The following is a 128379-nucleotide window of genomic DNA, read 5'->3' as shown; positions in this document are numbered from 1 at the left end:
GGAAACCATCCTGTGTATCGTGGAATTTCAGGAGCCATCCGGCCACACCCAGCCTCAGGCCCCCAAACAAAATCTTTTGGCCTTTTCCCTGGCAAACAAAACTCACCTTCCCTGGTTCTGGATGGCAGATTGCAGGAACCACTTGGCATTGTCTAATTTGTCTGAGATGGCACTGGTGCCAGCTTGGGTCTGGGAACCACCCTGCGTATCGTGGAATTTCAGGAGCCAGCCAGACACTCCGAGCCCCAGGCCCCCAAACAAAAACATTGGCCCTTTTCACTCTCAAACAAAATTCACCAGCCCGACCTCTGGATGGCAGAATTCAGGAGCCACTTGGCACTGTCAAACCAGCCTGAATTTCAACTGGCGTCAGCTTGGGTCTGGGAACCGTCCTGCGTACAGTTGATTTTCAGGTGCCAGCAGCCTACTCTGGCCACAGGATCTGAAACAGAATTGGTGGCCCATTTTTCCTGGCAAACAAAACTTACCATGCCGGGTTCTTGATGGCAGATTGCAGGATCCACATGACACTGTCAAACCAACCCGTGTTGAAACTGGAGTCAGCTTGTGTCTGGGAACCTTCCTGCGTATTGCAGAATTTCAGGAGCCAGCCGGCCACTCCAGAAGGAGGCTCCCAAAAAAATGCTGGCGCATTTTCCCAGGAAAACTAAACTCACAATCCCCAGTTCTTGATGGCCAATTGCAGGAGCCATTTGGCACTGTCAAACCAGCACGACTTGTCCCTGGTGCCAGCTTAGATATGGGAACGACCCTGCACGTTGTGGAAAATTTGGAGCTAGCTGGCCACTCCGGCCACAGTCCCCCAAACTGAAATGCTGGCCCATTTTCCCTGGAAAACTAAACTCACCATCTCTGGACCTTGATGGCAGATTCCAGGAGCCACTTCGCATTTTCCAATCAGCCTGACTTGGCGCTGAGGCCAGCTTGGGTCTGGGAACCATCCTGCGCATTGTCGAATTTCAGGAGCCAGCCAGGCAGTCAAGCCATAGGCACCCCAATAAAAACCTCACTGCATTTTACTGGCAAACAAAACTCATCATCCCCGGTTCTTGATGGCCGATTGCAAGAGACACTTGGCACTGTCAAACCAACCCAACTTGGCACTGGTGCCAGCTTGTGTTTGGGAACCATCCTGCTTATTGTGGAATTTCAGGAGCCAGGTGGTCGCTCTGAGCCACAGGCCCCTGAACTCAAACCTTGGCCATTATCATTTGAAAAGAAAACTCCTCTGTCCCGGATTCCCGGACAATTGTTGGCCAATTGCAGGGGCCACTTGGCACTGTCTAACCAACCCGACTTGGCACTGGTGCCAGCTTGGGTCTGGGAACCATCCTGCGTATTGCGGAATTTCAGGAACCAGCCCCCCACTCTCAGCCCCAGGTCCCCAAATAGAAATAGGGGCCCATTTTCCCAGGCAAAAAAACTCACCAGCCCTGGTTCTTTATGGCAGATTGCAGGAGCCACTTAGCACTGTCCAACCAGCCCAAGTTGCAACTGGTGGCAGCTTGGGATTGGGAACCATCTTGCGTATTTTGAAATTTCAGGGGCCATCCGGCCACTCCCAGCCAAGTGCCCCCGAATAAATACCTTGCTCCTTTTTCCTTGCAAACTAGACTCACTTGGTCTGGTTCTTGATGGCAGATTACAGGAGTTCCGGATTGTGCCGCAGCCAGTACCATGCCCATCAACTGGCACAATGCCAAGATGCCGGTTCTTCTCCTCTGGGAGATGGAGAGACCGGCAGCTTCTGAAAGGGGAGCAACGAAGATGCACAGCACTGTGATTGTGTGCCCAGCTACCAAACTGATAGAAAACAGTACCTTTCCACTCTCCTCCAATTTACAAACACATTAAAATTTGAATGGAAGGAGTTTTGGACAACTTTTTTTCGCTTCTTGCAAAACACTCTGCAGACCTCCATGCAACCTTTAGAGCAAGATTGGAGATGTTTTCTGAACAGGCACAGTTTCTCCTTGCCAGACATAGTGGTAAAGCTTTTTACTTAGATGTAGGCGACAAGTGACCCTAAAGACGAAGATACGGCGTTCTCCAAAGCTAAGTGCCAGTCACGGGCATATTTCGGCAGAAGCCGCACTCCGGAGAGCACCTAGACTGGCACCATGCTCTTCGACCGGCACCATGCTCTTCCCGCGAAGAAGCCACTTCTTCACCTCCAGGAGATGGAGAGAGCGGCAGCTTCCGAAAGGCAAACAACGAAGCTGCACAACATTGGGATTGGGTGCACAGCTACCAAACCGATAGAAAACGGTACCTTGCCACTCTCCTGCCTTTTCCATTCACATTAACTTTCGAATGGAAGGTGTTTTGGACAACTTTCTTTTTCTTCTTGCAAAACACTCTGCAGACCTTCGTGCAACCTCTAGAACACAATCCGAGATGTTTTCTAAACAGGCAAATTTTCTCCTTGCAAGACATAGTGGAAAAGCTTTTTGCTTAAATGTAGGCTACTAGCGACGCTACAGACGAAGATACAGAGCACTCCGAAGCTATGCCCTTGTCCCGGGCGTCTTTCAGCAGAATCCGCTCTCCGGAGCGCACCATGACCAGCACCATGCTCAGCGACTGGCACAATGCTCTTCTACCAGCACAATGCTCTTCTACCAGCACAATGCTCTTTGCTTCATCACCTCCGGGAGACGGAGAGAGCGGCAGCTTCCAAAAGGCAAACAACAGAGCCACACAAGACTGGGATTGTGTGTGCAACTTGCAAACTGATAGAAAACGGTACCTTGCCACTCTCCTGCACTTTCCATTCACATTAATATTCGAATGGAAGAAGTTTTGGACAACTTTCTTTTGATTCTTGCAAAATACTCTGCAGACCTGCATGCAACCTCTAGAGCACGACCTGACATGTTTTCTGAACAGGCACAGTTTCTCCTTGTGAGACACTGTGCAAAAGCTTTTTGCTTAGATGTAGGCGACTTGAGATGCTACAGACAAAGATACAGAGCTCTCCAAAGCTATGCACTTGTCTTGCGCGTCTTTCGGCAGAAGCTGTGCTCCGGAGGGCACCTGACCGGCTCCATGCTCTGCGACCGGCACAATGCTCTTCTACCAGCACAACGCTCATCACCCAAAGAATCCATTTCTTTGCCTCCGGGAGATGGAGAGAGAGGCAGAATCCAAAAGGCAAACAACAAAGCTGCACAACACTGGGATTCTGTGCACAGGTGGTAAACTGATAGAAAAGCATACCTCCCCACTCTCCTGCCTTTTCCATTAACATTAAAATTTGAATGGGAGCAGTTTTGGACAACTTTCTTTTGCTTCTTGCAAAACAGTCTGCAGACCTGCATGCAGCCTCTAGAGCATAATCGGACGTGTTTTCTGAACTGGCACAATTTCTCCTTGCGAGACATAGTGAAAAAGCTTTTTGCTTCAATATATGCGACAGGAGACGCTAAAGAAGAAGATACAGAGCTGTCCGAAGCTAAGCGCCGGTGACGGGAGGCTTTTGGGAGAAGCCAAGCTCCGAAGTGCACCGCGAGCCGCAAAATGCTCTGCAAGTGGCACAATGTTCTTCGACCGGGACAATGCTCGTTGCATGAAAAAGCCACTAAGGTCACAGGACCCGAATTAAAACTTTGCTCCTTTGCTCCTTTTTCCTGGTGAACACAACTCACCATCCCCAGTTCTTGATGGCAGATAGCAGGAGACACTTGGCACCATCTAAACAGCCTAACTTGACACTCTTGCCAGCTTGGGCCTGGGAACCATCCTGCGTATTGCGGAATTTCAGGAGCCAGCCAGCCACTCGGGCAACAGGCCCCCGGATAAAAGCCTCACACCTTTTTCCACACAAAGAAACCTCACCATCCCTGGTTCTTGATGGCAGATAACATGAGCCACTTGGCGCTGTCAAACCAGCCTGACTTGGCACTGTGGCCTATTGGAATATGAATCCCAATATTACCAGTTAGATTGTGCCTGGGCCAGTCTGACCCTTGCTGCTGGGCCAAAGGCGGCAGCTGTGGTGTATCACCCCAGAGATACCTTTAGCTTGCTGGTGATTGCAGCTGGGCAGATGAAAAAGTCCAGGCTTGATAGGAACTCCATTTACCTCAGGAGGAAAGCTTCAGGCGAATGGTAAGGAGGAAAAGGAGATGGATTCTGCTGGAGGGTTTAATATCCAGAGCTTTATTCCATGGTCACACAGGTCTAAATCTTGGCATCAGCTCCAACAGAATACCGACTGCGTGGTCTGATTCACCTTTTAAGCTCCCGGGGCAGGGGGGAGGGGAGGGGACAAGTGAGCCACCAATCAGGTGGGAGGGGCGGGGTCTCAGGGGAGCATGACACCTAGACAGACCAATGACCTCTGGGCCTGAGGGGCATCCTTTGAAAGTGACGAACCACACGACGCCTTGCTGGAATGTTAAAACTGATTGACAGCCCAGCAGGGGGTGAGGGGGCAAGGGGAAGAGGGGTATTGGCACACCTGGGGAAGGGACCTGGAAGTTTAAAACAGGCTATTAAAGCGAACTGCAACAGTGGCCAGCTTGGGTGTAGGAACCATCCTGCGTATTGCTGAATTACAGGAGCCAGAACGCCACTTCGGCCACAGGCCCCCGAGAAAAAGTCTCACTCATAAAACATGGCAAACAAAACTCACCAGTCCCGGTTCTTGATGGCAGAGTGCAGGAGCCACTCGCAACTGTTAAACCAGCCCGACTTGGCAGTTTGCCAGCTTCGGTCTGGGAACCATCCTGTGTAATCTGGAATTTCAGGAGCCAGCTGGCCACTCCAGCTACAGGCCCCTGGATGAAACCTTGGCTCCATTTTCCCTGGAAAAGAAAACTCACCTGCCCCCGATCTTGTTTGCAGATTGCAGGAGACACTTGGCACTGTCAAACCAGCCCGACTTGACACTGGTGCCAGCTTGGGTCTGCGAACCATCCTGCATATTGCCGAATTTAAGGAGCCAGACAGCTTCTCCGGTTACAGGCCTCCTGATAGAACCCTTGCTCCTTTTTCCTGGCAAACAAAGCTCACCTGCCTTGGTTCTTCATGGCAGATTGCAGGAGACACTTGGTACTGTCAATCCAGCCCGACATGGCACTGCTGCCAGCTTGGTCTGGGAACCATCCCGCGTATGGAAGAATTTCAAGAGCCAGCCGGCCATTCCAGGCACAGGCCCCTAAATGAAAACATCGCTCCTTTATCCTGGCAAACAAAACTCACCTCCACCGGCCCTTGATGGCAGATTGCAGGCGCCACTTGGCACCATCAATTAAGCTGGACTTGTTAGCCAGCTTGGGTCTGGGAACCATCCTGCATACTGCGGAATTTCAGGTTCCAGCCGGCCACTCCGGACACAGGCCACAGAATAAGAAACTCGCTCTTGTTTCCTGGCAATCAAAACTCACCAGACTTGGTTCTTCATGGCAGATTGCAGGAGCCACTTGGCACTGTCTAACAAGACCTACTTGGTACTGGTGCCAGCTAGGTTCTGGGAACCGTTCGGTGTATTGTGGAATTTCGGCATCTAGCCAACCTCTCCAGCCACATGCCCCCAAACACAAACTTCAGCTCTTTTCCTTGGCAAACTAAACTCACCTGCCCTGGTTGTTGATGGAAAATTGCAAGAGCCACTTGGTACTATCAAACCAGCCCAACTTGGCACTGGTGCTAGCTTGGGTCTGGGCCATCCTGCGTATTGCGGAATTTCAGGAGCCAGCTGGCCACTCCCGGTCACAGGCCCCTGAACACACACCTCGGCTCTTTTCCGTGGCAAACTAAACTCACCTTTCCCGGTTCTTGATGGCAGATTGCAGGAGCCACTTGACAATGTCAAAACAGCCCAACTTAGCAATGGTGCCAGCTTGGGTCGGGGAGCCATCCTGTGTATTGCAGAATTTCACTAGCCAGCCGGGCACTCCTGGCCACAGGCCCCCAAACAGAAATGGCATCCCTTTTCCCTGGCTAACTAAACTCATCGGCCTCGGTTCTTGATGACAGATTGCAGAAGACACTTGGCACTGTCAAACCAGCCCACGTTGGCACTGGTGCCAGCTTGGGTCTGGGAACCATCCTGCATATTGCGGAATTTCAAGAGCCAGCCGACCACTCCAGCCTTAGGCCCCCGAAATAAAACCTCGGCCCTTTACCCTGGCAAACAAACCTCACCTGCTCCGGTTCTTGATGGCAGATTGCAGGAGCAACTTGGCACTGTCAAACCAGGCTGAAATCCAAGTGGTGGTGCCAGTTTGGGTTGGGGAACCATCCTGTGTAGTGCTGAATTTCAGGAGCCAACCTCAGGCCCCTGAATGCGCACACTACTAGTAATGCTTTCACAAACTTTTCTTCAGCATTAGGTATTTTGGTGAAATGAATGCTGAGGACATAAGCTAGGGGTTTTTTTCAAGATGCTCCAGAAAAAGCTGTGGTCCGTTCTCTTCTGTGCTGCCTATGTTAGCACTGAGCTGCAAAAAAAAAAAAAAAAAGATTAAAAGATTACTAGGAAAAGTGTTACTTTTAGTCTAAATTTCTAAATGATGTTTGCAATACCCTGTTAAATGACAAGATGCTCTTTTAAAATATGGCATCTTAATGGAAAAAGTCAGCTTTAAAGAGGTTTTGAGATAATTGTTTCTGGAAAAAAAATAAAAATTGGAGCCATCTAAGGTCTTTAGCCATACCATTTTGAAATTTGATTCAAATCATAGTTTCTTCATCTAGGAAAAACAGAGGACCATATATGCAACCCATTTGAAAATGGAGTTCTACTTGTTTCTGGTTGGGATTACCGGACATCATTTCTCGTGAAGTCAAGGGACTGCAGTTAACTCTCCAATAATTTCCTTCCCTGAAATTCATCTGCATATGCTCCTTTGTCCCAAGTCCCCATTTATTAGTGACGATATACTCCATCTATGCATTAGAATATTCAACTAGAGTGTGTGACTCACTTGCTAGGTTAAACTAGCTGGAACGGAATGTGTAGTTACAGTTGCTTGTATACAATAGTCTTATTTTGACAAGTTTTCTTTCAACAATGTTGAAGCAGCACTAGCAAATAGGAAGTACAGCTTGCAGCAGGGAAAGACACTCTTCTGTTTTCTCAAGTTTCCTGTAGTTCAATAGACACCAAAAGGCTTTTCGTAGTACTACTACTGTCTTGTAGGAATACTTGATCTAATCCTACCTTTAATAAAATTACTAACGGGTTACTTTTCTACAAGGCAGAACATTTTTCTTCTAATAATATGTTTTTTGTAAGTTGGAAACATGAACTTGTGCACCAGTCACGTGGAATGTACTACTTTTTAATAAGTTTCACAACCTTCTTTAGAAAATATTGACTCTGTGTAACTTCAAAAGAAGAATTCTGGGCATCTTTGTTCTACTGCAATTATTTTCTGTCATGCTGGCATTTTTTTCTACCATTTTTACCAATAGAAAGAATTCTCCCTCAGTTCTATGGAAAAGACCTATACTTACTCAATAGTGCAGCATCACTACATTGTTTAGAATTCTTTCAACATGGTCCCAAACACATCTGACATCTAGACAGCAGAGGTTAGCAACAGGGAATGGGAATAACTTCTGAACAGTTTCAGTAGATTTCCCAGGAAGGGCTTGCTTACTGCCACTGCAAATTTTCCCACAGATATTGTCTGGTTAAGAGTTGCATCAAAAGAGCCGGAAAGAGTGGCAGGCTCCGAAAGGTGAAGAAAGAAGCCGCGCAACACTGGGATTATGTGCGCAGCTTGCAAACTGATAGAAAACAGTACCTTACCACTCTCCTGCCTTTTCCATTCACATTAAGATTCGAATAAAAGGCGTTTTGGAAAACTTTCTTTTGCTTCTTGCTAAACACCCTTCAGACTTCCGTACAACCTCTAGAACATGATTGGAGACGTTTTCTGTACTGGCATAGTTTCTCCATGTGAGACATTGTGAAAAAGCTTTTTCCTTAGATGTAGGCGACAAGAGACACTAAAGACAAAGATACAGAGCTCTCCGAAGCTAAGCGCTGGTCCCGGGCTTTGTTATTACTAGTAGTCATTATTATATTGCTTTGTTTTATTCCCTGCATCACGAAACTCGTGAGCCTCTTGGAAGAAATACAGTGGAAAGGGTCTGGTAGGTGCAAGAAGAAGAAGAAGAAGGGAGAATTGTAGCAATATATCTGAACCACTTAGACTACAGGGTGCACCAGCCATCCAGCTTGGAACTGTTCTTATCAGAATTTTCTCAGGGCCCTCTAGAATGCATCAAGGTTACTAAGACATGAGACATGCTAAAATAAGAAAGAGAAGTTGAGAAACCAAATTCCAAGACAACAAGAACTCGATAATGGAGGGACCCAAGCACCTGGACTGTAACCATACACATCTTCTGAGAGGTGCACGCAGAATGCGTGGACAAGACAAAGGCACCAATAAGAAATGCGGGACTTGCGTGTGAAGAGAGTTAGAATGTGTAAGTGCATCATGTCAATAATCAATGGCTTCTGCTTAATCCTCTTGGTCTGTTGTCCAGGAGTCCTGAATTTCCCACAAGGGATACTTACTCAAAGTCTCCGATTTTAATGATAGAGTTACTGTCTAGACAATGCTTAATGGGAATAATTCTTTCAAGTCCTTCCCTTGCTGACATCAGTAAGTTTCATCTTTTCCTGATTGTACTGGTGGCTATATATTAGTTATGAATAGAAGGGAATGACTTTTAGGGATATGTTGCAACGAAAACAGATTGGTAGCTCTGCTTCTATTTCCATTGTCTAAGAAGAGCTACGATTAGTTTTGGACTTTTCACAGACCTCTGACTAGATTAGCATTTGTTTTTGATTGACCCTGTAAATTTTAGGCTACTAGGCTTGACTAATGAATAGAAAAGGGAAGCTTTTCACAGACCTTAGGTGGTTCTCTTGTCAACAACTTCTCAGTAGTAGGGAGATTTCTGCTCTCAAGTTTGTTACTTCAGCTAGCAGATTATGCTCACTCCAAAAGAAGGTGAGAAGTTTGCTTCCCTAAATGGCCCAATAATTCTTCCTGCTTCTTTGTGCCTCTTTTGTATGACTGGATTTTGTATGACTGGAGTTTGTTACAAAAAATAGGATTAAATTGCATGGGGCGGCTCTTGGGGGAAACAGTATTTAGCCAATAGCATCTAGGCTGTTATCAACCTGAGATTGTCTGAAGAGACCGGACACTTAAAACAAAGTAATTCCTGCTAGTTCCAATTCCATTTTCAGGCTCGACAAACCAAATCATATACCTGCACCAGAAGGGAGGGACATTGAATTGGACTTTCTACTTTTTAAGGGGAAGCTAATGAAGAAGTTTCACCAGAATCAGAGCATGCTGTAAAACAAGAAAAGCATCATGAAAAGATGCCAGTCCTATCCTCTTAGTATTGATAGTTGTGATTGCACAAGAATGAAATGTGTCAACTCCATGTTCCTGGGTATCACATCAGTAACAAGTACTTCAGCTGCTGTACTTTTCTCCTAAAACTAAGAACAGAATCCAAATAATTGTGATTCCATGGTCACAATTCACCCTGTGATGCTGACAGGTGAAAAAAGAGTGGAAGGTGAACGGATAAATTAACTTGAATGGCCTATCTAAATCAGCAGCCACTGATTTCCTGAAGGCTTCAACAGGTCAGTTGCCCATGTTTTTCTTGGAATCCTCTTTGGTCATGTTTTACTTGGGATTCTTTTACCCTTTCCCCATTAGTTCAGCCTCTGCTCTCAAGCCTTCGCTGACATTTCAAGCATCTTGATAACCTGGAAATGTGTTGTCTTTACGGATTACATAATTTTTCCCTTCAAATGGTTGTTTGCGTCAAGTCTCAGTTTTGCTAGTTTTCTGCTAGTTTATTGTCAGAGGGCAGCGGGTGTTTTGTAAGAGCAAGTACACAAACCCATAGCTTGCTTTTCTTTTGATTTGGCCTGTCTAGAAAATGGAATGACTGAACATCTCCGACAGGTTTTTCTCTCCCCATTAGGTTTCAGTGGAAGGGCAGACGCAAATCGTCTACCAAAAGTCTTGGCACAGAAGAAAGTAGTGGTTTGCTGCTGCATATAGCTAGAAGCTCACAAAAGGAAGGCCTTGGGCTGAGGCCCATTACTTTGGCTAAGTAGAAAAGGACTGTGGGAAGGTGAGGCAGATGAATTAGAGGTAGATCAACAAGTTCTAGAACCATCGTGTGTTCACAGCCTGGTGCATGGTTGTTGGCTGAATTGTGTTTGTTATGGATTAAAGCTATGGAACTGATAAAGGCCTGAGTGTTTCAAAAGCCTGGTTTTTGCAAGAAAGCAGCTCTCCTTTGCATCTGCCTGGGGACTCTGCATCACCACGGACCCCCACTCCCAGTTTGCCAAGGAGATGATCAGTAGGAATGTTGCAGAGCTGCTGTGTGCATCTGAATGGAATGGCAGAGAGTGAAGCGCTGGACATTTCTGGCTTTAGTACAATGCTGCTGCATTGGTGCCAGTTTAGTTGGTTTTCCATCAGTGGCCTTTCTGTCTAGAAGTACACTGCCCAGAGTCTTTCTACCATTTGGTGCCATTTCCTTCCTGTTGTTTTCATACCGTCCTTCAGTTGAAAGGATGATACAATCTTTACATTTTGAAGATCCCTGTTAGGAAACACCATGCCAGAGGAGTCATCGCTGCCTTTTCTGCTGCCTTCTTTGTAATTAGAGACTCATTTCAAATTTCTGACTAATGTCAAGAAGAATACTGAGACTACTTAGCAGGGTTGACGCTCTCAGCTGCTTTCCTCTTTCATACTGCTTCTTACTGGATGTGACGAATGGCCTCATTTTGTCATCTGCATTTTGCTGTGATCCAAACCTAAATATTCCAGGCCTGTGAACACAAAAAGAACTCTTAGTCTTTTACACGAACTACCCCTAGGAGGATTTGTGTTCAGTTTGATTTCTACAGTGTTTCAGAAAAAAGGAGATTGTACTCTCTTCTTGTGTACTCTCTTCTTGTGCGCTCATTTCCCTCTCTCTGCCTTGCATGCCCTAGTTAATCTACCGGCGTGACTCATTTGGCATCATCTCATGGTGCAAATTCTGCATAGTTCCATGTACTTACAAATGCCAGTTGCCAAGGAGCCTATCTAACCATTCAAGGGGCAAAGAATTGTAGGGCTGGCAAGTTCAGGTGCTGAAAGTGTAAGTCATGCCATATCAAAGTGACAGAGCAAATCAATTGATCTAGGACTTTCAGCTGGACACCTCTGAGAATAGCAGCTTGTCAGCAATGACACAGCCATCTTCCTAGCTGTATTCCAGAAAGAGAAAAGGGACACCTTCAATGGTGAATATGTTTGGCATGAGAAAACAGCAAGAAACGTATCGCAAAATACTTGAGCCAGATAAAGTGCGTTTCTCTAGTGAGAATTTTGCAGTTGTTCTTTCTTGTTTATGCCTTTACTTTTCACAGAAGACAGGGGATCTTTTCATTATAACTGTTCTTTTGTTTTCTTTTGTTGGCCTCCCTCTTTCCACCTGCAATTAACAATTTGGCCTTTCTTTACTGGCTTCTCTTTGTTTACTTATAGAAGGTTACATGAGGTCTTCCTTGTCATAAACATTCTCATACAGTGGGAAGAAGTAGAAGGTACAGCTAAATGGATAAAACAAACCCACAAAAATAGAGGTTTTTTACAGTCTTCTGTGAGAACATTAGGACACAAGATGTCTTTGAACTGAGTAATGCTGTATTGATTTAACTTTTAGTCCACTCGTTATTATTATTACATGTGTTTGGCCTTTAGTAAAGAGCCTTGGAACTAATCCAGCCCAATATATTGGCTAATTTTGTTTTATTTCTAGTGAGGACTTTGTTTCTTAAGGAATAGTCCAGAGAAAGAGCGTCCACAGTAGAGTTATGGGTCGTAAATTCTGGTACAGTTTGTGCTGCTAATACGTCTAGGAAAGAAAGGTTTTACATCTTTTTTGACTTTCAAATGGAACCATTATTTGAAATAGTCAAAAGTAAGGGGTGTCATCCCGTTCCCACCCCCTGCGCCCCGCCCCCCAACATACTTCTCTCTGGAATGTTACTCAGGGATTACACATAAAAGCCCACCCTGTAAAATACATTGCAGATACTTTGCAATAAGTGCAGCTTAGCAGCTAGAGATGATAACGTGTGTTAAATAACATTCCTTCTGCAGTGATGGAAACTCTGTCTACCAGACGTACTCAACAAAGGTTACCATGGCTTAGCTCCTGTCCTAAAGTTAACGTGCAATTTAGAACTTCCCAAGAAGGTGAATTAAACCTCCTTCATTGCTCTCTGCTGGAGTCCCAAGAGAATTTCAGTGTGCTTTTTGTCATTTACAGCTGTCACTGCTTAGCTCTTGAACATGAGACTCCCTGATGGCTGATGAAAGTTGTCTAGTTAAGAGTGGGTCAAAGACATGGTCTTGCTCTAGGAGATGAGAAGGTTTCTGCAGTCTTTGTCATCTCTACTGCTTGTGATTTCTCTACAAAACCAGTGGGAAGTTTTCTGAAGGCAGTCCAGAAGCTGGCAATATGGACAGCTTACAACCGAACACTTGCTGCAGTGCTACCATGGTGATGCCAGAAAGAACTTCAAAAATTTAAAAGGGCAAACAAAGCATTTGGAAGGAAAAGAACACGAACCATTATTCCATTCTTCTAATCTATCCTTCTTTAAATCATCATTTTCATGCAGTTTCACGGCTTGCATTGGTATCCTTCAAAAGGATTCTGAGACAGAGTAAGCTTTTTAATGGAGTAGATGTGAGAAAGGCAGGCCAAGTTGCCTTTTATGCCATCAAATACCAGTTATGCTTGAGCTGCCTTTGCTTAAGGTACTTAGCTCACACTAAGAATTTTACTCATGATGGAGCAAATTTTACTGTCATGTTTGAGTCCATTTTATTCATGATTGAGTTAATTTTACTGTCACTCAGAATTTTACTATCATGATTGGCATTGAAACTTTTCAAGGAAAGCTCTGAATAGCAATGGTTGTGTAAAAATACCATTTTATCTCCTGTCTTTGTGTGAAGCAGGTAAGCCTTTTGCTGTCAGCAGTGTTGCTTAACCTTTCATGTCATATCCCTCTTCATATCCATCTTCTTCTTACGGCTTATTAATCTACTTTAGAATTGGCACGTGGAATAAGACTACTTTTCCTTTTTGAAAGCTAATGTCATTTGACCTACTTACAGCAAATAATTCATTAATTGCAAGTCCCCAACTTGCATCTTTTAGGCATATTCTAGCATTCTTAAGAAGTGACAGAAGCACTCTCCAATACTTGACTTTCTTAAGCACACAAAATGCTTCCCTCCTTTGCAGTTGGCATCTCTAAAATGAACCACAAGTCTGCAGTATTTTAGCATGCGCCATATTTAGCCAAGTAATTCAAAACAAACAAAAAGCAGTCCCTTCAATTCAGAAATAGTTTTCAATTGTTTTTGAATATACAAAACATACCCTTACCGTAGACATTGCATGCAGATTTAATCACCGTGAAAGCAAACCCTATGTTTCTGTTGGGATAGAATGGTTTTCCACAGTTTTCCACAATTTTTCTTGGCACAGTTTTCTACTTCTGTGATGGTTACGACACTTGAAGGTACTTCTAAGGTACTGTAGTAAGCAGAAAAAGAGGAGAGTTTGTGCCTTATTTCTGGCTTCCTTTGGTTTTTTTTTTGCTTTTCTTCCTCTTGCTCTTTTGCATGTCACCTTTCTAGATATTGTGATTTAGATTTGCAGTTTACTAAGCTGTGTTTTCTGTCGGGAATTCTTGTAAATTCCAGAAGGAACCCAACCAGTAAATATGCATCTTTTTATGATTTGCTAGCTCCATAGAAAATCTTCCTGCTGCTCTAAAATGCTTTTATTTGATACGCATTTTTACCACCATTCCAATGAAAAGAGAACGGTTCCTCTAGTCACTGCTTTTGTACTGGATTCAGTTCAATGTGCTCTAACGGTGAAAAAAAGTCCTGCTGGAAGAAAGGATCTGCATAGAAATTGACCAAGACACGTGCTACATGGCTCTTGCAAAGGTCTGAAGTTTCTCTACCTTTCTGGCAGTCTGTCTTCACAGCAAGACTTGAGGAGAGCTTTTGCTAGCATTTTTTTGACAGAAAGCAAGAATAAAGCAAGCAAAATGGAGCTGTAAAAGAAGATAGCAGCAAAAGGCACATTATCCCCTCCGTTATTGATCAATGTCAAAACAAATTTTTTCTTGCCACTTTACATAAAATACCTTAGTAGTGCTAAAGACTAGAAAAATGCAACTCTGTTCTGGATTGATTAAAAGCAAAGCCATCTGTGGACAGAAGCCCCCAGTGTGATGCTAGGAACTCCTAGCTGGTTTCACTAAGCTGTCTGGAGAACTGCATTTCCGGTGGGCTTTACTTGTGCGTCTGTAAGGTGGGGAGTTTATGTGCAGCCTTGAGCCTTGAGAGTGCTGTGGGCACAGAGACCCATCGTATAGCACTCTGACCAGCCACAGCACACTGAGGCATGATGGATTACTCCCAAAGTTCACATGGTAGAAAGGTTTTCTGCCCCCGTGAAGGACAACACGTCCATTCTCTTGCATAGAGCCATTCTGTATGTTACAATGGTACCTTGAATTCATCAAGTGCTAATTGCACAATGGCCAGTGAGCTTGGATTCTTAAGCTTCTCATGTTTGATCTGTTTCCTGCTTCAGTAAATAGTAAAACTTCCAAGGATTGCAACAAAAAGATAAAGCTGCTACTGTATTTCAAATATTTGCCTAATAAAATGGTGATTCTTACACCTATTCGCAATGGTAATTTCAGGTACCGAAACACCATCTCTGCTCAGTGCAGTTCTGAAATTGACTTGAGCTGTTTTTCATGTTTCTTAACGGGTGAACCGAGACACTTCTAGCTTTCAAGGCAAGGCCTTTGACAGCAGCTTCCAAAAGGCTCAGGCTGTTGGATGAAAAGGTGAAAAAACTGAGGTGAATGGGGGGAAATTTCATTTCTGGTTTATGTCATAGATTCAGCCAGATGATCAACAATCATTAGTTTAATGAGGTACCAGCGTAGTCTTTCACTCTCACAGATCCCCAAAAGCTTAAACCATCCAGCAGCTTCTTCCTTGCAACAAGTGCCACAGCCAAAAGTCAGGCCTGGCCGTCACCTTCTCCTCGCAGACTACAAGCTCTGCCAAACGTACCAATGATTCTCACTTTCCTTCTTAGCTACACGGACAAGCACATCCTGTCCGTGTCGCCGAGTCCTTAGTAAAACCAAACAGTGGTTCACCTTCAAAGTGCTCAATGTGCCAGGACAGAAAATTTTCACTGACCTGTCCCCTTGCCTTTTCCTTGCAGCCTTTTATTTTCAGAGCACGCACCAAGGCATTGCACTTTGCTTCTCAGCTGAGTGCATTGCCATATTGCTGGAGTCCCACACGTCCATCTCCTTCTCGCACAAACTGCTTCTGTTGAAACATGCTCATGTGATGTGCTTTCCTTCTCAGCTATTCACACTGTCACATTCTATGTCCTGCTTGCAGTCTGAATCTAAACGGAGGAGTTTCTAGCTATGTCTCACACACGCAGATGTGCCAGGATGAAAAGGTTGCTTGGACCTTGCCACTTATGTTCTAAAAAATCCATTCACTCCACAATCAAGAGACAGCTTTCTTTGCTTTACATCCTGCAAACTTCACACACACACACACACACACACACACACGCACAGACGAGAGCTATACACTTTCTTCCCTTCTTTCTTAGCTGTACTCACACACCTATTTCCCACCTTGACCTCTCTACCCCTTTTCTCTTGGCCTTGCTGTGCATGGACATTTCCTGTTAAGATACCCATTGTGTTGCCTATCCCTCCCCCACATTGCCTTGCCTTTCCTACCCAATCTTGCATTTCCTTGTCATTGCTGACCATTCTTTTCTTTTCCTTTGCCTTCCTGACCCATGCATGTCCTTCCCTTGCCCTTCTTACCAACCCAGTGCCTTGCATTGACTTGCTCACCTAGCCTTCTTTTCCTTCCCAGTTGTCCAGCTCCAATCTTTCATTTCCTTCTCCTTCTAGGACTCTTCTTGCCTTGCCTCCCTCTCTTTTGTGTTGCCTGGCAAAGCCACCACTTGCCTTGCCTTGCCCTTGAACCCCTTCCTTGCCTTGCATTACCTTGCTTACCAGTCCCCCACCTGGAATTCACCACCTCTCTTTTTGTGGAATTTCTTCAACTTGCATTGCCCTGCCTGCTTCTCCTAGGATTCTCCAGGCTTCCACTTGCTTTTTTTTCTCAAGGTCCCAGCATTTCAGGAGCATGTGAGAGGAAGCCTGGAGGAGGTCATGTGCAGACACACCTATCTGTCCTGACAGCTTTCTTCTGACATCTATCCTTACATGTCTTGAATTTTGGACAAAAGATTCATCTGTCACCCTTGGGCTTCAGGAGCAGAATGACAGTTCTTTTGCATATAAAGGAAAGCAGGCAACCCAAGTGTCTTAGGTTCAGATTAGAGATGACCCATGCAAGATCAAGGCTGGACAGAGCGGTCTGTCCGGGCTGCTTTTGTGTACCAGCAATCTTTGAATGGACCTGCCACTTGCCTTGCTTTGGCAACCCAACAGTTTCCTTGCCTTGCCCTGCTGATCCTCCATTGCTTTGCATTCCCTTGCATACCCATGCCTCACATTTGACCTGCCTATAGTTTTTCTACAGAGCTTTGCCTTGCCTTGCTCTTCCTGTTACCATTACTTCCTATGCCCAGCCTTGCCTCTAACTTCTGGGACTTCTCTCGCCTACCATTCCATTGGCTTCCCCTCACAGCTTCCGTCTTGCCAGCCTGTGCCTTGACTTGCCCACAATCGCCTACACTTGCTTTGCATTGCCTTACCTGCATGGAAGGCAAGGCAAAGAGTTGTAGGCAAGACAAAGCAAAGCCAGGAAGTTATTTGTAGGGCTAGGCAAGGTAGACACAGGCAAGCAAGCAAAGATAGGCTAGGCTAGGCTAGAAAAACTAGGCATGGTACTGGAGGCAAGGCAAAGCCAAGTGACTTGGAGTGCCTTTCCTTGCTTGGGAAGTAAAAGATATGGTGGCAATGTTGCTGGGGCAGCTGATAAGGTATCATGGGGAGGTATAGTCCGGCAACACATTTCTGTCCTGGCCCCCTCTGTGTAGGAGCCATTGTTGGACAGAGTCAGTACCGCACATAGTATGCAACTTTTGCTCAGTAAGTTCCTGAAGGAGAACAGCAATGCTTTCTCATGGGAAGGAAAGAACCCCAGGGTTGGAGGTGCAGATAAGAAGCTGTGTCATGCAGCTTAAGGGCAGCAGCAACTTTCTATCCTGGCATATTTGTTTTGGAAGCACTGACTCAATTTGTACAATCATGGAGACGGTATCCGTCTTTGGAAGACAGTCTCCTTCCTGAAATAATGCATTTGGCATGTGTTTTCCACTTCCTCGAGACAGCCTTCTTGAAATTCTGCCAGCACACTTCTTTTGGACAAGGTAAAGAGTTGTACTGGGTCTTGGTGTGCAGCCTAGCTAGTGCCCCGCACAGCTAATGCCCAATAGCAGTGTTCTGACACCTTTGTATAGGATCAGGTCCTGGATGTTTTGGATTTTGGAGGAGGGGATGCCATTTCTTTTGAGCTGGGCTTCTAGTTCCTTCTCTCGTTGGCAAACTTTGGATGGGCACTTTGGGTGGTCTCAGTGAATTGAAAAGCTTTTCCCAATAGGCAGTTCTCTGGGTTAGAGTTGTTGAACTGTCAGTGGGAATGCAGAGGCCAGGCCTCTGCAGGACAGGTTTTGTCCCTTGTAACTTTAGGGACCGTGTGAGTAGTCCCTGTTGCCATCCCATTTGGATCCTGACTCTGAGAGATTGAAGGCTTACGGTGGTACCTAGAGCTGAGAAGGAAAGTGGCACTAGCAGGGTGTGTGTTTATAGTTTGATGGGTACAATTGAAATCGTAGGCAGCAAAGAGCTTCCTCCACCAGCAGTTTTGCAAGCTCTGTTGCGAGCTCAGCCAACGTTTTCAAGTTTGTTACCAGACTCTACGAGAGAGAAAAGTTTGTTAGGGCAGAAGAGCTGGTGTTGGCCTTTGAGTGTGGGGCAAAGAAGTGTATCCACTTGTAAGGGGAAAATCAGTGAAATCTTTTTGTCCTGACACAGTTGATTGGAGAGCAGGGACGTTTCTGACTTGGCTGTGTCCAGGGGGTGGTTTCAAGCAGGGCTCGGTGCGTGTCCTTGTTTTGTGAGTTGACAATTGTGGTGGTTTGACCAGGAAGAAGTGCTGTGGTGTGGTTATTTAGATGAGCACAGACAGTGCCCAGGAAAAAGTCAAGCACTTTTCTAGCCCAGCCCCGTTTGTGTGGGAGAAGCGTGGGGGCAAGAGCTCCGCAGTGGATCCTGGCTCTTGGGCACTGACAGAATGGGATCCTGCATGTAGCAGAGAAGGAAGAGGAATGATTTCATTGTTGGTTGCACAGTTTAGAAGTTTCAAAATAAAAGACAATTGCAGCACGACTTCTTCATTTTAGAACATTTTCTGGGCCATCAGCTGCTCAACATGTAACTTGCACCCAGTGAACTGCAACCAGCTCCCTGGAGATATGCATTTTCCCTCAAGATCTATGTACCATATTGCTCTCTAATGCTGGAGATCCCAAACTGCTTCAAAATGTCCAGTGGCTGCTCTCAAAGAAAAAGTTCTACAACAAAAAGGCAGTGCTGGCCATAACAGTCCCTTTTGCAGTCTGTCAAGCAAACGAAACATACTAGCAATTTGCACGTTCTTTCTCAATGATATATATACATGCATCAGCACATTCTCTCAAAGTGGCAGAGACTATCGTTACAGCCCAGCGTTTTCAGCTGCACTTCTGACTGACAGATGTGCCAGGACAGAAGGCATTTGCCAACCTACCCTCTTTCCTGTGCAAACTGACATTGGCAGTGCAAATATTTTCACATTCTTTCATTGTGGCCGTGTCAAAGCAGCTAGAGGTCACACAGGTGGAAGTGTCAAGACAGAAGACGTTCTCAAAGTACCTCCTCTTTTTTTCTAAACAGGTTTTAAACTGCGCACAATGCTCTGTATCTTCTTTCCCACATAGACCTGCCCTCACTTTTTCACTCTCACATCTTTGTTGCAAATGTCCAGCAGCTGTTTGCGTAGAAAAAGCCTCTAGAAATAAATGCCAGCCTTGGGCTGCACCTTCCACCTGCCCCACATAAGCCACATCAAATTCACCAGTGCACTCTGTCCTTCCCTTCTCCACTGCAACTACCATTGTGTTCTCTGGATCTCAGAACCTAAAGGTAATGAGTAAACTAATGGTAAGGTTTCCACAGAAGGTTTGGAAGGGGCATAGGTAGCAGCACAGGTAGCTCTTTCTGAACTTTAATCCTTACCACAGCCACCGTGAGTTTGGTTGGTAGGCCAGTAAGAGTCATGCTCCTTTGACAGCTGGTATGCTGCAGCCACCAGCCCAGTGCTGTTCAACTCTTGTAACCAGTCCTGCTTCTACTCTCCCAGAGGGGAATAGGCATCTATTTCTCACACAGATCATTGTGGCAGCAGCCAAGGGCTCCAGTGGGCTGCTTCTGCCAAAAGACGCTTGGGCCAGGCACTTACATTCTCAGCACATAGTAGCCCATGCGTATTCTGCCTCTCTTGTCGTCCAGATCATACCGCAAAGCATTTCGCAGAGAGAAAATGTGCCAGGACAACAAGCTTGGCTGGAGTGTACCCCTGAAATGGGTGGAAATTTGTATTTGCACCACATTCAAGGGGCAATCCTCTTTCCTATACAACCTGTAAACCACTGTCAGATCACAGTGCTCTCTGCCTGCTCCTTCTTACCTTGAAGTACCGATGCGCACATTACAGCCTTGCAAGGACTGAAGATCTGGAGGGCTATCACTGCGCTTTCTTGCAGCACAGACACTGAAAACTGGCAAAGCTGAATGCCTTCGCTGAGCTTTAGTTCTATGCAGATTACAGAATGAAGTAGCAGAGTACGGGGATGTTTTGTGCAGTGTACCTCATTGCAGAAGTTGAGAAAGAGCTCATTCACAGTCAGTGAGAATGCACTTGTAGCCATAGAACTTTCTAATCCAATGGACAGTCGCAGAAAATAGGTCTTGCTTTTCTAAGCTGCCACCTTTACTTCTTTCTACTGCAATGTGGATACTTTTGCCCAATAAGGCCTGATTACATGTACACATATATGTCTCTATTATAATAGCTCAACTCTCAGTGTATTCTAGTACAATCACGTGACTATAGTATAAAAGCCTTCCTTATCTTATCTAATATAGTCTCTTACTTCCTTAAGGCCTGTTCTTACTTATAACTAAAGTAATGTAAGTTGATGATTTCTCTGTTCAGCATCTGCGTACCTTGCTTTCACACCAATCTAGGCTTCTTCTAAGGCTCTAAATCAAACCCTCTTGAGTCTGTGACATTTCTATCTTTGCAATTCCCACAGCTCTTCCAATTGTCTCAGGAAATTCCAACTGGAGTGTTTTTCAGTGTCTTCATAAGTGGAATTTTTCTGGCTAGAGCATGCAAACACTGCCTGCCTAAGGAAAAATCAAATGTCCCAGCTATGGAACATGTAGACAGAGGTTTGTGTGTCATCAATGAGATGCATATGCTCACACACAAATGCAGTGTGAGGAAAGCAGTGTTATGGTGAGGGCTGTGGCTTGCAGTCAGAGATGATAGACATTCCAAAGATCCTTGTGACAAACAGCCTGTTTTATTGTTCAGAGCTTACTTTTATAGGGAGTTCAACATTCCTGGCTCTAGACAGCTCCTTTGGTCTGATCCTCACACAGCCCAACTCCTGACTAATGAGATACCTGCAGACCAGGCTTAGAAGGTGAGAGATTCCTGCATCTCCCTGGCTACAAAGACAGGAACTCCAATGGCACGCAGTGGAGTCTGGAACTCCTGATGCAGAGCAATGTAACAGCAACCCCCAACCAAAACTTAGAAGAAAAAGTATTCCTCAGTCAAATGTTTGGACAGTAAGGCAGAGACACATAAAGAAAGGAAAATCTCCTGCAGAACTGTTGTGATTATGCAAAGAGTGGCCTCTTATTAGAATAATAATCTTCATGGGGAGGATTTTTTCCCTTTTGGGCATAACTTTGCCTTTCCCACATCTTCATAGCTCCTTGGAGAGAAGAAAATGGTATTGGCAGGGCACATTTCAATAGCACAGCAATTTCTGGCTTTATGTCTTAATCTTTCCATGAAGAAAGATCCGGTGAAGAATGGTTGAAAAGGGAACCGTACTTTACATGGGTCGAGTGTTGTCTAGAAACTGATACTGGAATGGGTTTGTTACCGGCATGAGAAGCATCTGTGTCATCTGAGACCTAGTAGCAAACTAGTTGTCAATGATGGGTAACTATCAGCTGGATTAAAACCGCAGCAGTGTAGATGTCTGAGTGAGGAAAGCAACCATTATTTTTATAGCTAAGGTTCTTATAAGACAAAGGGTAAAAGTGGAAATGAAAAGTAGACATTTGCTACACTTCACGGTGTATTATCATACAAGTCAGTCCTATAGAGGAGAGAAATTCACTTCTGGGGACATTGCAGGATTTGGATGCAGAGTCACACTCATCTTTTGTTTCTTTGTTGTCTGCTTAGCATGGAACACACTGCTTTGAAGAGGGAAGTGCCTAACAGACATTCCACTTTACAAACAAATCTGTTTCTCTCTTCTTCTGAGACCTAAACACAGAGCCCTTATTGGCATGGTAGTTTCCTTCCATGAGAAGGGAAACTCATCTAGCCAGGCTTCATCACCCCCTGCATCTTTTGGGGTAGTTCTTGGAAGAAAATAGATAACAACTTTTCCACTCCCCATGATTCAAGAGGATGTTACATTCTCTTCCTAATGTACTTCAGGGAACAAGCTATCAATTCATTACTGTTTCTATGAAAAGGCATGAAGCTAATAATTAAATTCCCATCTATATCATAAGGAATCAAAGTCTTTTATGCCTGCAAGCAAGCCCTTATGGTATGAAAAGTATGGATTGTCAAGGGTGGAAGAAGATCTGTCTGAAAAGGGAGAAAACCCAGAAGCATGCAGGGGTTTTCAGGTAGGAAAGGGAAAATGACATTAAATTGTCAACGGAAAGAAATTGAAAGAGGGAGGAGGGAGGAGGGAGAAGGGAGGAGGGAGGAGGGAGAAGGGAGGAGGGAGGAGGCAAATGCTGCCTTTGAGGCAGCTGACACAAGGACTGTCGACCTCATGAGCAAACAAGAAAACCAAATGAAACTTCACAGCAATCTCATCAACAACGTAGTGGACAAATGTGCAAACCCTTTTGTTAATTTATTATGTATATAATATATATAGAGATATTCTTCATTCTGACAGAATTTTCAGGGAGCAAGCTAGTGGATGGCACCTGGAACCAATGGTGTATTGGAAATGGCCAACATGCAGAACACGCTCCATCCTGAACACTACCATAGCAGAATCACAGGATCATAGAATGGCCAGGGTTGAAAAAGACCTTAAAGGCCATCTAGTTCCAACCCTCCAACATGGGCAGGGACACCTTTTACTTGCCCAGGTTGCTCAGAGCCCCATCCAGCCTGGCCTTGAACACCAGGCTGGGGTGCCCATAACTTCTCTGGGCAAGCTGTGCCAGTGCCTCACCACCCTCACAGGGAAGAATTTCTTCCTAGTATCTAATTTCAACCTGCCCTCTTTCACTTTGAAGCAATGGCCCATTGTGCTGTCTCCATAGGTCCTAATGAAGGGTCCCTCTCCTGCTCCCCTTCAGATACCAGAAGGTGTTTTGAGGTCTCCATGCAACCTTCTCTTCACCAGGCTAAACAGCCCCAATTTTCTAAGTCTGGGGGATGTGCTCTTGTCCTGAATACTGAACTGCAGTACTGAATGATGATTTTTTGAATCCTTTGAAGGCATGTTCTTTTTCAGCCTTAAATTAGGCTAAATAGCTTTGATTTGTGGGTATTGCAAGTGAGCAACAGAAATCACTGCCCTGGCTTGACTTTTTTTACAGCTCCTTTCCGTGGGAGACTCCATGCAAACTGCAGCTGGTGAGACAGTGGGCACACAATAATTCTGAAAGAGCTTTGCACAGTAAACATAGAGGAGGATTAAATATTGAAATGCAGATGATAGAAGCTGCCCAATGGACTCTGCTGGTGGAAATCAAATACTCATTTACTATTTCGAATGCAAATAATTCTTCCCAATGAGGCCAGACAGGATTGTTTGGCTTTGAATCTGAGTACGTGGACAGTAGTGGATGGTCTACAGGTTGAAAACAGTGTAGATACTTCTCCTTTTTTCCATTAATGGCTCAGAAACTGAAAAGGCAGCTACAAAATGGGGAATACATCCCTACAGATTCAAAAATAGTTGTTCTTCATTTGCATCTCCACCATACCAACTGATTGTTAGAACTAAAATGCAGATGGGAATTTTATAGCATCTCAGAAATGAAGCAGGAATTGGCCAATGGGCCTTAGCAGTAGCTACAAGTTTTTCAGCATGAGGCATCTCAAAAGTATTTTAACCATACAGTACTTTTCTGTACTTTTGGCCTTTTATATCAAGGGTGCATAAAAAAAAAAAAAAAAAAAAAAAAAAAGAAAACAAGAAAAAGAAAAAAAACCCTACCAAATATATATATATATATATATATATATATATATATATATTACATGACTAATAATAGGCACAATCAGTAGCATATATGGAAACAGAACCCATGGTTTTTAATTTTCAACCTTGTCTTCTCAACACACTCTCAAAAATGGAATTGTTTTCCTATCTGCCTTGAAACATTTTGGAGCAAAAAACACTCTACAGTCCTGATAGGTGCTTTGGTCAAAAATCACTACTTCTGGTTTTCTGTCCATAAATGGAGTAATGGAGGGGAAAGCTGGTAGCTGGCCAAAGGAGGTAGGAAGAATAATCATCATGCACAACACTGGGCTAAAGAGATTTCCACAGAAAATTACCTGCCTTATTACTTGTTCATGTGTTGGGTTGAAAGTTCAGAATCTGTTTCCATTTTTCCCATCCATCGAATGCTATATTTCACAGAATTCGAGCCCCTCAAACATCAGTCCTGCCAGAACAGCCCACCATGTGCTGTCATAGGGGGTCTGCTGATGCCCACTGACTCTTACCAGTCTAGTGCTTGCCACTGTTGCAGATCAAGAACTTCTGGATAGATTTGATTAATGCTATTTGAGTGGTTGAAAACAACAAAAGAAAGACTAGACATTTGCATGATCAAATCCCCTGATGGAGTAAAAATAGGAGCATAATAAATGTATTCATAGTCATAAGAAGGGAGATGAAGGGTCCAAAAGATTACTTGCTGTCCTGGGGTGACGTTATGATGCTTGTATATCCCCATTCATCTGTTCTGTGCCTTTAAGACCGGCTCTGAAGAGTGGAAGTTTTGTTTGGGTTTCTCTTATCAGGGACACAGAGGAAAGCGGTACATAAGGCTGTTTTTTTCACTTCCAGCTTCAGCTTGCTGCTTTTGCTTGCTCTCTTTTTCTGCTCTTGCTTCTGCTCTGCTTTCTGCCTCTGCTTATTAGCTAGTTCTAGCTAAACAGTCCACATTGCTTCCTGGACTGTTTCTCCTCTCCTGTTCCTGTGACCATCTCGAACCTGCTCCGGACTGGGACCCGGAAACACCAAAGGTTCGGCTGCAGCGGCTGCCCCAGCGCCGGAGGGACTGAGAACAGAGCAACCACCCCCCCCAAAAGAGACTTTCTGATTTTGCCATCTTTCTCAGAGCGGTGTCATCGGGTATTGTTCATTTTGTGTGCTGGGGGGTGCGGGGCCAGTCAAATAAACAGGTTCTTTCCACCTCTCTCCGAGGAATTTTTTCCCGAACCGGTTGGGGGGAGGGGCCGTGTGGGTTTCGCTTTCTGGAGGGGCCCTCCTTTGCAGATTCTTTAACAAATTTGCCCTAAACCAGTACACTTGCATACTTACTGTTCTGAATCCCTTGTTATCTGGCAAATGGCAAAAGATGCCAGGCTTTCACCAAAATGCAAATCAGATTAAAATGTGAAGCCTTACACTTTACTGGATATAAAATTTCATCATCCATTTTTAAATCTTAGAGATTGTGATGTATTTCCTATTAATATCCCGAGGTCTAGAGCTATAATTCAGAGAGAAAAGAAAGCTATTTTGAATTCATTCTATTCAATCATCTTGTCTGCACTCTCTCCTCTCACTTTTCACCTCTGAAACTCTGTATGAAAGGCATAGAGTTCTTGATTAATTCTTTTCAACAGTGTCCTGGGGTGACGTTATGATTCTTGTATCCCCATTCACCTGTTCTGTGCCTTTAAGACCGGCTCTGAAGAGTGGAAGTTTTGTTTGGGTTTCTCTTATCAGAGACACAGAGACAAGCGGTACATAGGGCTGTTTTTCAACTTCCAGCTTCAGCTTGCTGCTTTTGCTTGCTCTCTTTTTCTGCTCTTGCTTCTGCTCTGCTTTCGCCTCTGCTTATTAGCTAAACAGTCCATATTCCTTCCTGGACTGTTTCTCCTCTCCTGTTTCTGTGACCATCTCGAACCTGCTTCGGACTGGGACCCGGGAACACCGAAGGTTCGGCTGCAGCAGCTGGCCCAGCGCCGGAGGGACTGAGAACAGAGCAACCACCCCCCCCGAAAGAGACTTTCTGATTTTGCCATCTTTCTCAAAGCGGTGTCATCGGGTATTGTTCATTTTGTGTGCTGGGGGATGCTGGGCCAGTCAAATAAACAGGTTCTTTCCACCTCTCTCCAAGGAATTTTTTCCCGAACCGGCTGGGGGGAGGGGCCATGTGGGTTTCGCTTTCAGGAGGGGCCCTCCTTTGCAGATTCTTTAACAAATTTGCCCTAAACCAGGACAAATCTTGGCGCCCAACGTGGGGCGAGAGAGAGAGTGGAAAAACCCTATTTTGACTGCATTTTGGCTGCTATTATTCTGTGTTCGTTTGAATCAGCTAATAGCCATGCTTTTTGGATTCATAATGTCTGTTGGGGTGAAGGTTTGTATGCATTTCTGGTCCGTAGGGTTTTTTGAGATTTTAGTACCTCTCTGGTCCCTAGGTTTATTTTCTTATCCAGAAATAGCTTTAGTATTGCCCCTAATACTTAGTTTTTACATGAGAGGGGCTGTGACTAGAATAGCTATCCTGCTGGGTTTGGTGGCAATAATGTGCAAGAAGTTTATAAACATGCTAGGGTCTGTTCCAGGTATGAATGGTTCATGGCTATGGTTATGCATCCAGTTTGTTGCAGGAGAAGCAGGAGGGAATGAGGTTTTTCAGCCTCTGCTTTCCTCCTTCTCCTATGAATCAGTTGCATCACTAGTGAAGGATGTTCAATTTCCCCTGAATGTTAAAGAAACCATCTTCCTGGTATTCAGTCTGGTAACCTTCCTCCATACAGCCTGCTGCTTCTCTAGAATGAAGGCTGAGATTTCTAGACGGGCTGATGAGGCCTCTGACTCAGGAATAGACCCAGGTGTGGAAAATCCTAAGTGGTGTGGGAAATGGGAGGATATGGGCCAAATCCTGAAGAAATTCTCTGATCCTATAGTTTGGGATTTTCCCCATGAACAAATTCAGAACCCAGCTGAGGTGGGGAAATATCTGAAAGAGAAGTACCAGGATGAGCCTAAGGAGAGGAAGGTCATTGCAGTGAGCTGGGCCCTGGCATATGCTTATCGCACACTGCTAGATAGTGTTGGGCAGCAGACAGAGGCAGGGGGGCAGGGAGATAAATCAGCAACTGTCCTGGTGACTCAGGCTGCAGCTAACACTCCAGGCTCGAAGCCAGCATCTAAACCCATGGCTGTTGCTACCAGCACTAGAAGTGGGAAATGCACAGACAAGACCAATCGACCAGTGGACGATGATGATGATGATGATGATGATGATGAAGGAGAAGGAACCTCAGTGCCTCCTGACGTAAAGTCAGGAGTCAAAGCAGCAGGTGCAAGATCAGATGCCAATATTGAATCCTTTTCCCTGAAGGAACTTCGTGGCCTATGGAAGGATTACACTCGAAGGTCTGATGAATCCATAATTAGTTGGCTGGTCCGTCTCTGGGATGCTGCAGGCGAGGCTACAGTTTTGGACAGCACTGAAGCAAGGTATTTGGGATCCATGTCACAGGATCCTGTCATAGACCAAGGAATGATGAGGGGGGCTAACTCTCACAGCCTCTGGGAACGGGTCCTAAGAAGTGTGGCAGAAACATACCTGTGTGCAGATGATCTCTATATGGAGCAAACTCAGTGAAAGACAATAGAGCAAGGGATCCAACGCCTGAGAGAAATGGCTGTGGCAGAGATTATCTTCTCAGATGTTGTAACAACTAGGAACCCAGACTTAGTACCATGCACGTCTGTGATGTGGCAAAAACTCATACGACTTGGGCCACATGAATATGCTTCTGCCTTAGCCATCATGAAGAGGGATGAGAGGGATGAGACTGTGCTTGACATGGCAAGGAAGCTCCGAGCATATGCAGATGCTGTACATGGCCCGACACATGCCAGAATCGCAGCGGTAGAAACACATCTGCAGAACTTAGAGGATAAGATAGAGGAGAACCATAAGGAGCTTAGAGAGGAGATTAAAGAAGACCTTCTCCAAATTTCAGCAGTACAGATCCGAGGTTCCGGTATCCAAGGCAGACGTTTCCCAGATGGTGAGAGAAGATACACCCCACGAGCTGAGCTGTGGTTTTACCTGCGTGACTGTGGGGAAAACATGAGAAGGTGGGATAGGAAACTTACCGCTGTTCTGGCACGACGGGTGCGTGAACTGAAGGAAGCCACCAGGAGGAAAGCAGCTCCAGTTGCCCGTAGCCGAACGGCCAGGTATGATGATGATGACCTGTCTGATCCCCTCGAAGGAACATCCAAAACATACACCCAGGGAAAGAAAGATAAGTGGGCTTAGAGGGGCCCTGCCTCTAGCCAGGTAGAGGCCAGGGAAAATCATGTTTTCTGGTCTGTGTGGATTCGTTGGCCTGGCACATCGGAACCACAAGAGTATAAAGCTTTGGTCGATACCGGTGCGCAGTGCACATTAATCCCATCAAGACATGTGGGGACAGAGTCTGTTTCTATTGCTGGTGTGACAGGGGGATCCCAGGATTTCACTTTGGTGGAAGCTGATGTGAGCCTAACAGGAAATGAGTGGAAGAAGCATCCTATTGTGACTGGCCCAGAGGCCCCATGTATTTTGGGCATAGACTACCTTCGAAGTGGGTATTTCAAAGACCCAAAAGGACTCAGATGGGCATTTGGAATAGCTGCTGTAGAGACAGAGGGCATCCAGAAATTGAACACCTTGCCTGGGTTGTCTGAGAATCCATCTGCAGTAGGATGCCTGACGGGAGAAGAGCAACGAGTGCCAATTGCCACTTCCATAGTGCATCGACGGCAGTATAGAACCACTCGAGATGCTGTGATCCCCATCCATAAGATGATCTGAGAGCTGGAGAGCCAAGGGGTGGTCAGCAAGACCCACTCACCCTTCAACAGCCCCATTTGGCCTGTGCGAAAATCTGAAGGAGAATGGAGATTGACTGTGGACTATCGTGCCTTGAATGAAGTGACTCCACTGCTGAGCGCTGCTGTGCCAGACATATTAGAGCTCCAGTATAAGCTTGTGTCCAAGGCAGCAAGGTGGTACGCCACTATAGACATAGCCAATGCATTTTTCTCCATTCCTCTGGCAGCAGAATGCAGGCCTCAGTTTGCCTTCACATGGAGGGGAGTGCAGCACACCTGGAACCGATTGCCCCAGGGGTGGAAGCACAGCCCCACCATCTGCCATGGACTGATCCAGACTGCACTGGAAAAGGGTGAGGCTCCAGAACATCTGCAGTATATTGATGACATCATTGTGTGGGGGAACACAGCTGCGGAAGTGTTCGAGAAAGGGAAGGAAATTATCCAGATCCTCCTGGGAGCTGGTTTCGCCATTAAAAAGAGCAAAGTAAAGGGACCAGCTCGTGAGATTCAATTCCTGGGAGTGAAGTGGCAAGATGGACGCATCAGATTCCTACAGATGTCATCAACAAGATCACAGCAATGTCTCCACCCACCAATAAGAAAGAGACACAAGCTTTCTTGGGTGCAATAGGTTTTTGGAGGATGCATATTCCTGAGTACAGTCAGATTGTGAGCCCTCTCTACCTGGTCACCCGCAAGAACAATTTCCAGTGGGGCCCTGAGCAGCAACAGGCCTTTGTCCAGATCAAGCAGGAGATTGCTCATGCAGTAGCCCTTGGCCCAGTCAGGACAGGACCAGAGGTGAAGAATGTGCTCTACTCTGCAGCCGGGAACCATGGCTTGTCCTGGAGCCTTTGGCAGAAGGGGCCTGAGGAGACTCGGGGTCGACCACTGGGATTTTGGAGTTGAAGCTACAGAGGGTCTAAGGCAACTACACTACAACAGAGAAAGAAATCCTGGCTGCCTGTGAAGGAGTCCAGGCTGCCTCAGAGGTAATAGGCACTGAAGCACAACTCCTCCTGGCACCCCGACTACCAGTGCTGGGGTGGATGTTCAAAGGCAAGGTTCCTTCCACTCACCATGCCACCAGTGCTACATGGAGCAAGTGGATTGCTCTCATCACTCAGTGCGCCCGTATAGGTAAACTGAATCGCCCTGGGATTTTGGAGGTCATTACGAATTGGCCCGAAGGTGAGAATTTTGGTGTCACAGATGACACCAAAATTCAAGAACCAGTGACACGTGCTGAAGAGGCTCCTCCCTCTAACCAACTGCCCCCAGAGGAAACACGCTACGCTCTTTTCACTGACGGTTCCTGTCGCATCGTAGGGATGAACCGGAAGTGGAAAGCAGCCGTATGGAGCCCCACACGACAGGTTGCACAAGCTACCAAAGGAGAAGGTGGATCAAGCCAATTTGCTGAACTCAAAGCTGTTCAGCTGGCCCTAGACATTGCTGAGAGAGAGGTGGCCAAAGCTCTACCTCTACACTGATTCATGGATGGTAGCCAATGCTCTGTGGGGATGGCTGGAGAGGTGGAAAAAGGCTAACTGGCAAAGTAGAGGGAAACCAATTTGGGCTGCTGGTGAGTGGAAAGACATTGCTACCAGGGTAGGGAAACTGCCTGTAAAAGTCCGCCATGTAGATGCCCATGTACCAAAGAGTAGGGCCAATGAGGAGCACCAAAACAATGAGCAGGTAGACCAAGCTGCAAAGATAGGGGTGTCCAAAATAGACCTAGATTGGGAACATAAGGGAGAGTTATTCCTAGCTCGATGGGCCCATGATGCCTCAGGCCACCAGGGCAGAGATGCCACCTATAAGTGGGCACGAGACCGAGGGGTGGATCTAACCATGGACAGTATCTCTCAGGTTATCCATGACTGTGAGACGTGTGCTGCCATCAAGCAGGCCAAGCGACTGAAGCCCCTCTGGTACGGTGGGCGGTGGTCCAAGTACAAGTATGGGGAGGCCTGGCAGATTGACTACATCACACTGCCCCAGACACGCCAGGGCAAGCGCTACGTGCTGACCATAGTGGAGGCCACCACTGGATGGTTGGAAACTTACCCTGTGTCTCATGCTACAGCCCGGAACACCATCCTGGGCCTTGAAAAGCAAGTTCTGTGGAGACATGGCACCCCTGAGAGGATTGAGTCAGACAATGGGACTCATTTCAAGAACAGCCTTATCAACACCTGGGCTAGGGAACATGGCATTGAATGGGTGTACCATATCCCCTACCATGCACCAGCTGCAGGAAAAGTGGAGAGGTACAATGGACTACTAAAAACCCAGTTGAAAGCTTTGGGTGGGGGATCTTTCAAGAATTGGGAGCAGCATCTGGCAAAAGCCACCTGGTTAGTTAACACCCGAGGTTCCACCAACCGAGCAGGTCCTGCCCAGTCTGAGTCCCTGAATGTAATAGAAGGAGACAAAGTCCCAGTGGTACATATCAGAGGTTTGTTAGGGAAGACTGTGTAGATCAATTCTGCCTCGAGTACAGACAAACCCATTCATGGGGTTGTCTTTGCTCAGGGACCAGGTTGCACGTGGTGGATAATGCAAAGAGATGGAACAACACGATGTGTACCTCAGGGAGATCTGATTGTGGGGTAAGAATGATATGGGGATAAGTGGTGGAATGTCCTGGGGTGACGTTATGATGCTTGTATATCCCCATTCATCTGTTCTGTGCCTTTAAGACCGGCTCTGAAGAGTGGAAGTTTTGTTTGGGTTTCTCTTATCAGAGACACAGAGACAAGCGGTACATAGGGCTGTTTTTCAACTTCCAGCTTCAGCTTGCTGCTTTTGCTTGCTCTCTTTTTCTGCTCTTGCTTCTGCTCTGCTTTCGCCTCTGCTTATTAGCTAAACAGTCCATATTCCTTCCTGGACTGTTTCTCCTCTCCTGTTTCTGTGACCATCTCGAACCTGCTTCGGACTGGGACCCGGGAACACCGAAGGTTCGGCTGCAGCAGCTGGCCCAGCGCCGGAGGGACTGAGAACAGAGCAACCACCCCCCCCGAAAGAGACTTTCTGATTTTGCCATCTTTCTCAAAGCGGTGTCATCGGGTATTGTTCATTTTGTGTGCTGGGGGATGCTGGGCCAGTCAAATAAACAGGTTCTTTCCACCTCTCTCCGAGGAATTTTTTCCCAAACCGGCTGGGGGGAGTGGCCATGTGGGTTTCGCTTTCAGGAGGGGCCCTCCTTTGCAGATTCTTTAACAAATTTGCCCTAAACCAGGACAAACAGTTTCCCCTGTAATTCTTCTTTTAAGGAAAACCTGTACAAATCCACATTTTCTTACTCCACCACTTCTAAAATTCTGTTGAGAAGCAAAAACAAACCCCATCAAGCAACTAAATCTCTGCTCCAATTTGTAGAAAAAAATCCATGCCATTAACTGCTTTCTTAACATATTCTTTATCTTGTATTAATATGGCAACCTTTTCTTGCTTTTATAGATTAGAATCAAATTCTTAAAGCTATAAGGAAACACAGGTTTACTGTAGCTGATTCTGAGATACACAAGTCCAGTAAGGAGTTCAGACGTCAAAAAAGAGTGTCTACATCAAGATTCAGCAAAACGTTGAGATATATTAGATGTCACCAGAACAACTTCAACATGCCATTTGCTTCATATGCAAAAAAACAGGACACTTTGCCCAGGACTGCCCCCAAAGCCAGAGGCTAAAGACATCCTTCACGCCAAAAAACCCCGATGCCAGCGCCCACTCACCCGGCGCCACGACATAAATGCAGCGGGCTTCCCTGAGGGGGAAACCTCCCTCAAAACAGAACAGGGGGAGGAAGGGAAGCAGGGTGCGGGAACACAAAATAGCCATTTACAGGATAAAATCTGGTGGTCTCACCAGCGTTTCAAGCTTGTGACCACCAAAGTGTTTGCTTTCAGGTCTACCCAGTGGACGGTCATTGGCATGGACCTGCCAGAGGACTTGCAGAACTTGACGAAAGATCACACAAGATTGGACAGTGAGTACTTTGTTATTGGGGACACTGCACATACACCCATGGAGACTGAGGTGGCTCCCATGACCATCAAAGGGTCATTCTCCTGGCGCGTTGTCCACAGCCACACTTCTATTTGGCCAAGGGGCAAATCATCGCCCAGGCCATTCCTGTTCCAGCAGAAATTTCAGTAGATGACAAGGCACCAGGTGTATACTGGGCAGAAGTGGTTGGCGAGGACAAACCCATTATGGGATGCAACCTAGTGCGTGGAACAGAACATTTCCACATGGAAGGGTTGCTTGACACAGCGGCAGATGTGACAATCATACCTGAAAAGTTGTGGCCGTCACATTGGGATTTGCAACCCGTGGCTGGTCAAATCCAAGGTGTAGGAGGATTCACATTGGCAAAGATATCAAAGAGCATTGTGCAAATTGAGGGACCAGACAAAATTGGCCAGTGTCCGTCCATTTGTTACTAATTACAGAGCTCCCTTGGGGGGTAGAGACACCGTGTCCCAGTGGGGGGTCAAATTGGTGATCCCTATAACACCCCAGGATTTTTCATAGCAGCCACTGTCGAGCACCCCGCCCACAAGTTAACATGGCTGAAAAATGACCCAGTCTGGGTAAAACAGTGGCCCCTCAGTAATGAAAAAATAGAGGCACTCAAGGAACTTGTGGCAGAACAATTGGCTAAAGGACACATTGAAGAGACATCTAGCTGCTGAAATTCCCCAGTCTTTGCAATAAAAAAGCCAGGGAAGGATAAGTGGCAGCTCCTTCATGATTTAAGAGAAACTAACAAAAGAATTGTGGATATGGTGTCTCTCCAACCAGGGATGCCCTCCCCAACAATGCTCCCCCAAAATTGGCAATTGGCTGTCCTAGACATCAAGGACTGTTTCTTCCATATATCCCTACACCCAGAGGATGCACCATGGTTTGCCTTCTCGGTTCCCACCACCAATCGAAAAGCCCCAATGAAGCGCTACCACTGGAAAGTATTGCCTCAGGGGATGAAATGCAGTCCATCCATCTGCCAGGGGTATGTGGCTTCATTGCTGTCCCCAGTGCGCACCCAGAAAAAGGAGGCAATCATCCTACGCTACATGGATGATGTGCTTGTGTGTGCCCCCAATGACATAATACTCCAAGACACACTTGACCTAGTGGTTAAAGTTTTAACCTCTGCTGGATTCCAACTGCAGGAAGACAAGGTTCAAAGAATGCCACCTTGGAATTATCTGGGCTTGCAAATCACTGCACAGACCATTGTTCCACAAAAATTGGAAATCAAGACCGATCCCAAAACCCTAGCAGATCTCCATTCCTTGTGTGGTCTTTGAACTGGGTCAGGCCTTGGCTGGGTCTCACCAACAGGGATCTTCTGAATTTACTGAAGGGAGAGAGGGACAGCTAGCCTCTCCCAGAGAGCTGACCCCAGAGGCAAAAACCGCCCTCCAAAAAGTGCAGGAGGCTTTGGCTGAGAGGCAAGCTCATCATTATAAGCCCCAGCTGTCTTTCGAATTCATTGTTTTGGGCAAGTTACCACACTTACACGGGTTGATATTCCAGTGGTTTGAAATAAAAAAAGATCCACTACTAATCATAGAGTGGGTTTTCCTCTCCCATCAGCGATCCAAAACCATCACACAGCCACAGGAGCTAATAGATCAGCTGGTCTGGAAGGCCAGGCTAAGATTGCGTGAGCTGGCCGGTTGTGATTTTAAGTATATTCACCTTCCAGTCCACCTTTCTAAGAAGGGAAAGAGCTCTCCTGAGAGGTTGACCATAAAGAGGTTCAACGACCTGCTCCAGAGCAATGCCAGTCTCCAGCTTTCCCCGGACAGCTACAGTGGACAGGTATCAGTCCAAACCCCATCACACAAGCTGTTCAAAGAGGAATTCCACCTCATTGCTCCTGAGAAAAGGAGTCGTAGGCCACTCAAGGCACTTACAGTGTACGCTGATGTGTCTGGAGCATCCCACAAGTCGGTGATGACTTGGAGAAATCCCCAAATCCAGCATTGGGAAGCTGATGTTGAGTTTGTAGAAGGGTCGCCCCAGATTGCTGAGCTAGCCGCAGTAAGAGCCTTTGAGAAGTTTTTGGAGCCAATTAATTTGGTTACCGATTCAGCCTATGTGGCGGGTGTAGTGTCCAGGGTGGAGCAGGCAGTCCTCAAAGAGATCGAGGATGGGCAGCTCCACAGGTTGCTCTCAAAATTAATTCATTTGGTTTCACAGCGGGAGCACCCTTTCTATGTGATGCACGTGAGGTCACACACTGATTTGCCAGGCGAGATCGCTGAAGGTAATCGCAAGGCAGATTCCCTTGCCCCTCCAGGAGAAATGGCACGCCTTCCAGACATCTTTCAACAGACAAAGCTAAGTCATCAACAATACGATCAAAATGTTCCAGGTCTAATCCGTCAGTTCCAGTTAACATGCAGTCAGGCTCAAACCATTGTGGCCACCTGTCCCAATTGCCAGCTTCAGGCAGTGCCATCCCTGGGTGTTGGGGTTAACCCCCGAGGCCTTGGGAGCTGTGAAGTGTGGCAGACAGACATCACACACATTCCCAGTTTCGGTCGCATGAAATATGTACACGTCAGCATAGACACACACTCAGGCACGGTTTATGCCTCTGCCCATGCAGGGGAAAGGGCTGTGCATGCCAAACAACACTTGCTGCAAGCCTTTTCAGTATTGGGGGTCCCTAGGGAAATTAAAACTGACAATGGCCCAGCATAACACCTCCAAGGAGTTCCTAGAGTTTGTCCAGCAGTGGGGAGTGGAGCATAAGACAGGCATTCCCCACTCCCCCACAGGTCAAGCTGTGATCAAGCGTGCCCACCACAAGCTTAAAGAGGTCCTGGCTATGCAGGCCAATTCAGCAGCATGGAGGACTCCACAACAAAACTCTGCAAAGCCCTATTTACCATTAATTTTCTGAATTGTTCATTTGAAAACATGAATCCTCCAGTAATATGTCATTTCAATAATAACAACCGGTTTAAGTAGTCACAGCATCCACCAGTTCTCATCAAAGACTCAGAAACTTGGAAAGCCAAGGGTCCTTATAAGCTTGTCACCTGGGGGTGTGGTTAGGCGTGTGTATCCACTCCCTCAGGCCTTCGATGGATACCCCAAAAGTGGGTAAAACCTTTCGTCCCCAAAAATCCAGCTCCAGCAGACGGGGATAAAAAGCAAGCAGCTATTGCTTCCAAGAGAAGACGCTGCCAGAAAAAGAAGGAAGAACCTTCCTAAGAGAGTTAGCTGCATTCCGGCAGACCCATGAACTTGTATGTGTTTTTTAAAAAAAAAAATTGTTTTCCTTTTTAGAACAGAAAATCTACATCCTACCTAACCTCACGATGAGCCCTGTCCGAGTTGTCATCCTGTTCACGCTGAGCAGTCTGACAGCCGCGTGGATCGTTCCTCAGCCACACCAAAACATCTGGGTGACCCTGGCACAGACGCTCCAACAGGAAAATATATGCCTGTCCACAGCAGCAGTGAAAGACCCCATGTCTACCTACATGGTAGGGATTCCATTGCAAGCTGGAGAGTTCACAGACAATGTAGATACACCTATACCTCACCCAAGTCCCAGACCAAATCACACACAACCACACAATATCCATCAAGCTGCAATGGTTAAAAACCCCATAGAGGAGTGGCTGCCAAAGCTACCCAGAGCTGCTCAGGAGCTTCAAGAGTTAGAGCTGTTGGGCTCCTCCCCGGCACCATACTGCATACCCTTCTTTATCCCACGTTCCAACACCAAACCTTTTAACAACATTAAACAGTACCGAGAGGAATTCACTGCCAAAAGGTGGTGTAAGGTTTTAAGCCATGTTGCAGCAGACAATCCAGACCATTCACATCCCAAGAGCCTCCCCAAAGGTTTGTTTTTAATTTGTGGATCTCAGGCATGGGCAGGAATCCCTTCTTGGCTTTTAGGAGAGCCATGTACTATCAGGCAGCTGTCCCTGTTGGCACCCAACCAAACCATGACTGGCAAGTGGACTCATAAGAACAATTCAGTCAGCAAGATTCATAAGAGAAGTGTAGACAATTTGGATCCAAATTGTGATGCAGAAATCTTCCATTGGGCTAAGTAAAAAAGAGTTGCTGTATCCCTGTTCCTTCCATGGGTTGCAGCAGCCAAAGCTCTAGGTGAATTGGGCCACCTAGAGTGCTGGGTAGTCAAACAGGCAAACTTGACATCCACAGCCATCAGCTCCCTCCTAGAAGATGAGGAAATTACCAGGCAGGCCACACTCCAAAATCGTGCAGCCATAGATTTCCTCCTGCTGCTGCATGGACATGAGTGCCAGGAATTTGAAGGACTGTGCTGCCTGAACCTAGCATCAAAGGCACCCAACGTCCATGCAGCTCTCAGAGAAGTGAAAAGCCTGATCAGACGAGTCAAGCAGGAATCTGAGGACTGGTTCAGTGGATTGTTCAAGGACTGGGGACTCTCGGGGTGGTGGACTTCTATAATTAGGAAAATTCTTGTTGTTTTTTGTTGTTCTTTTCCTGGTCATGTTAGCGTTCGGGATTCTACGTCATATACTTTTAAAGGCTATCAACGGTTTGGTCTCCAGTACCGCAGAAGTCAACCACTCAGAGTTTGTGAAACTAAAGCAAATTGACAGGCCCATAAACCATGAGTAGTGGACAAATTCAAAATCACCAGCAGGGATAGTCCGACACATTTCCTTTAGTTTTAGTTAACCGAAAAGGTGGAGGTGTGGTATTGCGCTAAATAGTTATTTAGTTGTTTGCACTGGGTGTTGGGAAAATATGTTACTGGGTCATGTGGATGGTATATTCCCCCTCACATGGTTTCTCCCTCACCCCCCTGATCTCTGTATCCCTGGTGGTCTGCCCCATGGGTGGTCCCTCCCCTCACACCTCCCCAGTGTTATCCCATTGGCCATGGTCCTCTTTCCCCACCCCCATCACCTGAGGCATAAAACCCTACCGCAGGTGAGGCTCCGCCTCTTTGCTTCCTGGTGGTCACTGACCTCAGAAGTGTCCCTGGACAAGCTAATAAACTGGATACTAATCTCCACGAGGCAGAGAGCACTCTTCGTCTTTTGTTTCATTTATGCGTTTCTGTGTGGACTTTAGTGTTGAGCAGGCCGGCTCTGGATTACAATAAGCCTAGAGACCCACGGACATTGCACCCTGGGGAAAAGACTTCTTTCTTCAATGGAATATGGGCTCTGTTTGAGGCCATTCATCCTGTCCCAAAAGGGCGGCGACAATTTAGAAATTGTCAACCTTTGCTTTTTTTATCCAAAACTAAAGCTGCCAGCAAAGAGGACCTTGCAAGTTCTTAGAGCCTCAAAGGCCACCTTTCAAATGATACCCATACCCTTGGGGAAAGGACTTCTTTTTCCCACAGAAAATCGCCTGCGTGTGCAACCTCTCGCCCTGACTGACAGGGCGGAGACCAGGCTGGAAATGGGCAAACTTTGCTGGATTTCTACAAAATTAAAGCTGTCCGGAAACTACGACCCTGCAAGGTTTTAGAGCCCTAAAAGTCACCTTTCATCTGATACCCAGATCCTGAGAAAAGGACTTCTACTCCACACGGAAAATGGCCTTCGTTTTAGGCCACTCACTTTGGCCGACAGGGCGGCACCAGGTTAGAAATTGGCTAACTTTACTGGATTTCTCCAAAAGTAAATCTGCCAGCAACTAGGACCCTGGAAGTTCTCAGAGCCCCAAACATCACCTTTCAGCTGATACTCAGACCCTGAGGAAGGGACTTCTTTTCCATGGGGAAAATGGCCTCCGTTTGAGGCCCCTCGTCCAGGCCAACAGGGAAGAAACAGTTTAAAAATCTGCAAACTTTTCTGGATTTTTCCAAAACTAAATCTGCCAGCAAGTCCTTAGAGCACCAAACGTCACCTTTCAACTGATACCCATACCCTGGAGAAATGACTTCATTTTCCCCCAGAAAATGGCCTCCATTTGCACCATCTCGCACTGACCGACATGGCAGCACCAGGTCAAAATTGGCAAACTTTTCTGTATTTCTCCAAAACTAAAGCTGCCAGCAAATAGGACCCTGCAAGGCTGAAGAGCTTCAAAGGCCACTTTTCATCTGATACACAGATCCTGTGGAAAGGACTTATTTTTGACATGGGAAATGGCCTCCATTTGTGGATTCGTGCTCTGACCGACAGGGCGGTGCCGGGTAAGGAATGGGCAAACTTTGCGGGATTTCTCCAAAACTAAAGCTGCCACTTACAAGGAGCCTGCATGCCTAAAAGTCACCTTTCAACAGATACACAGACCCTGGGGAAATTACTTCTATTTCCCACAGAAAATGGCCTCCGTTTACAGCACCTCGCCCTTACCAATAGGGTGGAGCCAGGCTAGAAATGGGCAAACTTTGCTGTATTTCTCCAAAACTAAATCTGCCAGCAACTAGGACCCTGCAAGTCCTTAGAGCCTCAAACGTCACCTGTCAACTGATACCCATACTCTGGGGAAAGGATGTCTATTTCCCTCAAAAAATGGCCTTTATTAGCAGCATCTCACAGGGACTGACAGGGCGGCAACAGGCTAGAAATTGGCAAACTTTACTGGAGTTTTCCAAAATTAAAGCTGCCAACAACTAGGAGCTTGCAAGACCTTAGAGCCCCAAAAGTCACCTTTCAACTGATTCCCAGACCCTGGGGAAAAGACTTCTTTTTTCCATGGAGAATAGGCTCTGTTTGAGGCCACTCATCCTGGCCGACAGGGCGGAGCCAGTTTAGAAATTGGCAAACTTTTCTGTATTTCACCAAAACTAAAGCTTCCAGCAGCTAGGACCCTGCAAGTCCTTACAGCCCCAAACATCACCATTACACTGATATCCAGAGCCTGGGGAAAGGACTTTTTTTCCCAATGGAAAATGGCCTCCGTTTGCACCATCTTGCACTGACCAACACGGTGGCGCCGGGTTAGAAATGGGCAACCTTTACGGGATTTCTCCAAAACTAAAGCCACCAGCAACTAGGACATTGCAAGGCCGCAGAACCTCAAAGGCCACCTTTCATGTTATACCTGGACAGTGGTAAATGACTTCTTACTCCTAGGGAAAGTGGGCTCCTTTTGCTGCCACAGGCCCTGCCCGACAGGGCAGTGCAAAGCTAGAATTTGGCAAAACTTGCTGGATTTCTCAAAACTAAAGCTGCCAGTAAGTAGGACCTTGCAAGGCGATAGAGCCCCACGGCCACCATTCATCTGATACCAGGACCCTGGAGAGAGGACTCGTATCCCATGGAAAATGTACTCTGTTTGCAGCAACTCACCCTTGCCAACAGGACGGTGCCAAGGTAGAAATGGTCAAACTTTACTGGATTTCTCCAAAATTAAAGTCACCAGCAACTAGGACCTTGCAAGGCCACAGAGCCTCAAAGGCCACTATTGAAGTCGGAGGGAGAAGACCCAACTTTCATTGTTCAGCATCGACTCCGTTTATTCACTCAATCAATCACTTTTTATAACCATGTTAATTAAGTTCATGCATATTGCAAACCCGAGCACACAACAGGTCAGAGATAACATGTCGGGGCACCAGGGTAGCTATAGATCCAATGGTGTCAGGAACCCACGTCTTAAGAGAGGAACCCACTTGCCGCGGCAAAAAGTCCAAATATGGACCACACTGGACAAATTTAGACCAGCCTTTTTTTATTATTATTACATCAGCCTCAGAACATTGTTAGATGTTAACAGCATGCTGGCCTAATAGGAAAATGCCCCCGACATAATGACATAAAATCATCTCAGTTTAGCTTTCAGCCAATCACACAAAAACAAGACATATTGACAAGCTTTCCATCCAACCTTATAAAACATACGTAATGGTAGTTAAAACAAAGACTGTTTCATAAGAAACAAAGAACAGAGCTCTATTCACAGTAACCTTCTAAAGATATACATTAAATAAACTTGTTGCCAACCTAAAGCCAAATCTTCAAAGTCCTATTGTTATTTGTCACATCTACTGCTTGGGAAACTTTTCTGCTTGCTTGGGAAACTTTTCTGCTGTAACAGAACTTCGGGCCACATCCTGAGGCCTAAATACTCTTTTTTAACCATTTCCTAAAAACCCTCTAACTTTATGGATTCCCACAATAACACACCAACCCCTCCTTATGTTTCCAATACCAAGATTTGGGTTCTCAAAATTATTTTTGCTTTCCCAAAACAGCCAAAGATAGAATATCTACTCGTTATGAGAAAGCTGCCTGAGAACTCTGGTATGCAAGGTTCTCAAGGCCTTCGTGTTTGTCACTTTTACTTGTAATTAAAAACAACCTGAGAACTTCTGCTGTTTACAGAAACCGGCTGTGAGAATTTTACTCCTCACAGCTGCCATCTAAGCCATTTCTGAAAAAATCTCCAACAGGCCACCTTTCATCTGATACCCAGACACTGGGGCAATGACTTCTTATTTGTATGGAAAGTGGGGTCTGTTTAGTTATTACAGGCCCTGCCCTACAGGGCAGTGCCAAGGTTTAAATGGGCACACTTTCTGGACTTCTACAAAACTAAATTGGCCAGTTACTAGGACCCTGCAAAGCTATAGACTCCCAAAAGTGACCTTTCAACTGATACCCACACCCTGAAGAAAGGACTTCTTTTCCACATGGAAAATGGCCTCCATTGCAGGCCACACGCTCTAGCCGACAGGGTGGCACCAGGTGAGAAACTGGAAACTTGGCTGGATTTCGCAAAAATTAAAGCTGCCAGCAGCTAGGACCCTACAGGTCCTTAGAGCCTCAAAGGCCACCTTTCAATTGATACTCAGACCCTGGGGAAATGGCTTCTTTTTATCACGGAAAAATGCCTCTGTTTGTGGCCACTTGCCCCTTCCAACAGGGCGGTACCAAGCGCAGAATTGGCAATCTTTGTTGGATTTCACCAAAACTAAAGCTGCCAGCAACTAGGACCCCACAAGGCTGCAGAGCCTCAAAGGCCACCTTTCATCTGATACCCAGACACTGGGGCAATGACTTCTTATTTGTATGGAAAGTGGGGTCCACTTAGTTATTACAGGTTCTCCCCTACAGGGCAGTGCCAAGGTTTAAATGGGCACACTTTCTGGATTTCTGTGGGAACTCAACACATCACTTAGGATGTTCAGTGTTACCGAGAGAACCCTTGGAGGGCTCAGAGCTCTTGGAATGTTGCCAAAAGCGTCTGGTGGCTTGACTTTGACCCTTCTAGGGATGTGCCACCTGTGTGTGGGGACATGGGAATCACTCGGGTTTGAATGGTGCAGGGATGACATATTTACAGGGTGAAATATAGATTTTAGGGTTTTGGTACTGGGGAGTAATGGAGACAAGATGGAGGAATCAGGGTCTGCCTCATGGTTCTTCTTTCTTCTTCTTGTCATCCATCTTCTGTGGTGACGTTGGCAGTTTTGGATTGGTTCATGGTGAAGGTGCACTTACTAACATATTGGGAATAAAAGGTAAATATGTTGTATGTAGTTTTTACTATAAAAAGACACAACCACCCCGTGGGTGAGCAGAGTGCCTCTGGCTGCCTCGCTGGTCAGATCCCGGCTGGGCAGAGAGAAAAACTCTGTAGATAAGAAATAATAAACAAGTCCGAGGACCAAATAATTGAAGAGTCCAGTCTCGTCCTTTGAAGCACAAGCTGCCCCAGAACCATCCTACGCATGTCTGGCAGAGACAGAAATACAACCGGACATATTTCCACAAAATTAAATTGGCCAGTTACTAGGATCCTGCAAAGCTATAGAGTCCCAAAAGTGACCTTTCAACTGATACCCACACCCTGAAGAAAGGACTTCTTTTCCACATGGAAAATGGCCTCCATTGCAGGCCACTCGCTCTGGCCGACAGGGCGGCACCAGGTTAGAAATTGGAAACTTGGCTGGATTTCTCAAAAATTAAAGCTGCCAGCAACAAGGACCCTGCAAGTCCTTAAAGCCTCAAAGGCCACCTTTCTACTGATACTCAGACCGTGGGGAAATGGCTTCTTTTTATCACAGAAAAATGCCTCTGCGGCCACTTGCCCCTTCCAACAGGGCGATACCAAGCGCAAAATTGGCAAACTTTGCTGGATTTCTCCAAAACTCAAGCAGTCAGCAACGAGGACACAGCAAGTCATTAGAGCCCCAGGCCAACTTTCAACTGATACCCAGACCCTGTGGAAATAACTCCTTTTTTCCCATGGAAAATTGCCTCTGTTTGTGGCCACTCACCCTGTCTAACTGGGCTCTACCATGCTCCAAATGGGAATCTTTCCTGTATTTCTCCAAAACTAAAACTGTCAGCAACTGGACCCTTTAAGGCCTTAGAGCTGCCTTAGAGCCTTACAGGCCACCTTTCAACTCATTCCCAGACCCTGGGGAAATGCCTTCTTTTTCTCAGGGAGAAATACCTCTGTTTGCGGCCACTCACCCCTTCCAACAGGGCGGTACCAAGCTCAAAATTGGCAAACTTTGCTGGATTTCTGCAAAATTAAAGCTGCCAGCAACTAGGACATTGCAAGGCCGCAGAGCCTCAAAGGCCACCTTTCATGTTATACCTGGACGGTGGTAAATGACTTCTTACTCCTAGGGAAAGTGGGCTCCTTTTGCTGCCACAGGCCCTGCCTGACAGGGCAGTGCCAAGCTAGGAATGGGCACTCTTTGCTGGATTTCTCAAAAACTAAAGCTGCCAGCAACTGGGACCCTGAACATCCTTAGAGCCCCAAGGCCACCATTCATCTGATACCAGCACCTTGGGGAGAGGACTCGTATCCCATGGAAAATGGAAAATTGACTCTGTTTGCAGCAACTCACCCTTGCCGACAGGGCAGTGCCAAGGTAGGAATGGGCAAAAGTTTTCTGGATTTCTCCAAATTCAAAGCAGCCAGCAACTAGGACACTGCAAGTCCTTAGAACCCCAAGGCCACCTTTCTTCTGATTCCCAGACTCTGGGGAAATGATTCCTTTTTTCCCATGGAAAATTGCCTATGTTTGCGGCCACTCGCCCTGTCCAACAGGGCTGTACCATGCTAAAAAACAGGAATATTTTCTGTATTTCGCCAAAACTAAAGCTGTCAGCTCCTGGGACCCTGTAAGACCTTAGAGCCTTAAAGGCCACCTTTCATCATTTTCCAGACCCTGGGGAAATGACTTCTTTTTCTCACAGAAAAATGCCTCTGTTTGCGGCCACTCGCCCCTTCCAAGAGGGCAGTACCAAGCGCGAAATTGGCAAACTTTGCTGGATTTCTGCAAAATTGAAGCTGCCAGCAACTAGGACCCTCCAAGTATTTAGCAGCCCAATGGCCAGCTTTCAAGTGATTCCCAGACCCTTGTGGAAATGACTTCTTTTTCCAAAGGAAAACGGCCTCAGTTTGGGGCCACTTGCCCTGACTGACATGGAAGTCCATGATAGAGATTGGCAAACTTTGCTGGGTTTCTCCAAAACTAAAGCAGCCAGCAACTAGGACGCTGCAATTCCTTAGCGGTCCCAAATGCCACCTTTCAACTGATACCCAGGCCCTGGGGAATGACTTATTTTTCCCCACAGAAAAAGGCCTCCATTTGCCGCCACTGGACCCTGGGTCCCGGGACAGTGCTTAGCTGAAAATTGGCAAACTTTGCTGGATTTCTCCAAAACTTAAGCTGCCAGCAACTCGGACCCTGCAAGTCCTTAGAGTCCCAAAGGCCAGCTTACAGCTGATACCCAGATCCTGCAGAAATGACTCTTTTTTCCCTGGGAAAATGGACTACATTTGGGGCCACTTGCCCTGGCCAACAGGCCGGTGCCAAGCTTGATATTGGCAAATATAGCTGGATTTCTTCAAAACTAAAGCTGCCAGCAAAGAGGACCCTGCAAGTCCTTAGCTCCCCAAAGGCCACCTTTCATTTGATCTCCAGATCCTGGGCAAAAGACTTTTTTTTTCCATGGAAAATGGTCTTCGCTTGCAGATCCTTGCCCTAACTGACATGCCATCGCCCTGCTAGAAATTGGCAAACTTTGCTGGATTTCTCCAAAACTAAAGCTGCCAGTAACTAGGATCCTGCATGTCCTTAGAGCCCCAAAAGCATCCTTTCAACTGATCCCCAGACCCTGGGGAAACGACTTCTTTTTCTCACAGAAAATGGCCTCCCATTGCGGCCCCTCGCCCTTGCCGACATGCCAGTGCCTACCTTGAAACTGGCAAACTTTGCTGGATTTCTGCAAAACTGAAGCTGCCAGCAACTAGGACCCTCCAAGTATTTAGCAGCCCAATGGCCAGCTTTCAAGTGATTCCTGACCCTTGAGGAAATGACTTCTTTTTCCAAAGGAAAATGGCCTCAATTTGGGGCCACTTGCCCTGACTGACATGGAAGTCCATGCTAGAAATTGGCAGATGTTGCTGGGTTTCTCCAAAACTAAAGCAGCCAGCAACTAGGACGCTGCAATTCCTTAGCGGTCCCAAAGGCCACTGTTAAACTAATAACCAGACATTGGGGAAGTGACTTCGCTTTCCCATGGAATATTGCCTCCAACTGAGGCCACTTGCCATGGCCGACAGGGCGGTGCCAAGCCCTTAATTGGTAGACTCTGCTGGATTTCTCCAAAATTAAAGCTGCCAGCAACTAGGACTGTGCAAGTCCTTAGAGCCCCAAAATCCACATTTACCGTGATCCCCAGACCCTGGGAAAATTACTTCTTTTTCGCATGGAAAATGGGCTCCATTTGTGGCCACTCGCCGTTGATGATAGGGCAGTGCCAAGTCCGTAATTGGCAGACTTTGCTGGGTTTCTCCAAAACTAAAGCTGCCAGCAGCGAGGACAGTGCAAGGCCGCAGAGCCACAAATTATTTAATCTGATACCCAGGCCCTGGGAAAATGACTTCTTTTTCTCATGAAAAATACTCCCACTGGCAGACTGTGACATGTCAAGCAAGAAATTTGCAAACTTTGTGGGATTTCTCCGAAAGAAAAGCTGCCAGCAACAAGGACAGTTCAAATCTCTAAAGACCCAAATGCCACCTTTATCTGATACCCAGACCGTGGGGAAATGATATCGTTTTACCATTGAATACAGCCTGCATTTGCAGCCACTCCCACTGGCAGAATGAGTTGTGCCAAGTGAGAAATTGGAAAACTTTGCTGGGTTTCTCCAAAACTAAAGCTGCCAGCAACAAAGATCCTCCAAATCCTTAGCAGCCCAATGGCCACCTTTGAAGTGATACCCAGACCCTGGGGAAATTACTTCTATTTCCCACAAAAAATGGCCTCCGTTTGCGGACACTCACCCTGACACAGCAGTGCCAAGATCGAAATTGGCAGACTTTGCTAGATATGTCAAGAACTAAACCTGCCAGCAACTAGGACCCTGCAAGGCTTTTGAACCCCAATGGCCACATTTCAAGTGACACCCAGACCCTGGAGAAATGACATCTTTTTCCCATGGAAAATGGACTCCATTTGGGGTCACTCACCCTGGCCGACAGGGCGGTTCCAAGCTCAAAATTGGCAAACTTTGCTGGATTTCTCCAAAACTAAAGCAGCCAGCAACGAGGACACTGCAAGTCCTTAGAGCCCCAAATGATTTAATCTGATACCGAGACCCTGGGCAAATGACTCCTTTTTGGCATGGAAAATGGCCTCCCTTTGCATTCACTTGCACTTGCAGACTGTGACCTGCCAGGCAAAAAATTTGCAAACTTTGTTGGATTTCTCCAAAAGAAAAGCTGCCAGCAACAAGGACCCTGCAAGTCCTTAGAGCCCAAAAAGCCACCTTTCATCTGATATCCAGTCCCTGGGGAAATGGCTTCTTTTTCCCATGGAAAATGGCCTCCCTTTGTAGCCACTCCCACTGGCACTTATCACTGGTACTTAACACCGGCTTGCTGCAGCAATTTCAGTCCCATCCAAGACCTGACTGTTTTACGCTGAGATAAACTCTGAATAGTTCTATATATTTCTAGTGCCATCATAGAGATATCTTCTTCCATTTTCAAGCCCTTTATTTTTTATCTTATATACATAAAAGCTGTATTTGCTTTTTTAAGCCCTATATATCTGTATTTCGAATTTCTAATACTCCAATATCCTGTGTATAGTACAGCAGATACAAGGTTCTATTTTGAAATAAATTTTAACAAGAATAATTTTTTTATGTACATAAATGATACCGTTTTTTGTAATTTTTGCACAAACATCCCCAAAACTTCCTGAGAATTTTGGAGTTTACCGCTCCAAAAGGGCTGTAATCTCCCTTTTTTTGGGAGGATCCCCACCTAACTGCTCTTTTAGTCCACCTTCTCCTCCACTGCATCTTCACTCTCTCCCCCTGACATTCGGCTCCCCCAAATTACCATCTCTGTATCACCTTCTAACCTGGGCTCCCTCATAGCTCATTCCCCAGTTCTAAGGGAGGGAAAGGCAGCCAGTATGGTTTTATTCCGTCACTCACTCACTCACTCACTCACTGAGTTACTTCAGCAAGTCTGTTGGTACTTGGGGGCCCTGACACTGGCCATGCCCCCAGGACACCTGACATTGTCCCACAACAGTGCTTGTCAGAGTGGTTAGTTGGGTCACCTCCTGGAGCAACAGACTGCTGCACAGAGGTGGACTCCACCAAAATGGAGAAGCAGGGTCCATGATGACAGAAGAGGAAGAGGGATGGGGAGGTTTTTTATTATTTTCTTCACCATGTGTTTTTCCCAGGGAAGATGATTTGGGCTCTGAGGCATCTGCATTTCCCACTCCTGGAAGGAGTTTGGATCGTCCCCAACTTACCCATGACATGGGAAGGAATCCTGGGAGCAAGGCCAGGTGGGAACTGCCCCTCACATCTGGAGCCAGGTGACACTACAGAGCCACAACAATCCCAAAGAGCTTGGAACAGGCCCAGGATTTTGCTGGGGATGCCACAATGAGAGCACTCTACGTCAAACTAGAGGAGAAAACACGTCTCCACTCCTTTTTTCAGGTATTTTTCCAATAGTTGAGGAGCTGACAGCAAGGGGAAGGGAGCAGGAGACAACAGTGATGCTCAACAGGATCTCACATTTATTAATGAGAAGTGATTAATAGTGAAAAGAAAGGCAACGCCCAGTCCTCATTGGCTTAACAAGAAACTGAAACATAGTCACTACACATTTTACAATATTTCTTCCTTGGTTTGTTTGTTTTGGGCTTTTTATTGTCCAAAATTCATTTTCCTGTAAACAAGACAAGTTTTTACCACTGTTCTCAGCTTTCAAAAAATCAAATTCGTCCAGACCTAATCTTTAAATCTATAAAATGCACAAGAACAGAACATTTCTTAGGACTCCTAGTACTTGACTTTTGAGTAACAAAGGGTCAGAGAAAAATGAACCACCTTTAAGACATAACCTCGTGGACAATTTTCTGTTCAATTCTTCTTAGGCCAAAACCCCAACTTCCTCACAGAATTCCTCCTCTTCTGGTCCGGGGAAAGAAAAACAAAAAAGTTACTCCACTTTGCATGGTGGATGCTATAATTCAGTGCTCCAAGTGCAAATATCAAAACCAGGGAAGGAGGCCCAACAGGGTGGAAAGAGGAGGAACAATGAGATTTAAAAATTAGACAAAAAAAAAAGGCATATGCCACTTACGGACTCAAAAATCCAAAACCATAGTAAAAAGACAAAAACAAAGTGTATGCTCTGAAATCACAACCAAAACCAAAAGAAATGGGACAGGTTTCACCTCTACTCTACCTAGAAGGGATTTTTTTGTAGTTGTTTTTTGGTTTTTTTTAGTCCTATGTCTTGTGATATTCCAATACTTTTTTTTTTTTTTAATTGGAAGTTTGTAAAAGTCTTTTTGAAGTCAAAGGAATTAAGAAAAAAAAGTCCTAATTCTTTCTGGGATACTCTTGTTCCTTTCTCTCTCTGAAAGACAGCTGGGATGCAATCTCTGCAGCAATCTGTGCTGGAGGAATGGCCTTTTACTTGACACGGCCTTGGCGTTCCTGCAAAAAAAATAACAGAGATCATATTAACTGAGAGCAGTTTTATTCACTACTGTTACACATCGGCATTCCAAGACATGGCACTCCCATAAACCCTGTCCCAGCAAAGCCAGGAAAAGAGCATTGTTCTTGTCAAAAGAAGTGCTGCTACTGCATCCAGTCACTGCAGAGATGTCACATCGCTGAGGTCAAATAGCTCCTTATTCTCCTCTTTTCATCTCAGGTGATTCACCACCTGCAGAGCTGTATCCAGCTCTGGGGATTCCAACATCAGAAGGATGTGGAACTGCTGGAGGAGCTCCAGAGGAGACCACAGAAACATTCTGAGGACTGGAGCCCCTCTGCTCTGGAGATAGGCTGGGGGTGGTTCACCCAGGGAGACCTCTGAGGCCCTTTCTGGTGCCTAATGGGGCTACAAGAGAGCTGGAGAGGAACTTTGGACAAGAGCCTGGAGGGACAGGGCAAGGAGGAATGGCTTCGCACTGCCTGAAGGAAGGGTTAGGCAAGATCTTGGGAATTGTTCCCTGTGAGGGTGGTGAGAACCTGGCACAGGGTGCCCAGAGAAGCTGTGGCTGCCTCATGCTTTTAAGTGTCCAAGGTCAGGTTGGACAGGGCTTGGAGCAGCCTGGTCTAGAAGAAGGTATATGCATTGGAATGAGATGGTCATTAAGTTCCCTTCCAACCCAAACCATTTCATGATTCTATGAAAAAAATGCCACCTGAACTCCCCTGCAGGCATCACAGTAGGCTGGAGCCCAAACCCAGGGAGCACTGACATTAGCCTTGATCTGCAGGGACTGAAACAGTCCCAGCTCCCCTGCAGAAAATCTCTCCAATACCCCTGTCACAACTTGATGGTATCTCACTTGAAAAACAAGAACTTCACAGGAATTTCCCACTGACTGCTATCACCCTGGGTCTTCCTCCAGCACTGTGGAAACGCCCTGTCCAAACACTTGCACCAGAACAAAGAGGCAGCACAGCACCAAATACCCCCAGACACCAAAGGCTGCCACCCCCTTTGCTGTTCTCAGCACTCCATGCCCATCTCTTCAGAGTTCTGTTCGGGTTTAATGGAGAAGCTCTCACAGAAGCAGGTCCAGGCCTCCTCAAAGGGTTATCAGGTGTTTGAAGTGTCATTCCCAGATCATAAGACACCACCTCAAAAATGAAACCTGTCAGCAGCCAGAGGGCCCTGAGCTGATGCTTCTCCCTAGCTCTGCCTCTTCCCTGAAGACAGTCACGTCCCTGTAGTCTAGGCATGACATGCACTGCAGGGCTCCAGCTCCTGCGGAGTGAGCCCATCACCACCTAACTAGTCCAAGAGGTGCCAAGTCCATCCCACTTCCACAGCAAAGCCATACCTGCAGCAGGTACTCACAGGTACAGCAGGTTTTCCCTCTTCACTCAGAGAGGACATGCTGTCAGGGCTCTGAACCTAGTACTTTGGTTCAGCTGAGGATGTTTCCCTGCATGTCCCTCTCTGCCTGGAGTTGTATCACCTGAAATAAGGGCAGCAAGAGTCCTCTGCCTGCTTCCCGCAGTCCCATGCTAACCTGCTGATGGGGGGGCACCTTCCCAACTTGGCAGCTCACGCAACCTCTGCCACAAGCACACAGGCGGCTACAGGAAACCTCATCCTTTGCCACTGCTGAATCCAGGGAGAGCCCATCCCCAAACAGCTTCAATCCTGGGACAACAACATGTGCAGCCATCTATCCTTAGAAACCTTCCCAAAAAGGGAGGCCTGGTCTCCAGCTTAGAATACCCCCACTGGCTTTAGCCTCAGCCACAGACCCAAGGAGGCTTTACTTCCCATTCCTCCGTAGGATGCAGAGCAAGGCCAACATGATTCTCTGCTGTCTTCTGGGGACAGGGATCAGACGAAGGCACATGTTCTCATCAAGAACAATTATCCAAGTCAATTTAATTCCCCTTTTCCTGTAATCCTGCCCAAGTCTGCTGCAGATGCTTTCATTGTCAAAACACCACAACAGCACAGCAAAATCCAACTGCTAGGTTGGGAAGCAGAGCCAGGCCTGAACACAGAGCACAAGAAGCACCACAGGGAGAGCCACAAATCCAAAGGAAGGTGCCAAGGCCTGGTTCAGCAGCCAGCATGTTATGTATGTTACACAGGGACAGATGGCAATGTCACACATCCCTTTGGGAAGCAGTTGCAACTGCCTGAGCTAATGCAACCACTTCGCAAATGCAGACATGGGATAAGCTGGCTGCCATGTTCAATCATGCCCTGTGCATCTCCAAGGCCAGTGTCCTGGGCTGGGACAGTGGCCAAGGTTCCTGCTGCACACATCACCCTGTTAGCTGAGCAGCTGGACCCTAATGAATCACCTCTTCCTGCTGAGAAGATGATGCTGCTCCCAAGGCCTGCATGCAGCTAATAAGGAGCCAACCCCAGGGAAAATCCAAACCCTTAAATACCGATGTGTCAGAACAGAGCCTGGAGCAGACGCTCCCCATGTCACCAAGCTAGAGAGGGGGCCAAAGTGAACATCTTCACTTCAGACCTGCTGTAAACCAGGACTGGGGAAGGGGGTCCCCAAAAGGTCCCCATTCCCCTTCAGTCAAGAGCCTGCTTCAAGGAGCAAGCCAGAGGGGAATGGAGGAAAGGTGGCTGGATATGAAAGGAGGTGGATCCCTGATCCAAAACCACAGAACCTAACACGTTTGGGCTAGAAGAGAGCTGAAATCTCATCTTGCCATGGGCAGGCACACTTTCCATTATACCAGGTTCTTCCAGGCCCTGTCCAACCTGGTCTTGAACAATTCTGGGGATGGGGCAGCCACAGTTTCTCTGGGCACCCTATGCCAGAGCCTCACCACACTCCCAGGGAACAATCCCTTCCCAATATCCCATCTGGCAGTGAGAAGCCATTCCCTGTGTTCTGTCCCTCCATTCCTTGTCAAAAGTCCCTCTTCAGCTGTCTTGGAGCCTCTTTGGGCATTAGAAGGGCCTGTAAGGTCCCCCTGGAGCCTTCTCTTCTCCAAGTGAACACCTGCAGCTCTCCCAGCCTGGCTCCAGCTCTTGGAGCATCTCTGTGGCCTCCTCTGGACTTTCTCCAGCAGCTCCACATCCTTCTGATGCTGGAATCCTCAGAGCTGGATGCGGCACTGCATGTAAGGTGTCATCTGAGTAGAGCAGAGGGATCCAAGACATCTTGTCCTCAGAAGCATTACAGTGATCATTCAACCACCAGCCAGATCTACCAGAATACACAGCAAGGCTCAACCACATTGCAAACATTTGTCCTTCCTGGCTCATCCTTGTCCAAATCCACAGGCTATGTAGCAGTGTAGGTGTCACAGCCCACCCAGCTACACGACAGCCCCAGAAGACAAAGCAGCATCTGCACACACAGACTGGGCTTTGCTCTGGGATATGATCATTGGAGAGCAAAGGGATTCCATCAAGAAGTGTTTTATGCCCTTTGGCTGCACTTTCATTAAACTTGGGTCATATCTTATTGATCCATATGGGAAGAAACAAGAAAGGCACCTGCTCAGACTCATCCCCATCCATCAAACCCCTCAGGAACAGGAAGGGCAAGAGCAGCATGTCATGGAAATGGTTGATTTGTGCCACAGCTCAAATCCTGTGCTGACACAAAGTTCACACAAAGCAAGTACGCAAACAGGAGCTCTCTCTGATCACACCACTCAAAGCAACTTCAGTCCTGTCACTACTGTCCCCAGGGGCTGCAGCCATGCCACAAGCTAGGTCCTGATAACAGCAACTGAGCAATATGAGATCACCTTATATATTCACACTGCAGGGGAGCCAACAACAAAAGGATCAAGCGTTTGCACCTGACAAAATGACAGTGAGAGACAACATTGCCCATCTCTTCAGAGACTCTGACCTTGACTGACAACCAAGGTTCAGCATCAACACTCCCAGCAAAGGTAAGGATTTTATTGCCACACCAAAGATAGGGAAATAGCCAGACTAAGCCAAAGGAGGACCTGGAGAAGAAGACAGGGCACAGCACCCAGCTGTGCAGCTTACAAACCCTGGTTTGTTGGAACCTGCCTGAGCTGCAGGCCTGCCTTGGGCAGGCCAGGCCAGGCACAGTCTGTTTGGCCTGAGAAAGTCCTCCAAGCAAAAGGCATCACTCACCCAGTGCCTGCCCATAGAGGAAACAGCAGGCAATTCCTCCATTGGAGCAATGGAATTCCCAGTATCATTCCCCAAAATGCTAAGACACCCAACCAGAAAATCCAGAGTTGGACCCACAAGGATCATCAAGTCCAGCTCCTGGCCCTGAACAGGACACAGCAACAATCCCACCCCATGTTAGAGAGCATTGTCCAAATGCTTCTGGAGCTCTGGCAGCCTTGGGGCCCATGACCATTCCCTGGAGAGCCTCTAATCAAACCCTGGCCTTGGTACACACAGACACACACACACATCAGCCCCACTCAGCCTGTGATGTTGCACTTCGCTCTTTGATGCAATCCCAGCCAAACAACCCAGCAGGACTTCCATGTGCCCATGTCTCCAAGGCAGACATCTTAGATCACTGCCTTAGAAATCATGAGTTACTGCAGCCCACGGCCCTCCCAGCAGGATCTGCTCAAGGAAGACACAACACAAATGATGGATGATGTATCACTTGTATATTATGCTCCACAAGCAGTCTCAAGTCCCCGTAGTTTCAAACCAAACATGACTTTTCCTGTTAGCATTAGAAAGCCATCAGGGTTACCAAAAAATAGCTACATCCTTGTCTAGAAAAGAGGATAAAAATCATGTAGTGATCTGCTTATAGCCTGACACCTTCCTCGTACTTCCCATTCACTTAATGAGGCTCATCACCAAAGAAGACAGGAGATGAGGCAAATAAAAGTGATTCTTTGTCATAGCAGGACAGGCCTTTTGTTCTACAGATCAAAATCCAACACAGCAAACCCATATATCCACAGAACTCTAAACAGAACAAACTCATATCAGTGAACAAGCAGGAACCAAGAAGAGACATGGCCTTGGACACCTAATTTCCATGTCAGAACAACCAGCCTGGGACAAGAAGGGCATGAAGAGAGCCAAGGCTTTTCCTCTACAGGGGGGTTTACACATGGTGGTCTGTGCTATTGGATATCCTCAGGCACACTGCTGTTCCCCAGAATCTTTCCAGGCACCTTTTAAAACTGATTCAATCAATTGCAAAGAACATTAAACAAACCTCCTCTTAAACATCACATTTAATTGCCTGAATAAAGCAGCCCAATTCCCACAAACATTTCTAATTACTCTCACACAGGAACTCTTGTCCCACAGGTCAGGAAACAGAATGGTGAAAAGCTGAGAACATGCATGAATATTTAGAGCAAAAGAGACAGAGCAAGCTGGGAGGATTCCCAGTGGCATTCCATGGAAGGACAGCTTCGCTCACAACACAGCCTGGAACTGGACTGGCTGACTTTGGAGCACAAAAAAAAACCCACAAGTCCTTTCCAGTCATTAGGAAGAAAGAAAATTCTCCTGGTCTTCAACAACCAGGGAGATTTTTATTCTTCCCCATCACTACAAGGGAAATGCATTTCATTACTTTGGTTACCTTAAACGATCGCTCAGGCAAGAAGTCTTACCATAAGTTCCACAAAACTCTCCAGAAAAGGAAGAAACTCCACTTAAATGTTTCAAAATCTTCACTGCTTTAAAGACCTGGCAGTGCCCTCTGTCACACCATGCAGGTGTAATGTCAAGGAACATTCTCTGAAGGTATTTTACAGATGGTACCACAAATAACAGAGCTGAGATGGAGACAGCAGAGCCCTTCCCCACTGTGCATAGATACAAAGAAGGAAACCGAAGAGTGTGGTTTCCTTTCCCCCCAAGATTAGAAAGAAAGTACAAGCTTTTTAGGTAGATTTTATCTAAATCTTCCAAACTGGGATTACATTACAATAGCTCTGCAGTTAACCACACAAAAAAGCAGCTCAGCATTGTACTTTTAAGAAAAAAAAAATCTAATTATACAGAACCAGAAATTTCCAAGTTCTTGCACAAACCCCAAATGGTTCATTATTAACTGCTCAAACACACTGTTATATGACTTATATGTCAATTAAAAAGGCTCATACTGGGGACTAGTCACTGGAAGGAGCTACAAAAAACTTCTATTCTAGCCATCACAGTTTGGGTAATAACCATCCTTGTTTAAGAGGGACTTCCCTAGGAACTGCTGTGGTAGAGCAGGCTGTTGGCACTGTTCTGGCTGACAAGCCTCCAGTGGTTTGTACCACTAAGGAACTAATTATTAACTCACAAAGCTGTAAGACAGCACAATTACTACCAGGTACAAACCAGAACATGCAGGAAAATGAGAGGACTAATTGTAATGAGAGTGACCACAACACAAAACAAGGAGCTTCATGAACCTGAAACAGAAAAAAAATAAAAGTTTCTTTCAGGCAAAAAGCTGGTGCAGAATTATAGTTTCAATAAGAACAAGGAAGGAACACTGTGCATGGAGCTGTACTTGATCAACTGCTCACAGAACAATGCACTTCAACTGTTTTCTTGGGATCCCAATCGGCTTTCAAGCAATGTCTTGTGACCCACTGTACTTCTGCATTAGGGAAAAATCCAGGGAACTGAACCAGACCACGCGCTGGGGTTTCACTGAACGAAACAGACGGCAAAGGGTCTTGCTTGGAAGATAAGAACTTCTTCTGGGGAAGCAGATGTTAATAACATAACCTGAAACACATACCCGTGTAAGTTGCTCTTAACCTTGGTGCCAGCAAGTTATCCAGAACTCTGGGAGGAAAAAATAAGTGGAAGAAAACCAAAGCAACCTCTGCTGCTGACAGCTTACACACTTCCCTTCTGCATTCCAAGCCCTCCACAGTGCTTCTAGGCAATTTTTCAGCCATACACATATAATTTATCACAGAACCACAGGCTGGTTTGGGTTGGAAGGGACCTGAAAGCCCACTCCCTGCCATGGACAGGGACCCTTCCACTAGACCAGCCAGCTCCAAGCCCTGTCCAGCCTGGCCTTGGACACTTCCAGGGATCCAGGGGCAGCCACAGCTTCTCTGGGCAACCCCTGCCAGGACCTAACAGAAATTAATTTCTCCTCAATATCTAATCTGAATCTACCCTATTTCAGTTTAAGATCATTCCTCCATCTTAATTCATCTGCTGAAGGGAAAAAAAGGTTTTTATAGATTTTAAAACATTAATTTGAAGTAATTCTTATGTTCATAATCAATTCAATTAATATATTTATAAGAACAATTAGTTCAGGGTATTCTACAGCTCAGAGCTGAAATCATGCAGCCAAAATAATCTGGAGTGGGGGGACATGAAGCTTTGCCCACACTGAGAAGGCAAGAAGTAAGCTGGGAACAAGTTCACAAGAACAGGGTGTGGAATAAACTCCCCATGTTGAGGCAATATCTCTAATAGGGGAGAAACCCCATTGCAGATGGCCTGGACTCTGTCTGGCCCAACACCAATCCCAGTCCTTGAATCCTAGAATGGCCTGGGTTGGAAAGGACCTTATAAATCTTCTAGTTCCAACCCTCTGCCATGGACAGGGATAAAACAATTGAAAAATTTAAACAGTGCATCTCAACAGGCCCTTAAACTAACATCAACAAGCCAACTTTAAATACTATTTTATAATATTAACATTACATTCAAATATTATTTTAAAGACTTCTAACACAACACTAGAACAGAGAGACAGGACTACAAGGCAAGTGCAAGTGGTTTGCCCTTCCACTGCTCTGATTCCACTTCAATTGCAGTGAAAAGGCTCCTAGCCCCAGCTGCTCCAGTTTTAGGGATGAGGAAACACAGCTCCCTGCCTCACAGGAGAAAACATGGATTAGAGCATCAGACAGATCTAAGTCTTCCCTTCGGTTTTCTCCTTTCTTTAGACAGAGCTAGAACATGAGCAAAAATCTGTGAGTGCTGTTAAGGGCTGGCTTAAAAATATCGTAAGCACAAAATATTCCTTACAAACAGCCAGTGCCAAGCCACTGGAATAAGCAGGATGGCTTGTTTCCTCCAGTCCTGGGCAAATATACGAGCATGGACACAGACCTACAGGATTTAAACAGCCTGGACATAAACTGAAACCGTATGCATTGCTGAACAGCATAGCAGAAATTCTGTCTTGGTGTATCAATCAATTAATTTCACAAAGGCCACAGTTTGGAGCACATAACAGCAAATAGCCCTGGGATCACCAAATGAAAGGAACTGTGTGAGTGGAAGGAGTGTTCCCTTGCTGCCACAGAGAACAGTTGGCTTTGCCTTGATATGGAATATCCAGGAATTGAATCTTCAAGTCAGAAATACTGTCCTGTGGAACATGGTAAAGCCAAAGCAAATGCAGCACTCTCCAGGACAACTCTAACAGCAAGGGAAAAGTGCTGATCCACCCTAAAGGGAATATTCTCCCTCCTCCCCTCTGAAATTACAAATTGGGAAGAAGTAAAAAAGAGCTTTGTAAAATCCATCAGAAAGCATTCATGTATTCCAGTGACTGTAAAATAGCCTGCCCATTTCAAACAGGCTCATACAACACCCCTCAGTTTTCCCTTAAATCACATGTTCCAAGGAGGCAGTGACACTTGCCAGTATTAATACTCTCTTAACCAGTAGACAGCATCATCTGAGGCACAAAGCAGCACAATTCCAGAAATAACAGATCCAATCTGGCCAATCTGACCTCTGTGCTTTGAGGCTGATCCTGATCATGACAAACCACACCAAAGCTCTCCCCGTTCTGCACAGCTCATCTTGACTCAACACTCAAAGTCCCAGCAGACAGTGTCTCTTCTCAGCTGCAAATCTGACCACTAAACACTCTACACAGCACTGGTTTTCATGACAGCCTTCCTAAAATCCCTGGAACCTATGAGTAGCCAAATATCTCATGCCTGGGCAGGCAGAAAGAACCAAAATAAACTTCCCTTGGAGTTTTCCACTGATTGCATTTCCACAAAACACAAGCTGTCAACCTTTCACGCCAAGCAGATCATTATGGGAGACCTTTACTACAAGGTCAACGCAGCATTCCTAGAAATCCAAGTGCATGACCACAGGGCAGGGATTGTGTAGTTGTTTTGATTGTTTAAAGCAAAGATAAAAGAATTCTTACATGGAAGAAGTCAGTGACAAGCTCTACCATAAAAGCAGCTATTATGGGTTTCAAGACTGCTCTGGACAGGATTGCACTGCAAGTTGGCTCAACCATTGTGGGTCAGGAGAATATTCAAACCTTTTTAAAAAATGGATTAGTAGAACAAAGCAACACATGGAAAAGGAATGGGGATTAGCATTAGAGGAAAAGGATGGGCACAGGCAACAGGAAAAGAAAGAGGATTATTTCAGTGTTTTCAACACTAAACTAACTACCCACCTCCTCCCTTCACTGGACAATGGAAACAGCATAAACACTATACATTTTTCATATAATTTCTTGGATCTGCTTTAAGGGATTCTGAAGAAATGACTAACAGTGAGAAGCATAAAAGAATAATCAAGAGTTTCCAGACTTTCACAAGTGATCATCCATCGGCTCAGGCAGCAAGCCGCAATCAAACTGCAAATGAGACAAAGATCTGGGCAAGCTGCAGCTGAATGAAACAACTGCAGCTCAGGATAAGTTTGAAGCAAGCCAAACCTTGAAACATTTAAGCTTCAAAGAATACAACTGCAGAGCATCAACATCTCACACTGTAGGAGAAATAAAAGAGCTGGGAGCAATGGAATTTCCCCAGCACAAAAAGCAGGCAGGGAGCTACTGCCAGACCAGCATTTTAACTTTTCAGTGTTTCAGTTCTGGTTCCTCATATATTTTTTAAATTCAGGTGATTACTTGAGATGCTTCAAGCAGACAGAGCATGGTTTGGGCTTTTTGGCACCTCTAGTCCCATGGTAGGAATCACTCCAAGAAAAAAGAAAACCCTCCTCCACTAAAAATGACTGTTCCTCAATGAAACCATGAAAGAAAAGATACAGAAACCTTAACCACATTCCAGGCTGTGTCAGTGAATGACTGAGGAGGTCAAACTGTTACTGTAAGAATGACCAAGGCCCAGAGAGTCACCTCCTCTGTGCCGGATGTTACACGGGCCTGAGCATGAAACACAGGATGAGTAAATAGCAAAGAGCAAACACCAACTGTGTTTACACAGCTCCCTTGTCCTCTGTGAATTCCAAAGAGCTATGACTAAGCTCCTTTGCAAAGAAAGAGTGCTTTCCTAATCAACTACTGCTGCATCCACTAGAACATGGTTCAGAAAGGCAGCACTGGCACTCAGACTATCGCTGCTGCTTTCGACTCTCCACACCAGCACGTCTCAAGAAGCAAGCAAGGGGAGGAGACTTCAAAAAGCAACTGAGAAGATGAATAAAGATACTTTACAGCTTTAAGAAAACTGCTAAGCCTTATTTCTAGTATATTCCTGGTTTTAAGACTTTACACAGCAAATGCAGCAGCCTTCCAGAAGAGCCCATCATTCTGTCTGCTTTTCCCAAAGCCTTCTCTCTTCTACTCCTCCTTCTGCTTACCCATACCTAGTATTAACTCTTTTCATCCATCCATCCCTAACCTGTCCTTAAGGAGCATTTTCCCCCTTCCCCTGCATTCTCCCACTGTGCCACAGTCTCACTCTCTAACAATGCTAACTGTTGCTCCCTGAAGTCAGGTCTGGAGGGTTTCACAGAATCCCATAAGGATTTAGGTTGAAAAGTACATTACAGATGATCCTGCTCCACCCCTTGCTGTGGGCAGGCACATCTTCCACTAGACCAGGCAACTCCATCCAACCTGGTCTTGAACACTTCCACAAACGGGGCAGCCACAGCTTCTCTGGGCCAACCTGTGCCAGAGTCTCCCCACCCTCACAGGCAAGACAGGCTGGACAACGAGTGAAACAATTCTAGGAGGTGAAATCACACAAAACAATCAGGTCCTCACAAAACACCAGTTTACACCTTCACACCTTGCCATTTATTATGCCTCCCTTACAGACTTTCGCTAAGTACTGTAAGCAACCACATTTGTGCTTAATTATTATAATTTATATGATGCTCCATGTAAAATATATATAAAAAAATTTAAAACTGCATTCACTGTCTCAGTGAACAGCTGCAGCTCCTGATTCTGTTCTTCAAGTCTTGGGGGGAAAATTCCCTATTGCTCAAACTAAAGAGATCATCAGGAAACTTGGCAAACTCCCAGCCAGCTGTGCTAATGCTAATTTTTGTAATTATCGTTTTGATCAAACATAAGCCAGATCCACATTGAGGGGAAGGGCAGCCCCAGGTGACTTTGCTACAACTGAACCCAAGTAAGATTCAAAGTCCACTGGTTCCTGAATTTGGGGCAGGATTTTCAATTAACGCATCGTTAAGGAGTAGATGACGACAGGAAGATTTGAGAGCAGCTGCAAAGCAAGTTGGGAGCTCAGCTCATGTACCACACTGCTGGCAGCACCACGCAGGTGACAGCCCACCATGGCCCCAAAGAGAGCAAGGAGGAACACAGTGACCGTGACCACAGGACAAGCAGGCATGGACTTCAATCGCAGTGAGGGAGATTTAGGTTGGGCATTAGACAAAGCCTCCTTACAGGAAGGATAATTAAGGAGAGGGATAGATTGCCTGGGGAGGGACAGGAACTGCTGTTCCTAGAGGTTTTACAAGTGGAGGGAGACATCTGTCATGCTGACCCCACTGTGGCCAGGGGGTGGATTAGGAGCCATTCTAAGACCCAGCCCTGGTTTCTAACAACTTCCCAAATGCATTCCTGGTCTCCAGCTTCAAACTGCTCTGATCCAGGAGCTGATAATGGCACAGAAATACATTTTGTTTACATCACAGCACTCGGCAAAGGCTGAGATTCAGCATAACCAACACACAGTCAATAATCGCAGGCGGGGCCTGGGCAAGGCTTCTCACCCCGCTCTGCCAAGTGCTGGGTTAGGGTTAGGGTTAGGAATTGGATTTGATTTGGAAGAGATGTTAAAGATCATCTAATTCTAACTCATGGGCAGGGACACCTTCTGCTAGACCAGGCAGCTCCAAGCCCCAGTCAACCTGGCATTGGACATTTCCAGGCATGGGGCAGCCACGGGTTCTCTAGACAACCTGTGCCAAGGCCTCACCACCCTCACACAGAGAACAATTTTCTTCTAATACCCAATCTAAATATATTCTCTCAATTTAAAGCCACTCCCCCTAGTCCTGTCTCTTAAGGCCCTTGTAAATAATCTCATTTCATCTTTCCTGGGCTTCCATCAGGCACTAGAAGGTCACAATTATGTCACCCCAAAGCCTTCTCTTCTCCTGGCATAACAATCCAAATTCTCTTAGTCTTTCCTCACAAGAGAGCTGCTCAATCCCTCTAATCACCTTGGTGGCTTCTCTGGACATATTTCCCCACAAAGTCAGGCTACTATTTGGGTGTGGGTTCCAGGTATGAGGAGGCAGATAGCCAAAAGGCAGGCTAATACCCACAAGTCCACACCCCAGAGTTTGTCCGGTGCAAGGCAGCGCCCACCACCTCTTGCCCTTCTGAACTCAGACAAGACACACAAACATGTTACCTTTTTAACATTTTCCTCCTCCTCTTGGCGTTTCTCATAGTGTGAGAAGTCATCAAAGATGGAGGTGGTGTGCTTGTAGGTGGCAATAATTTTCAACACCTGCTTAGCCTTTTCCAGAGGCACCTCCTGAGTGTCCCTGGAGTTGGTCACTGGTTTATTCTCGTTGTTCTCTAGGCGGATGTGTCGCAGCTGGCTGTTGGGAACGTCCTTCACAAAAATCCACCTGACATCAAAACGTCCTTTCCATTTGTCCTGGGACCACACACCTGCACAGGTGTTATAGTCCACAGCAGATTTCATTTCTGCTACGCCGCAGAAGTGACCACTACCGTTGACACTGAACAGTAAGTATACGGGGCCCTTCCCATTCATGGAGCGATAGGCTGCATCCAGTCTCTTGTTGCCATGCTCCGTACTGCACCAGATATTGTATTTAATGGAACGGTGGATATCGTCCTCAGAGTAACTCTTAATGATGAAAACCCGCCCATGCTTTGGGTTCCAGTCAAAATCCTTGGGGTTATAGTTGTTAACAGATCTCAACTTCTCCAAGACTGGGTGTGGCTCAGAAGGAGAACCAGAACTGGCCTGAGCCTGTCCCACTCCATTACCGTCCACTCCATTCTGGCCAAAGCCGTTGCCACGATTCCGAGGGGCGACCCAGCGGGCGGGCTGTGCTGGTGGCACAGGCAGTGGGGCTGACGGTGGCAGTGCCTGCGGCTGCTGCCCACCCGGAGTCTGGGTAACCGGTGGGCTACTACTGATCTGCTGGCCCAGGGGCTGTGGAGACACCTGTGGTGGCTGCTGAGCAAGATTCTGGACCAAGGTCTGTGATGGGGCTTTTGCCACTGCCCCTTTGTTATCCCAAGTTCCAATATCCATGTTATGTTTTATGGGAGGCGGCGGGAGACTTGGCCCTGCAATGCCATTCTTGGCCTTCAGCTTGGGCTGCTGCTTGGCAGGTTTGCTGGCAATGTCAGCCCATGAGGTTGGCTTTGGTGGTGCAATCGTTGCCGGAGGCAAACTGTTGGACGTCACAATATTACTGGTGATAGACCCACTCCCCACGGCTGAGCCGATGACTTTCGGGACACTGCTTGCCACGTCCGTGCTGCTCAGCTTGAGGGCTGCCATGCCCTGGTCAATAGTGTTCATGCCAGGAGCCTTGTTGAGGGTCTCATTGGCAAAGGCTGACTGCCCATCGATCATGGCCCCTCCCAGTGAGCTGGGAGCATAGGCATAGTTGCTGCTGTAGCCAGAGCTTTGAGTGGATTGTCCCTGAGAATTGTTATTCCCCCAAGCTGAAAAGTCAATCCCACTTGGAAAGAAGTTAAAGCCGTGCTGCCCAAGGAATGGAGTGCTGCCAAGGGCCCCTGGCTGCCCGAACATGGCATCGGGAAGGAAGTGAGGCTCCCCATTGCTTAGCTGTCCATATGAGGTCAGGTAGGGCATGGGGGGGTCTCCCCCTGTGGACCAGGCAGCTTCGCCTAAGGAGTAGGAGAATCCAATGGAGGGACTGAAGTAGCTTGGTAAATAGGAATCAGACATTGCAGTGTATGCATTATTCTGAAAGAAAACCACAAAAACATAAGCACTGAATTGTTAGAAGGAAGTGAACCAATTTTAAGGGACCAGGAGTAAAGGGACCTTAGACTTCCCCATGCCCTACTCCTTCCTGCTTTAGGACTCGGCAGACAAACAGGCCCAGCCTTGAACACCTCCTTTGTTAGAAGGGCTCAAAAATTTGTTCCATTGCCAGAAAAGTTAAAGATAAAGGCTAAGAAAGGTTAAAGACAAAGCTTCTCATGCCAAGAGGGGAGTGTGTGGTGTTCCTGACATACACTGGACACTGGGAATCCCCGGAGCTCCTGCTCAGGCTATAAATCCAGTATCTTGCATCCAAATATCATCTTCTGCTAGTAGCTACCTCCAACAAGGATTTTTCCTGCTTGTGTAACATACTTAACCCATATTAGGGGGTTCCAGGGAGGATCTGGGGAAAGAATGCAGAGAGAAGGGGAATAAGAAAGAAAAGGATCCAGAAGAAACACACAGTGAAAATCACAAGTGTCCCTGATTGCTTTCCTTAAACTTACTAGCCACGAAAACAGCTTTATTCCTACAATTAAAAGTTCCACACTTCACAATATTCCAAGCAATTGCAAAAAAGCAGGGATTTAAGGCCTATTCCTCAAAACACAAACTCCTCCAGTGCTGTGGGTACACACTGAAAATTACCTGAAATTGGGAAGTAATCAACAGAAGCCTTTTGCAGCACAGTGACAGCACCAGCACAAGCAGGTTTCAAATCCAGAGAGGAAAAAAAACCACCGCCTCCGTGTCTTGATCTCCCTTTTAACATCCAAGTAGCCTTCAGGTTACAAAAAACAAATGCCTAATTTGACAATTAGGGAAGTCTCAGACATCCCCAAGATTTGCTTACATGAAAAACATCTGTCATTTCCCATTCAAACCCAGGTCCCCTCTGGGGAGTGGTTTCAGTCCTGCTAATGGGCATCATCCTGAGTAATTTGAACCTGTGAGCAGCAGCCTCGCCTGCCCAGCCCCTAAGACATCAGCCCAGTACAGACGAGATCAAAGGTGCATTCAGTTCCCAGCTAAAAGCTTGGCTTGCAGCAGGCTCTGCTCCATTTTTCATTGAATCACTCACGTGCGAAGCACAGCTCCCAGAGGATTTTATGCCACACTGAAATCTAGGGAGTCTCTCAAGTTGGCTCTGGCACTCTCCAGAAATACCTGAAGGTTTGCCACTACCTTCTACTTACAGGAGAGCAACAGGTTTGGGGCTAACCAACCCCCAACTTTAGAGAAATTAATAGGAACTATTTAACACCATGTGTTCTGAGACAAGATTTCTGTGGTACTGCCTGAAAACTCAAGAGATGCTCTGTTCAACCTTTGATTTCACAAACGTCTCCCAAAAGCAAATTAGTAAAAAAACTCACTCTCATCCAGGGTTTTACTAACTGAGGAACTGAATCCTGCTAAACCCAGGCAGGACTCAATTTGTCCAAAAGCACCAACACTGACACTAACTTGTAAGAAAAATGAAACTTAAACTTCCTATTACTATTTTGAGCCACTAAAATCACTTCATAAGTTTATTGCCTCAATGATAAGAGTAATATTTTCTCTCCTGAACTCAGCTTTAAAGAAACAGGAACATGCCAGCCCATCCCTAAACCTGAGGCAGAGCATTTCTCCACAACAGTACTCAAAGCACATCACTGTCAGATGAAAAAAAAAAAAAAATTTTTCTTCTTGCCAGCTTAAAATATTTTCCCACTGGTCTATTATGTCCAACTTTGACATATCTAACACAGGGCATATTAAGCTATGACCTGTAGAAAACTAAGCACCTGCATACAGGTAGGAGAGCAGAGTAGTTCAAGAGTTGAGCACAGGCAGCTCAGAGCAGATATGGGACACTGTTTGGGACACAGTGGCTGCTGTTCTCCACCTGAATGTCTTCAACACTGCTTTGTTATCAAACAGCACTTCACTCTGCTCCCCTGCCCTGACACAACTGACACACTTGCTGATTACCATGCAAATAAAACAACACCAGCTTCTCATTCTCTCCATGACTAAGACTCTTCGCACAGTTATTTCCTCAAATTCACTGTTCCTCTTCACCTCAGACCAAGGTTCTTAGTGACCCTTGCTGTTGAGCTTTTGGATTTTAAACGATTAAAAAATCATTTACTGCATATCTGAGCTTTAAAATACACAGTAACCTCCTGGGAACTGAAAAGTAACAGTCATACCTGAAAGAGCAGGTGCGGAAAATAAGGAGCAGTGAAACTTTACAACACGGTTACCTCAGGCATGTGTGGAGAGCTCAGGAATCAACTCCAAAACTCATTTACTTCAATTATTCAGAGCAGTTTCTCTAACTCCCTTTCCCATCTCCACTAAAGAGGTGTACCCCTGGATACATATGTATTTTTGCCTCCCTCCAGACTGAGCTCTGGAGGTTTTGGACTCTACACAGCACAACAAGGAACAGAGTCACTCAAAGGTTCCACTCCAAGTTAACTTGGTGGTTTCATCTTGCCCTGGCTCAGTTTCTGTCTCCTGGGGCACATACAACCACTTCCTTATTTTTAAAATGAATTTTTACCAGCCTGAGACACACTGAAAGAAATTAAAGATCCAGAAATACTACATCAAAACATGTAAAAGAGAGTAAAATACTGTGTTGCTTCAAAATTATAGTAACCTTTTTGTTTTTGGGAAATTAAATAAAACTGCAGTTTGTATGAAAAACATCCATATTCAGAAAGAAGCTGGGAATTAGGGATGTTGATAGCTGAGAAAGAAAAAAACCAGCATTAAACAACAGCTACTAGGAAAGCAACTGCTTTTATTCAAGACTTGAGAAAGCAATAACGTTCTCTCACCCTATGAAAGCTGAATTTAGGCTTGTAACTTTTCAGGGGGTTGAATGCAGTGAGTTGTCTTGATGGACAGGCTGAATTCTGAAGATTATGAACAGCTGACAGGCAAAGAATACTTATCCTCAGATCTTTAGCACAAACTAGGAAAATACTTGCTGAAAATTTAACTGAGACAGTAACCTGTTCATGTGTTCCATTAAAACATGCATCACGTTTACATGAGAAAAATAATGTACTGAAAAATAAAAATATGCAAAAATACAGCATATTTATATATATATATATATATACAGCATACACAAAAAGGGGAAACTAGAACAGTTTATTTTTACTGATCACAACTGGAAAGAGAAGGCAAGAGAGCAACCTGTCTGCTCCAGTGCTATTACAGATGTTTATCTATGTACTCACTTGTACATCTAATCAGCTGAACTCCATCTGTTCTGTGTCACTCCCCTGCAGCTCATTACAGAAAACAAACACCAGTTAACAGTGGTGTTACTCTAGGAGAAAGTGAAGAGGAAAATAGCTGCAAGTTTGACTTCCAGGATCTGGTTCACAAAGCTCCAAAACTCTCTGGCTCAACTTCTCAGAAAGTCTCAAAACTTGAATCACATGTGGGCTCTGGGTTTGGGTTTTTTTTGTGAAAAACAGAGAAATCCCCCTGATAGGCATCATCAGTTGACTTGGTGTTGAGGTAAGAAGATTGATCTGATCCTCTGAAAGGTACAGTAGCCTGCTGTGAAGCAACTTCACAACCCAACTCAGCACACTTCTCTGGTGTGAAGAGCCAGAAACCAACACAGTCACAACACTAAAACTGAAAGACCAGAAATGGTGACTTTGAGACAGTCACGTTGAAAAAAAAAGAGCTAGACACCAACTCTAGGAAGTTCTCAAAAAGTTGCTAGAAACCTCCCTACCTCACCCACCACAATCTAAGGGCAGTCAATGCTTTCTACCAGCAGAAATGCAGATATAGGCTAGAATATTAGTTATGGCAGCTGGCAAACATCAAAATGCAATCAGTGGTGATGGGGAACATACAAAGAGGCCAAACTTCCCTCCACTGGAGCAGCAGGAAACCTTGCTGCTCTTAGTCCTCCTGCCTGCAACAGGTACTTACCGGGCGAGCCTGGGGACTCAGGTAGGGCTCAAAGTCATCATCATTCAACCCATCTTTCTGGTGCACAGAGCCGTTTTGCACTGAAAAGAGACGCGTAAAGTTAGAAAAACCTAGGCAATAAGCCCCCATTATTATGAGCTTAAAGTATTTAAAGTCAAACCCGAGAATATAATGAACTTCTGCCAATTCTAACACACCACGCTCAGCCCACGGCACACAAGACACTTTCCCACCGCACAGGCAACACCTGCAAACTATCCCCAGCCCAGCAGGCAGGCCAGGTCGCAGGGTTTATTTCCCTCCCGGCTGAGGGATCCTGCCTCTCCCAACCAGGCCCGCCCGATCCCCCGGGATCTCACCTTTGTTGCCTTGGCCCTTGGGTCTCTGGCGCGCCAGCAACGATGTGGGGAAAGAAAAAGGGAAAGCGGTGAGTCAGAGGAACAGACCCGGCTGGGGTGACGATACAGACCCGGCCCAGTGAGGGGAGGACAGAGCTGAGGAGGGTAAACAGACCCGGCCGAGAGAAGGGAGGGCAGATCGGGGGTGGGTAAACAGACCCGTCAGAGCGGGGAGAGCCAAGGCCCAGCAGGGACAGACCCGGCCCGGGGAAGGGAGAGATCCGGCCCGGCAGGGTCGAGCCCTGCGGGGACAGGCCCGACCCGGCCGCATCACAATGGAGCGCGGCCATGCGACGGGAGAGGAGTGAGGCCGCAGCCGCCGCCCGGCCCGGGGCGCAACCCGTTAGGCCCAGAGCCGCGGCCTCGCCCAGCAGGGCCGTCCCGGTATCGGCAGGGGGACTCCTACCTGCTCCAGGAGGCTGCTAGCCGACATGGCTCCGCGGCGGGGCTGCAGGCGGGGCGGGGCGGGGCGGGAGGCGGCGGCGCTTTGTCCGGGCCCGGCGGGCTCGGGGCGGCCCTGGCGGACTCGGGGCGGTCGCCGGCAGGGCGGGGGGACGCTCTATCCCACCATCTCCACCCCACCCCCCCGGCCGCGCGTCTCTATGGCCCGGGCCCGCCGCCTCGCGCTCCCCCCGCCCGGTCACGCGGCACCGCGCGCGCCCAGGCACAATGGCGGGAAATAGGGGGAAAAGCAGGGGGGGGACAGGGGGGGGTGTAGGGTTGGGGGGCGCAGTGCATGCCGGGACGGCGGAGGACCGGTGCGGGGGGGGGGGGGGGCAGCGCCCCCATTCGACTGGAAGTGGGAGGCCTCTTAAAGGGCAAGGCGGCCTCGCTGAGGTTCTAAGGCAAAAAATGGCAAATTCGGGACCCGGCTGCGGGCTCAGCCCAACCTCATCCTGTCGCGCGCGACATTTTAGCTCCCCCCATCCCCAGTCCAGCACTCCAGGATGCAGAGAACCCTGGGAACATCACAGTCCCATAGGACCCCCACCCAGGTCAAGGGGGGCTACCTGGGTGCCGGATAGATGTACAGCGATCAGGAAGTGCAGAGTCACCCCACTTTCCGGCCAAAAAGCTCCAGCAGGGACCTGACAGGATCTGCTGTATGCCTGGATTGGGGAAGGGGGTCCCCAAAAGGTCCCCATTCCCCTTCAGTCATGGGCCTGAGGAAGCCAGAGGAGAATGGAGGGAACCTGGCTGGATGTGGAAGGAGGTGGATCCCTGATCCAAAACCACAGAATCCCAGACTGGTTTGAGCTGGAAGAGACCTGAAAGCTCCTCTTGTTCTACTCCCTGCCCTGGGCAGGGACACCTTCCACTGTCCCAGGCTGCTCCAAGCCCCATCCAACCTGGCCTCGGACACTGCCAGGGACCCAGGGGCAGCCACAGCTTCGCTGGACACCCAGTGCCAGAGCCTCCCCACCCTCACAGGGAAGAATTCTTTCCCATATCTCCATCTAACCCCACCCTATGGCAGTGGGAAGCCATTCCTCTTTGTCCTGTCCCTCCAGGCCCTTTGTCAAAGTTCCCCTCCAGCCCTCTTGGAGCCCCTTTAGGCACTGGAAGGGGCTCTAAGAGTCTCCCCAGAACCTTCTCTTCTCCAGACTGACCATGGGATCTGGCTCCCACAGCTATTCCCACCTCCACTCCAAGCCAGGAAGCACTTCCCAGAGGCCAATGTCAGAGCAGCAGCGCCCACACCTCAAAAATCGAGGTTCAGGAATCCCTGCCCATCCCCTGCTCTCCCCAAGGTGGTGGTGGCACTGCCTTTCACCTCTCCAACGAAAAAATCCATTGGAGCTTAACTCCATTTTTCCTTTTAATGCAAAAAAATAGCCAGACACATCTTCCTGCCCTTTCCCCACCCTCCCCAGGTGTGTTTCCTTTGCTTAGTATTTCCAGCCAAGCAGCTCCCACCCTTCCAGCCTCCCAAATCTCTGCATCTCTGAAGCCACCCGTTGCTTTCCCCCTCCATTTTCCCAGTGTGGCAAAGCCCAAATAGATCTCCAGCCACTGGAAAAAAAAGAGGGAAAGTGGGAAAACAATGGAGTGCACCATATTTCAGCAATGTGCCAGTTCTAACCCTGCCAAGAGATTACAGGAAGAAAGAAGAAAAAGTAATACAAAAATAAAACCACCAAACAAGAAGCAACAAGCACGGAGCAGCCTCAGCACACAGTGTAAACAGAAGCTGTCCTGATCCGAAATCCGTCTCTCCCAGAAAGCAACAGCACAACATGCTTTGTACACCTTGAAAGGTCCCTGGGGTGCTGAGCAGCCAAGGGGGAGGACTGGGTTTGAGCTTGAGTTGATATTTTTTGCCTTATTCAAAAGGCTGAAGTGATCTCGGAATCTTCAAGTGGCATTTGCAGCACCGAGCCTTGCCAGGCAGGGAAAGGGATGGGGGAAAAGTGCCATGGGAAGAGGAGGGATTGGGATACAGGGACCCTGAGAGAAGGTCCCAGGGCTCTGCAGCTGGGAAATCTGGACAAGGGAAAGGAGAGAGCAAACAAATACAAAAAAATAGAGATATAAAAACAATTTGTGTGGAGGAGGAGAACATGGACAGTAAATTCATTGTACTGTCAGCCTCCTCAAAGCAAGAAAAATAATAAAAAATCCCATTTGAGGTGACAGTGAAGGGTCCGACGGAATTCCCTTTCCCTGGGGAAAATAAAAATACAAATGAGGTACCTGTTCCACCCCAAATCTGTCACCCCTTCTCACAGCCACATCCACACTCAAGTGTTACTGTCTCTCAAATAAAGTCTCCAGGCCAGGGCAGCCCTGGAGCAGAAGCACCGAGGCATGGCTAGTTCCTCCTGGTTGGTTTGTCCAGCAGAGATCCAGTCTCTCCTTGACCCTGCCACGGGTGGTATTGTTCAAATGCTCCACGGAGACGGAGCCTTATACATGTCTCATGTGTTTCTCCAGCTTTGTTTAAAAAAAACCCCAAACCTTTTACACACACACATATATGTGTATATATATATATGTGTGTGTGTGTATATATATATATATATATATATATATATATATATACACAGTACAATGAAAATATCCATAGTAACAACTGAGGTGGCTGGAAAAGATGCTTAACAAAAAAGCCTGAAATAAAACGAATTCCCAACTCTTCCCCTAACGGATGCTTGCCTTCCCCACTAGTCTTCCAAGACCACAATCTCCACATTATGGACCTGGTGCTGATGGTCTTCCACATCTCCCACCACTTTCTCCTCAGTCCTCAGCTCTGTCTCCAGGATCACAGCTTTGCCCTCTGATTCGTCTGTGTCCACCTCAGGATCCGGCGCCGGGTCAATCTCTATGATGGTCTGCCCATCATCTGAGGTGCCTTCCACAGCTTGGATGGTGGAAGTGATGCCAGACTCCATGGCCACTAGTTCCACAGGGTTGACCATGGTCGCCACGTTGGCCAGGGCCCCGGTGTCCTGCATGGCTGCTGAGCTCAGCAGTGCCAGGCTGGAGGACGGGTGCAGGGTGACGGTGTCCGAGGAGCTGGTCTTGGAGGATGAAACCACGGTGGCATATCGGAAGAGCTGGGAGCCAGACGGCAAGGTATGAACAGTCACTGGGCTGGAGCCTTGGCTGAGGGTTGCCACTGGGATGTTGCCCACAGAGAACTGTTGTCCAACGGGCGCGATGGTGATGGGGGAGATGACAGTGAACTGAGGCTGCTGGATGGGGGTGGAGGGGCTGAGGATGGTAGCAGAGGCTGGGCGCTGCAGACGGGGTCTCTTGGGAGGCTTGGGAGTGCTCATGGGCATCAGCACCACGTTCTGGATGGTTTGAGACTTGGCCTTCTGGTCCCTGGCAAGTTTCTTCTGTTCTTCCAGCTGCCGCTCCAGGTCTGCATAGGGAATGGTTGAGCAACATGTCACACCAGGGTAAGTAGGAGCTCCTGGGGCTCCAGAACCAACCATCACTCCCACATTTGTGACAGGAGGTCACCCAACCACCCAGCAAGCCTGATCTTGGCTTCTCCCTTGAGATAAATGGGCACTGAAGGAAAAGGCTAGGTTCTCCTGCCACCTACATAGACCTGGTCAATGTTCCAGCTGCCAGCGCCTGGGTAAGACACAGGTAACATTCCATACGTGTTGGCTACTCCTACTGACAAGGAGATGGACATTTCTGCTCCCCACAAGCTAAAACCCACTTGCAAGGGAGAGTGGATAAACCCCCCCAGGCAGTTGGAATTGCTTCCTGAGCCTGGCTGGGTCACCTCCCCAGGAGCCAAGCACCTGCATTGGGGACAGCCAGCAGGATGCCAGGGTCAATGAAACATCCCCCTTAACACTTTTCAGTGGGAACATTGGGAGCCAGATGTAGCACAGTGACCTCATTTATCCAGGCAGCAGGGGACTAGGACATCTCAGATAATAACAGATCCTACAGTACATGGTGAGGAGGGAGACACATCCAATGAGCAGCTCTGGGGATCCCAGGTCAGTCAGTGGCTTCAGCTCAGAGAAAACTGAGCAGGATACCCAATAGCACCATAAGACAAGAATATAGTCCTGATAGCCAGGACAAGCAGAAGCTCAGCACCCCATACTCAGAGAGGCTTATTAGCTTGGGTACAGCACAACACTGTCCACAGCTCAGGTGATCATCGCACAGCCTTGAGCTGGCAGGTCCTGTCCCTAATCCTGAGGGAATTGGACTGATGCCTGCAGCACGCCCATTGCAGCAAAGGGCACAGACTTTGAGTTGTCCAAAGTCCCAAGCAATTGCCCTCTTTGAGACAGGGGAGAGAGGAAATTTCACTCAAGCCCTAGGACAGAAAATGATTGGGATACACTTGTTTTGGGGCAGCCTGTACTGAACACTAACCCTAATTAATTGAGGAAAAGGAAAGTCATGTCCATTCCCAAGAGTAGCAGCAGGATGTGAACTCTTATTAGGCCCTTTACCTGCCAGTGTGTAAAGAAACTGTTCCTCTCCTTGCTCTGTCTGGTTTTTCCTGTTGTCCAGTACCTTCTTGACTGTGTCCATTAAGCCAAATGTATGGGCGACGTTGTTCAGGACTGCAGCATCTCCAAGGAAGGGGCACAGGGATGTTAAGACTTGGGCACTCAAAAGATGCTCCTGTTGCACCAAATATTTTCTACTACTTTTTAAAACACTCCCTGTTCTTTCACAAGGGCTAGCTGGAAAAAAGGAAACTCAACTCCCTCATCCTTCTGACATCCCAGGATTAAATCATCCCATTCACATGATAAAGCAAATTTGACAGAGCTGTGTCACTCAAGCAGCTCCTAATTGCTGCAAATGGAAGTGTAATTTGCAGTCACGGAGATACAAACGAGCTCTCCACCTACAAACCATCACCCCCATGCTCCTGACAGTGTCATTAACATGCCAAGCTCCACAGAAAGCTGTGCAAAATGTCTGTTATAATCCACTGACTTCAATCACTCATAGTTCCCGAAACCTGACACCTATCAGACACAAAGATGCACCAGCCCAAAGTTAAATTAGAAAATAAATAAAAAAATATATCCTGGGTAAAATAAAGTTTGTGGCTACATGTATGTTCTCCCAGGAAGAGCATCAGCAAGAGGTGTTCACAGGGGCATGTGCCAAATCAGATTAGGGAGCCTGTTACAAGTTAAAAATAACCCTAAAAAGGGGAGGGGGATTTATTTTTAACCCAGATAATTTCCCTCATCTGGTTCAGCCCCCAAAACAGGTTTTCTGGCACCAGTAAAAGCAGAGTAAGAAGTGAGGGGGAAGGACCTGTTTAGCCCTGCAGTGTCACAGAGAAGTGTTTAAGTAACTCCAGTCCAAGTGACTCTGGGAAAGCTTCCATCAGGGCTGGGAGCTGTGGACAGTCATCTGATGGTCCGAGCAAGCTGCCAGGGTCACTTTGCTCAGGGAACAGGAGGGAATGGTGTACCTTTGTGCTTTGAAGCAAAGGCACTTCACAGCTGGGCAGGCTGAGAACACAGACTATGCTCCCACAACTCAGGTAATGAGTGGGAACTCACTCCCCATCCTGACTCACCAGCTTCACATAGTGGAATGGACCCTTAGCACTGTTTTGGTTTTTTTTTGCTTGCAACTGCCTTTTTGAGGCTTTTTCCTCACAACCTACCTGTCATCTGGAAGGGAGACTGACCCAACCGCTGCTGCACACCTCTTAGGACTTCTTCTATTTCCTTTTGGATGTTGCACACCACCTCTTCCATCAGCCCCACATCAGCTATTCCCTTCCAGAACATCAGTGTGTCCTCTGGCACAGAAGAGGAGGAAAAGTCAACATATACAAGCATTTGGCATTTTTCCCACAGGGTCACCTTAAACCCTCTAAGGCAAATATATCTTTTCAAGGTGACTACCTTTGCAAGGTAGCTTGGCAACTGGGGTGGACAGGACGTGTGAAAAAAATAACCAACTCCAAACCAAGTAAAATGGACTCAGGCAGCAAATCAGGAACAGGTTTTTAAGCAAGTCCATGACTTCCAAGGCAACAATTCACATTTTTGCAAGATGCAAAGCTTAAAATCATAATTTGAGGAAATTCTAGCTAAGCTTCCATACTGATACAAGGGGATGGAAGGCCAGAGAGACACAGAACACAGCTGACAGAGAGCAAACATTACTCTGCTCTTTGTTGGTTCCAGCTTGGCTCCAGGCTGGCAGATGTGTTTCACATCCTTTGAATAAAACAGAAAAGCCCCTCACTGCAACCAGTAACATCTGATCTGAGGGATTATCCATCAGCCATGAGGCCAGGGCCAAAGTCCTGCAGTGGTGAGGAGCTCCATTGGTAGAAATCTTGAATGCCTGGGTAATGCTGAAGATCCGAGAGGCTGAGGGACAGCTTTGTCATTGCCCAAACTTTACTTATTTGCAAGATTTAGGTTTCCAAAAATGTAACGGGAGCAGAGGGGAAGAAAACACCCAACAAGCAGCCTAAGCTTACCTGAAATCTCATCCGTGTCCTTTTTCATGCCTTCCTCAGTGGCCATGGTGACAGCAGCTGTCAGAGCCGAGTTCCACTCTATCCCCTCCTCCATACTCTCCTCCGACAGCGCAATCTGGGTGATGCTCCCTGCCAGAAAGCTCTCATCAACTCCCTCTGACAGCCTGAATCCCTGCTTTGCTTCCCAACCCCTCAGCCCTCCTCAGGCTCTCTTTCACTCTTTGGGTAAGGTTTGTGCTTGGCTTCTTTCAACCAAACCACTCAAAAGTACATATTGCTGCTTCTCATTGGAACTGTGACTGTGAAAAGCTCTGGAGCTTCTGGAGGGAAAATCATGTGCCTTGCACAGTGGAGTCCTGGCTCAAGGGAGCAGAAAGAGATCAGAATAAAAAAGGGAACAAATAAGGCTCAGTCCAGCCACTCTTCTCCCCTTGCATCATCCACAGGAAGCTCTGCACCCCTAATCCCTCATGAAATGGAGCTGGGGTCCCAGCTGGTTTATTAAAGGGAAATTAATCTGACCCAATTCTAAATTTCTGAATCAAATTTGGGACTTACCAATGTGCAGCCACTGTAAGTTGGCTATGGTGCTTTCCAAGAGATTCTTCTTAGCCTATGGACAACTACTCTGCCATGTCACCCAACCAGGGGCAGAGAAATGTAACCCACCCAACTTAACAGTGGGGTACAGTTGGGAATAGTCTTCTCCCTTAACCTCAGCAAAGAGATCAATATCTGATCTGGAGCACAGGATCACTCAGAACTTACAGCTGGAATGACAAGCAAATCATGTCCAACCACCATATCCTGTTCATGGATGATCTGAAGAAGGACAGCATTTCTAAATTCACTCCTGAGACCAACTCATGCCTTTATAACAGAGTCACAAATGGGAAATATATCGGAAAATGCTGCGCAAGCTCTCACAATTGTTTGCTCCCATGATGATCCCAGAACAAAGATCCCTGCAAGACTCTCAATCCTTCTCCTGGCTATGAAGGCTGCCTCTCTGGAAAGCAGCTTCTTGATGCCAGCTGTTTTCCAACCTTCCCAGTCCTGCAGAACAGAGCCCCCTGACAGATGCTGCCAAGACTTCTCCGAACAGACACAAGAAGCATTTTCCTTTCCAAAAACCAGAGCAATCTCCTGGTGGGACTGCCCTGATGTGCCTGGGAAGAAGGTGTAAAGTGCGTGTAGGAGGGAGAGGAGCATCAGAGGGAAGTTCCCATGGCATTGGTAACTGGTTTCCTACCATCAGCTGAGGTTGGAGTCTGCACCACGCTCTGCTGCCCCGGCACTGGTGCTCTGGCACTGCTGATCAGGAGATCAAACTTGGTGCTTCGACAGGTGTTGGTGCAAACTTTGTCGTGTTGGTAGAAGTCAATCTGCCCTGAATCCATCATCTTCCTGTGCAGGGAGTGGGGACAGAATCAGACTCAGTTCAAATCTCAGCCTAGAGACAAAAGGGAGTATTCCACCTGGGAAAGCTATGGTCATGGGAAGGAAAGAGAAAGAGATCCCCAGGCCACTCTGCACCCAAAAAATCTCCTGCAAGGCCTTCAAATGGCAAACACAAGAGACTCCCAGCTTCACACACACTGTTTCAGTCCTGTTCCACCCCAGGTTCCCCAGGCAATGCCACTTCTGTCCAGGGTGAGGGATCCTGACCCTCAAATCACGGAGCCAGGATCTCTGCAGGCTGCAGGTATTGTGGGCCTCCAAGAGGCCTCCTGGGGACTGCAACGCAGACAAAATGCCTGCTGGGGGTCCTGCAGCTGCAGGGGTGGAGCCCTGAAGCTGGACAGGGGTCAAATACCTTAGCATGATTCCTCCAAGGCGAATGGCTCTCTTCCAGTCCTTCAGGGTAGACTTCCCAGCCAGGTGAACAAAGTGCTTCGGGCTAATCAGTTGGTCATTGAACTGGCAACAAGACAAGCAAAGGCTCAGCAAACAGGGAGGATTGGGACATCCAATGCAGCTCATCTGAGCCCCTACGTCCACCCAGAGAGAGGAGCTGCTTCGCAGATCCCTCCCAGCTTTGATCCCCTGGGCACAGCAATGCTCACAGCTCCAGGAAGCATGTCTGTACGGATGACCTGCCAACCATAGGCATTCAGAGCTCTAATCAAAAACAGCCCTTGAAGGGTTTATATGAACCAAAAAATCTCCAGTGAACATGTAGGGTCATTTTGGAGATCATTACAGGAGGTTTCTCTTACATCCAATGGCCCAGCAGCATCTAGCTGAGACAGGTTTTCCCTTGAGCATCTGTTCTGCCCTGCTCCAGTGACTTGAGTAGCTCCTGCTGAGGGGCAGGAGTACAAGGGACTTGGCTGTCAAACTGCCATGCTCTCAAGTGGGAAAAGGTAACATCAAGATTTCCCTTCTCAATGCAACCTGCTAGCCAAGGCAGTGACAGAAGTGGAGTACCAGGACACCAAGGAAAAAGGAGGAGGCAAAGCTCTGCCAGATCTCAACACATATCTCCTGCCTGCCTTCAGTCCTTCCTCAAGGGCAAATACCACTGAAATATGAAGGGGGTGATATCCTTCCCTCCTTAATCCACTCTTTCCATGCTTCTCCCCATGAAAAAACAACTTTGGCACCAACAATATAAGGACCCAGGATGAAACACAAAAACTAAGGAATTCCTGTGGAGGCCAACCAGCACACATGAAGAGAAGAAAGGAATCCACTGTGAGTTTCTCCTTTACCTTCACACACTTGACATTAATTCCTGGGCAGACAAACTTCTTCCAGAGGAGGATGGCTTTGCTCTCCCCACAGGTGATGGGATAGGCAATCTCGATTTCCTCACTTGTTTCAAGGGTGCTGGGGTCTGAGGGAGGAATGGCTTAAAATTAACTTTCCACCCAAGAGGCTCCAATCCCACAAGGCGGGAGCTGAAAGCTCATAGGTTATGAGACCTGCACTTGGGAAACCCAAAAAAAATGGCAGATCCCAGTTCAGGATCAGTCCTCTCCATCTTCTCAGAGTTAGTTCAGATTAACTCTAACAGCAACTGGCATCTGCTTTTTGGTATAACATTTGGCTCCAAATGAAGCTCAGCTATAAGGAAACATGAAATCAGAAATCCAACGCATCTCTAAGGGGGGACATGTCAGTGAGAACAATCTTAGAAGCAACAAAATGGTTTAAAATTTCAAGCACAGATATCTCTCAGATTCTTGCAGCTCTGGTATCTCTTTAGCAATGATATCAGATATTTACTGATAATATATTCTCTTCCATGAGCAGAGTTTCTGCTAATCCTGCCAAAAGACCCAAACCAACACAGAAAGCAGAACTCTAGTCAAGATTTACTGACAGCATCCATTGATAGGAGCCTTTTTCCACACACTGCTCAGGATGGGAGAGAGCAGTTGGAGCCAACCTGCTCAGTTCTTATGAACATCCAATCCAAACCATCAGACGGCTGGTTCAGCAAAGACCCCATAACCAGAGCCTGATGCTTCAGTCACCACATCCTCATCACTATCATTCCTGCTGCCAGTGTCTGCACACTAGGACTAGGGTGACATCTCGGCTCCCCTGGACCCCATGGGAGCCCTTACCATTCATTGAAGGAGAGCCAGGATCTCACTTCCAGGACTTTGAGACCAAGCAGTAACAGCAGACTCTTATTCCAGAGTAAGCCCAGCCCCTTTACCCACATCCATGCCTGGGAATCAGCATCTGCAGGGGCAGAGCCAGAAAGAAGCCCAGCGAACTGGAGAAAATCAGCCCTGCACAGGAGGGGATTCATCCACACCAAGTGGGAACTCACCAATCCCTTCTTCCAGCTTGTGGATGGTGTGGGTTTCCACGGCCACCACAGCGGCACTGGCCTCGGAGCCCTCTTGGTAAATCCTGTGGTGAAAGTGGCCATCCATAAACAAACTATATAAATCATGGGAAACTAGGATTCACAGCACAGGGTTAAAAAAAATCAGTAAATTTCTTTTTGCCTATCCTCAAGGGACATTAATTTTGTCTGATACAGTTGCAATCACCTGGAAATTTTTGGTAAACACTAATAAAATAAAACACAAATAATCCCAAGGGCTGATAGATGCAGAGGCATTCCCAGCACTGTCCTCCCACCCTCCACTCTGCCAGCACCACTGAGGCAGCTCTTCAGGCTTCCCTGTGCCTTTTCCTCTGCCCTTGGTCACCCTCGACAACAGGAAGCAGAGCCCAGTGTCCTAGGATTTCCCTTCCAGCCCTGTGTGACACTGCAACACAGACGACCACAAAGGGAAGCTACTGTCAGGCCCACAGCCACCCTGCCCCTGCAAATATTATCAAATTAGAGCCAGTGTTTTTTCCATCCTGATTGATCCAGGGTGAAAATGAAGCCACTCTCTGCAGCAGCTGCCAGGGAGCTACAAAATTCCCTCCACATCCCAGCCCCACTTCTATTTTAGAAGAGGATTATTTTAGGAGAAAGCTGGCACAGTGGCACATGAAGGTCTGAACACACAGACCACCACATCCAGCAGCTGCAGTGTGGCAAAAACCAACCCGGGAACTGGAGAAGGAAGAGAGAGACTAGGACAGCACTGCTTCCACAATCTGGGAGCACTGCACCAACACAGCCTTGCAGGACAATTTCAGCCCTCGGAGGCCCCATGACAACCATACACACAAAAGATTTAATCTGCTGTATTTTCTCTCTCCCCTACATGGCACAAAACTGATGCAGATCTGGAAAACACAGTGACACACTGTACCCACACCATGAAAACCCACAGGGCTCCCCCCCATCCCACCTCACACCTCCCAGGTAGTACCATCCTACTCACCCTTGCTGCACCGGCTGGAGCTGCAAGATCACTTGGGTTTTGGTATCCTCCGGGCTCTCCCCTTCATTCCCGTCACTTGGTACAACCACCACATCACCCACAGGGACGCTCACCTCGGCATTCGCCATCTCTCACATGAATGTGGCAAGGGTTTCTCCTCCCTGTGGATCACGAGAGCTGGGAACAGATCCCAGAGGCAGATCCCCCCAGTGTCATCCCACTCATAACTTCCCGAGCCAGCAGCTCTCTCCAGCTCTGAACCCCCAACCTGGCCCCAAGGAACAGACTCACATTGGTGGGTTTTGGCAAGTGTGTTTTCAACACAGAGCTTCTCCCACTGGCCCTAGACAGCAGTGCCTCCAGCCAACCCTGGAATGCTCTGGTCCACCCCTGGCATGTTCTGATCCCTCACTACCAGGAACATGCCTGTGGATGATCCTTCCCAGGAGAAGCTGGTGTCAAGGTGTGGTGTTAACACAGGAGGACCTGACAGGGGGTCCCGGAGAAGCTGCACTCCCAGTGGATGGAGCCTATGGTTGTGCACAAGGCACAGAGGTGGTTTGGTTACAATGTGCGCCTGGAGGTCATCCCTGCAAGCCTGAGGTCTACAAGCTGCTGGGAAAGCCAGTCTCAGAATCGTGGAATTGTTCAGGTAAGAAGGAACTTGAAAGCTCATCTCATCCGACCTCCAGCCATGGACAGGGGCACCTTTCACTCGACCAGGTTGGTCCAAGCCCCATCCAGCCTGGCCTTGGACACTTCCAGGGATCCAGGGGCAGCCCTAGCTTCTCTGGGCAACCTATGCCAGGGCGTCACCACTCTCACAGGGAACAATTTCTTCTCAATATCCCATGATAATCTCAGAGATTTCAGGTCAGGATCTCCTGGCGAGTGACAGGGGTTCGGTATCCCCTGGTTGGGATACACCAGGACAAACCCGGGGAGCCGCCGACACAGGGGCCACGCATCCACCCGGCTCCAGGCGTGGGACTCCCGCGGTTTCCCGCACCTCATCCCGCTCCGGGGAACAGACAGAGCCACCCGGGGTCCCTCGAGAGACGGCAGAGCTTCGCCAGGATATCTGGCGCGGGGGAGTCAATAGGACACGGACAAATCGCGGCGGCGATCACGCCGAGGCCTTAAAGGAGAAGGGGGGAGCTACACAAGGGAACACCCCGGGCCCCGCGGGGTCTCCGGGCCGCGGCTCGGGGGTCGCCGCCTCCCCCGCGCCGGGGTCGAGAGGTCACGTGACACAGGACCCGCGGGACCACCCCGCGGCGCGCAAGGCGGCGAAGGGGCGTGGCCTGCCCGGGGGAAGGGGCGTGGCCTCGGCCCCCCTCCCCACGGCGCTGGCTACCCCCCGCTGCCCCCCCCCACCCCCCACCCAGAGCGGCGCGCGCGCGACGTCCGCCCTCGCGGCAGCGGCGGCGGCACGTACGGCGACGACCCCTCCCTCCCCTCTCGGCGGGGCCAGGCCCCCTCCCGCCTCGCCCCGCCCCTTCGCGCCGCATGGCCCCTCCCGGCCCCCGTAGCGCGGCGCCGGCTGGGCCTTACCGTCGGCGAGCGGCCGAAACCGGGGGCTGTGGGACGGGGGAACGGGGGGATGGGGAGGGGGGAGGCGGGCCGGGCAGCAGCGACGCATGCGCAGTGCCCGCCGCGGCCTCGGCCGCCAGCACTTCCGGCCGCCTCCTGCCTTAAAGGGGCCGACCGGTGAAGCACGCGGCGTTTTGCTGCTCCCTGGTGGCCGCCGGCAGTATCGCCTTCGCGGCGTCACCCGCCAGCCCAAGCCAGGAGTTGCCGGCGGGGCTGTCACGGCGAAGTTCGCTCCCCCCTGGTGACAGCAGCGAGTCGTAGAACGCACTACCGGGCATCTCCCGCCCCGCCCCAAGCCAGCCCCGGCGGGACCACCGGGACCTCCCACGACCGGCCTGCCGAACCTCCCACTGCCCCTGCAGTGCGTGCCGGTCGACTGACAAGGAGTCCGACCAATAGTGACGCGGGGTCGGGCGGCGACAGCCAATGGGCGTGGCAGGGCGGAGAAGGGCGTGGCCGGGGCGACGGCGCTGCGAAGCCGTGGCGGGGCCAGGGTGGCGGCGGAGGGAGGAGGATGCGGGCGGGCGGCGGGGCGGCCTCGGGGGCGCTGGTGCTGGTCCGCCACTGCCTCCTGCTCGGCTCTCTGGGGCTGCGCTCGGCCGGCGCACAGGACGGTGAGTGCTGATTGCGGAGCACCGGCAGCGGGACATCCCACACCGAGACGCGGCACCGGGAGCCCCACTCCCACCGGTACCGTCGGAGCTTCTGCTTCGCTCGCCGGGATGGGACTGGAACTTGGTGCGGTATGGGGACTGGGAAGGGGGAACGAACGGGCTCGCCTCTGCCCCGGGACGGGTTCTTCGCTGTGTCTGGACCAGGATCGAATCAGGATAGGCTCACGGGAACGGTTCCCCGCTGTGACCAGAGCAGACCACACCGGCACAGCGTCGTCGTGGTGCGCCTGCCCCGGTTCTTTTCCTGAACTGGATCTCTGCCATCCCTCTGTCCCGGTACCGACCCGGAACAGGGTCCCTGCCATCCCTTTGCTCTGGTGCCGAACCCAAACGAGATCCTCGCCATCTCTCTGTCCCGGTACCGGACTGAACGGAGTCCCCGCCCTCCGTCTGTCCTGGTACTGGTCCGGGACGGGGTTCCCAGTATCCCTCTGCTCCGGTACCGGACGGGACGAGCTCTGTCCCTGCTCCCACCACCCCCGCATCACGCCGGTCCTGCACCAGCCCATTTTCCCTGCAGCCCCCCCCAGCTCTCTCTGTCCCTGCCCCCGGTGGCGACTACGCCGGGGATCCCGAGAGTCCGCGTTCGGCTCCATCCCGCCTGCAGGGCTTTCCCGGGGAACCCCTAATCCACGGGTTAGGAGGATCGCTGGGGTTTTCGTGCAGAGCCGGGCAGTGGCCTCCATCCCGGGAATGCCGCTCCCGGGGGAATTTGTAGCCGCGGGGTCCAGGACGACCCCGAGGAAATGTTCACCCAAACGTGATCCCAAAGTTCATGTTTCCCGGTGTCACTCGTCCCCAACTCATCCAAGAGCGAGGAAACAACGATGGGTCATCCAAAGCATTATCCCCGAGGGGAAACTGAGGCACGGGAACAGGCTGGGATCACTGGAGACAGAATCCCAGTACGTTCCCGGTCAAAAAGTGTGGTTTGGGGCACATCATGCAACGGGTTTCCACCGGATTCCCAACCCACTGGTGGACACGGGAGAGCTTTCCCGGGGCCAGCCGCATGATCTCAGAGGCAGGAATGTGCCGGGCTTTTGTCGGAGCATCGCCCTGTTGTGTCTTTCTTGCATCCTGTAAGAAAACAAACAAATCCCTGGCAGGAATTATCCCAGCAGGGCCCGGCTGAGTTCACCCTCGCCCACCGGAAATCCAGTTTTCGCATTTTTTGAGAGGGGAGTAAAGTTTCTGTGGCTGGGGGCAAGTCCCCTGTGGCTCTGTCTTGGCTATTCCTGGCCCCTTGGTATCATCTTTGGAGCCAAATTCCCAGGAGTGCCTGCATCTTTCAGTTTATCTCTGGCATTCCCTCTCGACACGCGCTGGTCACACTCAGGATGTTTTCAACAGATTTCCTTTCCTTGGATTGCTTTTTTCCGGAATGGATCCCCACAGCCCTCTGCACTACCAGTATGGATACAGAGCTGGGGGGATCCATCCAAGACCCCCCAGCTGCACTCCCCCAGTTGCACACAGGTCCATCTGTCCTAGCCATAGAGGGTTTTCCATGCAGATCCCAGTGGCTTCAACTTTCTGTGCTAGAAACTGCCCCCAAATACCCCAAATTTCTCTCCCCCAGCAGAGCATCCCTTCTGGGAGCTATTGTCCTGGCAGCCCTGGGGTCCCTGCTGCCCCCCCAGTCCCCACTCTTGGAGGGCCTGATCCTTCCCAGCTCTGTTCTGTCAGTGGACACTGCCCAGAAAGGCGAAAAGTTGGTGATTTTTCCCAATCCTACAGAATAAACCTCCCCCAGTTTGGATGCAAGCCCTTCCCACAGGCTGGAGAGGAGGAGACTCTGTGCCGGGGCTGGCATCTTTCACTGCCAGCCCCCTGGTTTTTATTCCTGTAGGATTTTCCCTTGCTGGCGCTTTGTATTGTCTCCCAGCGACAGCAAGGGGAGCCAAGGCTGGGCAATTCTATGCCCACCATCCCTTTTCTTTCTGGCTGTGCCAGCATTATGCTTGGCAAGAGCAACAGCTTTTGGGGGATGTGAGGAGGAGGCGTTGAGCACCAGACCCCTACAAACGCCTGGCCCACACAGTGGGGCTAAGTGGTGCTTTCCCCCTTTCCCTGCACTCCAGTTCTGCCCAGAAATTATGGCCAGGTCTCAATGCCTGATGCTTTCAGCTTATTTCCAGGATATTCTCTCATGCCCAGAGGCAGTGAGCCCAGAGAAAAGCCCCTTTTGTGGTGAGTCTGTCATCATTCTGGGAAGGATGCAATGGGGATGCAGCTGCCCAAGGTTATCCTCGAGGTCAAGGCTGCAGTCAGGGGTTCCTGGGGCTGCTTGGTGCTGTACAGCCCCATGGAGTGGGGATATTCTCTCCTTTAATCCTTTTATATCCCCCCAAATTGGGGTTGTCCTGGACTGGAGGATGTAGAGGAGCTGGAGGTAGAGGGTCATGCTGGGTGGCTGTGGGGGAACCTATGGCATCTTCATCCCTGGATCCCCCTGTGGACAGTTCCCAGTGCCAAGAGCATCCAGAAAAGCCACAAGAAAATAATGCTTTGGATGAGGAAACATCTGAAGAGGCTGCAGGTGCCCAGGGGTTGTTCTGGGGGCCTCACCGAGGGGGGAAACTGAGGCAGAGAACAGCCTTTCTGAGCAGTATCCCTGGTGCGTCTGCAGGAAACGGCTGTGGCCACACGCTGCTGACACCCCACAGTGGCACCCTGAGCTCCAAGAACTACCCGGGCACGTATCCCAACCACACCATGTGTTGCTGGCGGCTCCAAGCCCCCCCGGGCTCCTCCCTACTCCTGGCATTTGGGGATGTGGATCTGGAGCCCTCAGAGCACTGTGCCCACAGCTCCTTGCTGCTCGCTGACCCCCAGACCGGCACTGCCTATGGTAAGGGGGTCCTGGGGAATGGAGGCAAGGGTGATACAGTGTTGTGGATAGGGAGAATATCAGGAAAATCTGGGGTTTTAGCTGATTTCATCATGAGGAGGGAGGATATCTAAGGAGGGGGGTAAACAAGTGGGGCAGTATCCAAGGAGGGGGATATCCAAGGAGGGGGTATCCAAGGAGGGGAATATCAGAGGACAAGGGGTATCTGGTATGTGACAAGTGGGTTATCCAAAGAAGAGAAATATCCAAGGAAGGGGATACCCAAAGATAAGGGTTGATATCCAAGGAGGAGGATATAGAAGGAGAGTAATATTTGCGAATGGGGATATTTGAGGAGGTGGGTACCCAAGGAGATGATTATTGCAAAGCTTGGCGGGAAACTGCCCAGCTGGGACAAGATGCAGCCACTGAATAATTAATTTGTCGGACCAGCCACTGCCCAAACACTTCCAGGATTTTCCCAGACAGATTTACTGGTCTTGGAGGGATTTGGCAGCACTGGGAACATGACTAATGCTGAGGAAAACGTCTTAGGGGTGGGGGGTGGGGTGGGATGGAGGAGCAGCGCTGGTGAGGGGCAGGGGCTGGACAGGAGATGCAGTGGGAAATACAGGATCGAAAGGAGCTGGCTTGGATCCACGGGACTGGGAGTTTTCCCTGTTCTTCAGGGCTTTCACCCTTTCTGGGCTGGTCCCCAAAGGAGTGACAGCACACAAGGTCCCTGGTCCCCATCCCCTCTGCTGTGGACTCAGGGACATAATTGTCCCCAAAGCTAAGAGACATCCTGGCCCCATGCTGAGATACAGAAATGTGGGAAAGGGGGGGGGGATTCCCAGATGGTGCTCTTGGAGGGCTGGGGGAGGTGGCCGGGCACCCACAGACCCTTTGGGTGCCCCCAGAGCCATGCCAGCATGACACAGAGCTTGGGTTCCACTCCCTCTCCCGTGGCTGACGCTGGTCCTTGAGAAGTTCCAGATGTTTTCTGGGAAGCGGCTGGAGCAGGCAGAGGCCGTGGGCTCGTTCCCTGACTCAGAGCTGGTGTCTGGCCCCTGGCCTGATTCTGCGGGGATGTGGCAGGGTCTCTATGGGGGTGGCAGCCTCTGGGGCTCAGCTGAGGGGTCCCCAGCTCCTGGGGGTATCACTGAGATCCATACAGAGGTGGCACCAGTGACCCAGGGCAGCGCTGCCATCTGGCAACCAGTGGAAGGGAAATCTGCGTGGGGCTCATCTGCATCTCATCTGCATATTGTGCAGATCTCAGTTCTGTCACATATGTGAGATCTCTGCGCGCACATGTGTCCCACGTCCCCTGGGATCGACCTCCTGGTTCAATATGATCCAGGCACGATGAGGGTGTGGGTCAGGGTAGAGAAACTGAGGCACCGGGGGAAGTGTCACCAGCAGCCCCAGGGGAACACAAGGACACAGTTCCCTGTCCCCAGGACAATGATGGCATTTGCTCAAAACACCTCTGTGTGTCCGGAGGCCCAAGTGATAGGCATGATACAGAGCAGAGCAATGTGAGGGACCGGGGGTGATGACAGTCCAGGGATTGGGGCCACGTTCTGTCCCCAGCTGGAACCAGAGATGTCCCTAAGGAATCCGCCTGCTTGCTAAGCTGAAGTTTTAATCAGGGAGATAGAATTGCAAATTAATGTGGATTAAATGGGGGGAGGGGGCAGTTTAGGAGGCAGCTTCAGCAGCACCTATGAAAGGGGCCATGTGGAGGAGACAAGGACATGGCTCTCATTTTGGGGTCCTGTGGGGTGATGCCATGTGTACCAGTCCCTGCAGTGGGGGATGTGGTGGCAGGTGCCCAGTGAGGGCAATGGAGCCACCCTGGGGCTGGGACCAGCCTGGGCATGGGACCATCCTGTCATGATGTTGCCCTGACCTGGGACCACCCTGGGTGTGGGACTATCCCGAAATATGAAACCATCTTCAAGACAGGACCAGCCTGGCATGGGTCCATGCTTCATGGGACCACCCTTCAGCACTCTGGTGGGGATGGGTCACTCTGGATGTGGAACAACTCTGGGACCACCCTGAGCACAGTCCAAATGCCTGGTGAGGGCCAGGCCAGAGGAGGTGGAGTCCTAGGGTCTAGGTGTTGAAGTGTGTCTCCAGGGACCCCAAATCCTCTCCTTGGTGCCATCCCTGCTGGCAGGGCCCTACTGCAGGAACTCCGTCCCTTCTGCCCCACTCCTGGTGACAAACTCCAGCACTGTGACCGTCCTGTTCAACAGCACCAGCCACCGCTCGGGACGAGGCCTCCTCATGTCCTATGCCACCTCACAGCACCCAGGTATGGGAGCAGCATCCCCTGGCATGCAGAGACACCCCTGGGATGTGTCCTGGCCCATGCAAGGACATGAAGGAAGCTCCTTGCTGACCCCAGCATGAGCTTCCATTGCTCTGATCTCCCGAACTTCCATGTTCTCCCTGGCTGGAGGCAAATGTGGGAGACCTGCAGGCCATACAGACCCCTCTGAGAACCCTGAATCCCCAAGTCAGGTGGCACCCCAATATCAGGCAGAGCCACAAGCAGCATAGATTGTGCCATGGGGCCAGTGGCTGCAGGGACCAAGGGACCATCCCTCCCTGCCCCTCCAGACAGGGGGGCATGAAGGGCAGGGCATGAAGGGCAGAACCCAAATGAGCAGCAGGATTCAGTTGGGAAGGGGAATGGAGTGCCCTGAGGCAGAAGTGGGTGTGTGCTGTGGGGCAGGTGGGGATCCCTTACCCTGGGGTGTTCCTGCCTTGCAGACCTGATCTCCTGCCTAGTTCGAGGCACCCACTACACCCAGGAGTACATCAGGTGAGTGGTCGGGGTGTGGAATGGTCCCATTTTGGAGTCCCCTGCTGCAGGGGTCCCTATCAATCCTGGTTTCATCCCAATCCCTCTCCTGACGTACAGCTCCGGTGGGATGGGGAGCAGAGTGGGTATGAAGAGGGGGTTTGGATGGGAGGGAGCCCTGACCCACCGCTTACCATGTGTTTCAGTGTGTACTGCCCTGCAGGCTGCAAGGACATCCATGGGGACATCTGGGGCAACCCAAGCCAGGGCTACCGGGACGTAAGTGTGGGCACCATGGTGCACCTGCTGGGGATGGTCCCCACAGCACATGTGGCCACTGCTTGTCACCCTCAGCAACCCAGAGGTGATGAGTGTGGCCTTGGGGGGCCCCACGGGGTGCTCACGCCTGCCGTGGGGGGCTGCCCTTACTCCCCACTCCCTGCAGACATCGGTGCTGTGCAAGGCAGCTGTGCATGCTGGGGTGATTGCGGATGAGCTGGGAGGGCAGGTCACCCTGTCCCGAGAGAAGGGGATCACGCTCTATGAGTCAGCCTTTGCCAATGGGCTCCGCTCCAAAAGGTGGGTGAGGAGTGGCTGGGGCTGCACCCCCCATGGAGCTGCAGGACCCACTCACACTGACACTGGGAAACTTCCACCCCTCAGAGACCCTAGGGTTTGCTCACCCTGTTTAATGCTCCCCCTGCTTTCTTCCACACAGGGGATCTCTCTCTGAGAAGCGACTTGTATTCCACAAAGGTATTTTTTCTCATTTCCCTTGAAATTAAGGGAGGATTTTAGCTGTCAGACCTGCTGCCACTCCCCTGTGCCTAGTTGGGGTTTCCAGGTTCCCAGTGTGCTGTCTCCTGTCCCCAGCCTGTGATGATGTGCTGGAGGTGGTCACCTTCAATGCCTCGTCCTGGTGGCATGAGGTGGACGTGCTGGGCCAGGACCGAGCCTGGGTGGCCGAACGGGCAGCACTTAGCACCACTGGCCATTCCTGGGCAGCCAAACCCGGTGCCAAGGCTGCCTGGCTGGAGCTGGACCTGGGCACCCGAAAGAATGTCACAGGTGAGAGTTGGCCGAGTGAGACAACAGCTGCCTGTGTCCCCATGGTACCCTGATGACTGTCCTCCTGCTGTGCCAGCTTCACTGGTCCCCACAGAAATGCCCAGGGCAATTGCACCTCTATAACTCCCAGGATAGACTGGAGTTCATTGTGCCGTGGTTTTACTGGTGCAAACAGGGATGCAAAGCACACCAGCCCCTCCGGCTGCTCCTGTCCTCCTTTTGTTCCTTTGCCCCCCTCATCTGCAGCCATTTCTGGGATGAACAAGTTAATATTATGCTCTTGCATCTGGTGCCAGTGAGCATCTTTTGTGCGGCCCGAGCCTGCCAAAAGCAGGGGCTTTGTGTGCCAGCGACTGGCGACCGCAGCAAGGAAAATGGGAACATTGTCCAGCCAGAGGCTGGAGGAGGGAGGAATGCAGGGCTAGCAGCCGGGGCTGGAGGTTATCAGTTCATGGGGGCAGACCAGAGTATCCCACACTGGAATCTGCCACCCAAATCCCCTCCCAGGGTCAGAAGGATCCCACTCTGCCAGGTGACATGTCCTGCCCTAATAGTCCTTTCCCAGCTGGGTCTTGAGTATCTCAGAGATAAAGGGCTATTCCAGCTGGGAGAAGAGGGCAGCAGGGTAGAGGGCAGCCCTTCCCCAGCCCCCTAACTGACAGCGGGGAACTGCCTCCTGCATTCACAGGCATCATCACAAAGGGCTCCTCGGAGCAGCACGACTACTACGTGACATCCTACCATGTCTCCTCTAGCCGTGACGGGAAGAATTGGAGACCCTACAGAGGCAGCAGTGGTCAGGAGGACAAGGTGGGCATGTGGAGAATATCCCTGAGCAGGCTGAGAACCCCTGCCAGTGGATATTTAGCCACTGGTGCCTCTTCACCCTCTCTGGTAGGTGTTTGAAGGAAATGCTGACAGCCACGGGGAGGTCTCTAACGCCTTTATCCCCCCCATCGTCGCCCGCTACATCCGTGTCACACCGCAGAGCTGGCACCAGCACATTGCCCTGAAGGTGGCCCTGATGGGCTGCCAGCTGGCACGGGTCCGCATACCCCGTCCCTATGGTGAGACCCTCCACAGGAGCTCACACCCCCATATCTGAAACATCCTCCTGGGACCTTCACCTTCCTGTGCACCCTGTGGTGGTTCCACAGTCACAGTCCCTGCTCTGTCTTGTAGAGCCCAGTGTCCCCAAGGAGGTGCTTGAAGCCACCAGCCACCCACCCAGCCACACCCCCATCCCTGGCATTGCCCTGGACCCAGAGAAGGCAGGTGGGTGCCATGGGGGGGCTGTCCTTGGGGTGCAGCATTGTCTTTTGGTGTTCAAGGTGCCGTTGGGGCTTCATCCCACCATGGGTACACATTTTCTTCCTCTAGTGGCCCCAGGTCGGCTTCTGGCACTCATGGGTGCAAAGCGGTGGGATGGGGGCCCAGGGCACTGACACTGCACTCCCTCCCTAGGCTCCACACTGCTGGTGATACTGCTTATTGGAGGCTTTGTGCTCCTCTGCTCCTGCCTCCTGCTCCTGGCTTTCCTCTGCCACAGGAAGAGGTTGGTCCTTCCTTGTCCCCTGCTTTGCCCTGGGGGGCTCAGCATCACCTCCCCAGATTCCAGCAGCTTCATCTAACTGCTTACCAGGCCCCAAGGGGCACAGCTCCTAAGGCAGTGGGTGTGAGGAGATAGGTGGTGGTGGGCCCAGGGTAGCTGGGACCTCTTGTCTCATCTTGCATCTCCCCTTGGCAGGAAGTCAGCAGTGGAGCTGAACTGTGGAATCACAAAAGGTAAAAGGGTTCACAACTCCTCCCCAAAATCAGGGGTCTGTGTGCTGTGGGGTGCAGCTGGTTTAACTGATGCTGCTGCCAAGCTTGGACTTGTTCCATGTCCCAGGGGCACTTGCACATCCAGGTGACAGTCTGTGACAACCAAGGGTTTCCTTTCCCTGTCCAGGGTACCCCAAGCTGGAGTCGAGCCAGGTCTGCTCCCTGCAGAGCCTGCCAGCCCCCAGCCTGGCCTCCTTCCCCATGGCCCCCACACCAGGGGCCCTCAGCTGGACCCATTCGCCAGGTAACAGGGACATCAGGGCAGGAACTGGTCCCTTGGGCCAGAGCTGGAGCCGAATCTTCCCAGTCGTACCTCTTTCCCCATTATGGTCTGATCCCTCCTGCATCATGGACCTGTGCAACAAGAAGGCCCTGATAAATTAGACATGACCATTTAATTATTATTATAATTTATTGTAATAGCACCACACATTATTTAGTAGTAGTAGTCCACCTCAATTACAGCTGTTGGCACTGGAGGGTGGCTGGGGACAGCAGGAGGCCCTCTCTGTGGTGTGGCAAAGGAATGTGGGTTCTCCATGGGTGGGTACCCTGTGTTGGGTGGGTTTTAGCAGTTTTTCTATTCCTGAAAGTCCAAACATGCTCAGTTTTTCAACCCACCTCACCCACCTCTGCTGCAGCACCACCACCCTCCCTCCTCACATGGCAGCCTCCCTGTTTCAGAGTACACTGAGCCAGACCTGGTGCAGGCGAACCCCAGCAGCCAGACAGGTCCCTCCACCTTCAAACCACTCTTAGAAGAGGGCTACACTCTACCACTGGTCCTGAACCACTACGACGTCCCAGGGAAGCACAATGAGTACGCGGAGCCACTGCCGCCAGAGCCTGAGTACGCCATGCCATTCACTGAGCCGGAGCCTGCCGGGATGCACCGCAGCCCTTGCATCATCACAGGACCTGCCGAGTGCTCCCCGGGGCAGTACCAGACCCCTGCCCTGCGGCCCGGGGAGCTGCCAGCTGCGGTGGAGGGGACTGGCACTCCCTGTTCTGAGGAGTCCCGTGGGTGGCCTAGGCACTGTCCCCTCGCACACGTGTACCATGAAGCTTTGTGAGGAGGGGAGCACAACAGCACGGTATTGGGCGGGGGGGAAAGCGTGTAAAGGAGGACCTTCCCCGCGCTCGCAGTGGGCTTTTTAAAAGTAATCATATGTAAATATATGCTTTATACATAGAAAGACAGATATGGAGTGGAGTGCCTTGGAGTGCCAGGAGTGCCTTGCAACGCCCTGCTGCCCGGGGATGCAACCAATGCACCCGGGCCAGACTGTAGCAGTCCCTCCTGTCCCACCTCTCCCGCCGTCCGTGGTGTCTCGGCTCCACCCCTGTTCAGAGAGGGCGCACTACGCCGGAGCACCAGGAGCCCCGCGCAGTAGTGAACGCCGCTCGCAGCCCATTCTCTATCGTTCACCGATACTGGGGTGCCGGAACAGGCGGTTACCGGCAGCCCTCCCTCACAAAAATTGTGCTTCCGAAATCTCTTGATGTCGATTCCGCGGGGGTGGCGCGCGACCACTCCCGTGCCACGCACGACAGAAGCCCTTTTTAAACAGCTCTTCCGCCCCAACCAACACCGGAAAGCGCCGGTGTACCGGCTAGGATAGGGCGACTAACGCCGCAGATACTAAACATGAAGATCGGTGTGTCTATTCTTTCATCCACCCTCAACTCATTTCTTATCGCCATTTCTGTGGCTATCCCTTAAAAAAGCGCCGTTTTCCCCGCATTTTAGCCGGCCAGGGTTATGCAAATCGCGCGGGGCATGCTGGGCACACCTCTTTCCTGAGACAGCGCGGGGAGGAGAAGCGCTTTTGGCGGGAGCGCTATGGCGCGCACGCGCGCGCAGGCGAACTCGCTCCTGATTGGCGATGATGCGCGCGCGCGCAGGGGACTCGCTCCCCATTGGCAGCGGCGACGGCCGGAAGCGGAAGCGCTGCCGAGTGTCAGCGGGCGGCGGTGGCGGCGGGGCTTGGACTGCCCGCGGGTCATGGGGAGGTACGGAGGGCTCGAGGGGGCTGCGCGGACCGCCCGGGGATCCCACATCGGCTGTTGCCAATCCGGGAGGGAGCGCAGGAGTGAGCGCCTAGTCGGTCCCGGTGGCGGTCGGTGACCTTTGCTCTGCCCCGCGACCCCCGGCGGGGACGTTCTGCACTGGGAGGGGGATTCGTTCCCATCCCGCTGTCTCCGTGGGATGTGCGCTTCAAGCTGGGGAAGTTCAGCCTAGAGAAGAGAAGGCCCCGGGGAGATTCTTAGAGCGCCTTCCAGCGCCGGAAGGGGCTCCAGGGGAGCTGAAGAGGAGCTTTGGACAAGGAGAGTGGTTTCCCACTGCCAGAGGGCAGGGATAGATGGGGTACTCGGAAGGAATTCCTCCCTGTGAGGGTGATGGGGCCCTGGCTCAGGTTGACCCGGGAGACTGTGGCTGCTTCATCCCTGGAAGTGCCCAAGGCCAGGTTTGACGGGGCTTGTAGCCACTTTGGACAGTGGAAAGTCTCCCTGCCCCATGGCAGGGGATGGAATGAGATGACGTTAAAGTTTCTTCCCACCCAAACCATTCTGAGATTCTATGATTGTATTTAGATATTTGGTAAAATGCACTATGGTTAATGGAAGTGGGAGCCCCCTGAGCACTCCAGTGAATGTGCTCTTTGTCATTAACGTGGATTTTACTTACGGCTCTAATGCTGTGCTGTCGCAGAACTGAGCAATTTGTGGTGCTGATGGCAGCACCCAGAGCTCCTCTTGCCCTGGAGGGAGCTGCTGCTCTGAGGATGTGGGCTTACCTGCACATCAGCAGGTACCAGGATGCTCTGTTTCCTGGCAGAAAAAATGGATTTTGACCATATTTTTCTTCAGAATCCTGTGGGATGATGTTCTCTGCAGCAGGAACTCTGTGTGATCTTTTCTGACAATGCAATCTGTGGCACTGTAGTGAGGACAATTTGTGAAACTGTTTCCTCTAACCATCTTATATAGATTTGGTGATACAAAAAGTATCTGGTGTTTCTGTAGGAATAAGAGTTGTGTGGAAGAGGAGGATGCCAGAGTCGGTAATGCTGACTGGTGACATTCTGGGAAGGGTGTGGACTATGGTTTCTCTACTCACTGGGCTCACAGCAGTTGCTGATGTAATTAAAGATTAAGACACTCAGTTGTAGGTAAATGGGGCTGGCATGTGGGATTTGCCCTGTGGATCTGCTCCCCCCATTAGTTTTGTGTTCAGGGATCTTAGTAGCATGTGAAGGGTACAGTAAGATCTGAGAATAAAACAACAAAATTACTTTAGGCTGCTAAAGTGCTTCTGCCCAAGGATACTGGGGCTTTGTGTCCGAGGATTTTGGTGCTTCCTTCCCTGCATAGTGGGTAGGAGTTCTGCTCTGTGGATATGTGAAGTGAGGCGTGGGGTGAACAGCCTGAGATCAACCCCAGCTAAAGCCAAGACTGAAGGTCCCTCTCGATCCCTCTCACTTCTCAGCCAGAAGTGCCAGCTGAGGGGTTTAGAGTGCCAGCGTAATGATTTTCCATTGTGAATTCAATTAAAATGGAGCTGGAAACTTGCTGAGGGCACTGCAGAAGGCTGTTAGGGACATAAATTCCCCTCAGAGGGCTCCATGTCTGCAGGTGCATGAGTGAAGTACTAAAGCTTCTAAATGCTCTCATGTACTTTCTTGTGTGGATTTTGATATTAATTAATCCAAACTGACTAGGCTTGCTTTGATGAAGGGAAATGTCTATTTGTAGATCAGGGTGCAGTCACCTAAAGCTGGTTAAACAAACTCTTTTTGTGAGTTCAGCCTTAGTTTCTCAGCCATCTCTGGCCCTGCCATAGGGCCAGAGGCTTTGCCATAAAACCATTCCTTAAACTCTCTTTCCTGTGACAGACCCATCAATGCTGCCCACGGTGGTTGTGGTAGTGGAAGGTGCAGGGTTTGGATGAATTTCCTGTCATGGAGCACTGAAGACAGAGCAAAACTTCATTGAGCCTGAGGCTTAGTGCAGAAACAGAGGAGGTGCAATCAGTGTTCACCCCATGACCAACAACCTGAGTAACTTCAGCACCTGGAATATCTGTGTAACCACACAATCCACTTGTAGTTCACCATTGTGAGCTCTAAAAATCCCACTCCATTTCCTGCAGTCAATTGCCCAGTGTGGGCACACACATGTTCCTCCCCCTCTGAGGGCCAGATTGTGTTCTCAGAACCCAAAATGAACCAATGTTGTCAGTCCCACATGAAGGGGTCACTGCAGGCCAAGCTGTGAGTGTGATGCTGCCAAAAGCAAGGCCCCAGGGAGGCTGGGTCCTGCTTTCTCTCTGGGGCTCTGGATTGTGGGGATGAGGGTTTCCATGCTGCTGCAGCAGGAACAAACCATGTCCTGCAATTAAATCTGCTCTGAGTGGTCTGCTCTTTGTGGGAATTGGGTTCAGGAAGGCTGTGTGGGGTTGGATGTTGTGGAGTTCAGCTCAAGGGATAAATGGGTGGGTGGGTCAGTGCTGTCACCAGCATGCAGCCAATGCGATGCTGCAAAACTTAATTTTCTGTACACCAAGGAAAGGTTTTCTCTGCTACTAAGCATCACTTCTCCCTTCATGCTGTGAGCTCAGATTCCTGATCTATAAACTGCAGGCCCTGTCAGAACAGTGCAGTTTTCTTTGGACAAACACCTGTTCACCCTGCTGAATTCCTTCTGTTTGCTAACCATGGCTTTTCTCTCCCTTTCCAGTTGATTGGTTTGGATCCCCACAACCCCAAGAAGAAGCAGGACCTAGACAAGCTTTATGATCTAAAACCTAAAGCCCAACAGATTATGAACCAGTTTGGCCCTTCTGCCTTGATCAACCTCTCCAACTTCTCCTCGATCAAGCCAGAACCAGCCAGCACCCCCCCCCAGAGCTCCATGGCCAACAGCACTACCGTGGCAAAGATGCCAGGAGCACCCAGTGGAGGAGGGCGGCTCAGTCCTGAAAGCAACCAGGTAATTCCATCCCGAGTTTGGGACAGCAGGGATGATGCTCGGGCATCACAAGTATCACAGATTTGTCTGTGGCTTTGTTTGCCTTCTTTAAATCACCAGCAGAAATATAATGTTTATTAAACTTACTCCGTTACTGAGTGAACAAAACTTCCTCACAGAGTTCCTCTCTCCCAGGTGCTTCCTGGCTAGATGGGGTTTGGATGCTGTAGGTGTAGAGCCTTTTCCAGTCTTAGGAAAGTGTATATTGGAGTGTGACAGAGGAAGTTATTTTTAAGTGGGGTTTAGATGGGAAAAATATGGGGAGAAGTGGGTGGTGAGGTGCTGGTTGCCCAGAGAAGCTGTGACTGCCCCATCCCTGAGAGTGTCCAAGGCCAGGTTGCATGAGGCTTGGAGCTGCCTGGGATAGTGGAAGGTGTTCCTGCCCATGGCAGGGGGTGGAATGGGATGAGCTTTAAGATCCCTTCCAACCCAGCCTGCCACAGGAGCCTTTAATGTGCATAAAACAAACTGCTGCCCAGGGAATGTCCCAGCATTGCTCCCTGATGGCTTTGCTGGCACCTAGACTGTTAGGAAGTGCACTAAACCCCATAAAACATAAAACCCCATAAAAGATAAAACAGCCACAGCAGTGAAGGAATGAGGAAGGGCAGGAATTTCCCATGTATCTGGTTGACCAGACCAGGCTGACACCTTCCATCCATATCTTTTAAGACTCGGCATCCTGTTGTTCAGCCCAGTGTGGTTTCTGCTCCTGCCACGTCTGACTGCCCTGGAATAACCCAGCACTCCCACAACTCTGTTTTCCACGTGAAGCACTAAAGCTGATAAGTGCTAGAGTGATGGAAATGCTTCCCTCATGCCCTAGGCACAACTTTAGTCACTGATTCGCTGATTGCACTTGCTGTCTGCTTCTTAACACTTGTAGGTTTGCCTTTCTACTCCTTGTCAGCTGCATTTTCATGCTGGAAACATTTATTCTTGCTGCTGCACTCCAGTTGCTGTCCAGAGCAACTGCTGGTGCTTGAAAATGACTCCTTAACACCTGATATTTCTTATCTCTACCATTCCTGAGCTGATAGACTGTGTCAGCAGTGTGACTCGGCCCTGGGGGCATGGGGGGGGAGGTGGTTGTGGTTGTGGCTGTGCTCCACGGGCAGCTTCTTTGCAGGAGCAGGGCAGTAAATCCTTCCTCTCCTCCCACATGCTCAGGTTTTAACCAAGAAGAAATTGCAAGACCTGGTGCGTGAGGTGGATCCGAACGAGCAGCTGGATGAAGATGTGGAAGAAGTAGGTTCCAGCCCGTGGAAGGGACTGCAGGAAGAGTTAATTTGTAATTTGTCACAGATCAGTGGCCATTTATCCAAGGAGGGAGCATTTAGTTCATGTAACACTTGTTTTCCCATGCAGCCTTCAGCCATCCCTGGTTTTCTGCATCTCAGTCCCAAAAAGGCTTTTAAAACAGCAATTGCAGCAAACACCTATGAAATCCACTCCTTTGAGTGGAATTTTGCACACCACAATATAAGAAAGATCTAAAGCTATCAGAGGGCTCCCAAAGGAGACTCTGAAGATGGGGAAGAATCAGGAGGGACCATAAGAGGAGTGGCTGAGGGCTCTTGGTGTGTTCAGCTGGAGCAAAGGAGATTGAGGGCAGAGCTCCGTGGGGACTGCAGCTCCAACCTCTGCTCCCCGTGGCAGGGACAGGAGCCAGGGAATGGCTGGAGCAGGGTCAGGCTGGAGATCAGGGAAAGGTTCTTCCCCCAGAGGGTGCAGGGCCCTGACCATGCTCCCCAGGCAGCCAGACTTAAAGAGCATTTGGACAATGCTTTCAGGCACAGGATGGAGATTGCTGGGGTGACCTGTGCAGGGCCAGGAGCTGGCCTGGATGATCCTTGCAGGTCTCTCCCAATTCAGGACATTCTGTAATTCTAAATATCAGCTTCTGAGGGCTTGTTTTCATCTTCCCACATAATTTCAACTGCTCAGTGCTGACCAGACTGATTGTTGCCCTTGTTCTACCACAGATGCTGCTACAGATCGCTGACGACTTCATTGAGAGTGTGGTGACAGCCGCCTGCCAGCTTGCACGGCACCGCAAGTCCAACACTCTGGAAGTCAAAGATGTCCAGTTGCACCTTGGTGAGTGACTCTTACCTGGTTTTTTCCCTTCTACCCCCAGCTCTCAGCTCCTCCTGGAGTCAGGGCACAGTTGCAGTGCTGTGGTGGAAGCCTGTGAGTAGATAATGCATCCCTGCCTGTGGCAAGGGGTTGGAACTGGATGAGCTTTAATGTCTCTTCCAACTGAAACCATTCTGTGACTTTCAGAGCGCCAGTGGAACATGTGGATCCCGGGCTTTGGTTCTGAAGAAATCAGGCCCTACAAAAAAGCCTGCACTACAGAAGCTCACAAACAGGTAAGGCGCCCTCACAACACCAGGAATCACATGGAAGGCTGATGTGAGGATGGAGGTCATGGCCTCCTGGCACTGTGAATTTGTGGCCTCTTCCAAGTTGTTCAGACTAGAAATGACTTCCAGAGCCTCCTGACCTGTTTATGCAGCAGGCTGAGGTTGCTGTGTCTCCTCAGCTATGTTGGCTTTGCCCAAAGAGAAGCAGCAGCTCTTGGTGCTGAGGAGCTTAGGAGGGTTAAAACCAACTGGGAGCTGCACGCAGGCGCTTCTCAGCTGCCCCTGGCAACTCCATCTCTGTGCAAAGGAACTGAGAACACTCTTAATTTTGCTTTTAAACTGCATTGGAGCATTGGTTTTTAAGCCGTGGTCAGAGCCTAGAAGGAGCTGCCCTGCAGTGGGTTCATGAGTGATGCTGCAGCTCCCACTGGGCAGAGAGGGGGGCCTTGAGATGGGCTTTAATTCCACTGCCCCAAGTTGCCAAGTGGAGAAGCACAGATACTTCCTTCTCCTCTTCAGCCTGGAGCCCCATTAAGATTCAAACAGACCCGTAAGACCAGTGTGGAAGCAAGTCAGACCACGTCCTGGGAGCGCCTGGGATGCCTTGTTTCTGCTGTGGGTGGTTGTGCAGTCTCCCACTCTGAGCTGCTCAGCTTCCCATGGTTTTCCCTCTTTTGTTGCAGAGAATGGCACTGATCCGCAAAACTACCAAGAAATAGCCCTCTGGACAGAGCTGGAGACACCACCAGTGCAGTTTGGGATACCTGCTGCTCCACTGAAGCCTCCATGATGTCACCTGTGGGATATTTTTTTAATGCTTTACAGAGAAGCATCTATTTTTTATTAACAGTGCAGCAATATCTTGACTTGATGAGGAGACCTGCCAAAAACATTCTACGCCCTCTTCTCGTTCCTCCTCAAAGTGTGACATATCTCAAACAGACTTTTATTTGTGACTTGAAAGTGGTTTATTGTACAAGTGATTATCCAAGGGACAGAGCATTTGATCGTGTGTGGGACAGTATTAGAAGCGTCTGTAGAGGTTTTTGTTTCCTCCTTCTTGCCCCTACCTGCTCCAGTACTTTGTAATGTCAGTGTTTATATAAATACTTGCATTTGTTTTACATGAATAAAGAAATTATTCTAAGCTGCTGGTATAGGCTTGTGCTCTTCAGGCAGCATTGCAGAGGGATGGCAGGGGGAGGGGTCCCTGTTACCTCAGCTCTGTGTGTGGTGCTGTTCTGTGGGAGATCTCCTGAGAGTTTACAGGGAGCAGAATCGTGGAATATCCTGAGCTGGAAAAGATCCCCAAGGATTATTGAGTCCAGCTCCTGGCCTGCCCAGGACACCCCACCAATCCCACCCTATGCCTGAGAGCACTGTCCAACGCTCTCTGAAACTGTGGCAGCCTTGGGGCTGTGCCTATTCCCTGGGGAGCCTGGTCATTGCCCGAGCACCCTCTGTGGGAAGAACTGTTTCCTAATATGCAATCTATGCCTCCCCTGACACAGCTTCAGCTGTTCCCTCAGGTCCTGTCTGGTCACAGGGAGCAGAGACTGGAGGTGTCACTTGGGAGGAGCTGCACGTGCTGCTGAGTCTCCCCTGTTTCCTCCAGGGTGAACAAACCAAGTTCCCTCAGCTGCTCTTCCAGAGGTTTCCTCCCCTCCAGACCTTTCTAGACCACAAGAATTTGGCCAGTCCCTTCCCTGCCAGTCAGGATGGTGGGGTCATTTCCCTCCTGACCTCCAACCCATTGCTGGGATATTAGCACTGTTGGGAGGGGGATGCTGTGACAAAGCAGGAAGTCAGAGTCCCCCTGATTCTGTTTGTGCCTGGACATTGGAAAGGCCACATGCCCTTGGCTGTTCCCGCTGCTCTGCTCAGACTTCAGAGGAGCTGCAGGGGCTGTTGTGGGGATGCAGGAGCTGATAGCAGTGCAAACCCCTGCATGACAGGAAGGCTCAGGAAGGCTTCTGCAGCCCTAGGCAGAGCTGGGCTCATCCTCCTTGCCCAGCTCTCTGGAGGCTCCCGGTACCTGCAGGGGAAACCAGGGGGGATGAAGTGATCCCATGACCATCTTGGTGTCACTCCTCATGTCGCTGTGGGATGAGGAGCCTGGGGAGCTCCTTTCTGCAACCTTGTAGAGAAGGTTTTTTTCAAATTATATTGTATGAAGATTAACCCGGAAGGGAAAGTGGGCATTTCCTCAGAATGGTATGTGGTTATTTTTGCTTTGGGCTCAACTAGGCATGTACTCAGCCGGAGTGGCAGATACATCATCTGAGTTCCACGATAAATTTGTCACTTTTAATTCTATTTGGAAAGACTTAAAGATTTAGGGCTTTATGGTAGGGATCTCAGTCAGTACAAGAGAGCATAGGGGAAAGGGTAACATTGACCTCTGCAAGCCTGTGGGCTTCCACCTGGGGACTTCACGCTTCCAACGCGCTTCCAATGGCACCCCTGCCTGAGCCCAGCATGTCCCTGCCTTGCCAGTGTCCTCAGCTCTAGCACGAGCATCTCTTCCACTTCTCCTTCTCCTGTGCCTGAGCCTTGGGCAGCACTGGCAGTGGGATGCTGCTCTTCACCCCGTCCCACGCCTCAGTGGCCACCAACTGCCCCGTCTGCAGCGCTTGGTAAATGGCAACTGTCAGCATCTGAAAGGCCTGGACTACATTGGAAGCATCTTTGGCTGAGGTCTCCACATACTGGACACCCAGTGAGGCTGCCAACTTCTCCGCCTCCCTCTGGCCCACCCGGCGCTGCCCAGCCAGGTCACTCTTGTGCCCCACCAGCAGGAAGACCATGCGGAAGGGTTGGATGGTGTCAGTCACCTCCTGGTGCCATTGCCGGATGCTCTCAAAGGATGTGCGGTTGGTGATGTCGAAAAGCAGCATCCCCCCGGCTGAGTTGCGGTAGTAGGAGCGAGTCACAGACCTGGGGTGGGGACACCGAGAGCAGGGGAGTGAGTGGCCCCTGGGGTTTCCTGTGGCACCTCGGGCAGCATGTTCCCTGCCTACAGAGTGGCCCTGTCTAGGACCTGCTCCTGCAAGCAGCACCCATCTTGCATTCAAAGCACCATGAGAGGGGTGAGAATCAGCCTTTTGCTGTGTCAATAAGGACTCCAGGGGCAGCTCTGTCTGTTCTCAGCCACCATAGCTCATCTGTCTCCTGCAGCCACAGCCCCCAAGTGCCCCTGTGCCTGCAGCCATGTCCCCAGGGCTCCACCATCCCTGCTATCATGGTCCTGGAACTCTTCTGTCCCTGCTGCCATGTTCCCAGTATTTTCCCATCTCTGCTGCAACAGTCCTGGAACTTTCCCATTCCTGCATACCCAGATCTGCCACTCTCATCCCCTGCAGCCAACATCTCCCAAGCTTTCCTGTTCCCAGGAGCTGCCTGGCTGGTGGAGACAGCCCCACAAGGAGGTGTAAGGCTCCTAGCAGCTGAGGAAGAAGCTTTGCCCAGCCCTGAGTGGGTTCCCAGCTGCTCGCCAGTCCTTCTGCAGCTGGTGTGGCAAGGGGGCTCTTGAGGGAGTACTGTACCCCCTTTAGAGCTGGAGCAAGGGCTTACAAGGCAGTCCCAAGGGCTCCTTTCCCTTGGCTTTTGACATGGTGGTTCCTCACCCAAATGGACAAGTGGGAACACAGCCACATCAACAGCCTCCTTGGGCTTGGAATCACAACACTCCACCCCAAATCTGGAGGGGGACACCCATCTCCACCACCCCTCCTGACCCCATGGACCCACCTGAACCTCTCCTGCCCGGCTGTGTCCCAGAACTGCAGCTTCACTTGCAGCCCTGGCTCCAGCTCCACGAATTGGACGTAGAAGTCCACCCCCACTGTCTGGTTGACAGTGTCCAGGAAGGCACCTTCGGTGTAGCGCCGCAGCAGTGAGGATTTCCCCACTGTCGAGTCCCCCAGCATGATTACTCGGAACTGGTACTGCCACCGTGGCTCCATCGGTGCTTCTGCCGCCTGCCAGGACCTGCCGCCCCCGCACCAGGAGCGTGTTCAGGCAGGCAGGGAGCTCCTCCACCCAGGAGGCGTTCCCAGTACCATTGGTGCCGTGTGGCCCCTTTGGAGCCCCTTTGTCCCCTTTACTTTGGCTCTATCCAGCAGGAACTACTCAGGGGTGCCTGCTCCCATTTTCCCATGGACAGGACACCCTGAAAAGTGTCCCAGACAAGGGGAGCTGTTGCCCCACCAGTGATGCCCCCCAAAGCAGACAATCCCCCATGCCATGGATTGAGTGCTGTGCCCCTGCCTGGGATTAAGTGCTTGGCACAGCCTTTATTTAATGTGAAAAAGCGTTAAGTTTATTAAAAATACTCCTACAGCAGAATACTATTTTTTTCAGAGCCCCCAGATTAAGGTTTGAAATAAACCCAAGCCCAGGTGGGAGACTGAACCCTCATGGGTCACCCAAGGGCTGCAGGTGCTGGGTGGAGAGAGAAGCATCCCCACAACTGGGGGTCCCACGTCCCCCTATCCCCATCAGCACTGGCAGCGCTTGTGGGGCTTCCTCCCTGCCAGGGGCTGGCGGTGACTCTGGCTGGGGATGAGCCTGATGCCATGACATCCCTGGTGTGGGGCAAGGATCCCCTGGCCCAGTGCCTGCTGGATACCTCCAGCCAGTGTCTGGAAGGCCAACTCCACGTTGAGGTTGCTGTGGGCCGAGGTCTCCACGAAGGCCATGCCCAGAGTGGCGGCGAGGTGTCCAGCTTCCTCTGCTGACACAGCTCGCTCATCCACCAGGTCACACTTGTGTCCCACCAGGACAAAGGCAGGCAGCTCGTCCCCCGCAGCCTCGTGATACCACTCAGGAACGTGTTCAAAAGATGCTCGGTTGGTGAGGTCAAACACCAGCAGCACCCCCGCCGCACTCCGGTAGAAGGACTTGGTGATGGATCTGAGCATACCCAGCAGGTTTTCAAAGGATACTGGGAAGCTCTAACACCAACAACCCTAGGATGGGGCTTGGGAGATTTTTGGGTGACAGATCAGACTTCAGGAGTGGGAAAGGGAGACCTGTCTTGGGCATTTACACTGCCATTTTCTTTTCGGCATCCCTCTCCTCAGACTGGGGGGCTCCGGAGGAGATCTGCGGGGTTTTCAGGGACTCTGTGGTACTGTTTATCCCTGCAAAAGCCCCAGATCTGTGGGGATGGGGCAGCACTGAACAGAAATAGGGCATCACCAGAGCCAACCCTCCGGTCCCCAAAAGGTTCCCAGGGATGGGGGGGGCCTGGGAGCCCAGCTCCAGCCACAGCACTTTGGTCTTCAGCCCTTCATGCCCCATTTGAGCCTCTCACATTCCCAGGTGGTCCTGGCTCCAGCCTGATGCAATCAGGAAAGAAACCACCAGCCCCAGCCCACCACCAGCACACAGCAACAAGCACCTGGCCCTGCTCCCTTGGCTGCTCCCCTGAACAACTACAGTGTCACTGCAAGCTCAGCACAAGGCATCACTGGCCCCTAAAGAATCACCATCCCAGTGAGCCATTGCTGTCTGTCCCTTCACACCCAGCTGGGGATTTACAAACACCCCAGAGTGGGAAGATAACTCGGTTGGCATGCTGGGGTCCCCATGCCCGCCTCACCTGAACTGCTCCTGGCCAGCCGTGTCCCAGAGCTGCAGCTTGGCCTTGCCGGTGGGTGGCATCGGGATAGTCCGGCTGTAGAATTCGACGCCGACGGTGGGGCCTGGCCTGGCTGCCCCACCAGGACCCCCAGCCGGCCCACAAGTGAAGCAGCGCAGCAGGGAGGACTTGCCCACCGCTGCATCTCCCAGCACGATGACACGGAACTGGAAGTGTCCCCAGGGCTCAGGATCCTGGGGGAAATCTGTCACTGTCTCCATGGCTGAGCTGACTCGATCCCGACCCACCGCGCTCTGCTGTGCTAACAGCGACAGACAGGTCTCCACCCTTGTCCCCACCCCACCGCGGGACAAGGACGGCTCCGGCCCCGCAGTCACCCGGACAGACAAACAAACTGTCCCAGGGAGGGAGCAGCTGCCAGTTCTGTCCTCATCCTTCCTGGTAACACTGAGGAAAGAAGTTTAAGTTTTCTTCTCAGGTGTACAAACAAAAAAGGCTTTGGAGCTGCTGCATAGTTCTTTTAACCACTTAAGAAAACCACTGAATTTATTTACTTGCCTTTTTTATTCCCTTGTTTTTAAAACGATTTTTATCCATTTACCTGTTTCCCAACCACCAAACTCCAAATCACAAACCCTAGCAACAGCCCAGCATTTCAAACCTTGGCAGCAGCACAGCTTCAGCTCTGACCACATTGGCATTTAGTCTCCATTTGCTGTGGCCAGGACGTTTAGTGTGGCCACATGCCAGCTCTGGATGCCCACCTCTACTGGCAGTCTCTTATGTCTCCACTGCCTGGCTTTGGTGACAACAGGGACAACCAGGCAGTGAGTGCAGACCCCCTGCTGTCCCCAGGAGCCAAGATCCTGAGAAATGCTCCACAGGGAAGGGGCTCTCAAGACCTGCAGGTAGGAGACTAGAGGAGTCAGAGGCACCAGCCCAATTATTTCAGGACAAACATTTACCTCAGGTTCAGGGACTTTGTCACAGCCCAGCCACCCAGGGACAGAAATAAGAGTGGCTCCAACTCAGAGGCTGCAGCTCCCCACTACCAATTTTTCTCCATGGTGAGAAAACAGGCAGCCAGAATCACCAACTCTCCAGCTGAGGGTGCTGGAACATTCCGAGGTTGCAATGAGCTGCTCTAGCCCCTCCATGAAGGCCCACGGTGTTTCTGCATTCCAGGGACCCCTGTGGGGGACATCCCACCGGCAGGTGCTACAGCAAGCACAGGAACTTGTGTCTGAGCACTGGTGAACTCCACTGGAAGGGGATCCTCAGGCTCCATGGCTCAGAGCCAGCCCAGCCTCACCCCATCCCAATGCAACTCAAACACTGGAGACACCATAAAGATTTGCAGTAATTGCATTTATTCAAACTCCTATCACACACAGAGAATACTCCAAGCTGGAAGGGGCCCACATGGATCACTGAGTCTGGCTCTTAAGCAAATGGCCTGTATAGGGATCAAACCCACCACCTTGGCATTACTGGCTCTCTCCTCCAATTAAGTATTTAATATCCAGACCCCCTCCTGAGAAAAACTCTATGGAACAGACTGTTCTTCCAGGTGGAGTATTTGAACCAGAGCTTCAGATATACCTGGAGCCAAATCAGTTCTACCTCCCTCCACTGCAGGTGAGGGGAGCCCAGAAGCGGCTGATCCCACTTGGCAGAGCTCACAGCTCAGGAAGGAGCCAGGATCTGGCTCTGCAGAGCTCCCACTTCTGGAGGAGAGGGCTGGGAAAGAACAGTCTGGCACGGCAGCACCAAGTCCATCAGGGATGGTTCATCCTCTGCTTAGACCTGAAAAAAGGGATAAAAAAGAATCCAGCTGAGGGATGAGCAGTCAGGCTCAGCACTGTGTGAGATTCCATCCACATTCCAGAACTCCTGGATGTCCCCTCCCTGCCCTGTGGTTTTGGGCAGTTCTTGCCTGGCCTCAGCCCCATATCCGCAGGACTCATCCAGCAGTCTCCAGACTCAGGAATCATCATGGACCAGGCTGCACTGCCACTGATCTCACCCACACCCTGCACCACAGAGCACAACTGGCCAATGAAAAGCCTTGGAAACAAGGTGACCATTCCCACCTGCACAGTCCAGGTGAACAACTGGACACTTCCAGCAGTCAGCTTGAGCTGGCCCCTGCCCTCCAGACCCCACTCGAGATCACACAATCCCAGAATGGTTTGGGTTAGAAGGCACCTCAAAAGCTCACCCCACTCCACAGCCAGCCAGGGGCAGGGATACTCTCCACCAGACCAGGACAGCCTAAGTCACATCCAACCTGGCCCTGGACACTTCAGGGAATGGGGCAGCCAAAGCTTCTCTGGGCAACCGTGGCCCTCTCACCCTCACAGCCAAGAAATTCCTCCCAGTATCTAGTTTCCACTTACTGCCCACCCCAACACCAGCAGTTCTCCAGAGAACACTCACATGCTCCACACTGCAGCTTCCTCACAACTCAGGTCCTACAGAAAGCAAGCTGAAGCCCTTGGGACAGGGCTCACCGGTTTTAGTCTTTTTCCACAGAGTTACTGCTGAAAAAACAGAGCTGGAGTTTAGTGCGTGAAGCCAATGGGTTACTGTAAATCCATGGCTCAGATATTCCCAACGAATTCCAGCCCCCCCAACCCTCATGGCATATCTGCCCCCCTGTGCCCCATGTTTATCCATTCTCCTGACCAGGAGTTTCCTTCCTAACCAGAATTCCCAAAATAGTGAGGCCAGCGCAGCCTGTCTTCCCAGTGGCCCCTCTCAGCATAGGACACACCTGCTGAGAGCCCTAAGACCAGCATGAATGTTACTCTTCCTCCTTTTTCGACCACAAGATCGGTATTCAGATCTGGTGGGAAAGGGATTTGGAGGGATGGGCTGTGGAGTTTCAACAAGGGTACTACCCTCTCACCTGGGTCTGTCCATCAGATGGGTGAGCTCTGGAACACGCAGGACCCCTGGAAGACATCACAACATACCCCCAATATCAGCAGTAGGCTGCAGACTTTTGTGGACACACCTTTGACTCATTGCACCCTGGAATCCTAAACAAGGAACAGCCCAATTCCCAAAAATGTATTGGAGGGGTGAGTGACAGCCATAGGCAGAAGAGGCCCAGCAGTCAAAGACCTTCCCATTGCTCTGGCATGTTGTTGGAGACCTGCAGCTACTGCATGGAGCCACAGCTCTTGGATTAACATGCAGATTAACACAGAGTTCATCTGGTAAAGTCTGTGATTGAGTGATTGACTGGCTCTGGGATCAGGGTTGACACCCAGTTCTGCCTCTAGCCGGTCCCAGAGAGAGGAACTGCCCTCATCTCACCCATACATCGTCTGGATGGAGCAAGTACCAAGGGAGTTTGCAGGGCCCAGCCCCAAGGACAAGCCCCGTGGAGGAAGCACAACCTCGGAACAGCACATGCTGCCACTGCCCAACAGCAGAGGGGCAGGAAACGCTGCTGGTTCCTACTCTGGTCCAGGGAGGCCTCAAAACCAACCAATTCTCAGCCTCTCAAAAGAGGACCCCAGAACCAGGATCGTCCATCTCACCTGCCCAAAGCTGAGGCTGTCACCAGCCATCCCATGTCCCGGGATCACCTTCTACGCCAGGATGCTGCTGGGAAAGAAGAGGGCTTTAAGCAAATTGCGAGAGAAGTAAGTTAAAATAAAAGTACAGAAAGATGGGATACACTCCTTCCCCCTCCCCCACGCCGCGCCTCAATTTGGACCCCAGGGGCAGGATTTGAAGCAGCCGCCTCCTTCCAGCACCAGTAAGCCACCCCAGCCCATGGCGGGCCATGTACTTTCCCGAAATGTTGCCGGACAGTTACGAAGGCTCCAACTGAGCGGCGACCGTCGAGGAAAATCCTTTTGCTCTCGGCTCCTTTTTGACTGCATCTACCACCGCACCGACAGACGCAGCTTCGATAGGGCCGGGCGGCTTCTCCACCCGCGGCCGCCTGGCCCGGGACAGGGCATTAGCTCAATCTCGAGGGTCCCTCACTCACCCGGGGCCGGGCCTGGCCTGAGGAGGAGGGCGGGGGCAAGGCCGCGTTGCCCTTCGCAGCCTTCGAAGCGCACCGAAACGCCGCCGCCGGACGCCATGCCCACAGGGCGCCGATGCGGCGGAGCCGAGTGGCGGGAGAGCCCCAGAGACGACGGATGGCGGTGGATGGTTCCCGATGGCCGCCGCAGATCCTCCCCAGCCCGCCACCATGGCAGAAAGAGGCGGAAACCCGTCCGCGGCCATTTTTTATAGCGCGGCAGCGCGGGCTCCGATTGGCTGCTGGTGCCGGGCTCTCCCGCAGAGGCTTCTGGGAGTTGTAGGTGGCGCTGCCTGCAGTCCCAAGCATCGTTCCTGCCTTGCTGCCTTCCAGCCCCCGCTCCGCCCCGTGCCAAAGGATAAACGAGACTCCCGAACAATCTGCTCTAGTGGCAGGTGCTCCTGCCCATGGCAGCGGGTGGAATGACATGAGCTTTCAGTCGTCTCCCAACCCAAACTATTTCATAATCCCATGATTCTCAACTCCCACTAGCACTGGGAGCAGCTGTACACCCCCACCCCACCCCATCTAAATGACTCTCCAGTCCGGGTGGGACAAGTACAATTTCTCTCTCCTTCTCCGTGCAAGGTCCAAACCAGGGGCCGCTCTTTGAAAAGCTGAAAACAGCAGCTGCATTTCCCCTTCTCCTTCCTCCCTTTTGGAACGGGGTGGAGGGAACACTCCACCCTCGGGGAATAGAAGGAAAGGTTCTTGGAAACAGAAGTTTGTTTGCCAACACAATACCTCTATAAGGCTCCTGGTTCATGATTCGTAGAAAGTATTTAAAATGGCAGCACCTGTCAATGGGCTGGAAGGAAGTGCTGGAACTGCTGCTGGTGCTGATGCTGAAGGCACAGCCATAGCGAGAAATCAGCTGGAAATGCCTGAGAGTGCTTCCTGCCCAAGTCCTGGAGAAAGGGCAAAATGGATGGTCATATTTTAATCTGTTCTGAGCAAATGAACAGATGAAAAAATTCCCAGTATTCAGCAATGGCCTTTTGAGCTGGTAATTCCATCAAACATGGCAGATCAGCAACAAAATAAACCCTCAGTCATTTAAGGCCAAGTCTGGGAACAAGCCCCAAACTTTGTGTGGCCAAACTCTCCCCAAGACAGCCCTTGCCAAAGCTGTCAGGGACAAGGTAAAGCTGCTCCCATTCTCCTCCTACATGGATCTCACAGCTGCTCTGCCAAGGCACAAGGCAATCCCTGGAGTCTCCTTGGCACAGCCACTGATACAACGTGAGCCTAAAAATCATGTCAAATCCTAGGGTAAAGTAAAGCCTGGGAGATTACTCTGGAAAAAACATCAACCTTCCCCAGAAATTCAAACCTTGGCAAAGACTGCTTGGGAAGAGACTCTTCCAAATGGTGAACTGGGAGAATCCCCAAAGAGCAGCAATGAAAAGTACTGGATGCCCAGCAGACATCAGCCTGCCATGACAAGATGGATGGAGATCCAAAAGGGGCAGAGAAAAATCCCACTGAATGTCCATGGTCAGCGAAGCCCTGATGAAACCTCCTGAGAATCTCTCACAGCACAGAACAGAGAGCACATGCTGGGAGAGGCTGCAGTTCCCAGCACCTGACAGATGGGAGCAGACAATGCACAGAGATGTGAAAACTATCAGTAAGGAAAAGCAGGAATGCATTAGTGATCCAGGTGGATTGTTGTGCCTATGGCTCCCTGGAACACATCAAGGGGCTGAAGCAAATCTTGGCCATGGTCAGCTCTCAATCTCTACCAATTATGTTATCCACCATTGCTTTTTCCCTGGAAATTTTACAGCAGAGTCAGCATGATCTTTGAATGATAGAATCATGATAGAATCCTGATTTGGAAGGGACTCACATGGATCATCAAATCCAACAGAACTGCACAGAACACCCCAAGAATCCCACCATGTGCCTGGGAAAAATGAGTGTGTGCTGAGCAGGACCCCAAACACCTACTTAAAAAACTGACTGCACTTGGAAAAAACATTTTGACTTGGAATAACTTCTAAGGAAGAAGAAAAAAAAAAAAAAGATATTTTCTGAAAAAATGTTCTAACCAGGAAAAAAAGGAAAGTGAGCTCTGTCAGTGACATTTCCCGAAGCAGCTCTATCAGTTCCTGCTACTGCATTTCAAATTCACACCCCATCCTGCCACTGAATTAGTTTGATGGTTAAGCAATTCCCAAGTTAAACCCAGAAATGGGTGTATCCAGTAAGCTTTATAAGATCACTGGAAGATAGCAAGGCAGGAACATAAAAATTTCTCTCAGATCTTGTTTAGCAAAAACTGAAGATTAACAAGCAGCAATGAGATTGAGATAGCCAGTACAGGAAGATTAGAGTCAAATATTTATTTCTGTTCCTCAAAAGAGATTTAGAGAAATTCCTAAGGGTGTTGTGTATGTCTCAGTATGTGGGATATGAACCTGTCTCCAGAAACTGATCCAAGTAACAGGAATTTTCTCTAGTCAGATTCACATGGAAAAAACCCCATCACTGTCAGCCCCTTTCAGCCCTCTTATCATTTGTTAAGGAAATGCTTCCAGACTCCTCATCCCTTTGGAAGTGGGTCAGGATTGTCCCCAGGCCACTCCAATGTGTACTGTCAAGCTTTTAATTAAACACAGACTAATGGCAAGAGCCCTTCCTGCAGCCTCAGAGCTCAGCCCTTTGGAAATCACTCCCCTGTGTCCTAAAACACCAATATTCCTCCAGCTCTGCTGAACATTCCCAGTGTGTGTAACTCAAATGAGAATCGAAGTCCCTACACTTTAATCTAAATTGGATGATCTCATCTTCATCAAAGATAAGCATATTTGAGTTGTTTTTGGACTTGCTATAAACCCTGCCTGCTGAAGGGCAGAGGGCTTCTTGATCTCTGTTGCTGATACAGATGCTATTTTCAGGAGCTGTGATATCATCTGCCTTGGACTTCTTGCCTTTAGCACATAGAGATAAAAGGAGAATTTACCTTACTAAATGGAGTCCTTGTCTGTCATCCTGTCTGACACTAAGTGGTAATTAATCTGGGCTTTTCCTGTAGCCATCCAGGAAAAACAAAATCCCACTCTCTATTTAACTGGGATTCCACAAGGAAAACCGTACACATCCCAGGAGGTGGCTGTTTTCTAGCTCCATATAAAAGTCTCTCCTTTTATATATAAGACTATATAAGACACAGCAATAATGGCCAGAAGCTGAAAATGAACATTAAGATGAGTAAGTGATATTAAAAAAAAAAAACAAAACAAACCCAAATAATGCAGAGGTTTAACAGCTCCAAACAACCTTGGCTGAAATTCTCCCAAGCAACCCCAAAAGCCTGGCTCATACTTCCAGGGAACGAAGCCCAGAGCCTTGCACCCACCTCTCTCCTGAAACAAAAGCTGGAGCTATTTTAAGCTCTGCAGCACCAGTAAACAGGAGTCAGCAGGTCATCTCTGCTGGCTTCTGCACTCCCAAATTATTCCTCACAAGGGGCTGTACATGCCCAGCTCTCCCAGGAATTAGGGGTTAGGATGGGCTGGATTAATATTTACCATTTTTCTTTCCACCACAAAACAAAAGCAGAGAGCAAAAGGATTTTCCCATAGGGTTGCTGTCTGATCCCTGATAACCTGCTCCTCTCTCGTCTACAGACAGACTTGTATAGGTAAGAGTTTACCCAGGCATTAGGGAATACTCCACAGACAGCAATGCTAGGCAGATGAGAACAGCAGAATAAATTTATATTGATAAATAAATGCAGCTTCACCCCCCGGAGGAAAATGGGATTGCCACATTGTAAAAGCCAAAATTCATGGGGGGTAGGAAAAGACAACTCCAAAATAGAAGGGCAGGCATACAGGGCAGCATAGTAACAGAATTATCTAGAAAGTGTTTTAAATGCCCTTCTTTACATAATTTCTGCAATGTCACTCTGCTGAACTTCCCAAGAAGAGGTGGTGTCTTGAGCGAGTGGATATATCAGAGGATATAAAGCTCTGCTCTCTTCCACTTCTGCTGCTTCCGAAACTCCTGGCATATGCAGGGAACATTCCTTTCCTTACATTCAGAGCAACTGAAGGTGAGACAGCAGCACGTCAGGGGCACAGCACGAGGAAAATTCACAGCAGATGAGAACGCAGGAGTCCAGCAGTCCTCTAGTTCCTCTAGTCACTCATTAGGAATAACTCAACTCCAGTCACATCACCATTCCCCTCACATCCCACTTCCAGTTGATAAAAAAGAGACCACAGACTGACAAATAGGTCATAATTATGGACACAAACAAAGGTGTAGTAGAAGTAACTTTATCAAAGTATTTAAATTTTATGGTAAATCTCTGCATCAACATGGGCAGGGAGGCAACTGCAGTAGGAAATGCTCTGCAGTAGCAATTTCAGTTACCAAACTATTCCCTGGATAGACATTTATTACAGGTAGTTTCTCTGTTCCTATTTCTCCAAGAGTTTAAGGCACAAAAGCCTGAAAAAGGGCTTATAACATGTATATAAGTGCTATTATTTTCACTTTCACCCCTAATGCAACATATCAGTTTAAATATATCGCTTGTCCATCCAGCTTATACAACATCCAGTAAAAAACTGCTTTCCAGGTTAACAACCATTTGTTGCACAATATATCATGGCAATTGCTCTGACCCGTTTTTGCTGCAAGATCTTAAGTTTCACTCTGACTGGACAGTGGAAGACACTACAAAATCTCATCATCTCAATGAGACCATCATGCTGTGTCCACAATGAAAAAAAAATAGGCATGATACACAAAATGACATTTAAATATGGTTGCTGGAAAAAGTGTTTTAAACTGCTGGTTCATGGGGAATTATTTCCTCATACACAGGTGGAGAAGCAGGCCAGGTGTGCAAAATACCACCAGGTAAAAGCTTTATAACACTCCTTTCTGCCTTTGCTCTCCAATGTGCTCTTTGGGTTGATTGCTTAAGAATATCAAACTTGCAAGCTCAAGATCACAGCTTAAGTTAACCACAACATAAGCTTTCATCCCATGCTCAAGTTACAGCAACCTTACCCAGTCACTGGAAAGATCTTGAGATATTTTAGTGGTGTCTAAAAATGATCTTTTTTGAAATAACACATTCATGAGCCTTGGGTCAAATGACTTAAGACAGTTGAATGGGCAGCAAAGCAGAAAGATGGGCAGGAACCAAATTGCAAAGGGTAATTTTACTTAAAAGACCAACTTTTTTATTGTACGATGGAGTAGAGTCTCTCTCCTGTGCCATCTTGCTGAAAGTTTATAAATTACAATTCCCAGTAAGTATTAAGAGTTCATTTCAAGACAAAAGGAATAAAACTGTCGCAGTTCTAATTTTCACCATGAATAAAGGTTACCGTGATGCTCCTACAATACTTGTTCTCTACAGGAAAGGCCACAGTCCTCCTGTACTCTGAGTACCTGGCCTGGGTGGGGAAAGGGCCACCCCTCACAAGTGCAGGATCCGGGGCAGTGTAACAGTCTGGAGCGCACTGGGAGGATCTCACAGACACCTCAGCAACGAGGCTATAACACAGCTGGGATCTCTGATGAGACAGTGTCCAAAGGCTGCCAATGACAGTCCATCAAGGCATCATAGAGCTCTTCACTCTGTTCCATAAACTGCTTGTTTGCTTCATGGACATCTAAATGAGGTGTGGGATCTATGGGAGGAAAAACAGAAAATATGTCACGCATCAAAGGTGTTCAGAAAAAAAACACCCTGTAAACAAGTTGGTATATTAAAACAAACATGGGGGGAGTCTCAATATCTCCAGGGAAGGTGTCAGAGGACAGTGCCAGACTCTTTTCAGTGGTGCCACTGACAGGACAAGGAGCAACCACTTCAGCATGAACAAGAAGCTCTTTTCATGGAGGGTGGCAGAGCACTGGAACAGCTTCCCAGGGAGGGTGTGGAAAGTCTCCCCTCTCTGGAGACTTTCCAAACCCACCTGGATGTGTTCCTGTGTCCCATACTCTACGTAAGCCTGCATTAGCAGGGAATTGAACTGGATGATCTCCAGAGGTCCTTCCAACCCCAAGTATTCTGTGATTCTGTGAGTCACCAAACATTCCCAGCACTTGCCCAATCATAAACCTGACCCGATCAGTCCTATTCAATTTCTCTGCAATGAGATAAGGAATAACTACATCCACACATGTCCCTTTTGACAACAGTGATTGCCCCACAGGACAGCCAGTGGAGGGAACACACAACTGCACCTCACAGCCCAGTGCAGCCACCTGCACCGCCAGAAGGGATTTGTCCTGATGAAAAGGGCAGAAACAGAGGCAGGGACACTCATTCCTTTCTGCTCCCTCCACTGTGAGGTCACAAATGATGGATGGATGGGTGGATGGATGGGTGGATGGATGGATGGATGGATGGATGGATGGATGGATGGATGGATGGATGGGAACATTCTGTGCTGCTGCAAGCAGCCACCAGAGCTCATCTGCCAAAGCCTCCAGCAGTTCAAAGCTGGAGTCACAGCTAGGAATGAAAGGAGTGTCAGTGGCACCACAGCATCATGGTGAGCATAGCCCTATTTTACATGTAGAACAAATGTTTGGAAAGCATTTTGGAGCTGGACAACAAGCGTGCAGGTCCAATCCTGCCGCTCTGAATGCACAGTGATGGACTCCCCAAACCCCTGTAGGGTGTAAAGCTCACCTGACAACACCAGCAACCCAAAGCTCAGGTTATCAGAGCAATCACAAAGGTCAGTGAATGACTCTCAGTACAAAGCTGAAGGATTGGGAAGACTCTAAAACACATCAGGAACAAAATGTTTGTAAACATGTATCTTCCCTGTGAGGGAGGTGAGGCCCTGGCACAGGTTGCCCAGGGAAGCTGTGGTTGACCCATTTCTTTAAATGTCCAAGGCCAGGTTGGTCAAGTGAAAGATGTCCCTGGCCATGGCAGTGGGTGGATAAAGATGGCTTTAGAAGTTCCATTCCACTCAAACCATTCCAGGATTTTATGTTTGGTTTTAGCTATGTCATATTGTAACACATTACAGGAGAAGAGATTTAAGGAAAAGGAATGATACAGTGACAATACATTAATTCAGTTTCCTACAAAGGTATGAATCTTTCATTTAATCAATCAGGAAAAGAAATATCCAGAGATATCCCAATTCTAGTCCCGGTATGTTTGGTTCAGCAAAAGGAAAGCTCTCCTAGAATGCTTTTAACAGCTTCCACACACATCATCATGCATACCTGTGAATCCTGTAGATCTGTTACTATGCAATTTTTAATTTTTTTGTTTTTTAAGAATAGAGTAAGATACACTCCATAGTGCATATTGCACTCAAGACAGAAATCTGGAATGGCTGGCATGAAATTATAGTTTCATGCATCAATAAATAAAAGCTACTTGTACAGGTATCTAAAACCCCAATCTGGTTTAGTGACCCATTTCAAGCAACAACTGCTTGAAATATTTTATCAGTGTGGTGACTAATATTATTCCCTTTTACTTGTAAACTAAAAGCACAATGAAGTATTCTGGGCTCTAAATGTCAGAATTTTATAGAAAACCAGAATATCTACTTTTTTCTTGGTAGCATATCAGAAAAAGAAACCCTAGTAAAAAAAGGATAACAATTTCAGTACTACAGAAGGTTAAAATCTCAGTGCTGGGGAAGTCAAAGAGTTTCAGTCCTCACCAGGTTCAGAATAGGAGCAGCAACAGTAAAACCAGGATGCAACTGTTCTAGGTGACAGTGACTCACAAATGTTCTCAGATTTACTCAAAGATAAAGGTATATTATAAATTGAAATTAGGGCCAATATGAGATAGTCTATCTCCAAGCAGTGCAGAACATACAGACAACTTCAATTTGAGAAACATACCTTCCAATGCATCCTCACCAACTTCTTCATATGTCTGCAAGGAAAAACAAACCCCTTAGGACAGTGGATAATTATCTTTTCTTTTGCAAACATTGCTTGCTGATTAGTACAGTCAGAGACTTACTTTTATACTGGAGTTATTACAACAGAATTTTTCACACCTAAGCCTGTATTCCATTCCTAACACTCCACAGGCAAGACCCTACACTAAACTTCTATCAGAGTTAGTTCTTGAAATTCCAGGGTTGAAGTGGGGTGACTGTTCTGATGTGTTCTATCCTTTATAACAAAGCTTATGAAGGATCCCAAAGGCACTCCGAGCACTGCCTGTACCTGTACTCTTCTACCATCACAACTGTACTAAGAGTCCTTTTGTGTCCTCCAGACTTTTTTTTACCTCAGCAATATACTCTCCATAATGCAACAGGACACACCAGGGGCTAAACACTAAATAGTAGCAATATTAAGACTTCATTATCAAAAGGTATATACTAAGATCTCTTGGTGTGTTCAGTTTGGAGCAGAGCAGACTGAGGACAGAGCTCATTAGGGTCTGCAGCTCCTCCTGAGGTACAGCTCCAATTTCTGCTCTCCATGACCAGGGACAGGACCTGAGGGAATGGCTGGAGCTGTGTCAGGGGAGGTCAGGCTGGATATCCAGAAAAGATTATTCCCCCAGAAGGAGCTTGGGCACTGAACAGACTCCCCAGGGAATAGTCACGGTCCCAAGGCTGCCTCAGCTCCAGGAGCATTTGAACAATGCTCTCAGGCACAGGGTGGGATTGTTGGGGTGTGCTGGGCAGGGCCAGGAGCTGGACTCAATGATTCCTGTGGGTCCTTTCCAGCTCAGGACATTCTGTGACTCTCAGAACTGAAGATGAGATGTTCCCATCCCACCTTTCAAGCTCTGTGGTTTTGTGCTGCCCTACCTGCATGGTGCTCTGCGTGTAGCCATACTGGGGGTAGCTGTAGCTGTAACTGCCCGTGTTCTGGTCGTACCCCCACTGAGCGTAGTAGTTGTGATACTGTTGGTAATACTGGTTGTAATTATAGTTGTACATCTGATTGTACTCCATTGGTTTCACACGATTACTTCAAAAATAAAGCGGGATAAAAATAGCAATAAAATAGCAATAAACCATTTTTAAAAATTGCAATAAAATAGAACAAGTATGAAAAAAGCAGTGAAACAGCTTAAGACACAATGTGGTAAAGACACAAGGTTTAGTCTAACAAGCAAATTTCAATCTTTAAAATATATTCACCATTTACTGCAGCAATATTTATTATTTGCATAAAGAAGTGATTTAAATTTAATACCCTTCCCTGTATTCATATTCCTCTTCATTAATAAACATGACTTTCATTCTTTATGATCTAATTGGATATCACTTCCTGGCTTTGGGAAGGGAAGAGTTCAGGACTATGAGCTTCAGTTTAGAATAATCCTGAACCACAATCCAGATACTGGAGTCCCTTCTTCTGTCTGGTAAAGAGGATGAATTTAAGTGATCTGCAACTTTCTGAGAGAAAGCACTGAGACCTGCTTTACATGAAGAGTTAAAGACTTAAAGCCTGGCAAGAAACCTCACGTTTTCTTTTGTAAGAATGGAAAAAACTTTCCCTTCTGCCACTGTCATACAGAAACCTAAGCAAGGACTCATCCCCTTTCTCTCTGAACTGGGTGATGTTCAATGCACAGACTTGAGAAAGTTCATAAAATACAAACTACTAGTAATCAAAAAATAAACTTAAACATCCTGAGAAATGACTAAAATTCCTATTCCTTGCCACTTTATGAAGTGGCAGCATTCCCAAGGAACACCATTCCACCAAACTACCAAGAACTGAAATAATGAGATGACAAATATCGTTTGGAAATGAAAATATGTCACACATAAAGCTATTTCTACTAATGATGAAATTAGTGAGAAGCAGGAAGAAGGAAACATCAATCTTCTCACCACAATGCACCCATTTTTTCTGCTTTTCTCTTCCTTTCCCCCCCCCCCGCCAAGCCTTATGAGGTCACTGAAAATCTAAATATTATTCAAATAGGGAGCAATTACTATGATTCGTATTACCCTAGTGCTACGAGCCCCAAGTCAGACCAGGATCTCATTGTATCAGGTTCTGAACAAACACAGAAAAAAAAGTTAATCCCTGCCCCAAAAGTCTTATGTGTAGTAGACATCATAATAGAATTAGCAAGGTAGTTGAGCTTTGCTATCCAGACATCGTTAAGAAGATTTAAACTATTTCAATTTAATGCAAAGGAATATACATTTTAAAAACAATCATATTTAACTACAGTGTGTGCACACCTGTACGGATTTAACAATATATACAATTTAAAACAGTGTAAAATGCTTAGTCTTGAGCTAATGTTATAATTTTTTTGAATTCCTGGGCATTCTGACACTCCCCATATTCATGGGTATTCTTTCATTTTGTGATGGCCACATCCAGGACATGTATCCAAAGCACTAAAAGGCATTTAAAACCAGATGTGATTTTTCATATAAATGTCCAGCTGTTCTTCTACTCACGCTTTTGGTATAGCCACACTCAAGCGTACAGGTTTAGAGCCCAACCCCACAGCTCCCTGACACTCTGTCAGCGCTCTCTTCTGTTCCAGTTCATCTGTGAATTTCACAAACCCGTAACCTCTGCAGAGACATAGAAAAACTCACATAAAACCAACCCCAAAGAGCAATGCCACATTATAAAAATTAGTTATGGTGAAGTTTGATTTGGTTTGGGAAACACAGTGAACAAAAAGGTTCATTCGGGTTGTTGTCCCTGCTCTTGGGAGAGATGAAATTATTCTGCGTTTCAGTTGCTTTTCCAGAATGCCTGAAGCCACGCGTCCAAGCTCTGGCAGTACTTTCGAGGGCTTGTCAATGTAACAATGTAGTTCTTGTGCCAGCAGATTCTGGGGAACTGGAAGTGAGCTGACACAAGCCATGTTGAAATGTGTGAACTAACACATGGTAAAGCCCCAAATCTCTGCTTGGAGGATACTGATAATCTCAAAAGCACAGCTGGAACTGGGGCACAGCACATACAGTGTAGGAATGTGCCCCCTGTTGACGGAGTGACAAAATTATCCTCTGTCTCCTTAAAAATGAAAAAAGCCCAGAAGTTTCTCTCCTCAATTAGGTAAAAGAACACCTCATAGGACCTGGGGGACTTCACCTCAAACTTAAAGATAGCCAATTGGACAGAAGCCAAAAAGTTCCGCCCAAGCAATTCACTAGAAAAAGAAGACAACAAAAGAAACTAATAGCTTTTATGAGGTGTTTTACGAGGAGCAAGAGCCTCTTGCACCTGGCTTGGATTTTCTCTGTAAAGAGCTTTGTTATTTTGCCTTTCATTAAAACTTTTGTGTTTCCAACACTGCCACAGAAGCCATCCTGCTAATTTTATGCCATCTGAGGTGGCTGAGCTATCTCAGGTGTGATATAGATCTCCAAGAGCTTATAAGACCTGGCTGGAAAAGACTGGTATATCAATCCAGAACCCCTGGACTCTGCAACAAGCCTTCATTGTGACGTGGCAGCACTGCACGTCAGCCAGACAGAAAACTCCAACTCCCTCCAACCCCAACAGTCCTTTGCGTGGGATTTTGATGCTGTAGTGAGTCAGAAGCAATGCAACAGCATCCAAGAGGGCAGTGCCAGGATCCCATCATGGGATGGGCTGCCTAACACAGCAGAAAGATCAAAGACTTAGATGTGGGAGGGTAAGAGGAATCCATCTAAGCAAAGGAAGACGTTTGGGAGGGAAGGGCTTGTCTACCTGGGGAAAAGAATGAGCCATAACAAGGGTGTAAACTTACAGTGCATTATCTATTCTGTGGGAACTGCTAAACGCCAGGTTATGTCCTATTTTGAAAGCAGCATCATGTACTACTCATGGGAGGTCCCCACTGGCAGCTATTTCAGAGCAGTTCATGCCCCAGAAAAGGCAGTACCTCGCACAACAAGCTCCACACACAAGATATATAAATATCTTATTTATATGTGTATATATATATATATATTATATTATATATATAATATATTATATACATATACATATACATATACATATACATATACATATACATATACATATACATATGCACACACAGGTATGGATGTATCCTCCTCACAAAAAGACCAGATCAAAGCTTAGACCTATCTACATAGAAACTAGATTATTAAACACAAGCAAAACTCTACACAGACCCACGTTCATTTAACTCGCCCTCTGCCAAAGGACTATCGCAAATTAATCCAGTGAAAGTCAACTTTTAAGTCCTTTTAAGGTGTTCACACACAAACCCAAATAAGTTTCTAAGCTGCCAAAAGACTCCTCCAGATTTTCAGATGGGACCAGAGGTGTGTAAGAGAAACTGGGAAGACTGGCAGTTCCAAAACAGAAACAAATAGAGATGGATGCAGTGTACAGGAATAGATGCTGGGCGCTGCAAGGGAGACAGCGATTCTTCCAAGTCTTCCAGACACTGATTCTTCCAACTCTTCCACACATTTAGCTTGTCCACACCAATGGCTAAACCACTGGTGAGGAAAGAAATAATTTTTTCCTGGCCAGGACCTCCCTGGAGACCTTCTGTCCTGCCCCTGAAGTCTGGAAAGCCCCAGCACCTGTACCCTCAGCAGAAAGCAGAGAAGTAGGCACAGCACCATGCTCCAAGCTCCTCTCCTGTCTGGACAAGAGGTGCTGGGAGGAGGCCTTCCTGATCCACCAGCCCTGGCTGGAAGGGCCAGGGCTTCACTGGGCATGTCCACAAGCCCTAAGCTCCTCTCTCACATCACACTGACACCTGCAGATGCCTCAGCTTTGAGCAATTGCACAAGTCCCAACAAAGCCCCTGGCACCAACACTCTGGCACTGCCAGGGGAGACAGCTTTGCTCTTCCCAGAAACAGGGCTCTAAGTCCCTGCTCCTCCCCAGCTTCTCAAGCTACCACAGCTTGGGAAGCTACCCAGCAGCTACCTTTCCTTGAGGTCTGCACCTATGCACAGCTCCCAAACCCAACCTGCAGCAATAGTCCAGCCAGCAGCACCAACACCTGTTCTACAGACAAAACCTGAAGCAGGTGCAGCACAACAGGAACTGTGGGGTTTACACTGAGGAGGAGCAGAAGGCACACACAGCCCAGCCCAGCAGTGTCAGTCCCAGGGGAGGTGGCAATGACAGCATGAGGACCCAACAGCCAGAGAGACTGAGTAGCTCTGCAAGAGGTTCAAGATGCACATGAAGAGGAACTTCATGACTGGGGAGAAGTGCAGCTCTGGAACAGGCTGCCCAGACAGCCTGAATTAACTCCATCCTGGGAGGTTTTCCAGGCTACACAATACATGGATATGATCTAGCGCTGGCTGCAGTCCTGTTAGGAGCTGGACCAGGGACCTCCAGAAACCAACCTGTCTAAGACTAAGAAACCACATATGAGAAGGTAGAGGGACTCACAGCCATAACCTATATGTTATCCCAACATTCTCAGAGGTGTTATATCACAAAACTGTGCTTCACTGAAGCCATGCTCTGCTTCGAAAACAAGGATGCTTACCAACTGCTCCTTCCCTGGAAAATACAGCTTAATTTTGTGCTATTTAGAAAATGTTTTAATTACATTAAGAGATCCAACCACTTGATACCTACTTTTAGCAAGGCATTTTCAGAAAACACAAACAAGGCAGCTACTGAGAACTTGACAGTGAATCATAGCTTTGTGTGCCCTACCCTATTTGAAAGAAAACACATACAGCTCACACAGGAATATACACTCAATAGCCTGAAGTTTGTAAAGCATAATTCCATGCAAGAGTCCAGGAAGAGAGTGTTTCAAGATTACTTAAGATATTTTTCAGCATATTAAGAAGTGCAATAACACACAAAGGGCCTCACACTGACAGAGGAGTGAAAATACCCATGGTGCCTATAAAAACTCAAGCAAACTGCAGACTGAATGGCCAAAACCACTACATTTTAAGATTACTAAAATCTAAGCTAAAAGGATTTTTTCCCCTTGCTGTATTCTATTTTTCCTGTTGCAACATGTGAAGTTAAAAAAAAAAAAAAAAAAAAAAATTGAATAAAAGACGACTTACTTGGATACTCCTGCCTGGTCCAAAACAACTTTTCCACCTCTACACGATGGATAAACTTTAACAAAAAATTCATACAGCATCCCATCATCCACGTCAGGAGTCAGGTCTCCAACAAAAAGGGAATATTCTGGACTAAAGAAATCAAAAGAACATCTTAAATATAATCATTAAAAATAAAAAAAAGGGACATGCTGAGTGACAGTAGTGCAGTAGTGACAGTTACCATTTAGCCTAAATATCCTAACTCAGAGAAGAGTGATACTAAAAGACCATTTCATGGAGAATTTAAATGCCACTAGTTAAGCTGCTTAACTAAAATTTTGATTGACACTGCTTTTTCAAGTTAATTGAAACAGCACAACCAATCAACTTAATACTGCTTTTTATTTAAAGATTATTTCCAAGCTTATTACTCACAGGATATTTCTGATTTCTAAAACGGCAAGAAAAAATATCTCATTTATAGATATGCTATTCCAATACATAGATCTAAATTATAATATACGAACTAGATACTTTGATGCTACAAAGTTTAAATACCTTAAAGGACACTGGATAAATCTTCTGTGCCACACACAGTGCAAAACACAAAACTGGCAGTCTAAGTTCTCTTCCTTCTACTAAAGACTGGCAGTGATGAACTTTGAGTTTACATAGTCTGAATACTTTTTGCAAGGCAATTAATAGAGAGACATTAAGCAGGAAAAATTAATATTTAAATATTGAGCACTTACCTGTTATCAGGCTGTTTTCCATATGTTGCATAATTCAATTTAAATCGCTTCGCCTGAAACAAGGCAAAAATGAATCCATACATTCAAACATTGTCATGTGAATTCAAGCAATTAGGGAAAAATATAATAAGCTGATTTAATACAACTTAATGCTGACACACGTTCAATGCCTTCATGACAGCCAGTTAAGGCAACAAGCACGTTTTTATTTAGCATCAGTACAGATATAATAATGAAAATAAAAATGAAAACAGAGGTAGAAACAATAAATGTTAAATTTCTTCCAATTTTCAGGTCTTAAAATGAAATGACAGTATCATTACTGGACTTTTGTGATTTAACACAAACACTAGCAGACCAAATCCAACACACTGGAAAATGGAATCAACCTGAGTCTGGAAGTGTGGCTAAATACTTGGTTCTGGACATTTAGTAAGATTCAAAGGGTTCTGAAAGAACTACATTGGACACTGGAGCCCTCTTTAAATTTTGCATCTGAATTTATTTTTGAAACAAGTTTCGCAGCAGCCCAGATTTGTGCCCTCTGGCACATCTGGAACTCTCTGTCCCCCACCTACTAGACTTTCAGCAACTTTTATCCAACTTACATCTAAGTTTAGACCAAGATCTAAGGAGACCAAATCTTTGAATCAGCTCTTAGAGATCAGAGGCTAATCTCAGGATCAGGATTTCAGATCCTAAAATCAGGATTTCAGATCACAATCAGAAATGCCCTAAAGATCAGGGTACTTGTTCAGTACAGTGAAGAGCCCTCATATGATGGATTTCCTTCCCTCAAAACCAGGTAAATACTTCTTGGGAAATAGAGCACAGACTCAACTCTAGACTGCTAATCCTGCTCCTTGCATGCTTGCATTCTCTGGAGCACAGTACTATACAACTTTCTGTGGATTATTTACAAGCTAACACAAAATTTAAATTCCACTTTGAAGCATGTAGATCTTTTTATGGGGGGGGATCTTGCTCTTCATTGCAATATTCTGGGTTTAAAATCAACAAGACACCTGAGAGTACTTCCACTCAGATGGGAACTGTGAACACTAATGCTTGGAAAAGAGAAACACCACCAGCACCATGGCTCTCTGTTATTCCCTTGACTGATTCAGTATTTAAAAAGAAATAAAAGCATGAGCCACACTCAAGTTTTCTGTAAACAAAATTCTCTAAATGCAAAGGATGAGCTGGGCAGTTGCCTGCTGAGTGCATTGATTTGGGCTGCTTTGGATCTCTGCCTGACATCTGTAGTTCTCTCCATGTGTTATGTAAATCATCCCTCCACACAGCACTGTGTTTTGAACAAAACTGTGAAGAAAGATGGGTATTCCCAAAACCAGATTTCCATTATTATCTTACTCCTTGCTCTCTTTGTCTCTCCAGTGACTACAGAAGGCATCCAGGATGATCAGCTTGCCTTAATCATGAGCAAACATGTGAAACAGATATCTCCAGGGCTCTCATCGACTCCTTTTAACGGGGCATGTCACCCTCTCAGCAATGTTGACTGAATAGCTCAATCTGAACTTCCCAGTCTCCTCCGGGTATTAACTACTCTGAAATAGGAATCCATTCACTTTGTATATCATACCATAAGTGGGGTGATTCTAGAGCTGCTTTATGAATCAGTCACCCCAGCTTACTGCAGCCAACTCCTGTGGGTACAACAGACAGCTGTGTCAGCCGTCCCATTTTAATCTACCACATATTCAAGTCAACATCCTAAAATTAGCCTCTCTGCCTATTCCTCTTCTTCTCCCTAACTACCCAGCTTTTATGTAGAAGAGATGCTAGTTATCCACTGCAATTATTCAATCCTCTGTCTCATTCTCCACTGTAAAGAGGTTTGAGTAACCTCTGTTTGCTAAGGGTCAAGAACAATGCAAAATTAAAAGTCATGTTTCTCTTGCCAATCAGTGTTATTCAAAAGAAAGTGTAAACTTGTAAGTTCATCCTCTATAGACACAGCTAAATTCTCAAGTTGCCTCATCCCTGAAAATGCTCAGAGCCTAGTTGGATGGGGTTTAGAGCAACTTGGTCTAGTGGAAGGTGTTCCTACCCATGATAGGGGATGAAATATGATAAGCTTTAATGTCCCATCCAACCCAAACCACTCTGTGACTCCATGATTATACAAAAGGAGAGAGATGGAAGAATTGAGGCAGACATACACTATACTCAGTCTAATTTCTTCCTTGTTCTTCTCAGGTTTCTGATTAGTCCAACTTTGGTAACAGCAGCAAAGGTTAGATATAAAAAACATCACACCCCACAACACTTCTACACTTTAATTTTATCTAGACAGTCACAAAGAAATCAGTGTTTTTTCTCAACAATTTTCTGAGCAAGAACATTAGCAGTTTTATAGTCATAACTTCAATTCTAAAGCAAATACGAATCCCAGTTTGCTAACCACTGAATTATCTGTAATCATTAAAAATACACAATCTACCCTATCTGTCCCTACCAAGTTTTGGTTCTCAACTGGCTGATCCCATTTACTTACCGGTGTAGCACCAGGAAGTGGTTTTCCATTGATTTTGTGTAAACATTTCTCTGCAGTAGCTAGATCTGCAAATTCTACAAAGCAATAGCCTGCTGGAATTCTGAACATACAACACAGAAGAGAAGAGACAAAAGTTATAAACTTAAAACACATTTGATGAGGAAAGCTGTATTTTACATAACTGGTAAGAAATTTGCTGTAGTTGCAATACATAGAAGAGCTTATTTCTAAAGTATAAATATTGGCTACCAAAGAGAAGCCGGATCTCAAGAGACAGCCCCTACTTACCATAAGTCAGGTAGATAAGCACATAGAAAATTGTTTAGCTTACAGTTTACTTCCCACTTTCATTGAATATCAATTTGCCCACCCAAGTTTAAACTACTGAAAACTGAAATTACAACACTTAAAATAATTATTAATAAGAATGAAACTAGTTTATTCTGCATAAATCACTCATTTTATTTTAAATGAACTTTAAAGGTTCTCTTATTGCTCTGAGTCCGACTTCCCACCTCTGCCAGCATCACATAGCTGTACTACAGACTAGCAACCAAAGCCTGGGGAGGTGTAATTCCCTGAGGGATGGAATGAGATACATACACTGCTCTGGCTGAGTGCTGGAGCACTGCAGGATGTGGACCAAACCGTGTTTGTTGAGGGGAGGCTGAAGAGCCAGCAGTGCCCTCTCCATTGCTCTCAGCAATATTCACATATTGGTGGCAGCAATGGTGAGAAACTCAAAGGGAAAATTCACTCTGATATGGATGGACCACAGCGAGGCTTCAGTCCAAATGCACTCGGAGAACAAACAGAAACAGTTACCCTGTCAACCTGTTTCGAATGATTTTTACACTCAGTACAAGCTCTCCCATGGTGGCAAAGGCTCTTGAAACAAAGTTTTCATCCATATAGGGCTCCAGCTATAAAAGCAAAAAGAGAAAGAAAGTTAGATTTGGGCATCTACAAAAAAGAGAATATATGTGTCAATGTCCCTCTAAGCCGTTAAAACATTATTGAGAAGGATTTTACCCTTACACTTCAAAAAGAAGACTCATTTAAGAGGGTCGATGCCACTCAAAACCAGCAGGCATGCATGAACCAGGCTCAACAGTCTGCAAAGTGGAACCCAAGAGACAGCATGAATTTCAGAGAACAAGGGAGCTTCACAGAAGGACAAAAGCCACTCAGAAACATACAGCAACAAACTGAGCATTTCCTACAGGGAGCAGGGGAGAAGGTGGCAGGCTCCTTCCCCAGGTGCAAGCAAAGGCTGGGCCAGCACTGTGGATACACAGCGTGGCACAACCCTGGGCGGCATGTGGCAGGTGACACTGCCCCGTGGAGCTGCGGCAGGGGTCTGCAGAGCTGTGTCTGCCCCACACAACCCCGGTTATACCAGGGCAACACTCGGGGGAAACCCTGGAATCGCGTCCCACAGCAGCTCTACGCTTCATCCTGCCCATGGGAGCACTGACCACGTTCATGTCACAGGGAAGGACCGCACTGTGCAGGTAAGAGTGCATGTGAACATGCTGGAGAGCAAGTGTCTGCATGGTGTAAGGTACTGACAAGTAGGAAATGGCACTGGAATTTGGATCAAATATACTATGAAGAGCCTGAGTGAACAGGGCACCTCTGTGTATAACAGAAACTGGAGGAGGGAACTAACCAAAATTAGAATGGGGAGCGGTGTGTGTGACAAGTAACATGGAGCTGAAAAATGTATGTAAAAAATATATATAGCTCCATGTATTTACCTGTGTAAGACAGGTGGCTCATGGTAACCTACAGCCCTCAAGTATTTGTGTATCTGTCAGGTACCAGGTGGCTCCACCACTTGCGTGTGTGACAGATTGTGAAGTATGTGAAAGAAGGTGACCGTACTGCACTTGCACGTGTCAAAGGCAGTAGATGCTCGGTGGAGGTGAGTGTGAAGCAGAACTGATTTGTCCCAGGTGCAGAGGCAGCACCACTCTGCACAGATGTGCCATGCAGGGCGATCCTGGCTCTGTGTGTGCACAGGAAAGCTGTATTTGTAAACACAACCAGTTGCTTGGATATGTCCGTAAGGCTCAAAGAGTGAGAGTAGTGATGAAAAAGATGGGCTTTATCACAGAGAGGTGGCAGAGAATCCTCTTTGTGGGGAAAAGGGAGAACAGACTCCAGAGTCTCCATGCCCGAGCAGAGGCAGGTAGAGGATGACACCTTGATAACGTGGGTGTGCTGAGTGTGTGTGTGGAAGAGAAGCACCCAGTGGGATTCTCAGGGATGTGTTGAGCTGTGTGTACACACACACGTGAGAGATGAGGAACACTATGTGCAAGCAGGACTGTGATGGTGTGAGCTGCAAGAAAGGGGCTGAAGGAAGATGTGAATCCAAGAAACAGGTGGCAGAGAAGTTGTGACATTGTACATGCATAGTGGAGTGCACACAGGTGTGTACAAGTGTGTGACAGACAGCAAAGACACTGCACCCAGCAGTGGGACTGCATGTGTGTGTCACAGTGTACCACGGTGGCAGCAATGCAGGCACCACAACACATTGAGCACACACACATGCAGTGCGGCTGGGTGGCAGAGCACTACAACATGCTGGGGTGAGTACACGTGTGTGAAAGTGTGCGTTCAGTAGTGAGTGGAAAGGACACGGGCACAAGGAGTGTGAGGGGCACACAAGGGACATCGTGGGCTGTGCGTAATTGTGAGTGTACCTACAGTGTGCACATGAGTGGGCATCAAGACATTCCTGGGTGAAGAAGCCCCTGTGAGTGTGCTTCACACAGCTGCTCTTTCTGCCAGGTACACACACAGGCAGGAATGAGGGACCTAGCAGGAAGTGCAAATGCTTTGAATGTGCGTGCACATAGGGGAGTCAAAATCCCTATGAGGGCGTAAGTGCACCCACAGGTGTGCATGTAGGCGGCAGGTTGTGAGGGATAATCTTGGACAGGTGCATACAAATGAGCCTACAAGTGCGAGCACAATTAGCAGCACAACCATGAGTATGTGTAAATGCCTTGCATAATGTAAGCATGTAACTGCCTATAGCAGCTGAGCATGTAAAACAGCAGATAAATCCTTGAAGCATGCAAGTGTACACGCTGTGAGTATGGGAATAAGTGCCTCTTAAGAGTATGGAGGTGTGAGACTTTTCGATGCCCATGCATGTGTCTGACCACCAGGGACACTGGTGTAAGTCTCGCTGTAACCTGGCTGCAGGCAGGCAATGAGGGTCACTCTAGGGGGTGTGTGTGTAACTGCTCACAAATAAGCCTGTCAAGCTGGACTTTATGTCTGAGTGTGTGTCAGCCTGTGTGAGCATGTCAGCATGCACAGGAGTGTATGACGTGAGTGTCACTTGGGGAGTTCAGGTGTGTCTGAATGTGTGAGGGGCTGTGAGGCTGTGTCAGTGGTGTGAAGGGGTCAGTCGGTCAGGGAGAGGGTCAGCTGGTGTCAGGTGTCAGTCAGAGCGAGGGTGTCAGAACTGTGAGGATATCGGTCTGTCGGTTGTTGTGTGGGCGTTAGAGTGAGAGCGTCAGTCAGCTAGAGTAAGGCTGTCAGTTGCTGTAATGGTGTCAGCCAGCCAGTGTGACGGTGCCAGAGGGACGGCATCAATGGGTGTGAGAGTGTCAGTCAGTGCGAGTGTCAATGAGAGGGTGTCAGTCGGTCGGTGGGAGAGTGTCAGTCATTGTGCGGGCGCAGGTCAGTGACGGTATCAGCCGGTCAGTGCCTCCCGCGCCCCCCCGGCCCAGCCGCGTGCCCCCGTAGCCCCGTCGCCCCCCGCACAAAGCCGCGCGGTCCCGGCCGGACACTCACGTCCCCCATCCACAGGCTGGCGGCCATGCTGCTCCCGCAGGCCCCGCGGCGGGTTCCGCGGGGCCGCGCGTTCCACCTACCGGCCCGGCCCGGCCCGACCCGGCCCGGCCCGGCCCGGCCCCGCCGCCGCCGCCGCCCCTCCTTCCGTCCCACCCCCGGTGCCCCGGTCCCTCGGTCCCTCCCCCGGTCCCTCCCGCCGCCGCCCGGGCCGGCCCGCCGCCTCCTCCGCGGCCCCGGCGGGCGGAGAGAGCGGCGCCCCTGCCGCCGCAGCGCCCCCTGGCGGCAGGAGGAGCGACAGCCGCGGGAGGGAGCCGGGGCAGAGGGTGGAGGGGGGTTTGGAGCAACCGGGGGAGCCTTTGGGGCAACTGCAGCCACCGGGGGGACACTGGAGTGCGGTGGGGAGCGGTCTCTTCTACAGTGCCTGCAGTGAGAGGGCAAGGGGAAATGGCCTTAATCTGAGACAGGAGATTCAGATATCAGGAAAAAAAATCATAAATATGCTGAGTTGGGAGGGACACACCGGGATCATCGAGACCAACACTTAGCTCTGCACGGGACATTCGAACGATCCCATCCTGTGCCTGAGAGCATTGTCCAAACGCTTCTGGAGCTCTGGCAGCCTTGCAGTTATGGCCATTGCCTGGGGAGCCTGCTC

General features: G+C 48.5%; 7 protein-coding genes, 1 long non-coding RNA gene and 5 other non-coding genes across 19 annotated transcripts; 2 read left to right on the top strand and 11 right to left on the bottom strand.

Annotated features, from left to right (window-relative positions):
• Positions 1-47691: 47691 nt before the first annotated feature.
• On the bottom strand, positions 47692-67753 carry YTHDF2 (YTH N6-methyladenosine RNA binding protein F2). The gene is made up of 5 exons (XM_064731825.1): positions 67464-67753; positions 67019-67043; positions 66660-66739; positions 61113-62678; positions 47692-48512 (listed from the first exon to the last, which is right to left on the bottom strand). The coding sequence occupies exons 1-5, from the start codon at positions 67488-67490 to the stop codon at positions 48489-48491; spliced, it is 1722 nt and encodes a 573-aa protein (XP_064587895.1). The 5' UTR covers positions 67491-67753; the 3' UTR covers positions 47692-48488.
• GMEB1 (glucocorticoid modulatory element binding protein 1) lies at positions 47692-80707 on the bottom strand. Of its 3 annotated transcripts, XR_010442692.1 has the most exons (14): positions 80366-80707; positions 79821-79949; positions 78812-78972; positions 77794-77876; positions 76721-76845; positions 75823-75926; positions 75259-75413; positions 74007-74135; positions 73176-73313; positions 71992-72114; positions 69752-70925; positions 67019-67043; positions 66660-66739; positions 47692-48512 (listed from the first exon to the last, which is right to left on the bottom strand). XR_010442692.1 is itself a non-coding variant. In XM_064731827.1 (10 exons), exons 2-10 carry the CDS (start codon positions 78937-78939, stop codon positions 70219-70221), a joined length of 1692 nt encoding a protein of 563 aa, XP_064587897.1. In that variant the 5' UTR covers positions 78940-78972; positions 80366-80707; the 3' UTR covers positions 68864-70218. The 3 variants fall into 3 exon arrangements, 1 of the variants encoding a protein (XP_064587897.1); XR_010442691.1 differs by lacking the exon at positions 79821-79949; XM_064731827.1 differs by lacking the exons at positions 47692-48512; positions 66660-66739; positions 67019-67043; positions 79821-79949 and having other exon boundaries at positions 68864-70925.
• Positions 79201-90823, top strand: LOC135457307 (discoidin, CUB and LCCL domain-containing protein 1-like). Of its 4 annotated transcripts, none has more exons than XM_064731821.1 (15): positions 79201-79463; positions 83711-83932; positions 86100-86237; positions 86699-86750; positions 86936-87008; positions 87175-87308; positions 87448-87485; positions 87603-87797; positions 88486-88607; positions 88696-88864; positions 88980-89072; positions 89262-89352; positions 89545-89582; positions 89749-89865; positions 90306-90823. In XM_064731821.1, exons 1-15 carry the CDS (start codon positions 79244-79246, stop codon positions 90692-90694), a joined length of 2091 nt encoding a protein of 696 aa, XP_064587891.1. In that variant the 5' UTR covers positions 79201-79243; the 3' UTR covers positions 90695-90823. The 4 variants fall into 4 exon arrangements, with proteins under 4 accessions (XP_064587891.1, XP_064587893.1, XP_064587894.1 ...); XM_064731824.1 differs by lacking the exon at positions 79201-79463 and adding an exon at positions 80873-81018; XM_064731822.1 differs by lacking the exon at positions 79201-79463 and adding an exon at positions 81724-83620.
• Positions 90824-91056: 233 nt separating this feature from the next.
• Positions 91057-91186, bottom strand: LOC135457342 (U11 spliceosomal RNA). Its single transcript, XR_010442705.1, has one exon. It is a non-coding gene; the product is annotated as a U11 spliceosomal RNA (small nuclear RNA).
• Positions 91187-91532: 346 nt separating this feature from the next.
• On the top strand, positions 91533-98168 carry TAF12 (TATA-box binding protein associated factor 12). Its single transcript, XM_064731795.1, has 6 exons — positions 91533-91634; positions 94362-94613; positions 95823-95900; positions 96638-96752; positions 96939-97027; positions 97705-98168. Exons 2-6 carry the CDS (start codon positions 94446-94448, stop codon positions 97738-97740), a joined length of 486 nt encoding a protein of 161 aa, XP_064587865.1. The 5' UTR covers positions 91533-91634; positions 94362-94445; the 3' UTR covers positions 97741-98168.
• Positions 98169-99528: 1360 nt separating this feature from the next.
• Positions 99529-101040, bottom strand: LOC135457253 (ras-related protein Rab-39B-like). The gene is made up of 2 exons (XM_064731704.1): positions 100772-101040; positions 99529-99958 (listed from the first exon to the last, which is right to left on the bottom strand). Exons 1-2 carry the CDS (start codon positions 100984-100986, stop codon positions 99529-99531), a joined length of 645 nt encoding a protein of 214 aa, XP_064587774.1. The 5' UTR covers positions 100987-101040.
• Positions 101041-101520: 480 nt separating this feature from the next.
• On the bottom strand, positions 101521-102886 carry RAB42 (RAB42, member RAS oncogene family). Its single transcript, XM_064731866.1, has 2 exons — positions 102627-102886; positions 101521-101935 (listed from the first exon to the last, which is right to left on the bottom strand). The coding sequence occupies exons 1-2, from the start codon at positions 102884-102886 to the stop codon at positions 101521-101523; spliced, it is 675 nt and encodes a 224-aa protein (XP_064587936.1).
• A 1089-nt stretch (positions 102887-103975) lies between these two features.
• Positions 103976-106881, bottom strand: LOC135457128 (uncharacterized). Its single transcript, XR_010442667.1, has 5 exons — positions 106636-106881; positions 106178-106241; positions 105538-105583; positions 105066-105169; positions 103976-104432 (listed from the first exon to the last, which is right to left on the bottom strand). It is a non-coding gene; the product is annotated as an uncharacterized LOC135457128 (long non-coding RNA).
• Positions 104561-104631, bottom strand: LOC135457344 (small nucleolar RNA SNORD99). Its single transcript, XR_010442708.1, has one exon. It is a non-coding gene; the product is annotated as a small nucleolar RNA SNORD99 (small nucleolar RNA).
• Positions 105364-105499, bottom strand: LOC135457348 (small nucleolar RNA SNORA61). Its single transcript, XR_010442713.1, has one exon. It is a non-coding gene; the product is annotated as a small nucleolar RNA SNORA61 (small nucleolar RNA).
• LOC135457347 (small nucleolar RNA SNORA44) lies at positions 105700-105830 on the bottom strand. The gene has a single exon (XR_010442711.1). It is a non-coding gene; the product is annotated as a small nucleolar RNA SNORA44 (small nucleolar RNA).
• Positions 106424-106566, bottom strand: LOC135457346 (small nucleolar RNA SNORA16B/SNORA16A family). Its single transcript, XR_010442710.1, has one exon. It is a non-coding gene; the product is annotated as a small nucleolar RNA SNORA16B/SNORA16A family (small nucleolar RNA).
• A 4065-nt stretch (positions 106882-110946) lies between the features above and the next one.
• Positions 110947-127850, bottom strand: TRNAU1AP (tRNA selenocysteine 1 associated protein 1). 2 transcript variants are annotated; one of them, XM_064731554.1, is made up of 10 exons: positions 127725-127849; positions 124944-125020; positions 124731-124828; positions 123906-124005; positions 121385-121437; positions 120651-120782; positions 117078-117197; positions 115458-115620; positions 114529-114562; positions 110947-112331 (listed from the first exon to the last, which is right to left on the bottom strand). In XM_064731554.1, the coding sequence occupies exons 3-10, from the start codon at positions 124814-124816 to the stop codon at positions 112195-112197; spliced, it is 825 nt and encodes a 274-aa protein (XP_064587624.1). In that variant the 5' UTR covers positions 124817-124828; positions 124944-125020; positions 127725-127849; the 3' UTR covers positions 110947-112194. The 2 variants fall into 2 exon arrangements, with proteins under 2 accessions (XP_064587624.1, XP_064587623.1); XM_064731553.1 differs by lacking the exon at positions 124944-125020 and having other exon boundaries at positions 127725-127850.
• Positions 127851-128379: the final 529 nt, after the last annotated feature.

The sequence above is a fragment of the Zonotrichia leucophrys genome, chromosome 23 (genome assembly GCF_028769735.1).
Source record: "Zonotrichia leucophrys gambelii isolate GWCS_2022_RI chromosome 23, RI_Zleu_2.0, whole genome shotgun sequence".
NCBI lineage: Eukaryota > Metazoa > Chordata > Aves > Passeriformes > Passerellidae > Zonotrichia > Zonotrichia leucophrys.
The sequence above is the reverse complement of the archived record's forward strand: the minus strand, read 5'-3'. Positions and strand labels throughout refer to the sequence as shown.

Coding starts and splice junctions, on each gene's coding strand:
- YTHDF2 (XM_064731825.1), bottom strand. CDS start 67,490: ATGTCGGCTAGCAGCCTCCTGGAGCAG. Junction 67,044..67,463: donor CTAGCAGCCTCCTGGAGCAG/GTAGGAGTCCCC, acceptor CTGGCGCGCCAG/AGACCCAAGGGCCAAGGCAA. Junction 48,513..61,112: donor AGGAGGAAAATGTTAAAAAG/GTAACATGTTTG, acceptor TTTTTTTTGCAG/GAACGCCAAGGCCGTGTCAA.
- GMEB1 (XM_064731827.1), bottom strand. CDS start 78,939: ATGGCGAATGCCGAGGTGAGCGTCCCTGTGGGTGATGTGGTGGTTGTA. Junction 76,846..77,793: donor CAAGCTGGAAGAAGGGATTG/GTGAGTTCCCAC, acceptor TTCCTCCCTCAG/ACCCCAGCACCCTTGAAACA. Junction 75,414..75,822: donor CTTGGAGGAATCATGCTAAG/GTATTTGACCCC, acceptor CTCCCTGCACAG/GAAGATGATGGATTCAGGGC.
- LOC135457307 (XM_064731821.1), top strand. CDS start 79,244: ATGATCCTTCCCAGGAGAAGCTGGTGTCAAGGTGTGGTGTTAACACAG. Junction 87,798..88,485: donor CACCCGAAAGAATGTCACAG/GTGAGAGTTGGC, acceptor CTGCATTCACAG/GCATCATCACAAAGGGCTCC. Junction 89,353..89,544: donor TTCCTCTGCCACAGGAAGAG/GTTGGTCCTTCC, acceptor TCCCCTTGGCAG/GAAGTCAGCAGTGGAGCTGA.
- TAF12 (XM_064731795.1), top strand. CDS start 94,446: ATGAACCAGTTTGGCCCTTCTGCCTTGATCAACCTCTCCAACTTCTCC. Junction 94,614..95,822: donor TCAGTCCTGAAAGCAACCAG/GTAATTCCATCC, acceptor CCACATGCTCAG/GTTTTAACCAAGAAGAAATT. Junction 96,753..96,938: donor AGATGTCCAGTTGCACCTTG/GTGAGTGACTCT, acceptor TGTGACTTTCAG/AGCGCCAGTGGAACATGTGG.
- LOC135457253 (XM_064731704.1), bottom strand. CDS start 100,986: ATGGAGCCACGGTGGCAGTACCAGTTCCGAGTAATCATGCTGGGGGAC. Junction 99,959..100,771: donor GCCGGGCAGGAGAGGTTCAG/GTGGGTCCATGG, acceptor TCCCCACCCCAG/GTCTGTGACTCGCTCCTACT.
- RAB42 (XM_064731866.1), bottom strand. CDS start 102,886: ATGGAGACAGTGACAGATTTCCCCCAGGATCCTGAGCCCTGGGGACAC. Junction 101,936..102,626: donor GCTGGCCAGGAGCAGTTCAG/GTGAGGCGGGCA, acceptor GGGTATGCTCAG/ATCCATCACCAAGTCCTTCT.
- TRNAU1AP (XM_064731553.1), bottom strand. CDS start 127,751: ATGGCCGCCAGCCTGTGGATGGGGGAC. Junction 115,621..117,077: donor AGTGTGGCTATACCAAAAGC/GTGAGTAGAAGA, acceptor TTATTTTTGAAG/TAATCGTGTGAAACCAATGG. Junction 112,332..114,528: donor TGGTGAGGATGCATTGGAAG/GTATGTTTCTCA, acceptor TTCCTCCCATAG/ATCCCACACCTCATTTAGAT.